This window comes from Aulonocara sp. 'chitande type north' Nkhata Bay, linkage group LG17, assembly GCF_057382095.1.
Source record: "Aulonocara sp. 'chitande type north' Nkhata Bay isolate Kocher_YH1m ecotype deep benthic linkage group LG17, A_spYH_male_GT1.1, whole genome shotgun sequence".
Classification (NCBI taxonomy): domain Eukaryota; kingdom Metazoa; phylum Chordata; class Actinopteri; order Cichliformes; family Cichlidae; genus Aulonocara; species Aulonocara sp. 'chitande type north' Nkhata Bay.
This window is the reverse complement of record NC_141360.1, coordinates 21,362,138-21,485,298: the sequence shown is the minus strand read 5'-3', so window position 1 is coordinate 21,485,298 and position 123,161 is coordinate 21,362,138. Positions and strand designations below refer to the sequence as shown.

General features: G+C 41.4%; 4 protein-coding genes and 1 non-coding gene across 12 annotated transcripts; 2 read left to right on the top strand and 3 right to left on the bottom strand.

Annotated features, from left to right (window-relative positions):
- Positions 1 to 5,342: 5,342 nt before the first annotated feature.
- On the bottom strand, positions 5,343 to 29,726 carry cand1 (cullin-associated and neddylation-dissociated 1). Of its 2 annotated transcripts, none has more exons than XM_086268501.1 (26): positions 29,411 to 29,726; positions 18,963 to 19,038; positions 18,793 to 18,860; positions 18,554 to 18,708; positions 18,246 to 18,369; positions 18,075 to 18,162; positions 17,821 to 17,989; positions 17,629 to 17,734; positions 17,412 to 17,557; positions 17,067 to 17,218; positions 16,840 to 16,980; positions 16,258 to 16,414; positions 14,421 to 14,629; positions 14,165 to 14,333; positions 13,994 to 14,083; positions 13,707 to 13,860; positions 13,383 to 13,620; positions 13,116 to 13,304; positions 12,844 to 12,987; positions 12,449 to 12,584; positions 12,186 to 12,362; positions 11,997 to 12,092; positions 10,642 to 10,811; positions 10,397 to 10,561; positions 10,046 to 10,153; positions 5,343 to 6,625 (listed from the first exon to the last, which is right to left on the bottom strand). In XM_086268501.1, the coding sequence occupies exons 1-26, from the start codon at positions 29,476 to 29,478 to the stop codon at positions 6,401 to 6,403; spliced, it is 3,720 nt and encodes a 1,239-aa protein (XP_086124627.1). In that variant the 5' UTR covers positions 29,479 to 29,726; the 3' UTR covers positions 5,343 to 6,400. The 2 variants fall into 2 exon arrangements, with proteins under 2 accessions (XP_086124627.1, XP_086124628.1); XM_086268502.1 differs by having other exon boundaries at positions 16,273 to 16,414.
- Positions 29,727 to 34,306: 4,580 nt separating this feature from the next.
- trnav-uac (transfer RNA valine (anticodon UAC)) lies at positions 34,307 to 34,379 on the bottom strand. Its single transcript has one exon. It is a non-coding gene; the product is annotated as a tRNA-Val (tRNA).
- Positions 34,380 to 41,687: 7,308 nt separating this feature from the next.
- On the top strand, positions 41,688 to 108,590 carry grip1 (glutamate receptor interacting protein 1). Of its 6 annotated transcripts, none has more exons than XM_086269937.1 (26): positions 41,688 to 41,959; positions 82,891 to 82,971; positions 84,305 to 84,440; positions 85,231 to 85,376; positions 85,466 to 85,549; positions 85,621 to 85,696; positions 85,787 to 85,932; positions 86,976 to 87,123; positions 87,480 to 87,649; positions 87,945 to 88,082; positions 88,166 to 88,315; positions 88,567 to 88,753; positions 89,065 to 89,210; positions 90,756 to 90,836; positions 91,283 to 91,352; positions 92,070 to 92,215; positions 93,463 to 93,607; positions 94,464 to 94,603; positions 95,829 to 96,032; positions 96,112 to 96,265; positions 96,853 to 96,891; positions 97,199 to 97,310; positions 101,124 to 101,234; positions 101,327 to 101,443; positions 101,533 to 101,679; positions 101,768 to 108,590. In XM_086269937.1, the coding sequence occupies exons 1-26, from the start codon at positions 41,905 to 41,907 to the stop codon at positions 102,074 to 102,076; spliced, it is 3,438 nt and encodes a 1,145-aa protein (XP_086126063.1). In that variant the 5' UTR covers positions 41,688 to 41,904; the 3' UTR covers positions 102,077 to 108,590. The 6 variants fall into 6 exon arrangements, with proteins under 6 accessions (XP_086126063.1, XP_086126061.1, XP_086126062.1 ...); XM_086269935.1 differs by lacking the exon at positions 41,688 to 41,959 and adding an exon at positions 61,591 to 62,285; XM_086269940.1 differs by lacking the exon at positions 41,688 to 41,959 and adding an exon at positions 62,226 to 62,289.
- A 936-nt stretch (positions 108,591 to 109,526) lies between these two features.
- On the top strand, positions 109,527 to 111,510 carry lsm8 (LSM8 homolog, U6 small nuclear RNA associated). Its single transcript, XM_086269941.1, has 4 exons — positions 109,527 to 109,727; positions 110,289 to 110,329; positions 110,461 to 110,588; positions 111,149 to 111,510. Exons 1-4 carry the CDS (start codon positions 109,697 to 109,699, stop codon positions 111,237 to 111,239), a joined length of 291 nt encoding a protein of 96 aa, XP_086126067.1. The 5' UTR covers positions 109,527 to 109,696; the 3' UTR covers positions 111,240 to 111,510.
- A 226-nt stretch (positions 111,511 to 111,736) lies between these two features.
- On the bottom strand, positions 111,737 to 122,886 carry tymp (thymidine phosphorylase). 2 transcript variants are annotated; one of them, XM_086269419.1, is made up of 11 exons: positions 122,153 to 122,886; positions 121,988 to 122,048; positions 120,481 to 120,603; positions 120,206 to 120,408; positions 119,825 to 119,923; positions 118,743 to 118,872; positions 118,276 to 118,394; positions 117,872 to 118,034; positions 116,151 to 116,378; positions 115,434 to 115,574; positions 111,737 to 115,364 (listed from the first exon to the last, which is right to left on the bottom strand). In XM_086269419.1, the coding sequence occupies exons 2-11, from the start codon at positions 122,037 to 122,039 to the stop codon at positions 115,207 to 115,209; spliced, it is 1,416 nt and encodes a 471-aa protein (XP_086125545.1). In that variant the 5' UTR covers positions 122,040 to 122,048; positions 122,153 to 122,886; the 3' UTR covers positions 111,737 to 115,206. The 2 variants fall into 2 exon arrangements, with proteins under 2 accessions (XP_086125545.1, XP_086125546.1); XM_086269420.1 differs by lacking the exons at positions 121,988 to 122,048; positions 122,153 to 122,886 and adding an exon at positions 121,197 to 121,254 and having other exon boundaries at positions 120,481 to 120,600.
- Between the last annotated feature and the right edge of the window lie 275 nt (positions 122,887 to 123,161).

Sequence of the window (123,161 nt, the reverse complement as noted above, 5' to 3'; positions counted from 1 at the left end):
CCCCGTGCTGCATCATCGTTGATGACTGAGCCGGATTACATTTGTGTGTGAAGAACTCTACATATTGCACCAGAGCTTTCAGGCTACTAAACACACACACACACACACACACACATTGAGGAAGTGTGTGTCAGTGAAAGGGAAGCTGTTTGGGTGGAGGGCAACTCTATTCTTGGTGACTCCTTCCTGTTTGGGTGTGGCTTCACAGTACTGTATCTATGATTGTAGTAAACACAGTGTGTGTGTGTGTGTGTGTGTGTGTGTGTGTGTGTGTGTGTGTGTGTGTGTGTGTGTGTGTGTGTGTGCGTGCCTGCGTGTGTTACTCATGTTGTGTGGCAATACAGCAAATCTGACTATGCATCATAAAAGGTCGCCTTAAGGTGAATCATTCAGGTGATGTTTTGGTCTAAGTCCTGGAATGAAATGATGGAAACATGAGTGTGTGTGTGTGTTGAGGCGTACTTCCAACACGCTCTGACACGTTTTGCTGTTCATGCCAGTAACACACACACACCCCCTAATACACAGTTTGCTCTGTAATTTGTTTGTTCTTTCACTGGTGACCTTTGACCTTTGATTTATTATTATTATTTTTATATAGGATTACTGTCACACCTGCTCCACTCAACACTACTGAGCCAGCAGAGCATTTTCTCCCTCAGACTGATTTAACCTCACTGCCGTTCCAAATGAAACTGTATGATAAAACATTGATATGTCATCCAATTAAGCCTGATACATAAATTTGTATTCTTCTAACTCTAAATTATGAAGAGCGTTTATTGTGAGTTCTTGTAGTTGAGCTTTGTGTGAAAATGTCAGGAGGAAATATCCACCCAGATTTGTGAAGCTGACAACAAGAGCCTTTAGGCTCATTTTTAATGACATTATCTGACCGATAATATGGCTGCTGTGTAGTTAATTGTACCACCAGGGTAACTCATCATGCAGACCTTAGCTGCTTCAAAGCAGGTGATGTTCAAGACAAGAGATCAACAGGTGTAAACACACCACCAACTGACCAATCAGATCTTTGGGAAACAGGCTCCTCATTCTTGGAAGATCCCTTGGACCTCAGGGAAAGGCTCAGGAATAGAAACTAATTTCTGATGAGCACCAATAATAATATTAATACATGTACGAATAATTATCCTGCTTTGTTGGTCAGTCATCAAACACACAAACGTGCTGCAGAACAACTTCATGCTAGCTAATATTCTTTTTGTCTCCAAATAAGCAAAGTTAAAGAAGCAAACTGAGGTTAAATTTTTATGTTTTTATGAAATATGCTGTTTTTAATTTTGTCATTTTGATTTGTGAGTCTGCTGTGCTGCTTTTGTATGCATTTCCTGTCTCCTCTGTTCCTATTAATAGTTTTCTTTTAGGAAGTTTTTTCTGACTTGGAGCTGTTTTACTTCTCGGCTCATTGGTGCTGAGGCGGGGGTCTGTCTGAGCAGAATAAATTACTAAACTTCAAAGGGTAAAAATCATCAGCATGTCAATGATCAGCCAGGCTAAAACACACACACACACACACACACACACACACACACACACACACACACACACACACACACACACACACATACAAATACAAACTCATCAATTCAGCTGCTGCTAGGAGACCAGCTGAACCAGCGTCATCCTGTTTGTTTGCCTGCTAATGAATTTCTGCCTCATTTCAGTAGCCAATCAGAGTGCGGCCCTCTGATTCTCACCTTTGGATCTGTGATGACATCAGCACGCCGGGTAAACAGGTGAGACCCAACAGCCCTGCTGCTGACAATGAAGCTAAACTGACCCCAGCATGGACTCCTGTTTGTAATGGTTCATTCACTCGGGTCTTGGGGATTTTTTTTGCCTTTCCTGTCCGGGAGTGTACCAATCAGAGTTGTTGTCTGAAGGCCAAAAAAATGCCCAGCAGATTTATTTTCCCAAGTGGACCATTGCAGCTTTTGCTATGATAGTCCACTTCATTCATTCATATTTTATTAGATTTTTATTGGGATGATTTGGGAAGAAACGTTGCAGAGTAAGTTCAAAGGAGAGGGAGAGAAAAAGTGAGAAGAATAGGGATATATAGAGAGAAAAAACACTGAAAATCTGCTTAAACACCTGCTGAAAATCCTCCCAAAAACAACACAGGAGGGAAAACACAGCAACAACCAACATAAGTAGTAACAGTAAATAATAAATATTAAATGGAGCATACAGGACTAATAATACATGATATGTTTAGAGGCAGCAGCAGACAAGATAGTGTGCGTCTATGCTTACCCATTTGTACACCTGTGTGTGCAAGCACCTTATTCATAAGGTTTCTCCATTTAAGTATCTAACAGTGTTTATGGGGAGGTACAGCCCTGCCCCATGGGGCCATGGCGACAAGCCTGCTGCACCTAAGCAGCGGGCCGAGGGACCCAAGACCCATGAGCCCCCAACTGAGGCAAAGTACCCCTTTCATGTTGCAAGTTCCCCCACTGACCCCCATAGGCACCCCCATTCCTTGAAATTCACCAAGGTCAGGGGGCCCAGGCCGGGGCCCACAACAGCAGCATCACCAAGTCCCACAGAGCGCTGACCCCACCCCAGGGGAAAAACTACACCCACCCCAACATTGAGTCAACTCTCAGACTACATAAGACAATAGACACCAAGGTTGAGTTCATCCTCCACCTCTACTGGATCCCCCAATCTGCAGAGTGGACTCCACAAGAGCAGAGATCACATGCAAAAGATAATAACAACCTCGCCACCAGCTGAATAGGCCTCCAGTTCCACCGGTGCACCGAAGGCCCCCATGCCAGGGCCAGGGCCCCGTGCATGCACCAACCCACAACCCCAGTGACACACCAAACCAGGAACCAAGCCCCCCAGGGCCACCAAGAACGCCAGCCCAGAGGTGGTGCACCCCCAGGACACCAAGTCCCCAAGCCCGGCCCCACCCAGGAGCAGCGTGGCCTTTAACCTACGTCCGCTAGCACAGACGCTCCTCCGGCCCTGCCATACGCAGTCGCCAGAGAATCACTACCCAAGAGCCACCAGAGCCTCATCCAGGTCAGGAACACAGCTCTCATGTCCAGCCCCCAAAGAAACCCACCCCTAGGGAACCCCCAGATGCAGTTCATGAGGATAGTCTTCTTAGCAAAGCATTAGGCAGTGAGAGCCATCTGGACTGTATTCATCTAAGTTGCCCAATAAGCAAACTGAAGGGGAGGGTGGAATGTTACATTTCAGACACTTTGAGAAGTCTCACATATCCAGCACCAAAACCTCTGAACTGGGGGACAGAACATGGGTGTAACTGTCAGGTGTATTCCCTTGACAATGTGAGCATTTCTAATCAATGTAAAGGTTTTTAAACATATGTGAGACCAGATGTTTTGGTCTGAGCTGGCTGATAGATCCCTCTCCCATTTTGCAGTAGGAAGGGAGATTGATCCATCTACTTGGAGGGTGCCCCGCATATTTTAGTAATTTTGGGGTTTTCAGATTAAGGAATTGTACCACACTTGGTGTTTGTCATTTGACTTGCGTAGGCTTAACTTTCTTTTTTACTATAGATTAAATTTGTTGATATTCTAACTATCTATTCTTAAGCCCATATCGTATAACTAATCTGTTAAACATAATAAAGTATGTTCCTTCAAATATATGTTTCAAGTATTTAATTCCTTTACAACTCCAATCTGGGAAGTTAATCATATTATTGTTCTGTAGTATGTCAGGATCTACGTTTCCACGGGAAGACTCAGTCATTTTTAGAAACTCCAACCATGCTGTCAGAGAAGAGCTGATGTTGATGCTTTTGAAGCATACATGTTTCATGTTTGTGCTAATGAATGGCAGGTCCAAAGTCTCTATATTATTGCATAGTGCCTGTTCTGTCTAGCCAGGGCTCGTCTAAGACAGTATTTTTTTTTTTTTTAGGCAGATCTAGGCTGACCATAAAACTAAACTAAACAGAGCTAAGACTCCTGTTTGTAACTGTTCATTCAATTAGGTCTTGGGTTTATATTGTGACCTGAACTCTGGCTCCCTCTGCTGCTAAAAACTACACTAACTAAACTGAAAACACTCATGGCGGTCTTCTCATAACTTCAGTTATGTACAGATATTTTGATAAATCCCTACAAACAGTCCGCATTTCTGAACATTTTACGATTCAAGCAGTTACAGTCAACCGCCACAAGTTTGAAAATAAAAAAACAACAACAAAAAAACTCAGAGTGAACTGAAAGTTTTAAAGAGGTCATCATGTTTTTAGGGGGGTATACATCGAATACACACTGATTTTAATGTTATGTTGTGTGTCAATTGTTAATTTGACATTTTAATTTAAACTGCTGCAAATACACACTTTGGTTATATTTTTGACTTTAGTCAGTTTTCAGTCTTTTTTGTGGAGAGTGAAATATTCAAGGATTTGATGGCAGTGACAGAGATCACAGCATTGTAGCTTCCAAGATGGAAAAATTATGTCAATGTAGAAGTGCTGTAAACTGAAGACTACCAGATGGCGACAGCTGCAAAAAGTCTGGGAAAATGACTTTCTGGCTGGACCTCTTTGAACACTCAGTTTATGAGATGCTTGCTTTGGGTAAATTCTTGTCACGTAGTACTCTACACCAGCCTTTTCTTATCACATCCAATTTCCTAGAACCAAGATGGTGATGGCAGAAATGCTTCAGAAGTTCAGAGATGAGCAGGTGATGTCACGATAGCTACAACCCCAGTGTACCGTTTGTACTCAGGACTGAAGCTGAGGGGGTATCTGTAACGAATGATTTCACAATAAAACTGTACCAAAGGTAGATTGTAATAGAGGGTCTGGGTAGATCAGCTTAAAGAGCCAGAAATAATTCACTTTATGCAAAGTCTGTTTGGAGACCCACACATGGATCCTAAGAAGCCGCTGATAATCTAATAGAACTCTTATCAAACCAGATCAGCTAGTGTTAATTTTCAGCATATTAGACATGCGTATTGTGTTGGGTTTCCAGATGAGCTGAAAGAAGGTGGAGTAAGACTTAACTTTACTGTTGTTGAGGGTTCATGTCATTTGGCACAGCTTGTAAGTTAACTGAATTTCTGGATGCAGTCTGGCTGTGGAGGTGTGGCCAGTCAATGTCTTTGCTGAGCTGTTTGTGGCCTGGAAACTAGAACTTTGTTATTGTTCTCTATTCATTTCATGAGCTGTGTGTTTAATAAGCATCTAATCAAACAAAATTTATTATAAAATACTGATTATTGCTTTTCAGAAATAATCGAACCATCAGGAAAATCAGCATCGCTAAAATGTAGCAACGCATAACACAGAAAAACAAAACCCAGTCAAAACGTGAAGGCAGGCAGAAATGGACCTTTTTATTTTTCCTCGGGCGATTAACAACAGTGGATTGTCCTGACCAGACCAGAATGAACCGGAATGAACTAGACTGGACCCAGTTTAACCGGATTAAACCAATGAAACCAGTAAGACAGTAAAAATCAACCCCATGCTGACTGGACTAAACCAGCAGAAATGAGTTTGAGGCAGCCAGACTGTGGACAACCAGCAGAACACTGTTACTTTGTTTTTTACACTGCAATACCACGGCAACAGCCACTATGGTCCAATCAGGTCTGGTCAGATGAGGCCTGATCCAATAATCCCTCCTCTTTCCACTCTCACTTCCTTCCTAAGAGGGGTCAATGGTGGATCTACTGAATCAGGAGGAAACAAAGATGCTGATTGGTCCACACACAGTAAAATCCCGCCCGCTGCTCATCTCCCCATAGCCTCCTATTGGTTGCCTACATCAATCAAAAAAGGAAGAAAGAAAAAAAAAAAAACCCAGAGCGAGCCCTTCTCCCATTGGTCACCACAGCTTAGGCGGAAAAGGCTGTTTCCCCCCCGCCCTTCCATTGGTCAGTTTCGATAACATGCCAACTGTCAGTCACTCAGCAGCGGCGAATCAGGTTGCAGTACAGTACCTGTGGAACTTTCAGGAATTACAAAAAAGAAAAGAGAAAAAAAACAAGAGAAGAATGAGGATGAACAAGGAGATCAACCAGTTAGATGACCTCGCTAGAAAAACAAAGAGGAAGTGGGAGGAGCTTCCAAGCCTTGTATGTAATTTTTTGTTTTTGTCCTATTTCTCCGTGTGTGAGCCGTCCATCCGTCCGTCCACTTCCTTTCTCTTCCAACAGCTGATTCAGTGCAATGCATCATGGAACGATCGATCGCTAGGAGAGGGTGTGTCACTACAATTGTGTGTGTGTGTGTGTGTGTGTGTGTGTGTGTGTGTGTGTGTGTGTTTGCGTCCTGTTGTCATGGAAACATGCTGCAGGGTTAGCGCTCCAGCAGCGGGTGGTGCCGTGTTGCATCGTGGGAACTTCTTTTTGTCCATGGGGTTTTTTAACTGGTATCCATGGACTCCATGTTGGCAGAGCTGGAGTCTCTCTGGATGGAGTCGAAGATAGCCGCCAGCTCCTGGTTAGATGAGATCTGAGACTGAAACTCTGACATCAGCGGTGACTTCTCGGCCTCGGGGATGGTGAGCAGTGCGACAACGGCTCGCATCGCAGACCGCTTCAGCTCGTCCTGCTTCTCGAACTCCTGCTTCACTGAGTTCGCCTTTACCTACAGAGACAGTGGAGACCGTTAAAAAAAAAAAAAAAAAAAACAACTAGGCAATCATAACTCCAGGGACATCAGTTAGTAAAATGCAACAGCACTCTGATGCCTCCTATAAATGAGTCGCCAAAACACAAAAGTCAGTCATGGTGTTCCTCAGGGTTCTGTGCTGGAGCTAATACTTTTTCCATTTTACAGTCATGGTCAGAGGTTTATACACACTCAACATGGGCATAAATCTCAGGGTAATTTTAGGCTTTTTGTTATTTTTTTTTAACTGTTCTTTTTGGGTGGAAGTATTGTATATCTTTGCATACACTTTTAATAAGTTTAAAAACAAGAATTGGGAGCACATGTTTGGATACATTTTGGATTTTTTTTCCTCATCCACACAGGGCCAAAACTAAATATACAAATACACCTCACTAACATTTGGTTAAATATACTTTAGCCAGATGCTTTTGGTAGACATCAACAAAGCATCTGGCATACTTCTGGATGGATATTTGACCACTCTTCTTGGTAGACTCAGTAGAGGTCATTTAAACTGGTTTTGACGACACAGACTAGACAAATTTTCAAAAGGTTTGAGAGATCAAGGTTTCGGTAAGGCCATTCCATAACCAGTTTTGAAGTGTTTGGGATCATTGCTGTGCTGAAACACCCAAGTATATCCAAGGTTCAACCATCTAGCTGTTGATCTGAGATAAATTTGAAAAATTTTAAAGCAGTTCTCCTCCATCATTACTCCATCCACTTTGTACAAAACAACAGCCAACTGCATGATGCTACCAATGTTCTATGTTTACTACAAACATACCTTGTTACTGAGGCCAAACAGCTCAATCTTTGTCTTCTCTAACCATAAAGCTTTTCTGCAGATGTCATTCTGTTCATACCAAGTTGACTGAATGTGTTGATTCTAGAGCAGGGAATTCTTTCTCAGTGTTCTAAAAGTGACCTCACTGTGGACAGCGATGGAGGTATTCCGGCAGTTTTTCCAATTCATGGCAGGCATGCCAGGCTCAAGCTTTGGTGGCTCGTGTCGTTCTTTGAACATCCAAACCAATTTCTTCTCATCTGAGGGTGATAGTGTGGGTCATCTTCCAGATGTTGGCAAAGTGGCAACAAATCTGAATAACTTGTAGTTACATACAGTTTTGTTAGAACTGATGAACTTAGAAATTGATGATGTTTAGAAATGGCCTCAGACCTTTCTGACTTTTCTAAATCTATAACTCTGCTTCATGGATCACAGAGTTACTTGGACTTTCCCACTGATCTGAGTATCATGAATCCAGTGCTGTCAAACAAATCATTTTTATGCTGGCAGTTATAGTCAATCATCATCACGCATGAGACGTGAAAACATCATAGAACCTTCAACACCATTTACAAAAAGATTTCAGTGAGATATATATATATATATATATATATATTTTTAGAGATGGACTAATCCGATATTACGTATCGGTCCGATACTGACATAAATTACTGGATCGGATATCGGAGAGAAATAAAAAAACAAAAAAAACAAATGTAATCCGATCCATTAAATATCAAAAAAGCACCTCACAAAACTTGCGACATGGCGTAACTCAGCTCATAACCTTAGCACTTTGGAGCAGTGTGCTCACGTGATAGAGTGGCTGTGTGTATTTGTAGCCTTGCTACCAAACCAGCATTTCATCTCCGAGGAAGTTATCCCAGAGAGAAGTAAAGCAAGTGTGTAAGTTCATCTCTGAATGTCTGTAAAGCATTCCCACGTTAAGCTTAACAACCGATATATGGAGCGAGTGCCTCTTCTTGTAGCCACTTTAATCATGAAACTGCTTAATGATCAGCTGATCGGCTTTTCTGTTGCGAGTCCGTCTCTCTTCTTTGTTTTTGGCCCACTTTGCACCAGAAAGAGGAAACCAGCGGCTCAACAACAGCAGCACGTTTAAGCTTGATCAGCTGTTGTTAGAATTTATTTAATATTACTTTCTACACCAGGATCTTCTTCTACGTAGCTGACAGCTGGTAACTGTGCAGGGGCGGATCTAGCAAAGTTTAGCCAGGGGGGCCGATAGGGCATGAACAGGGAAAGGAGGGCACAAAGACATACTTTTCTTTCTTATTCTCATTTAAAATGTCTAGCTTTTAATAAATAATTGTCTGAATCTTACACCCAAAGTTTTAATCTTATGTAAAATATATAGAAGTCCATTACTGTATATAGTAACTATTAAGTCTAATATATACCCTAGTAAGCTATAGTACTTTTTCCTTTGGGAAGGTACCATCTGTGCAGTCTGCAATTCTGTTGAAGAAAGATGTTGAATCTATTTAATTATTTTTGAAAATTGGTGAAAATTTAAATTAATTTCTGTGCATTTTTTTTTCCACACTGCATCAAATTAAAGTTGATTACGTCGATTCAGCATCATGAGGTGGAGGGTGGTTCCCTTTTTTTTTTTTTTTGCTGGAAGTTTGCAACCCTATTAGTTAGGTTGCTTAATATTTATGACGATGCTCAGTGGATCTGCGTTTGACTACTCCGCCCAGGCTGCACTGTCGAGCGCAGATCCACTGAGCGCAGCGCAAGCTAGTAAGACAGAAGCTAAGCTCGTTGCAACATGGGAAATTGAACCTCCCCCACCCTCATTCAGATGTGGCCTTTGGATCTATTTTGGTTTTCATGTGAAGCATAACCCTGAAGGTAAGCGCGTCATGGACAAAAGTAAACCAGTATGTTGGATGTGCCACGCAATGCTCAATTACATTGGTGGGAACTAGTGCGTTAGCGCAGTTAGCTCGTTAACGTGTTGGCCGTCCAGCCCCACGCACGGGGCGATCCGCGGTAACTCGTTAACGGAGATTTGCCGTGTTGTGGCGTTAACGTCATTTCAACGAGATTAACGCTGACAGCACTAGTGGAGACACAACGAATATGACTGCACATTTACGCCGACATCATCCTAGTGCAAAGACAAGTGGAAGCAGACAAAAACAACAAGCATGCATGCTACAAACTTTACCAGAGTCATTTAGACAGCCGTTAGCACATGATTCTCCTTATGGAGACCTGATATGTTTAATATGCTGCTGAGAATATAGCCCAGAAGAAGCGTATAGTATAGCTTTTATTTTGGAAAGAGCCATTTCTCTGTAATAAACTCTCTTTTCCAAAGATGAGTGATTTCTCGATCAGATTTATTTTTTTTATTATTTTGTTTCAGCAACATTAAATTTAAAAACTGTACTTTTGAGTTAAAATATATATTTATAATTTTAATAAATGACAAATTAAAAAGCATGAACATTTTTGGCCTCCAGGAACACCATGAGGAATCTTGGGGGTTATTTTTAACCAGGAAAAATCCTTAAAAGTCCACAATAAACAAATATGTTGGACACATTGGATCGAAACTGGTTTAAAAATACCTTTGTGGTACAGGTGGCCCTCAGTGGCTCCACTAGTCTGTCCAGTCTTTGAAGAACAGCACTGGGACACAGAGATGACAGTCTAGCCAGCATCAGGAAGGTCAGCATCTGCAAACACAGCAGCAGCTTCAGTATCTATGATTCAAATACCTTATGGTGTTTAAACATCATGATCTCAGATATACACAAATGACTCCTGGTTTTTCACTGGACCATAAATGAAGCCAGCCACTCATATTTGAGTTTTAATGGAAGGATTAAACCTGAATTTAATGAAAATGCTAAAGGTTAAAATACACTTATGGTTTGTAACTCCGTCCTCAGGATCCAGGCCCTGGGGCTCAGACACACCTTGATGTCGTAGTGGTCCTTCAGACCGTCCTCCACGTGGTTGAGGAAGGTGAAGATGTCGAGTCGGTCCAGGCAGCTGTCCAGCAGAGTGTACATACACTCGAACGCAGCCTTCCTAAGGTCCAGCCCATCATCCACCGTGTGTTTGAAGGGTCCCATCTCCACCTGCAGAGTAGTAGGACAGTAGTCAGACGCATGAACTTGCCCACTCCCAGCAATCGATTCCCCGCTGCAGGTGTCCTCACCTCTCGGATCAGCTCCTTCCGGACTTTGGTCTCGTTGTACAGCTGCGGTAGAACCGAGTCTAGCAGTTCGCGGATCAGACTGGGTTTATTGTGGGCGGCGGAGTTGAACGTTACCAAGGCAACACGCCGCACATTCAAGTCTGGATCCTCCAGCGTCTTCAGGAAATCACCTGAGGACAAAAACAGCCAATCAGAGGACAGACAGAGGGGGAAACTTTCATTTCTCACCAGAGTGTGACAAACTCTGACTTTAATGATAAAAACATCAACTTCAGACATTTTATAGTGTTTAATTAAGAAAATAAGGTCTTCTTGTCACATTTAGAGTTTACATAAAGAAGGAGAAAAAGCCCTGCATCTATAGCCTTTCACAGCTGATCAAATTTTTCTATCATAACTTGTGTTTATTACAACTGAATGGGCGTTTTTACCACAATATTACTAAATATGTGTTAATCAGCAAATTAAAACAAGAACCAAAAGCTGCCACCCCGAGAATAAAACAAAGACGAGAAGTCTGATAGATCATTTTCTAGTTTCACACACTGCTGAAAATTGTGTCTCCTGATTCTGCTCGCATCATCAGAGAGCCACCTTCACCTCGTCCAGCTGTGAGTATAGTGACTGTGATGACAATCAGCGTCTCCAAGTCTGAGATTAAAGATGGGTGGGGCGATTTCCACCCAGAGCGTCAACCTGAAGTATCTCATGTTCACAAGTGATGGAAAGCCAGCAGTAATGCTAGCATTTGTGGTTTTTCGAGTTTTCATTTAATCACAGACCCTTGCCTGTCACCGAAACAATGAAAACATGGATATGAGCAGCAGAAAAAAAATTCATCCCCTGTTCTTGCCAACCAATGTTTTGACGACACAGACTAGACAAAAATATCTGCAACTGCCACAGCTACCCCTCAGCCTCCTAGTAAACAGACCTCTGGCATCAATTGCAAAATCACATTGTTCTGAAGTTATCGAATTCACAAGACTTTCAGAAAACGTGAGCCCTGACCTTGACCTTTAGGTCGAGGTCACCGGGATTCAAACTCGTCTGAGATTTTTAGCTGCTCCTGCTCACATTCACAAACTTCTATGTCCACACCGCCCAAACGAAACAACAACAACATGAAGCTTGTGGGTCCCGAGTTAAACGTTCCTGAATTTCAAGCAGACCAGAGACAGCAAATGACACCGCTGACTGTCATACGACAAGACAGTTGGTCAGGCAACACTAACCCATCACAGAGAAAAACAAGAAGAGGAGCTCTGGGACAACAGTGTAAACAAAAACCAAAACCAAAAGAACCCAAAAGGGACCAAAGAAAGATAAATCATTTGGATTTGTGTGTGGGTTACCTATGCAGTTCTTCAGCAGTGGGTCAATGGGCTGCGGCTGGTCAGAGATGGTAAACTTCACAGCCGTTACCACAGAACTCCTGGCGTAAGACGAACCTGGAAACGTGCAGAAATCAATAAATCAGTGTTGATATTGATCAGCCTCATCGCCAGCAACGACCCATCTGATTGGCTAACCATATGGGTCACCTGAGAGCAGGTATCCTTTGAGGCGGGGCAGCAACGTCTCGGGGTCAATCAGCGTCAGTTTGCCCAAACACTCGGCTACCACGTTCCTGGTTCCCTCCTCCTGACACTCGCAGTGTTTGAGCAGCAGTGACCAAACAGACTCCACGTAGGGCTTCAGCCCGGAGACGGATGCCGAGCCTGCAAACAAACAAACAATGTTAAAACCAAACACACGCACACACACACACACACACACACAGGAAATGTGATGTGTTTTTCCTCACTGATGATCTCTTTGAGCGAGTGAAGCAGCAGGTACTGCCTCTTGGAGGAGGAGATCTCCTGCAGGACGAAGGGCAGGTACTCTGGCAGGTTCCCCACTGCTATGCTGCCCAACGCGTACGAGGCCGCCGATTTCACCTGCGACACAGAGAGCAGGTGGCTTAATCTCCACCGAAACAACAGCACAGGTGAACAACCGCAGGAAAGCTCATTGCTTCCTTTGAACACATCACGTCAAAGATTAGCATCTTTTCCATCATCTTTATTTAGTCAGTAAAATCCTTCTTAAATTTTTTTTATGGAACTTTTTCATTTTATTCAGATAGAACAGTGCAGGAAGGGCAGCAGAGCTGGGGGATGTCACATCTGGATTCAGAGTGTAGACAGGTGTACTTACCTCTTCACTGGAGGAGGAGAAAGCATCCAGGATGACAGTCTTGAGCTCTGGTTGGCCGCTGAGGTCCACGTGGTGTCCAACCTCACCCAATGAGAGCAAAGCGAGGAGCCTGATGGAGTCTGTGGAACGGCTGTTCTTCACATCCTGTGAGGAACACAAGGTCTCTGAATCTCGTGGCTCTTACTGTTCGCTGTTCATCGGAAGGCAGTGAAAACCTTTAAAAACAGCTCAATTAACCTGCAGAGAGGTGAACGCTGCTCACTCTGACTCACCTGGATGAACTGTCCCACCACGGCGGGCCCCTCAGTGGGACAGGCTCTGGTCAGAGCAGCGACGCACTTGGCAATGGAGCAGTATGCTTGTTTGTGCGGCAGGGCGGTGCTCTGGGAGTAAACGGGGCCAGTGAGCATCCTAAGCAGGTCCATGTAGCCCAGGCCGGGAGTGTCGGTGGCCACGAGCGCCTAAGCGGGAAGTCACATGGTTAATATGCATATTCACGCCCACCATACACGCCGAAGGGTAAGCGGAGCTGGAAGTACCTGGTAGAAGTCGAGCATAGCAGAAAGCGCGCCTCCTTGCAGCAGCGGGGATCGAACCAGCGCAATAAGCTGCTGGAGGATGTTCCCTCCGCTCAGCTGACCCAGTGAGGATGGGTGAGTCACTGCCAACGTGGACAGGAAGCTCAGCGCCATCTGAGACACGTGCATGTCGCTCTCAGAGATCAGAGGAGGCAGCTCGGCCAGGACAGCATCTACCATGACCGGAGTCACCGCAGAGCTGAAGCACAGGATGAGAGGGTGAGGGTGGTGGACAGGGTGGAGCTGAGGTTTGGTGGGTGGGGCTTACTGGTGTGTGTGTGTTACCTGTAGTTTCTGAGCAGGATGTCCAGAGCGGCCAGCGTGCAGAGCTTCAGGGCACGCTGGTTCTTCCGGAGGAAGGAGGCGAGGATAGGAACGGCGTCGGGAAGAACGGGCCTCAGGTCGATTTTCAGTGGTGAGCCGGCAATCAGCGTCAGAGCTGTGTGCACACACACACATCAAACACTAACAGCTCCAGCCCGGTGAACAATATCCAACACTTCATTTTGATATGGAAGCAGAAAAGAGACAAGCTTCCTTTGAGACACAACTGGTGTGTGGGCGGGGCTTACCTTTCACCGTTGTCAGCCTTGTGATCTCATTCTTGAGGCGTTCTAAGAAGATCAGCAGCGTTCCTGGAAGCTCAGCAGGCAGATGGTCACCTGTACCAGAAAAAAGGAAGACATTAAACCGAGGAAAGCTCTGTGACATCACATCATGTGACTGGGAAGTGTGTGCATTACCTAGGTTACAGATGATCTGCCCCATACAGGAAATGGCTCGCTCTTTCACCTCCTGGTCAATGTCGGCGGCCTTCAGGCGCTTGATGGTGCAGGTGAACAGGTCGTTAATGTAAGGGGAGGGATCGAAGCTGTCGCTGGCTTCTGATTGGCTGTCCAGTGGTCGGATAACCTGGTGGAGACACAGAACAGGATGGAGGATAAAAATCAGCTATGACATTAGAAACAGAAAGGAGGAGGTTGTGAGTTTGACTCCCACCTTTACAAGCTGTTGAGTAACGAGCAGAGCCTCAGAGGTGATCTTGTAAAAGGGGTCTCCCACGCATGACACCACGGGCGGGACAAGGGCAGGGACATGGGCATGGAAGGCGTGAGCGGGGTGTGTGACCATGATGACGTGGAGGCAGGCTAGAGCGTCGATCTTCAGGTTTGAGCTGCTCGACTTGTCGTTCAGAGAGAAAATGATACCTGCAGCGCGCACGCACACACACACACACACACACACACACACACACACACACACACACACACACACACAATTACCTCACTGCTATCAAGACACACAGCTCCAAAGCGCTCCAAAGAGTAATCCCAGCAAAAACAGAAACATCAAACATTCCAAGAGCCTATACAAAACGTTTTGGAGCCGTAACCTAACCCCAGCAGAAAAGCCAGCCATTCTGACATCTGACTAAGATGCTGTTTTGTGGGTGTGTTCCTGAGTCCTCCCTGAAATCTGTTTGGGGGGGGGGGGGGCTTACAGTTTTATGGCACCAACTCTGCACGACTGGGCCACAGAATTATGTAAAGAACTACAAAAATACTGGTGAAAAATATTTGTATCTGTGTATAGTGACTGTATTGGAGTGGAGTGGACCATCACCTCACTACCTGGATTTTGGACTACCTCACCGACCGACCACAGTATGTGAGGACTCAGGGCTGTGTGTCGGACAGGGTCGTCTGCAGTACGGGGGCCCCACAGGGAACGGTTCTGGCTCCGTTCCTCTTCACCATCTACACTGCAGACTTCTCCCACAATTCCACCCAGTGCTTCCTGCAGAAGTTCTCTGATGACTCTGCAATAGTCGGCCTCATCACTGATGGGGACGACAAGGAGTACAGAGGACTGACTCAAGACTTTGTGGACTGGTGCCAGCTGAACTACCTCCAGATCAACGCCAGTAAAACCAAGGAGCTGGTGGTAGACATCCGCAGGCACAAGCATTCTCCACTGCAACCACTGAACATCCAGGGTATGGACATTGAGGCTGTGGACAGCTACAGGTACCTTGGTGTTCATCTGAACAACAGACTGGACTGGACTCATAACTCAGACGCCCTCTACAGGAAAGGGCAGAGCAGGCTGTACCTGCTGCGGAGACTCAGGTCGTTTGGGGTGGAGGGCCCACTCCTGAAGACCTTCTATGACTCTGTTGTGGCTTCTGCTATCTTTTATGGTGTGGTCTGCTGGGGCGGCAGCATCTCTGCTGGGGACAGGAAGAGACTGAACAGGGTGATCCGAAGGGCCAGCTCTGTTCTAGGATGCCCTCTGGACCCAGTGGAGGTGGTGAGTGACAGGAGAATGGCGGCTAAGCTGTCATCCCTGATGGACAACGTCTCCCACCCCATGCAGCAGACTGTGACAGCACTGAGCAGCTCCTTCAGTGGGAGACTGCGGCACCCACGGTGTGGGACGGAGAGATTTCGCAGGTCTTTCCTCCCCACTGCTGTCAGACTCCACAACAAAGACTTTAACTGAACAAACACACATCCACACATGTGCAATAACACTAAGTGCAATAATCTTTTCTGGCATCGTTGTATTTTTACTCAGTTGTATATAGCATTCGTATTCTATTTTTATCTTATTGTATATTTTTATTCTATTTTATTCTACTGTATATAGTATATTATTTTATTCTATTCTGTACAGCTGTGTACTGTATTTATTCTTATTGTATTCTAATTTTTGCGTCATAACTTTTGCACTGTCCACTTCCTGCTGTGACAAAACAAATTTCCCACGTGTGGGACTAATAAAGGTTATCTTATCTTATCTTATCTTATTCTATCATATCTAGATTATTCTTGACCTGCGGCAGCGTCACCTGGTATGAGGACCGGGATGTGCTGAGTCAGGGCGCCCGGGAGGACATTCACCAGCTCGGTCAGCATGTTGAAGCAGCACTGACGGGTTTTCACGCTTTTCTCCTTTAGCTGTTTGTGCAGAGCTTTCACAATCATGGGGACCTGTGGAGGGCGACAGATGTTACCAGAGAATCACAGGAGACCACTGCAGGTACTTCCTGCTGCTTGCGGTCAGCCTTGCAGGATGCTGAGGGTTTCCTGTCGCCGTGAGAACCAAAGATATGCTCCTAAAAGCTGTGCAGCACTGACATCTACTGTAGGAAATCTGAACTACAGCCAGAGACCAGTGAGAAACTGTGCTGAGAGAAAACTTTACACCCATTTCTCATATAGAGTGAGCACTGATTGGTTGCAAGGAGGTGATAACTTTTATCTCCTGTATCTAAATAACCTACTCCTTAACTTAATCTAATATCTCATACTTTATACATCTCTAATATCTCTTTATTTCATTAATTAAAAAAAAATTTCTGCTTCTGCGTGGCGAGCATAAAGAGAAAAGAGCTCTGTCCACAGCAGGAGCATACCTGGCTCTGCAGCATCGTCAGCGGCGTGTCTCCTTGCTCCATGGCGTCTGGATCAGCCAACCAGCTCTGAGCTGGTCTGGTCTGTTTGAGCAGCGACAAGTAGGCGTGGAAAACATCCGCCTTTACATTCTCCTCCCTCTCCTGCACGCGCATACACACAGAGGCAGGTCAGACATAAAGGTCATCGTTACACATCTCAGAGATAGAAGCCGATCGAACGACGCTACCTTGAAGCGACAGACGAGCGCAGGAGACACGGTGCGGTAGAATTCCGGGAGCATCTCATGACGAGTCGAGACGACAGCATCTAAACACTTCGCCGCCGCCCTTCGAACCTTCCAACTCATGTCGTCATCATCACTGTACTCATCGTCGCTGCCTGGAAAGGAAATGAAGAGATGGCGTCACCGATTAATGTTCAAACGCTTAATTTGGATGTAAATGAGTGGGCAGTGTCATGTGATTTCAAAGCACCAATCAGCTGAGCCTTTAACAGTTTAACATAAACTGGCTGAAGTAAGTTTAACATAAACTTACTTCAGCAGCGATAGCCAGAGACAGGGTTTCAGTACCTTGATAGTCTTCGTCGTTCTGCTCAGCATCCATGGCGTTGTCATCCTCATCTTCATCATCAAAGTTGTAGTTGGGGTCGTAGGTCAGGTAGCGCAGGCAGATGGAGATGACGGTGGGGACGTGTGGGTAAACTTCTTTGGGACACCTGGAAAGAATAAAAGCAGTGAGCACACGAGGCACCGCCGCCACAGATTCTTCGGTCTGAGACGGTTTTACCTCCTGACGAAGGACTCGAAGGCCTGGATGCAGTACTCTCTGAGCTCGTCATCGTCCACGTTACAGAACTTCACCACTAGAGGGATGATCTTCTCCAGGTACTCACCTGTTAAAGAGAGACCAGAGGTCAGAGGTCAGGGAGGATTCATCTCTAAATCAGAGACATGACTGTGTGGAGGCCGGGCGTCTCACCGATCCTGTGTCCAGCCTGTCTGCTGATGGCGGCCGTGCACTGGATGTATGTCCTGGTGGTCGACATGTTGTCATTCCTCCCCAGCTCGGCGAGGAGGTGCTCGATCAGGTCGATGAATACCAGATTTCCGCAGGACATAACCAGGTGGCCCAGAGCCATGATGGTCCTCTGAAACGCCCAAAGAACAACAGGTAAGGACACAAACAGCTTCCTGAAAGCTCAAAAACACAAAAGTCAAAGCGGTTGGACAGACCTTTCTGACGGCCAGCCGGGGGGAGGTGAGCTGAGGCAGAAGGCAGCTGAGGATGGAGGGGTGGAAATTCACCAGCAGACCCCCCTGTCTGCAAACAAAGACACGGAGAAGAACTCAAAACTTCACCCATCCCCACCAGCGCCATCCATCGGCGACCGCCTAACTACGTACCTGCAGAGCATGTCGGCCATGATGTCAAGTGCCTCCAGCTGCACAGATACGTCTTCCTGTTTGGCGATAGCGCTCGTCAAACGACCCGTTATCTTCTTACAGACGCTGGCCGCTAAAGCCGAGCCTGAGACGGAGGCAGGAGGAGAAAAGATGAATCTTCACATTTTCACAGCAAAACCATCTGAAGATTCATGAAATCACTGGATGCTGAAAATTTTCACATTTTACAGATCAAAACTCGCTCGCTCAGAAGTGATACTGAATGAAATATGTGCTGTTATGAGATCAGTACTAGTCAAATATTTTACCACTGGAGGCCGGCGGTAGCTCTCCAATGACTGTTTTGAGTCCAATGGAGGAAATATCTCTGAGCTGCTCTTTGTCTGAAAGCATGTTGGTGCACAGAGTGTCCACGATCGTCTCCACCTGGTACTCCTTCACCTTACTGACCAGAGGGCCCAGGCTGAAACAAACACACCCACAGTCACACACATGGACACGATCAAACAGGAAATAGGAAATTAAAACTTAAAATCAAATAAATTACCATTTGACAGCCAAGTTCTGAACTTCTCCATTCTTGTCTTCCAACAGTTTGAGAATCATCCTCACCACCTGTTCATCAGTGTCAACCAAAAGTTCAATAAATTATCAATAAATTATAATCATTCATTAGACAGACACCAGGTGAAGCAGTGCGAGGTCATACACACGGACCTTCCTCTCGCTGTCGTCGTCCAGCTTGATCGAGTCTTTCTGAAGCTCCGTCATCAGGTCGTTAGTTGCCATAAATCTGGAAAATAGCAAACAAACAAATGAATAAAGCGAGTCGAAGTGTGCGGTGATTAAACGCACAGATGGGCGAGTCATTAGTACAACATCTGCTTCAGACAGAGCTGAAGTCTTAGCTTTCCTCCTGAAAATCTCAGAAAAAAGAATTGATTTTAATTTGAGTTTTTAAAGCTTGGAGTAAAACATCCAACAGGAGGCGCTGAAGAGACCAGGAAATGGAAAGTACTAAAAGGGAAAAGGACATGACAAAACGGGCAACAAAGAAGGACTTATTTGTTCTGCTAGAAGATCAGATCATGAACTCTGAAAAAATTGCATATTTAAGACTCATCAGTCCATGTTCTTCCCAAAGTGTTTTCACGTCAGTTTATTCTCCAGCTGTCCTAATGAAACGGTTCATTTTTACACCAAAACCCCGTTAGGTCGAGCTCATTACAGCAGGATTTCAAACAAGCAAGTAGGCGATATAAAATAAAAATTTAAAAAAAACCTCGCTCCTCTCACACTGAGAGGATCAGTAGAGGATTCAGCAGCTGGTGTCTTTTTTTTTGTTTGTGTGTCAGAGCAGTGAAACGACCCCCTGCACGTTTCTCACCAAACTCTCGGACTTCCCGTCTGTGACGTCATCCATCACTGATGTCACACTGACCTCCACAACCTGAAGTCTGACTGCTGTTGGGTGTCAGGATGAAGCCCTCGGACCTGACGCTGGTGCAGGACAGTTGAGAGATCAACCTTCAGAGTATTTAAGTTTTAGTCTTTTAGCTCCTCAAATGTGCATCAGCCAAAGTCCTGAGTGCTTCATTCAGACATGCCGACCTCTGCTAAAAGAGCTTTTATAAAAACCAACGAAGCAAACTGAAAATAAATGAAATTATGTAAGACCCTCTCTTTTGTCTGAGCTGCGTCTCTCTAAAGCGAGCTTGGTAAAAATAATCTGGAGGATGACAAACGAGCCGTTTTAGGACACTTTTATTAACTTCTTTAAATGGATCCGTTTTTGCTGCAGATCCAAATCCTTTAATGCAGAATCAAAGGTGCTGTCAGTCCACCGAGGTTCACATATATAGAGCCCAATACAGAGGATTGAAGCTGCCAACATCAGAGAGAAAGAAATGTATAAACTGCGTTTTTCTTTGTACTAATGCACATATTTAATACATGTTTTATTTTGTTTATTTTACCTAATAAGCCAAGTACTAAATTCTCAGAGAAAGTCAGATAATATGCAAAAATAAAGGCATAAAATGTAATGAATTAAAAGCATATATATAAAATTAAAGAAACCCTGAGATGTACAGGGCAAAATGTAAAAAAATATTCAAAATATGTACCATCAGTAAATAAATTTTAATAAAAGAGGCAATAAACCTATTATAAATATACACAGTGATGTCAAAAAATATATTATTGACAAAATAATGAATTCAAATTTCACAAATTACGCTGAATTTATTATTGGCATTAATAAAGAAAAATGTGACAAAGTATAATGAATAAAATCCACATTTAATTTACTCTCGGATTTCTTTACTTTGTCATTAATTTAAAAAAATAGAATTGCTTATTTAACTAACAATGAATAACTTAAGGAATTTTTAAAAATTGAGTAAATAAAGATCAATAAAACTATGGAATAGAATCTACCAACTGTGGGCATTCATTCATTTATAAATTGAAATCTTCGCCATTTCATTCATAACCAGTTAATTATAAATCTAATCATTGTCTGCTTTTTTGTGCATTTAATTCTGCATTCTTTCCCACCTTAAAAATGTTTCATTATATCTTTTTAATACATTTACTTTCTTTTTAATTATAAAAATAAGGAGTGGGTCATTCATAGAGTATCAGTGTGCAAACTTTAGCATTAAAACAGAAAAATAAGTCTAACAATTATTATATTAATGAATAAATCTGAGAAATAAACAATAAACACATTTTAAAATGTAATGAAAAATTAAATACCATTAAATGTTATATTTACATGAATGTATTTTATAGATTATGCCTATGTTTATCTTCCATATAACAGTACTGGGGCACTGAATATTAGTATATTCTTTTTGGCATTCTGTGAATTTTATTTCATTTTTGGGCAATTTCAGACATCTGCACCAAGCACCTCATGCTCCATACGTTTATAAAATAACTAATATGTAGTTCCTGTCTCACAGAAGCCGTGTGGAAACGCTCAGATCAGGCCTAAAAGTGGGTCAATTTTTACCCAACAGGAGGCAAAACTGACAGCTTTTCATGATATCGAGGATTCCTAGTTCTGAGAGGGCGGCCGAAGCGATGAAGCTGATTATCTGTGCTGCCAGCTTGTGATCGTCCCCGAGCAGCTGACACAAAGAGGGCCAGGCTGCTCTGAATTTCAAGCTAAATATGAGCTTCTTTTTACTGGTCAAAGAGTCTGATCCAAGCCACTCTGTACCTCTTTATGCAACATTCCTCACAAACACATCAACATGGCTCAAAGTACGACCACCACAAAAAACCAACACAATCAAGCAAAAACATACTGAGGGAAATAAAGACCGCACAGATAAAACTAAAGTAGTATTTATGTTTAAAATTATCTTAGTATTCTAATTTTGCTAGGATCCTTTTTTTTATTTTCTGCCACGTACTTCTTTCTCCAGTGGCAAAGTTTTACGTTAACAGGCATCAGACTGCTCTTGGAAGTGAAGCCCCGCCCAACTGATGCTTATGAATGTCGTTCAATGGTGGCTTAAAGGGCGAGGAGCTAAAACAGCTCATTTTAGACCAAGGATGGCTGAACATGAGTTAAATGTGGCTTATTTTGAACTATGAATCATGCAAAGCTGCGCTTGCACAGTCTAAGAACAAAAACGTGGAGACCTGGGATCGACAACTCTTTTCTTTCCTGTTCCTGAACAGCTGATCAGTTACTTCAATCAGCTCTCAATATGTTTACCCTGAGTTAATGAAAGAAAGCCATCATCAATGGAGCTCCAACACTATAATTCACCATGGTAACAGGTAACTAAAGAGCAGATGAGCAGGGCTATGAAGACGTTTTAGTGCTGACCGTGATATTCAAACAGGAGGGAAGAAGAGAGTGATTTTAATCAGCTCTGTTCACTCTGTCATCATCACTGACTGAATGAAACTTGATAACCGCACTTTAACTTATAGATGACGCAGTAATCCTAATTTGATTAGATTTTTAAATCTAATTATCCATTTAAAATGTTGTTTGGCATCATTTAATCACTGAATCTCAATCGATGAACACACGTAATGAGTTTACAATCAGACTGTGTGCAGCTGCTTCCAAAAACTCACTTTTAAATTTTAAATAAATTTAGTTCAGTTTCATCTTTGCATCTCCAAAATTCCAGTCGTGGCAGATGTTTTTCCATCAGTGTGATCAGTTACAACACAGATTAGTTTGATTTAACCACTGTTTCTCAGTAACGTACAGTAAACGTTAGTACTGACAGTCTGACGGCTGTGTTACTGCCCACAGTCTCGGAGGCAGAAAGATGAGACTACAGTTTATTCTGAGCTGATTATAAATCAGTGATGTAGTCGCAGAATCTGCCCTCATATATTGACGATTGACTGACCTTAAAAGCGCTTGTGTAAAGTAAAAACACACTTAACACCTAAACTGGGATTTCAGTGTGTGTAAAATTGTCTGTAGATGGATTCATTCCAATCTTCGGCGGCGACTTCATGAATGAGGAAATGAAACTGAGTGTCAGTCAGCTGGTTCAGGTGCAGTAAGAAGGGAGGAGCCAGAGAACAGTTTTAGTTCACAGAGTCTGTTACCATGGTAACTGGCACAGAGTTTAAGTTTACTGTGAACCAGAAAACCCAGTTTCCCCCTGAGCTCAGGATTAACAAACTCCTGGCGCAGGGCCTGATGACGTTCTTCTTCCTGTCAAATCAGTTTATAAGCTCAGTTTTGAACGCTCCAACATAAATAAATCATTGCATATTTGTGTTCGTCTGGCGCTAACGGACCTCCTGTCAGACGCTTCATCTGCCTTCACTATTTGCTAGACGATATCAGCTGCAGATGATCAATACAAACTGTGTCACTTCAGTCTGCCTGTTAATAAACTCATTAATCTGAAGCCTCAGTTCAGGCTGCGACTGCAGCATTTCAATTTCACCTGCTGATTATACTGAAGATGAATCGATTAAACATTATGAAAAACAGCAACAGAAAACAGCAAGAAGGCCTTTTGTGAACTCCCCTTTGTTTTTCAGATACTGTCATTTATATATGTAGGTTTTATCCCCGAGTTTCTGTGGTTAAAACCCCTATGGTGGGGTGGGGGGTGAGGGATGCAGTTGGTAATCAGTTAAAAAGCAGCAACTGCTTTTTATGTCATCCTGAAAATGACAAAGAGGAAGAACAGGTTGACCAAGAGTTTCCCTTGTTGGCTTGACACTTATTTTCTACAAAGAGCATGCTCCGTCACCATCATCTCAGCTTACACCAGGGCTCGCAAAATTTCAAAGTCCCTGGTAGCCCTTCGGGCAGGGACTCTTCAGTTTTTGGTAGCCCAAATAAATTTAAGTAGCCCGAATAAAAAAAGAGCAATTTTTTGATTGATGTTTTGTTTCCATTACAATATTATAATGTATAATATTGTAACGGAAACAAAACATTAATCAAAAAACTGTTGAAACACAAATTATAACATTGTCTAAAAATTACAACTCAATCAACTCAAATACTTGGTTCTAATTGAACAGAAATTTCTATGAACTTGTAAGAACTGTGTAGGACATGAATCAGTCTGTGTCAGATCCTGAATTTGAAATTTCCACTGAAGTCACGGGTAAGAGACAAGTGGAACCAAGATCGAGGCCATTTGCTTTTTGAAGTTTGCAAAGACTGCTAAATTGTGCCAGTGGTAGTTCACTCTTTGCAACATAGTACGCTGTTCTAAACAGATTTTTCAGGTTTCTTTTTAGTATGTTATTTGCAATTGGTGTTTGTTCTGGGAAAGATATTGCAGACTGAGCAATAATGCATTTCTTGCATTTGTCATGGGTTCTAATGGGGGCCTTTCTTAAAATGACTGGTCCCAGTAACAAAGGCGCTTGTCGACTCAGAAATCGAGGGAAAACCAACAACACACCCGGCAGAACATTATGTTATTTACACGGGTGCACATAAGTGGTCCGCATGTGCGCATTCACTGTCAAAATAAAAGACGCGCACCAGATAAGAAGTTGCAACGCGTGTTTGCGTCCATATAAAAAGCACTGTTTTTGTCCGCTAGAGTGGGATTTTCACGGCACATTCCGCACCACATCTCTGTGCGTTCATCATTTGTTTGAAGCCAGCTCACCTCCTGCAACCACTTTTCCGAGAATACGCGCTTCTTTTGTGGTTCGGACTCCTTCTGACATTTCTTTGGAGGTGGAGGAACATCACAGTAATTGCTTAAAGGAGCTTCTTCGACATCTTTAAGAGTTCTAAACAAATGTCTGTCCTCCTGAAAATCTTATGTACGCAAACACGCGTTGCAACTTCTTATCTTGTGCGCGTTTTTTATTTTGACAGCGAATGCGCACCTGCGGACCACTTATGTGCAGCCCTGGTTATTTAGCTTGTCATATTGCAGCCACAGAAATTATTTTGTCCATGAAACCATAAAGCTGCACTTTCTTTTTGACTTATAGTCTGATTTGTCATAACTTTTCCGTTTTGCGGTAAGCTTTTCTTTGGCTGTCACTTCTTCACCCTGACCTGTCTTATTTGGCTCAGCAGAACTAAAATATATATCCTGCTGCTTTTACACACGTACTCACATAACTCAGTGATTCTCTGCACGATCAACCTCTCATATGTTTAAGCTGCGGGAGATTTCACTTGTCATGTTTGCGTAGTAAGCTAACGATTGATAAGACGATGTCAGAGGAATTGGTGCACAAATTATCATCACTCACAGATCAGTGCTGTCGCTCTCTATACACAGTTCGTGCGATTGCAAAGTGAAAGCAAAAAACAAGCGCAAATTCAAACGCGATTTCAATATGTCACATATTGACAGTGGCTCATCGATGCCAATGACATAATTACCCAGCAATAAACAACCTCTACAACTAGTTTCTTTCTCCATAGCGACTTTATGGAGAGTGATGGAGTTTCTATACAGCTGGGTGGGTGCTATGATGGTACCAATAGTGAACTTTATTTAATTCATAAGGTTAATTATTAGAGTTGCCAACCGTCCCGGAATCATCTCGTATTCAGAGAAAATATTACGCGTTTCGTATTGAGGTGAAAAGGAACACAGTTTGTCCGGTACTTCAGCTACAATGAAAAAGACACAAAGCTGGAGTTTTTCTGTGTCTTTATGCTGCACAGCTGTTTCTTCTTCTCTCATTCTCGCCCCCTGGTTGTTATATCAATCATGAAACTGATCAATGATCAGCTTTTCTCTCTTGTTTATCGCCCACTTTGCACCAGAAAAAGGAAACCAGTGGAGGTCGCGCTAAACAACAGCAGCACGTTTAAGCTTGATCAGCTGTTGTTAGAATTTATTTGATATTAATTTCTAGTATCAGCTGATGTTTGCTGGAGCCACAGCTGTAAAAGCTGCTGGTCATGATGTTGGTTTGGACATGTGGTGAGAGGGAAACATGAAGATGAAACCAGGAGATGTCCTTACTGAATCATCAGAGCTGAACAGGTGATGGAGAAACAGGTTTACCTTTTAGGTGACATGAATGAGTTGAAGTAGAGCTGGGCGATAGAACGATAATGATATGTATCACGATATAACTTTTACTCGATAGAGAAATTAAGCTATCGCGATAGACCTCGCCGCTCTTGTCCTCAAAAAAAAAAAAAAAAGGTCAGCCAATCCAAATTAAGTAGCGCAGAGCTGAACCAATCACAGCCGCAGCGTCACGTCGCGTGACTTGTTACGTACAGCACAAGTGCCAAGCCGCACGTGTGTTTGTTTGGGAAGCAGCCAGCGGGTAATGGAGCCAGCGGGTAATGGAGGAAATGAGTGTGCCGACTAGAAAAATCAACCGAGCGTGACCGAAGAGAAAACAGATGATGGTTCCAATGCCGGAGAGATTGTCAAACGGAAGAGCCAAAGAAGTTCCGTAGTGTGAAGGTATTTCGGCTATTTCAAGTCTGACAAAAAACAGAGTAGCATGCACTGTAAATTGTGCCGAAAGCAAGTCTGGAAATACAATAAACTGGTGCATGCGTCACACTGTGCGCCACGTTATTGTTTTGGTGAAATGAATTTCTACAATACTGTTACTGTTAATTCTACTCTCTGCAGTGTTTAAATGCTTACATATACACACAGTTACTGTCCGTCCACACATACGACTCGGGTCTGCTTCTATGCCCCAGCTTTGTTTACTTTTTCCCACCGAGGCTTCTAGACTTCTGATTGGCCAACATTTCGGTACGGTTAGGAATCTAGCGCCACCTGCTGCTTTGGCATGTTCATAGCAGCGTTTTCCTTCATTTCTGCCTTTATGTGTGGACGGGATTATTTTTTAAAACGGAAACGGAAAATCTCCGTTTTCAAAAATACCCGTGTACGCGTGGACGTAGCCTCAGTCTCTGACTGGAAGCGCTAATTCGTCATTCGGCTTTTGTCAGACTAAAGTAACTGTTAAAACTGTTTGAAAAGCTAAGCTATACAACAAGGAGAGATTGAGAATTTCCTTTTAGTTCTCAGTTTATTTGATATTGACAAAAGTTAGTTTTGTCTGTTCTTCTGTAAAACAAACTAAGATTTATTTTTAGAATTAATATTTTGTTTCTAAGTGGAATTGACAATTTAGTCTGTTTTGTTTGTTCTATTTTGAAACTTAAACGCTTTAGCGGCTGCCTTTTGTGTAGTTTGCAATATTTGCCTTTATTTATCTGAAAAAGTCTCATGTTCCTTAAGTACATCTACCCTGTTGAACTTATTATGGGAAATAAATATTTAAATAAAAACAAGCTGCTGATTATTTCACATTTTACTTGTGAGCAACGGCACATTTAAATCTTACAAATATAGTTATTTGGCTTATATCGTGATATATATCGTTATCGCCTGAAATGAAAAAAACATATCGTGATATGAAAAAATCTCATATTGCCCAGCTCTAAGTTGAAGCAAAGTTATGAGCTGTTTCTGAGAAACAAATAACACCAGGATCCTTTTCTAAGCAGCTGACAGCTGGTAACTGTGCAGGGGCAGGTCTAGCAAAGTTTTGCCAGGGGGCTAGGTAGGGCATTAACAGGGGAAGGGGGGCACCAAGAAATATTTTTCTTTGTTATGTCATTTAAAAACTTTGAATACATAATTATCTGAATCTTACAACAAAAGTGGTCATCTGACTAAATGTATAGAAATCCATTATCTTTCATAGTAATTTTTTTCAGGGTCCCATCATAATTTCTTCAGAAATAAGTACTGTATATGATGCCAGTATTTTCCAACATTTTCTAGATACTGTACTAGTACTTTGTGTAAAATACCATCAAAAAGTCAATTAAGCTTTATTCTTTCTCACCTGTCTCTCTGTCTCCTTTCACTTTTTAAAGGTTGTCATGTTAGAAAAAATATCTTGCCCTGCCATGCTGTTTATTGATGTGGTAAATGAATAGTTTATGAAAATATCTCTAAATCTGTCATTTATTATTTTTAATATTCAGTAATGGTCATGTCTCACCTCTAGTCTTCTCTGTCTTAATTTCAGGTTTCCACCATGTGTTGTAGATAGTTCAGGAGGTTAACTCAACCAAGCAGTCTTTGGGTTTCTGTACTGTTTAGAATGCCAGCATAGGGAGGATGGTGTATATGTATCAATCTAATAAACTTTAAGTTCATTAGATTGATACATATATGCCAACAAGATAGTGTATATCACTGTGACAACAGCGTTTGTTTTCATTCAAAGGCTTTATGGTTTTTCCTATAATACCTGGTGGGCGAACCCTTTTGTCTCTGTAAATGTAGTGATTAGGAGCAATTTTGTTCTCTTGTGCTGGCCCTTCTGGGCTTTTGGTGCCGGGCTGATATTTTGTCCCAGTCCAGCCCTGTTTAAATCCCATTAAATTCAATTAAGGGTTAAAGTGTGCATTATTGGCTTCTATTACAGTAGCTGTCTGAACTAGACCTCTGGATTGGAGCGTTTGTGCATTTTTTAAAAACATTTTTAATGAAATTATTTGACTAATAATATGGCTGTTGTGTAGTTAGTCATACTAACAGACTATCCAAGAAGTCTGAGCCCCAGTTTAGGTTAAAGACTAACCTAAATCGAAGATTTAATTTGGATTTTAATTAGCAGGTATGCTGACCCTGTACAGTGTACTGATGCAGCTTCCATGTTTCTGAATATGGTCTCTTCTTACTCCAACAAAAACAAAAACTCAGTCCAGTAGCCAAAAGGTGCTGCCACTCTAGCTGCAACTATCTTTTAAATACACTATGTATAGTGCTGGTTGCTGCCCCACAGCAGGCTTCTAAAAGCTGACCCCTCAGGAGGACAGTAGTATTTCATATTCTACTCTTGACTTAGTTCAATATCAAAGAAAGCAGCTTCCCAGAAGCTCTGTTACCTACTGTTCAAACTGTCTGAAACAAGCCAGGTTTGTGTGAAACCAGACATTTTCTGACTAACAGAAATTGTTCCTATTTGTTTCCTATCTGAAACAAGCCACTTACTGTCTAAAAACAACTACCTTCTGTCTGAAACAAGTCGTTTGTCTACTTTCCTTCCAGAAAGTAGCCAATTTTCTGTATGAAACAAGCTGTTTTGATGGAGCTACAGCAGCTTATTTCAGGGAGGATGAACTGCAAGGCTGTACCGAGGCCCAGTGAGAGACAAAGCTGGCTTATTTTGAACTGTGACTCACGCAAAGCTGCTCTGACGAGAGTTTTAAAACAAATCAACCACAGAAATGGGATCAGAATAAGACACCTTTAACGCTGACAGAGTCTATGTGAGTGCAAGGCTAAAGCTCCGACCTTCTCCGTCTGTTTACCGGCGTCACCACACCCCCGTTAGCTGGAGCGACACTTTGACGTTAAACCCGCCCGTTTCCCGGGAGAAATCCCACTAGCGGGGGGCTACCTTCACATTTGAATCTACATCACAGAGCGCCGTCACTCATGCTAAGCCAGCCTGCGAATTGACAGAAGTTGGTGCTAGCCCGCTAGCCTGCAGGCTAGCTGCTAATGCTAGCAGCTAACCGCGGATATGACGATGATCAGACAGGTGGCATGCTAGCTGTTAGCCTGAGAGCGGCAGGCCCGCCGCAGCAAAGCGCCGCTTTCAGTGCGAAATAACAACACTCCGATGCGATAAACAACAACTGACGGTCAGATCCCTCCACCCGGGCGTTGTTTTACCTGAAATCCTTGTCGCTGGAGGTCATTTTCTCCAGCAGGTTGGAGATGTGGTACGAGGCGCTCGCCATGTTGGTGCCGTTAGCCTCCTACTAGCAGAGTGCGCTCGGTGAGGATGTTCCGGCTGCGGGCTCTGGTGTCTCTGGCTGGCTGTGTGACCGCCCTGCTCGGATGATTTCGGGGGTAGAGAGTGTGTTTCTGTTCTTCTTCCACTTCTTCCACCTTTCTCTTCAGCTACAGCGACTGTCGCATCCCGGGGCTACCAGTTTGGTGTGTTTGAATGGAGCTCCCGTTCTCTCCGCAGAGGGGCGGGGTTAGCGGCGCTGGACGATGTGGGGTCGAAGGTCACAGTTTGACCAATTTTTCTGTCAAGTTTGTCTTTCTAAACCCTCATAAAAGGTCATTTTACCCCAAGTAAAATGAAAATCTGCATAAAACACTCACCCGAGTCCAAAGTGTGAATTAAAACGATTCACTGAAAGTCTTTAAATCATAAATTCGACATTTTATCTTTTTTTCCTTCTTTTTCCTTTTTTTTTGACTGGGGTCAAAAAGAATCAGATTAAGAGGTTTTATTATCACGTGGACAGTAAAATTAAGTAGTGATACATAAAATATAGTTTAAAAAATAGTTAAATAGAGGCCAGCTTAAAAAACAGTGAGGCAGTAATAGAATGATAGCAGCAAGAGTGAATGGGAGAGGTTCACAAGATGTTAGTGTGACCTTCTCTGATTGATGGTTTGGACATGTGGAGAGGAGGGATAGTTGCTGTATTAGATAAAGGATGTTGAAGATGGAGCTGCCAGGCAGGAGGAACAGGCAAGAAGATGTCAGCTTAAAAAAAAACGGACTTGGAGAGATAAGATTAATGATTGCACTGAGGAGGTGACAGTCAGTCATCAGGGATAATGTCCAGTGTTGATAGGAAGGCAACTTTTAATTTCTCTTGGAGATACTTCCTGTCCTGAACAGAGGGGCTTCGATGCCACCCCGTGACTGAACTGATGATGATGCATTCAACTGCACATCTGTAGAAACTGTTGACGATTTTGGTCCACCAATCTGTAAAGATCTGGGAACTGAGGAGAACACTTTTGGAACTTTTGGGAGAGCAATATTGTCCCATGGACCAGATGTTGCACTAAAACCTGCGTATACCTTTTAGCATTGGTGATGTATTTCCAAATGTGAAAGCTGCTAATTCCATTGACAGTAATACACCCCAATACGATCAGAAATGCAGGCTTTGAACTGAGCGCTGATAACGAGCTTGGTGGCCCCTCTTCCATTTAGCATCTGTGTTTTCCAAAAAGAATTTAAAACTCTGATTTGTCTGACCTCAGCCTGAAGATCACAGGCAACCAATATTGCGCACAGAGATTCCTCCAGAATCTTTCAGTTATTTAGCGTAGATGATGAGAAATTCAAAGTTAAATTTGATTTATAAGATTTGTTTTTCCATTTTAATGAAGCCTTAGGGAAGATTAAAAAAAAGATAAAGATACTAAATGATTATTTAAAACACAGCCTCAGTCATTGAACTCATACATCAGAAATAAAAGACACAAAGGATAAAATGATTTTTTTTATCTTCTAATTCTAACTTTCTGCATAAAAGTTAAACAGAATCACATATGAAATTTAAAAACAAAACAAAAAACGTCCCCCATCAGGACATAAAAGTTGCCTCCTTCAGTCATTCTGCTCTGCCCTATATATTTAAGATGTAATTTCACACTCGATTCCATGAAATCCTCTCACAGCCCCTCAGATTTACCCACTGTCGCTGCAGAGGGACTCAAAACTGCAGGCTGCAAACATCTGGACTAAACTGTGTTCTTGAATCCAGCAGTTTTACAAGCAGTGTTCAATGCTGTGATTCACCTGCAGCAGGTGTTTTTATTCAGAGCCTCAGTGAGAGCTCCGCCCTTTAACAGGATCTGTAAACTGTGTGTGTGTGCCTGTGTGTGTTTACAGCTATTTTGAGCATATTATCCTCTGCTCAGAAATGAATCACCACTCACACACAGTAATTTTATACATGCGGGAGACGCACTCAGGATATTCAGGATGCTGTTTTTGTTGCTTGAATGCATTCAGTATGCAATTCAGTCTCTCTCTCTGTGTGTGTGTGTGTGTGTGTGTGTGTGTGTGTGTGTGTGTGTGTAATGCTGATGTTGTGAGGACATGACTGTTTTCAGAGGTGTACTGTAGGATCCTCTAGGGACTAAAACAACGAGTCTCACTGTGTAAATATGAACATTAAAATGAAATCTGGATTTTATTTGATGTTAAAAGTCATCTGCGTGAAATTCAGGAATTAATATAAAATAAAATATTGCTCTTAGTAAATGGTGACTGTATTTTATCCTCGGACTCTGCTAGGGCAGCTTTGCATGATTCACATTCATCTTCTGTCTTAAAAAGGCAGTTTTAGCCCCTCCCCCTCAGCCTGAGATTAGGAATAGCTGCTCTTGGTGATGTCATAAAAGTAAATGAAGAGAAAAACTCCTTGAAGTTGAGTGCTTAGCACAGTTAGAACATTTTTAATCAGATCAGAAACATGTACATCCTGAACTGAAGAAAAAATTCACAGCTGTATTACACGGACTGAGCTCCATGTGAGCTGCTTAACTGTGTGAATCTACAGGACAGTTCAAAATGCATGAACAATGTAGAACAAATGTGGAGGGATGCATCAAGTGTATAATCTTTGCTAAACCAAACCTATGGGTAAAGGAGAATGAAATTTCCATAGTGCATCAGTCGGAGCCCATATTACCAATAACTACCTCAATGCTGTTGGTCAGCAGGTGCTGGTGGAAACTGTGATAAAGGAAAGAGAAGAAGTGGAGAGGGATAGGCATATTAGGAGGCAGTGGGAGAGAAAGAAAGGCAGAAGAAGAAAGACTTCTCAGTTTGTAAGAGATGTTCTGATTGAATCTCTGTTCTGAGTGAAATGAGCAGGGTTATTTCCACTTCTTCTTTTTTGGGGGGATAATTTTATTTTTTTATTCTTTCCACTTTTAACAGACAAACAAAATGTGAGGTCGGACATGTTGGCAGAGAAGCAAATGCAGCTCACACAAAGACCCAAATTTGAGTTGTGCACGTCACTGATTTCCACACATAATTATCTTTTCTTTGAAGGATTCAGGATGCGTTGCTCGCTTACGTTTAGGTTGCCACTTCTTTTAAGGCTCTGTTTTCTTGGTTACCATGGTGATGTGTTCCCACTTTGTCTGGACAACTGCAGACAGGGAATAGTTTCCTGCTGAAATACATTAGAAACATTACAAATTCATGCTGATTTTCACTATAACAGGCTCATCACCAGCTGCATCCATGAACACAAACAAATACATGGCTTTTGCACAAAATGACAACAAAAGAAGGAAAAACAAACAAAGTAACGCACGAAAAGACCACAGAGTCTCCTCTGCGTTACTGTGAGTCAGTGTAACACACTCTGAAATTATGGAAACATGAGGTTGGGGGCGTGTTCATGTCTGCCTTCGGAAGAACCAGCCTCAGCTTCAGCTTGTCCTTGCTTCGGGTGCAGCTGGAGCTTCTCCAGGCCTGATTTTCAGGTTCAGGTTGGAGTCCGAGAGAAGGAAAAGGACATGCTTGGCATTAGTGAGGGGTCCTCACAGAGGCGGGAGCAGAGTGGTGTGTGTGATGAGTCACAGATCAGTTGAGTGGGATGTTTACAAACCCCCAGGCGCTCTCTCTTTCTGTTGACACATAATGCAGCCTCTGACATATGCACGCTGTGATTCCAGCGTGTGTGTGCGTGTTTGCATACGAGTGTGTTAAAGCATTGACAGCGTTTGACAGTAATCTATGAAATGAGGCTACAGCTGCATCTCAAGTACTCACAGTCTTCTTCTGAAATCTCTGAGGAAATAATGATGATGCACTTTTTTTTATTTCTCTAACTCGACGGAGACGCAATGAAGACGATCATTAATCCATTCACACTTTCAGACTCATCAGCTTATCATCAGCCTTGGCTTGATGAAGATGAAAAATCCTCGCAGGCTCACCTGAGTTCATCACTGTGTTCATGTCCTGCATGTTAATGAAGCTCCCAAGCTCAGGGTCCGACAGATGAAGCTCAGGCTGAAGCACCAAGAGCTGCAGTTTTGGTTTTGGTTTCCCCATAAACTGTAAATAAAAGATGACATTAGCCACATGGACTCCCCACTCTAATTAACTTGTCAAAATAGTCCTTATACTGAATGAAGCCCCTCAGTCTATCCTCTCCTGTTTCTTTAAGAGCCTCCCTCCCTAAAAGTCCACTTTAGTCTGATTGATGAATTCCTGGAAGCTACTAGAAGGGCCACACCAAGGCTTTGAGACTGTATATAAAAGATGGGGATTTGGTGCATGAGTTCCAGTTTAGTGATGGTTTGATTTAAACCCCCCACTTCCTGTCACCTGTGGTTGATCCACCCATAGTCTCTGAGTGTCGTTCACCTCCTCTGATAGCTGTGAGACTTTGAGTTTGGACACAAAATTATACTAAAAGAGTTCACTGATGTTTGCCTGTTTTATTGCTGTTTGTCCTCCTGGATACAAACCAAACTGCAGCAGCTCTGGGTTTAGTGGAATTTCTTTTGGGATATGTTCCTCTTATCGCTCTAACCTCATCCATGTACGTCTGCAATATTTAACTTTCCCAAGTTCCACATGTTCGTAGCACCTGGTTAGTCTGAAAAACAGCTCCAGCCAATCCTCTACTTAGACTCAGTTTTCAAATAATCATATACATTTAAATTACTATATAAACTCTCTGATGAAAAGGAGACCATGTTTTTGTCTTTAAAAAAAAAAAGTTGTCAAAATTCATTATCCACCTCTGATCTAAGACATTCTTGGCATCAAAGCTGGATTTGTGGTTCCACTGGGGATTGAACCCAGGACCGTCTGCGTGTAAAGCAGATGTGATGACCGCTACACCACAGAACCACCTAGCCACACCAGGCTTAGCTCACATTCACTGCCCCAAATCAATAACGGTGACTAATTCAAATCTAAACCCCCTTTAAGTTGACATGGTAACTCATGAATTACTTCATTAGCAAAGATTACAAAACATCCAAACTCCATCAACTGCCTGAAAAGAAGATCTGAAGATGGAAATCTCCACCCAACTGCAAGCAAGCCCCTGCTGAATCAAAACCCACACTGTCCCACCAAGTACCCTGCTTTAATGTGTGCTTGACTCTAAGTCACACCACAGTTTACTAAATGAACCTCATGCTGCACTGACTTAAAACTGGCGACAAACAAAGTCTGAAGTTCTATATAGCCCATTTCCATTAGTACCTACTCGGATAAGCTTGATGTGACTCAACGTTTCTCTTGTTGCCAGATTTCAGCATTGGCAGAATTGATTTTCAAGGAGTCGCTTTCATGACTCATTCAGTCTGTTGATGTCACATTTTCAGATCACCTCAGATTACTTGGAACCCCGGGTGAGCAGGTACTTAAAAAGGTACCTGTTGCCAGGTACTACAACCTAATGAAAAACCTTTAAACCGTATTGAGCTGTCACAAGACAATTCAAGTAGATGCTAATCAAAAAGGGCTAATAAATGTCTTCTTTGCAGCCAGAGAAGTCACCCCCTGCTGGTCACTGGAAACAATGCAGCTCTGTTCTGAGAGCCAGTGAGTTGCAAAAATTTAGAACTTTTTGGCTCTTGAGGTTTTTTAAAACCCATCTTAGGTTTTTTTGGTGGTTAAGGTTCAGGTTAACACATTTATCTGTGATATAAAGCAATGAATTTCCCAGGCAGCAGTCCCTTTAATGGAGAGCAACATTTAGCCAAAACATGAAAACCGCTCAACCAGATGACCTCAAATTTGGCACAGAGCTCCCTGAAGCCCCCGGCAACACATGAGCCGAGTCTGAAGAATGAGCATGCACTGATTTCAGTAATTATGAATTACATGTTTAGACTGGAAGATCATCAAACTTATATATGAACTAAGTGTGAAGGACTAGGCCAGGCTCCATCTGCTGCTGCTGGGGATCATGTGAGATGGTCCAAAGCTACCGGGCATAGACTTAAATGGACCTGGTGGTGAGATCAGCTGTTTTTGAGGTCAGGAGTTCACTGGATGTATTTTATGATGTCCTGGGAGTCCTTACAGGCTGAAAATGGAGAGTCTGAACATATTTGAAGACACACTGACTGAGTGCAGATGACTCTGTGAGGAGATAAACAATGTTCACCATAAATACTGCTGATAGTTTGTGAGTGCAGGTTTGGTGTGAGAGCTGTAAAGCTGCAGGATTCTCTCTGATGGGACCACACGAGTCCCGCCCGCTCTCTTCATATCGAGGTCAGTCTCTGCTTTTTGTCTTGTAGCCTGCAGAGACTCATTCTTCCGCTTCACTGCTGCTTTTCCTCCTGTCCCTCCTCCTCCTCCCTCTCTGTGCCAATCCACGGGGATGAAAGATGGCCGCTCGTCACATTGAAGGCTGTCAGTTAATCGCTGCACTTGTCAGACAGGCTGCCGTTGTTTTGACATACAGGGGATTTTTCTTTTCTTTTTTTACTCCTTCCTGTCAGAGTCCACTGCAGATGTAGTCCCACCTGTCTCTGTGTTTAAACTGTTATTTCTGACAAGAGGAGAAAAACATCTTCAGATAAAGTACTCTCAGCTTTAACCACAGCTGCAGATATTGTTCCACTGACCTGCTTGTTGAGCATAAATAATCCACACAGCAACATGTTAATGACTGAATGCTTAAAAACATAAAAACAAATTTTAATCATGAAAAAACTCATAAAAGAGTGTCTTTCGTCCCGTCTCTCTCCCCTCACCCCGAACTGGTCACAGCAGGTGGCCGCACCTCCCTGAGCCTGGTTTTGCTGAAGGTTTCTTCCTGCTTAAAGGGAGTTCTTCTTTCTCACTGTCGCCAAGTGCTTGGTCATTGGGAGCTGACTCATTGATGGGTGTTCTCTGTATTATTATAGGGTCTTTATCATACAATATAAAGCACCTTGAGGTTAGCGTTCTTGTGATTAGGCACTTCTTCCTACTTCTTTTTTAAACATGTGAGGTTATTTATTGTAATTATGAATATGTTTTTTTTGTTTGTGGTTTTGTCTTTTTTGTTGTTTTATTTTAAAAATATTCAGAATAAAGGCATAATAATAATAATTTGCATATTCTAACTTGCGGGATCAACAGAACCTCTTTCCAGTCATGTTAATGCAGTTATAGCTTTAACAGTGTGGGAGAAAGGAGGTGATTTTTGTCCAGTGAGTCAGAATCAGATCAAACATCCAGAGCATCGGTGTTTGTTTCTGTTAATCTGATGTTAGACTCCTGCAGTTCATCTAAACTATGATGTCCTGTGATGCTCAGAGTTGGTTACTGACAAAGAAACGAGATGTTGGCTTCAGATTGTGACACTTGGAGTTGGTGTGAAATGGATTCGGTTGCAGTTTCCAACACAGCTTACATGTTGTTTTTAATGTGGATCACCATCATGTTGATGTCTCGGTACTCATGAAGCTATGAGGGATTAAACACCAAATTTCAATGCACTCTTCTGCCCTCTGAGGGCCTGTAACTCAGAAGATGTTCATAGTGTGAAGGTAAAGTTTGTCAAACCCTTTCAGAGAGGAGATAAGTTGACCCACAGAAGCACCAGAGATCATGTCATAACCTGTTCAGGCAGGATAAAGATGGGTTCATGGGTCCTACAGAGATTCATCTTTAAATCCAGACATTTTAAAAAGTAGAACTGGGTATGTGTATCATTTTGATCTGGACTTTGAGATCTGCACAGTTTTCAAAAATGAGTTCTTCCATGTCATGTTTATGTAGTCATTTTGTTCATTTTCAGTGGGACAGGGCAATCGCACCCCTCAGTTACACACTGAAATGATCATGGCCTGTAATGTTCTGATTGGTGTTTGTGGACTCATATTAATTTCCTCCAAGTTTTTCTTCTGTTCAGTCGCATATGTACTAATTTGTGTACATGCACACAAAAATATTATTCTCTGTGTTTAGAGGGTATAAAACTCAGAGCAAATAATCACTCAGAAAGATAATTACATGCAATTTATATTAATTTTAATAGCTTTGAGTTAAATGAATTATTAAGTATAATAAAAAAAACAACTTTAGTACGTTTCTAGAAACATTACAGTTTGGATTAAAACACCCCCTTTTTCTTTTAATGCTCCCGTCTCTCGGTCGCCATGGTGACATGACTCTCTCACTTCATTAACATGACGTCACCTACACCACGTTCTCCTTTCCTTTAAACTTTTAGTGGAATAGCCCTTTAATCCTCAGCTGGGAGGCGATGGGGTGAATTCCTCAGAGGCGAGTCGGGACAGGAACCAGATTTCAAATATCTTCGAGCAGCCATTATCTGTGTGTGGCTTCCTGTTAATACATCTGCAGGTTCACTGCTGCCCACATCTGTGTGCTTTATCACTTCATTTTAGAGCTGAAGCTGGAAATCAAACACAGGGGTCATATTTATTTTATACCCTATGTAATAAAATTACTGCAGGAGGTTGGAAATGCTTTAAAAAGATCCCACTGCTAGGACTGAGGCAGAAACCATCCCAAACATGTCTTGATATCAGGAGGAGTCACTCCCAGCAGTGCTCGGTGTACATTTATTTTAAGTTGTTTGGGAGTCAAAGGTCAGAAGTCTACACAAATCCAGAGAGGCAAATACAAAAAAAAAAAAAACAGCTGGGCATTTCATTTCAAGTCTGCTGATAACAAGAAGCTTTTCCCGGATAATCATTCCAAATGTTTTAGTAAAAGTATAATGAAATATCTTTTATATGAAGTTTAAAAAATTCATTCTTCATTCATTCATTTTTATTTTATTTTATTTCGTTTTATTTTATTTTTTGACTTTGTGCTGTTCTGCATTTTGGTCTGTTGTTTGCAGATGTGCTATAAACTTAAAAATACACTGACTAGATCAGTCCGTTTTTTCACACTTGGCTGTCAGCCCTTGTGCTTATTTTTGACCCACATGGCCCACAAAACACCAGAACTGTATGTTAATACATCAATTTTACATTTCTGTAGTGAGAATTAATTTCTCAATATTCGCAGATCTTTGTAATACCGCCCTGTAAACATCTCCTGGTCAACGTTCCCTCTAAGCTGTGCATGTGCGCAATTGCGCACTGACAACATGTACAACCACTGGAGATGTGAGCAGGACAGAAGGAACAATTGACGGAAAAGTGTGGACTTTATACCAGTTTATAAATTGTGTTGATAGGCCACATAAAACCAGAGTTATGATAAAAATATTTGCAATGTTTGGTTTTCTTCCTGAATACTATCGTTGTTTATATTTACTGCGGGAAGAAACGGTAAAAACGGCGTTTTATAATGAAAACGCTCAAAAGCACTCTTCGCCTGTGAGCAAAAACAACGCCCAAAACCCCCACCCTTTCCTATTGGTCGAAAAATGTACCATGTTGACCAATCAAAAAATGATATGGCAACATGGCATTTAGATGTTTAGGAAGGGGGGATGTTTTAGGAGTGATGGCGGTGTTTTGAGATGTGAGACATTTGTGATGTTTAGTGCAAATCCTGTGTAGTTAGTGTGTAGTGTAGCCACTAGTTTTGTTGTGTGTGTCAGAACAATGAGGCGACTGCTGAATGTTACAGGTGTTACAGGAGTGATACATCTCCTGTTGTCAGGCCTGCAGGTATCAGACTGTTCTCCTTCATCTCATAGTGGAGAGAAATTATTTTTGGGAGTTGCACAAATAATTTGTGTGGCATCAAATTTGATGCAGAACAGCTGATTGTTCTGTAAATAGTTTGAAATGTTTGTTTAAAAAAACGCCTTGGCTGCATTTTTAGGTAAACAGCTGCAAAAATCTCAGTTACTTTTTTGAAGAAGTAACTATATAATTAATTGCCCAACATTGGTCATTATATACTGTATATACAGACAGAGAGTTACAGGACTCTCTCCCAGACCACAGACTCATACTCATAATACAAGTCAGAGCTTTATAAAAATCAGAAAAGAAAAAAAAAAAGGAAAGTTGTGTTTTCAAAATTGGAGTTCAAGTTATTTTTACTTCCAATAGTGTTAACATACTACACAGGTCATGAACAAGATTTTTCTTTTTTTAATTTTCATTGTAAGTGGGCTAAAGCAGTTAATTAAAAGTAGTCTAACATAAATGTAAACGCTGTAATTTGATTATTTTAATAAACCATGTAACTTGGATGGATTTGATGCTGGCGTGACCACAGTGACCATGTCTGCTGTTGCTCACAGTGGTCCACGGGATCGCTCAGGGAGTTTGTGTGTTCGCTCAGACACATGAAAAATTAGAGGGAACATTGCTCCTGGCAACAAGAGGTTGAGACAGAATTGGATAAATATCAACAGCTTATTTTAAAAATCACATAATGATTTATGTTTATGGACACCATGAAATTCAGCCTAAACCATTATTTTCATAGTTATATTAAAACATATATATATAACATATATACGTATTACAGAGTGCTTCACAACAAAGAAGCAAAACATTAATTAATGCATTAGTTACCCAAAAGCAATGGCAAATGTGTATAAATTGTTCAGCATTATTGGGGCCCTCACAGATATACGATAACATGTGCAATAATGATCCTCCATACAATCAAAGACGCTGGCTTTGAAATTTGGGCTTCGATTGCATTGCTTAAATAAACAAAACCCTTCCTGGAATAACTGTGGTCTGGAAGGACATAGTGTTCATGATCTCAAAGAAGCTCAGATTCAGTCCTCAGAATATTTTCACTCTTCGAGTCCAGAGGAGCATTTCTGGGTCCTCTTTACAGAAAAAAAAACCTCAACAATTCTTTCATGGATTCAAAAGTCTTATCTGTTCTTGCCAAATTACTTGTTACTATATGTGTATCTATAAATAACTACTGCAGTGTTCTGGGTAACAAACTAAAAAAAAAATCTCTTTGTCATTCTTTTGTTTCTCGTTGTTGCCGTTTTGCATGATTTTATGCTTTTTTAAATTTCCAGTAGAGGTATTTTTTTGAATATTTTTGTGTCCCTCTGGAGCCACTGTGGTCATATTGTATATTTCAGTGTTCTTGTTATTATTTGTTGTCGGTTTGTTTCTCTCTATGCTTGTTTTTTTTCTTTCCCTCTGTAATAGTTGTCGTTTTTTCACTTTAACTTACATTTTTCCCTCTTTGTTCTAATTCTGCATCAGCATTGGTGTTATGACAGCCCAGGGGTCCAGGCCCATTCACAAAGGTCACTGTGCCCCCTCAGCTGAATTCTGCTGACATACTTTTACAACTATAAGTAAGAGTAAGACACACAACTTGGCAATGAAAATACCAAATACCAAGATCACCATCAAATTATAATCAGAATATATATTTTTGTGATGACTTTTCACTACTTGTGGCTTTTGTTGGTGTTGTATCGACTTGTAGCTCTTTTGCCTGTTTTTCTTTTGTTTGCTTGTTTTTTCATCTTGTCATCATTTTGTCCATTGTTGCTGTTTTTCACCTCTTTGTGTACAGAATATGGTCTCTGGACCATGTCCTGCTGGTTCTGGTTCAGTAGTTCCTCCACGCCTCTGCCTCTATGGATCTTCATCACTGTACAGGCTGACTGGCTGCTGGAGGAGGATGTCTGGCTCACAGTCTTATTGATTTCTTTCTGTCTCTTTACAGATTCTCTCTCTATCTCTGCTCTGAATGAATGAAGACAGTAGAACGGTGCGCCACTAGCAACGTTTCTGTAGGAACTAAACTATGAACCAGATACATTTGTCATTAGAACCTTCAGTGGAACCTGGATACATTTGTAACAGTTTTTAGAACCTTTGGTGGAACCTGGATACATTTGTAACAGTCTTTAGGACTCTCAGTGGAACCTGGATACATTTGTAACAGTCTTTAGGACTCTCAGTGGAACCTGGATACATTTGTAACAGTCTTTAGAGCCTTCAGTGGAACCTGGATACATTTGTAACAGTCTTTAGAGCCTTCAGTGGAACCTGGATACATTTCTAACAGTCTTCAGAAACCTCTGTAACATCAAAGCGTCAGTGCCTCGCGGGCTCCTTCACGGTCATCACGTCACCCACTCTCTTTCTTTTGACCATCTCTGTAAACGTCGCTCTCCCGCTCCCGTGAGACCACAGCGAGGCTCGCGGGGGTAGAGTTACAGATGGGGGGAGGGGGTAGAGAGACATAGACAAAGAGGAGGAGTGGGGAGAGAGAGAGAGAGAGAGAGAGGGAGGCTCGCGTGCCTGTGTGAGGTTGAAAAGAGGGAGAGGTAGAGAGAGGTAGGCTCGTGCAGGGGGAGGTGGATCCCTGTGTAGTGGAGCAGCTTAAGCTAAAGCTAACTAGCCATGTTGCTGTCGCCGCTGCTGTTGCTCCTTCCGTTGCTGGTGGTGTGTGTCTGCTAGCGGCCGCCCTGGACTCCCTATCCACCCTGAGGTGCATCATGCCCGGCTGGAAGAAAAACATCCCGGCCTGCCTCCAACCGGACCAGGAGGGAGGTACGATCAAACCGGCGACTAGTGTGTGTATGTGTACACTAATTATCGCTCGTGCAATCTCTTGTGCAGCGTGGTTTGGCGCCGCTGGTGGAGCTCGCGCAGACGGTTGGTGTCTTTAAATTAGTGAAACTTGGTAACTGATACCCAGTGAGTGAGTGAGTGAGAGCGGCGCACGCGCGTGTACGCACGCATGCATGCATGCGCGCGAGAGTGTGTGTGTTGTCTCCTGTTAATCTGACGCAGCGGCTGAGGTTACAGCGACGTTACGGTGATTTTTACGTTGATCAGCCGGTGACCGGTTACTAGCAGTGGGGCTGCTAACGGGCTAACAGGCGGGTAAACCGAGCGGGATAAACGGCTGGTCAAGCGAAGGTCTGCCCTTGTATGAGTGTGTGCGCGCGGGCGGTGTTACAGTGAAATGTGTGACCTCAGTTTAGTTGGATGAATGTGGAAATGGAGGGCTTGACTACATGATGACAGGTGAGCCGTTTAAATGCCTGGCATACAGACCGGTGCTCGGTAAAATCGGTGACTAAGGCTTTCTGACAGCAGCCTGTAATGTCTCCATAACACCCCCTCCATAACGCCACACATGGCTGAATGCTGTAGGGTGTTAAACCCACAGTGAGTGTGTGCATTTGGATGTTTTGTGGTGTTTGTTAAAGGGAACCATTTATGCCTTTTGCATCATTCACGTTCAGAGTAAGCTTTAATAATCTAATTCTGTGCCTCCATGTCCAAAATAAGCTGTTTTATCGCCACTCTGCTCTCTCTATAAGACCCTTCTCCCTTTCATCCAGTTGGCCAGCCTCTGGAAGCTTGCTGATGGGCAGCTCTGAGTTCTTGTGAGCTGCAGTGACAGCTCGAAAAAGCAATTTATTAGTCAGTTAGGATGTATGTAGGAAGTGTGTTCTTTAGGAGATGTGTTTTGTGCATGCTGGTCAAGACTCTTCTGACCCAAAACGACCAAGCTTTGTTTTGTCTTCGTACTCAAAGCCCAATAAATAGCAAGACTGGGCCATCTTCACTGTCCTTATCGGCACAGGTCCTCCTAAATACAGTATAAACATGGATGCAACTTTCTTTTCAGACCCCACCAGGGGGCGACACTCCTGGTTGCAAAAAGTCTGACATTTGAATAGAAGTCTATGGGAAAATTACCCTACTACTAACTGAATCCATGACTCCAGTTTTAGTTAAAACAAGGTCATTTTGCGGGATGAGTTACTGCCCAAAGTGGAGGATTTTGAGTACCTCGGGTGGTGTCTGTAGTGATGTGGATGCTGTACCTGTCCGTTGTGGATAATCTGAGTGTAAAAGCAAAGTTCAGTCTACGTTCCTACCCTCACCTCTGGTCCTTGAGGTCTGAGTATTGACCGAACGAATGAGATCAAAGATACAAGGGGTAAAAATGAACTTTCTACAAAGGGTGGCTGGGATCTCCCTTAGACTTAAGGGTGAGAAGTTCAGTCATTTGGGAGGAGCACCGAGTTAAGCCGCTACTGCTCCACAGGTGAGGTGGTTCAGGCATGTCCTCCTGGTAGGATACCACAGGGGTAGACCCAAGACACGTTAGAAAGACTCATCTCTCAGCTGGTGTGGAAATGCTTTGGTGTTCTCTGGATGAGCTGGAGGAGGTGGAGGAGTAGAATGCTGCACCGTGACCCAGCCTTGAATAAGCAGTAGAAAATGGATGAAGTTAGTTCTGTAAATTCTGGTCACTCTAAGTGGTAGAAAGCAGGATAAGTATGTTCACTGGACTTGTGATTGATTTTACGTTGCACACATTCATTTCCATTTCAAAAAGCAAGGTACAATTATTTATTACTATGAACAAACAACTGCTCATTCTTTACTGTGAGAACAGGCCGACTGGCTCAAGAAAAGAACTTCATAGTGAGGTTTGCTTCACGGGTGAACTTGGAGCTGTGATTGGTGGACATACTTTTTTTTTTTTTTTTTTTTTAAATGGCTCTGCACGATCAAGCCATTGGTGATATGGAACCCTGTTCATGTGTTGGGAAATAATCTAGCAGCTTTGTTTCATGTGTGGGCTGGGAAAAGCATTAGAGAAGAGTCATGTCCCCACAGTCAGCTAGGGTCTTGAACTTTAATCCCGTCTACATTTAAAATGATTCAATCTAGCTAGTGGACAGTTGTTGTCTTTTGGATGCCACATCATCTCTTTCTTCAACCTCAGTGGATAGTTTGACCTTCTTGGTAGAGTTAATAAGGGGAATAAAAAAATATCAGTCAGATTATTTGGCAAAGCCTACCACCTATTATTCTATTTTTCAGTGAGCGAACTGTTTGGGTAAAAAGATTAAAAAAAAAAAAAGCTTGTTCCAAGTATCGTGAATGTGGAGACATTGCTTGTTATCGTAGTCTTTGGTAGGATAAATTCAAATATCTTTGGGGTTTCATTTACTAAACAATCATTTGTAAATGAAAGTTAGTGTCAAAGGTTTTGTTTTTGTTTTTTTGTTTTTTTTTTTAACCATACTGTGCTCTTCTGTGGTCTTGAAAGCCACAAACCAAAGCACTGTGTAGAATGTATGTGGATACTTTTCACTCTTCAGCAAGTAGGTGAACTCCTGTTTATCTGGGCATTTCTAAATTGGATTGAACATTTTGTCATATTGATTATAACGTAATTGGTTTTAAATATAATCCAGTATTTATTAGAAATGATCATTAGCTCTCTTTTGTTGTACATAAAACTTGAGTCTATACAGAGGCATCCTGTCATGACAATAAGCTGAAGTTTAATGAACCTGATTTTAAGAAGATTTTGATTGACCACATGGCCAAGCTAGAATAGAAACAAACATGTCAACACTCACCTAAGGTGTACTCACAGTAGGTTTTCCTCCTTTTATACTCTGTGTCAGATTCAGCAAACCATTTTAGCTCACTTTATAAAAACTATTCATGACCACTGCCACACATTCTCCACTTTACTTAAGAGGTGTGTTTTTATTCACATTATTCCTGAAGAGACCTGAACAGACAGCTAAGTGTTTAACATTATCCAGATTTGTGGGTCATGAATGTAAGAGTTAACCTTTAACTGCTCCCAATAGGATCCCAGCTCTGTAGTGAACCTTTATGGGCACTAAGAAGACCTACATGAATACCAATGGGTGGTGCAACAAACTGAAGATGCAATAATTCCTCTGTTGCCAACAATTTTGTCTCTTCATTATAAATTTGGCAGATGAGCACCCAAATTCTGGGCAGCTGTTTAAGGTCTAACTTCCCCACAAAGGATGAATAAAGTTTATTGAACTGCTAAATTCTGAAAATAGTGAAGCCTGCGATTTGAGTGGGTACCAATTAATCTCCTTCATAAATGAAACTATGAAATGTAAACATATCCTAATTGGAAGGGGTCGTGTCTTCACGTCTTACTTATCCACCCACAGCGTGCTGATTGACCTCTTATAAAATCTTTGCCTTTTTATTATTAATTACTTGGTTATAACAACGAATGATAATCCCAGGAGCATCTTTTCTTTTAGTTTTCTGTCAAAATCCAATTTTTCATTCTGAATTTGTTCACATTTATGTATTTCATTCATTTATTCTCATTTATAAAATAATTTTATTCTCGCATTGTAAAAACTTCTTGTTTTTCCGACTGCAAAAAGTACTATATTAATATCGCTTGCTTATTGACTCATATTTGAGGCTTATTTATGATCATCCTTCAATTTCTTTCCAGACGGCCTAGACCAAAATAAAAGTTTAATTTATTTTAAATAAATCCCAAACATTTGCTGATTTTTCAGAAAGAGAAATGTGAAACTATAACACTTTCTCTTTTTTATGTAACTGCAAATTAAACATTGTTGAGTGTCATCAGCATATAAGTGGTACCGTATTTTCACGACCATAAGGCGCACTTAAAAGTCTTAGATTTTCTTCAAAAAGTGCGGCGCGCCCTATAGCGCGGTGCGCCCTATGTGTTGTAAGGAGGACGTAGTAGAGAACACCATGAGAACGTTAAAGGGTGAAGTGTGGGCGTTGATCGTATATACCGGGACAATCGCACATACCTGTATAAAAGAACAGGTATGTGCATTATGCAGGACATCGTTGTTTTAACAACCCTGAAAATGGCAAAGAGACACGCTTACGAAGCACAGTTTAAACTGAAGGCCATCAGCTACGCGGAGGAACATGGAAATCAAGCAGCGGCGAGAGAATTTAAGATTAACGAATCGATGGTTCGCAAATGGAGGAAGCTGGAAAACAAGCTCCGGCAGGTCAAGAAAACGCAGCTGAGTTTCCGCGGACATAAGGCGAGGTGGCCCGAGTTGGAGGAAAGACTCGAGCGGTGGATCATCGAGCAAAGAGCGAGCGGGAGAAGCGTTTCGACGGTCACCATTCGGCTAAAAGCAGTTTCACTAGCTGAAGAGATGAACATTGAACATTTCCAAGGAGGTCCGTCTTGGTGCTTTCGTTTTATGAAACGGTGCCATTTTTCCATCCGGACCAGGACTACGGTAGTGCAGCAACTTCCAGCGGATTATAAGGAAAAGCTGGCCATCTTCCGCTCCTACTGCAGCAAACACATCGGCGACAAAAACATCCAGCCCAGCCACATCACAAACATGGACGAGGTCCCGCTCACTTTTGACATCCCGGTGAGTCACACTGTGGAGAAGAAGGGGACCAGCACGGTAGCGATAAGCACAACGGGGTATGAAAAGTCTTCTTTTACTGTTGTGCTTGGCTGCCATGCTAATGGACAGAAACTGCCGCCTATGGTGATTTTTAAGCGAAAGACTTTGCCTAAAGAGAAGTTTCCAGCAGAAATCATCATTAAGGCAAATGAAAAGGGCTGGATGGATGAGGAAATGATGAAAGAGTGGCTGAGGGAGGTGTATGTAAGGAGACCAGGTGGTTTTTTCCACGCAGTTTCACTAAGAGTGGAAGGCAGCGCCGGGCGAGTTACGCCACAATTTGCCAATGGATTGTAGATGCTTGGGCTAACATGTCTGCTGGCACTGTTGTTCAAGCTTTCGCAAAAGCCGGCATCGTTTCCGAGGAGCCGCACGGCACGGAAAGTGACTCTGACAGTGAAGACAGTGAACCTGGCATGTTTGATGGAGATTTAGCGCAGCTGTTCAATTCAGACACAGAGGATGAGGACTTCGATGGGTTTGATTGATGATAAAAATGTGAGTACCAAACTTTGTTTTGCTCCTGCTTTATTTTTAAATACGCACACTTGTATGCTTGTGTGTTGTTGATGATGACGATTACCGGCAATAGAAATGTGAGTAAGGTACCGAATTCAGGTTTGCTCCCGCTTTATTTTTAAATACGCATACGGTACTTGTATGCGCCCTATGGTCCAGTGCGCCTTATGTGTGTTAAATACAGTAAGGGCACACATAACTGAGACTGCGCCTTTTAGCACAGTGCGTCTTATGGTCGTGAAAATACGGTACTAATGGAAAACGTCTCAGTAATCTGTCCCGAGTGTATCAGATATAAAATTAATAACGGTAGCCCCAGAATTGTGCCCTGGGGAACACCACGAAGATTTGAACCAGTAAGTGCTTCAAAAAGTAAGTGCCTTGAAAGTAAAAGGGCCCTTAAGTTGTCTGGCATGAATTCAGTAGCTATATAAATAAAATGTGATTTATTGATATATTTGACTAATTTCTTATGCACTTCCCCAAACAAAACAAATAAACAACCCCCCCCCCCCCCCCCCCCAAAAAAAAAATAAATTAAAAAAAATAAAATAAACAAACAGTGTCCCATGTTTCAGACTCTTTTGATTAAAAAAAATAGTAAACTCTGTATTTGGATTTTCCATTGCTTCTTGTTAAAAAAAATCAAAACCAATGTTTTCACAGTGTCCTTACAATTTACAGACAAAACAATGAACAAAAGCATCATTAAACAAACTAACTGATAATGAACACAATAATTATTCCTAGCTTTGGATGAGTATAAGTGACTGAAAAAGCCTCTACAATCTGAGCAGTTTGAGCCTCAGAGCCATTTTCCAAACACGTTACGGTGCTGCTTTGGTGTTGTGTTGTAAACCTGTGTGTGGGGCTCCTGGAGAGATAATAATATAATCGTGTGTGTGTGCGCGTGTGTGTACAGCTTCCAGCTAAACTGGTCATAGTCCTTCACAGCGGGATGCTGGGAAAAAAGAACAAAACACCAAAATGTTAAACGCTAAGACCCAAACACAACAGGACAAAAAAAATATCACGCAGCTGAAAGCAGCAGAATAAATATAGACAACGGGTAAATAATACATAGACAGACCATGACGGAAACACGGTGTACTACTATACTTACATGTTTATCGCTACTGCTTCATGTCACTACTCATCTCAAAGGGATTTGACTCAAAGAAAATGAGAAATTAAATCTAAACACAGGAGTCAGGAGTAACGCAGGAGCCCCGTGAGATAAAATGATGACAAACTGAGCAGAATTTTGGGTTAATTAGTTAAATTTTCCCATGAGTTTTTTTCTTAACTGAGCAGGGAAACCCAGAGTTAAATAAAAATAAATCTTATGTTCTCATGTTCAAGAAATTCAGGCAGTGATTAGATGTGACAACAGCTGATTTGTAGGTAGAAAGACAGAAAAACAAGAACATAAGTGAGCAAATTAACAGCTTAAATTACTGATATTTAATTTAAAATACTCTAAGAAATCACCCAAACTCCAAGCGTAACCCCTGATCCTAAGTAAAATATGTGATCTTGTTCTCATAAAAAGTGTTTCATCAAGTCTCCAGAATTTAGGCATTTTCATACACTACCCCATTTTCAGAGGTCCAGAAGTAATTGTAAAACCAAATATAATTTTCATTTTAGTAATTGTTTTCGATACTTTGATAATAATCCTTTGCAGTGAATGACTGTCTGAAGTCGAGTATCCATGGACGTCGTCAAATGAAAAACCTTCTCCCTCGAGATTCTCAGAAACTGTCAGTCCATTATTTTGATTAAAATTGTTTTTTCATTTTCTTCCATTTTTTTCCTAATACTGCAGTTTGATCTGCTGCCATTAGACCTGTCTGTGTTTCTGATTGGTCACTTCTGGCAGCATTGTCTCTTTCAAGCTGGATTGGGAAACCTTAGGGATGAAGCCAGAGAGGGAAATCATATCCTGGCTATGTTGAACTTGCATCGTGGGACAGAGCCCCGGAGAAGAGGTGGAAAGTCGATAGATGGATGGTTATGTCAACATCTCTTAGACCTCTAATTGCTGTCATGAATCCATTGATATCACATTCTTTCAGTGTCTCTTACAGATTTGTAGTTTCATTTATATTGAGGTGTAATTTTCTTTAAGCTCATGTTTTGTTAGTATTTAACATGTGAGGGCTCAGATATGTTTAAAGTTCAGTGTTTTACTTTAGAATTTGGTGCAAAGTGACATCTGAAGTACTGGAAATTAATGATGAGACTATTACACTCGCTGCCTTGTACAAGTTTGACGTGATCATGATGACGCCTTTCCCTTTTTTTTTTCCTTTTTTTTTTTTTTTTTTTTTTTAAGCGCACCTGGTGCCATTAGAAGCAGCTATATTAGCTGTTAGACCTTCCTGATTAAAATGTGGTGGATCTAAAGGAAGCTATCCCAGGATTATTTTTTATGAAAATGTGGCGATTTTCAGGGAAGTTCTGCAGAATCTTTCTCTGTGATTTCTAAGCGGCTTTCTGCTCGTCTGTTCCTGTAATCTTGCAAAGTTTCAAATCCCTGCCAGAGACCTCGGGGGAATATTTAACCCCAGCTTCCCTCTGTAAGGTTAATCCCATCCGAATGGGGCTTTAGCTCGTGTGTGCGTGCGCTCTGTTAACTTTTACGAGGTGAAAAGGCTCTTCAGACTGTTTTTATGTCTCCTCTTTCACGTTTAACTGTGGTGGATTTAGTAAATGATTATTTCCTGGCTTCACTGACGAAGCTGAGGCCAGCCTGTGGAGGAGAACACGGATGCTGCAGGCAGCTTTTTGCAGCATGCAAGCGGTGACAGCGTCAGGTGCGTGACCCCGATTTCTTACCTGGCAGGTCCAGAAGGGTCCAGCACCTGTGCGCCTGCAGGCCGCTCTGAAAGTCTGATCCGTGGCCAGATTTGATGTGCTGCTCAACAGGAGCATCTACCTCACAGATGTCCTCATAAACACAGAGTCCAGACTACAGCCGCCGGCATACAGACAGTGATTTATGGAGGACAGTTGCTGCCAAAATTAATATAAATAAATAAATGTCTCTGATTTATGTGCCATGAAATCTAGAACCAAACAAAAAAATCATTGTGGGAATAATTTATTTATATTAGATGTAATAAATTAACAAATGAATTTATTATATTTTAATAAAAGTTTAGATTTTATTTATTTAATCTATATATTATAGATTTTCTTTAAATTTCTTTTATTTCGTTTTTATGTTGTTGTTTTTTTCCTTAAACATTTAATTGTATTTATGTGTTTTGGCAATTACGGCCCTCCACAGACTTACAGCTGCAGTTGTTAAACCAGTCTTAAGTAAATGAGATAATTATTCCAGGTATTCCAAATACAGGCTGGAAAATGCAGTTTGTGTAGTTGTTTATTTACTGAGATCTTTTGGTGAAAAATGACCCAAACAGTCAACCGTCTTCTCAATTTGGATCACAGATGAGTCATCGAAGATTAAATTGTATTTTTGTTTGAAAAGATCTTTGGTGACTATGATAAAGTGATTGTAAAGTCAGGGATGTGTCATAACATGGAAACATTAAATACATTTTGTGGCTGTTTCAGTGAAGTGCAGTCAGACTGTGTCGTCAATTTTTAGCTTCCCTTTTGGCGCTGAAGGTCATGTGACACGAGTGGAGCAGCAGCTGAACGGCTGTCAGATCGACTTGTTTCTTTAAAAATATTAAACGGGTTTTAAAGTGTTTCTTTCCCTAAAAAGACGAGAAAATCTTTGAGAAGTCACACATAGAAGGGCGTTATGATTAGGCTGTGTGTGTGTGTGTGTGTGTGTGTGTGTGTGTGTGTGTGTGTGTGTGTGTGTGTGTGCGCGATAAAGAGTGTGTGTCACAGCATGACATCATCCCACTGTTTTAAGCTTTTCAGCTAAGAAGCAGAGAAAATGGCTTTAACACAAGTACACACACACTGAAACACACACACTGTCGCAAAATCGTTTTCTATACTGCGACAGACTCACACACAGTAAAATACACACTGTGTCCTTTAAGAGGTGCTGATGTCAGAACTCTGCTCATCTTTGTCCTCAGGATTACTGAAGCAGACCTGAATCTGTGTGTGTGTTTGTACTTGACACCAGTATTATGAGGACATATTGCCTGGCTCCTCAAATAGAAGATGTGCTTCTGTATGTGTGCGTGTTTGTGTTTACATCCATATTTCTCAGCTTAATGTATTATTCGTATCGTCTCTCACAGATTTTACCAAGACACACAGACACACACACACACCACGACTCTGTTGAACAAACTGCTGACTCTGTGTGTGTCATCTCCTGACTTTTTCATCCATTTAAATGTGTGTGAGTGTGTATGTTGTTAAGGTGTGTGCAAATATTGTGTAATCGTCTACATGACCAAAAGTAAGTGGACCTGCGGGGATTTTAAAGCCAAATGTTGAACTTGGCTGACGGGATTTTCTTACAAACGAACACAGAAATGTTGAGGTCACTAAGAGTCTTATGTGTTAAATAAAAGTAGGTGATTTATTCTGTTGTTGCCTGTTTGTGATATACATGAGCAGCCTCTCACCCACCTGGAACAAAAGTTTAGGGTTGACTAAGCCGTATCTTGGACCCAGGACGTTCTGGAGCACATTACAGAGAAGAAGAGCATGTTTAGATTGAGACCTGGATTCAGGTCTTTAATTCACATTATGGATACACGGGAATTATGTTTTTGTGTTCAAGTGTACACTGGCGCCTCGTTCTTGGGTTTTCCTTTAAGTCCTCTTTAATTTGGCCCTTCACCCGGGACCAGTTTAGCTTGGGAAGCCCTACCAGAGTAAGTTGCTTGCGACACCATAGATTGCCCACAATCAACCTCTCTGAGGCAGCAATTTCAGAAGTGACAGAATTCATATTACTGGTCAATATTTGTTCCTACCATCACCTGTGGCCTTGAGCTGTGGGTACTAACTGAATGAAATCAAAGGTCTGGTGGGAGTGAAGTTCCCATAAAGGGTGTCTAGGCTCCACCTCAGAGTAAAGTCTTTGGTCCTCTTGGTCAAAAGGAACCATGATCCAGATCAGAAAAAGCAGTAGATGATTAGCTTTAGATTTAGACCTGTTAGATCTATAGTCAACAGAAAATTGTATTTTAAAAAAAGAAAACATTTCACTTCAACCAAATTTAGACATATGGAAGAACTCTTTAAAGGTTAACGACTGGCTGACTGTTTTCTGGATGGTTGCTCAGAAAAGTTCTGTGTATGCATTAACCCATATTAACACTTGCTGACAGTTCACTTCTGTAATCTCCAGACCTATGTGGCCTATTTCTTTGATATTTCATCATAAATGAAGTAGGTCAAAGCTCCAGAGTTGCATTTGAAAGTTGAGGCTGTGGAGCCAAAACACACATTCAAAGAGTCTCTCAGTGCAAGTCAGAAATACCCTCATTAAGGTCATTGGAGACGTACCAGAAAAACAAATCCAAATCAAGGGTTTGGTATATTTTTGGTGAAAGGATAAACTATTGCCATCAACAAAACAAAAAAAGCTGCAGGGGATGACCACAGAATTCTTTCCATGATTAACAAAACCTTCTTCAGAACACAGAGCCAAATGTAGAGCATTGACCAGGAAGTAGATGATTTATTATTAAGACTTTACAGCAGACAGTAGGGTTTGGCACAAGGTGATTGGAGGTCCACAGAAAGCTGCCATAGGGGATGATCTTTGGGTCCTTTCAATGCTAAAAAAGGAACCCCCATCAGAACATCCAGCAGCGCAGAACGCAATACCCAAGCCTAAAAGTGATCACAGAAGTCAGCTGTGAGGGAGGTTTTCAGGATTGTTGCAATGGTAAAAAGGGTTCCCCTCAAGGTGCAAACCAGAGATCAGTCTCCAAAACATTAATGTGAAATGAAACTTTATGACTGACGCGCACGCACGCACTCACACAAACAAACAAACAAACAAAAGAACAATTCAAGAGTGCTTTTCTTTGGAAAACCAGCATCTGCATCTAGTAAGAGGAAACAAGTATGGAGAAGGAGGCAGTGTAGGCATGTGTATAGACTGCCAATGTGCTGTTTATTGATTCTGGAAAATTCAGTAATGGCTGACTCAATCACTTGACCTCCAACCATCGAGCTGCATTTAACAGCCGAACATGAAATTAGAGAATTAGCAGCAAGGAAGCTTTAAAAACGTTTAATTTGTGGACACCAGAAGGAAAGAGACTCATGATGAGAATCTGCTTTACTGCCCTTCATCTGTTATATCCTGACACTCACAATCCCACACACACACACACTCGCACATATACTGAGCCTTGGGCAGCATCCAGGTGGACAGCCGAGCTTCTGGCATCGCATACACTCACTCATTTTCTACTTGAATAAGCCCAGCATGGACACACTAACAAACACGCTTACTAATACACACACACTCATATGTGTTGTGTCTTAGGGTGTCTCTGATGGTCCAGCAGTCAGTCTGACACTGAAACCTGCAGAGACGGGGAGAGAGGAGAGTATTTCCACTGCTTTCTCTGATCTGTTTTATCCATTATTGTGCATGTGTGTGTGTTTGCCAGCTGCAGCTGCCCGATTACTGTCTTTGTCCCTCTTTCTCTCTAAGGTTCAGCATTAGAAAATAAAACATTAGCACTCCTGTGCAGGCTGTCCTCGGCCCGCCTTAAACCCCCACCACATTCAGATTAACCATCATACAGAAACCAGCCACAGCCCCACAGTCGACATAGTGTCAGATTACTGTGAAATGTAGTCACATACTGAGGCCATCTTTGTTTGTTCACCATATTCTACCTTCAGGAAGCGGTTGCTGCTGAGTTTTTTATTTGTGAGACATTTTTCTAATTAGCTCTGTTCTGATAATAATGCAGTTAAATTAATTAATAAAAGACTTTCTCTATGTTCACCAGTTTTTTAAACTAGCTCAGCGCATCTCCCAGCCAGTTTCAACTTGGGCTCCATGGTTACATCATGAGTAAAAGCCTATCAGTGCTGAGCCCAGAGAAGTACACCCGCTATCTTCAGTAAGGTAGTGGAGCTGAGGTTTGTAGGTAACGAAGCCGCTAAACATCACAGTTTCATTTCATTGGTGACAGGCATGCAGAACTTCCCTGTTAAACTTATATACATATACATATTTGGTTAATGCTATGCTAAAGCTAACAGGCTCACATCAAGGTGGCAGAAACTTTAACTGCTCTGCTTCACCATGTGAATGTGTGTGTTTAGCAGACACTCCTGCAAACATTAACAAGAAGCTCTCGGCACAAATAACCATAAAGGGTCGCAGCGGCTAAGGCTGCTACAACAGCAAAAGGGCAATGCTATGCTAGCAGATAAGTGACAAACTACTTGAAAACCAGAGCAGCAGATGCTTTAATACCAGGAAATAAAAGTACTGAAACTGTTAATGATGAAGAAAAGATTAGCAGAAGTGAAACGTTCTCTCTGTAAGCAGAGGAGAGTCATTGGAGTCTGATGAAGTCACTTCTGTTGTTCATATTCAGGTTAATGATGCCATGTGCAGACTGATCTTTGTGTCTCTGCATCATTTCTGTTTAAAATAATTTATTTCTAATTCATGATTTCAGGACTTCATCCTGAAAAACTGTTTTAGTTTGAATATATTCTGACTGCATTCAAATAATTAATATGTTTTTAGATATTATATATCTAAACACCAAAACGGTGGCACAGTTGTTTTAATGATGAATTCAAAAATCCTTATTGTATACAACTCTGAAAATAATACATTTATATTTTTATATATATATATTTATCAGCAGCAATACATTCAAAACCATTGTGATTATTAAAACAACTTCCAGTGATTTGTTTGCTCTCAGATTTCAGGGTGGCACAACCATAAAGGTGCGACTTTTATTATGAATTAAAAATGCCATATTTCATCTTCCAGGCTGGCTGAAAATAGCCAGCTCTTTAAATATGAATAGAAATAGATAACTCTCATGTAGGCTGCTACACTTTCCATGTCAGGTTGTAAAAGCGGTGTAAAACTAGGAAAATGCTAACTCACAATAAAAATCTTTATTTCATTTCAAACCTACATGTTTGCTTTTGGTGTTAATCCAGGTGTTCAAATAAAAGCCTGTTTAAACTGAAAGCAATTAAAGTGGTGCAGCTGGAAGAAATGTCCCTTAATTAAACAACATTTTTTAATTGCAAGTCTAAAACTAACTTTTAGATTTCTGAAATGCCCAATCACTGTGTGATGGATTGCGATCCCCTCTGGATCAATAACACGAGTTTCTGTTGACTGAACCTCTTTGTTGCTCTGAGATGAATCTGTGTGGCTCCTGACAGCTGTTACCCAGCTGCTTTTTTTTTTTTTTCCCTCTGGTCTGTGTTCAGGTTAGGCTGACCCTTCGGGGAATGAATGAAAGTCAATGCGTCATGTGTTTGTGTCCATTAGGAATCAGGGTCAGTCACTCAGCAGTCCATTAAGGCTCTCTTTTGTTCTGCTGGTTTCTGGGTCTCTACGTCTCTGCTGTCCTCCCTCCGGCTTTATCAATCGCTGTCTGCACGTCTGCCCAGCTAAATCATAGGTATTTTTGGCAGGATTTGGACGTCTAAAGCGTCTGACACTTTCTGTCTTCTCCTCAGACTTGTCTTTTAAAAGCTGCAGCTTCTCTGAGTGACCACCAGGGGGAGGTAGGGTATAAAGTCTTTCTCAGAGAGGAGCGTGGAGAAAAGGATTTCACACACACGCACACGCAGGCAGGCAGCCAATCAGGTTGCAGAGCAGCAGAATCCTGACAGCGATATGCAAATGAAGCCTCACTTGTCATTTTTAGCAGCAGCAGCATCACTCTCCCTTTCCGTCTCTCTCTTTTTGTCACCTGTGTCAGTAAATGTGACTCGACCATCTGCCCCGCTGGCACCTGGAGGGCCGTTAAAGCCCCAGGCATGTCTGACAGGTGAGGGAGGCGGAGCCAGTCTAATTTTAGGGCCCGCTGATGTGGGGGTTTTTTTGGGGGTTTTTTTTCTTCCCTCACATTTAATGGCAGCTCTTGTGTTGTGAGAGCAGCTCATGCGAGAAACTTTAAAAACACTGTCTGAACGACCGTACTGTAGTCCAGGTCTTGCAGGCAGAGACGCAGCTGTATTCACCATGAACTCACTAATCAAACATTAGGAAAAAGGTGAAAAACGACCAGCATGACATCCGGTGTTAGTTTAGAGCAGAGCTTCCCAAGGTGTGGGGCCCGCCCGCTAGGTGGGGCGCAGAGCCATTGCAGGGGGGGCGCGGTATGAAAAGGGTAAAAAAAAAAAAACAACAACGCTTGGACACTGCTAGCACGGGCGGCCACACTAACGCAAAGCAAGAGATGAAGCATCGCTGAATATGTTTCCAAACCAACTTCATTCTAAGCCAAAGACTAGAAAATATGGTGAAGCATGTCAGGGAGGCACACTGTCGTGAGTTCTCAGAATCAGCTCCTTGAGCACAAGAAATGACAAAATAACAGAACGCAAGTATGGCGAAGCTCGCGGCTCTCCAACGGGAGATTGAGAGACCACTGTTGGACTGTAGAACTGCTTTGAAATTCATATGAGCTGTTTGCACTAAAGTAAAAACCACCATCACTTATGCGGACACCCCTTCGGCGCCAGCTGCGGTCTCAAGGCTGGAGCCGAACAAAATCTCCCTGATAACGACTGTGTTTAGTCTGTTCCTTCCCATTCTATGCAAGGCCACCTGGATTGGCTGGAAGACTGTTTACTTAGCCTGGCAGGGCGAAGGACACTGTCTCAGCTGAACTCTGGACACGCACACACATATACACTGATATGCACACACTCATCCCCCGTCGCTTTCCAAACGCCTTTGACGCTTATTCCTTCCGATGCTGACGGTGGATCAAGGAGACCTGCGCACAGGCTGTCTCTCACCCTTTACCCACCCCTGTTGCTTGTCATGTGTTTCTTTGGTGCATTAAGAGTTTTTTCATGTGCTATGTGCAGAGGTGTTTTTTGCTGTTCTCAAACTGATCTCCCTGTTGGAGCTCAGTCTGGGGGGAGTTATTTTTGTTTCTCCTTATCTTTCCTCCTGTGGTGCATTTTTCCATTGTTATACCTCTCTGACCTGTCTTCCCCATGTGATGTTTTGTGTAATGTATGTATGGTCGGAGGGTAAGATGGCACCGCCATTGCGTGCAATAGGTCGGCAGCCTTATGAAATTTCCCCTTGTGGGACTAATAAAGGTATATCAAATTCCCTTTGGCTTCACCTGCACAAGTGCCAAGGTGAAGCCTGCAGAATTGCTTTTCCCTCCAGGAGCAGCGCTGGGCTGTTCAAATCACAGACAAACAGTATCCCACATTATGATTTTTAGTTCACAAACACTTCTTGTAATGACTAACTACTCCTGACATTTTGGAGATATTAGCTCTTTATACAGTAAAGTTACAGTGGGATATAAATAACATCAGGCTGATCCTGCCACGATTTGTTCCCTCGGTTCAAATCACGGAAAAACGGTTTCCCACAGTTTTTAAACCCATTTTACACAGAGAGGCATTTTTTTTGAAAAATGTATTGATAGCTATGTTGAATATTATTACACAGGAAAACGTCTCATTGAGATAAGTGTAATCTTCCTAATCAGCTAGTTTTCTGCTAGCAACGAGCGAGTGCTGCAACCTTTAAACATCTCCTGCACTAGACAACGACATGCTGAGTTAAACCCGGCAGAGAGGCCCTTACAGACAGGTTTGCATCTATAACATTTAGCAGACCTGAGCTGCAACTGATTCAGTTTTAGAGTCGCTGTGAGATCAGAAATTCTTAGAAATGAAAGCAGATCCAGCTGCTCGGTTCACGCGTGGTCTGCAGTTGTGTTCTGAAGCTTTAAGTCATGTGCCTTAGATTTGTGTTTCTTATACTGTAAAAGGAAAATAAATCACGTGCACAGTCTAAGACGTGACGCTGTTTGGAGATGGTTGCAGCAGATTCTCCTTCCGGGTGTAAACGTCACTTTCAGAGTGGAACAAAAAAAAAAACAAAACTTGACTCCACATGACTTCATTCTCACCTGGATGAAAGCAGAGTGCTGATTTTATTCTGCCAACAGCTTCAAAATGTGTTTATCAGATGACAAAAGGTGTCAGTGCAGCAGGATCCACAAAATCTGAAGCTTCTCCTTCACTCCCGCTGCTGATCCAGTAATCAATGCATTTACTATGAGTGTGTGTGTGTGTGTGTGTGTGTGTGTGTGTGTGTGTGTGTGTGCGCTGTCATTTTTCCATCAGAAGTTTTGTGCCTGTCAGGCTTCAGCGCAGCGTGGGAAACATGAGCTTCCAGGACATGACAGGGGTCAAAGGTCAGCACTCACAGCTCAGAGACAGGGCTTTCTGACTGTCACTGAACACCCTGGCGACCAGCTGTCAGTCACTGTGTGTCAGAGGTCAAAAGTCACATTGGAGAGGAGCTGAGTGTGATGGCCACACAGAGAGGAAAGGTCCAGATTTACCTGCCTGGACCAGTTCACCTGTGTCTAAACTCATCTCTGGTGATATTCTGGGTTTTCCCTCTCTTTCTGTAGAAATCTCATGCCGCCGCGAGCCGTCATACTCTTGGCTTAAGAACAGTCCCAGAGCCTGACGGCCGAATTTTGGCGTGAAGTCCGTCCCCACTCTGATCGTTTTCGGGACCCTCAAACACTCAGTAACTTGGTTAATCTCCTCCTTATGTGCATGATTAAAATACCCTCTGATCACAATCTGCTGCCCCCCTCCCGTTTGTCATTTCCTGAGCCAACAGGGCCGACTGGGACCCAGTTGGACGAGCGGCAAGCTCCCCTCCAATCCACCGTTTGGCAAATGGATTAAAAAAAAAGGAATTTAAACTGTAGAAATATTTTATTATGATTTCACAGCAGTCTGTCCTTCGCTGTGTGCTGCCTTCAGCAGATTTTCTGACGCTGAATCACATTTACTCAAATACTTGAGGGTTGTACTCGAGCGTGTAGCTGTTAAAAACCAAAAATAGCAACATCTGTAAAGCTGCTTTTAAAACTAGGCCAGATTCTTTACATTATTGATAAATGTTGCGACGATTTCCCCCAATAAACATCAATATAGTTTGGTCTATATAAACAAACTTTATGCTTTTATTTTATTTTTTTGTACTGATTATTTTTTCCCTATAGCTTTTATTGTGTTATTTTTTTAGACATATATCATTAGATATTTAGATTTGCTTTGACTTAATTGTGATACTTGTTGACAACCAAACACAAACAAATCTAACTAACAGTAATAATCGTGCTCAGCGTGGATCTTTTCATACCTCCGTCCTTGTGATCAGTTATCATGTCGTGACCGTCGCTCAGAGTTTTACGCAAAAACAACAAAAGCTGTCGTTCTCGTCCACGTCAACATATTCAAGAAAGAAACGACACATTGTGCTAAATGTTTGACCCGAGCAGATCATGAAGTCCAATGGGACGTGTTCCAGCGTTTCTATGTTGTAGATTATATTTTATTTTTCCTGGCATGAAAAATCAGAACATTAGTTTTCACAGATGTTTATTTTTGGGTTGAAGATTTTGGTTGAAGATGCGCCCGCTGAGATCAATTCCAGTTCACAAGATTTCCTGCAGTTTGGAGTAGGACCATAGGAAATGTGTAAGTCTGCCAGGATTTATTTAGCCTTATTTTTTTTAAAATACTCTTTTTCCAGTTTTGGTTATTTATTTATTTTTATTTTAAAAACGTGTTTAATTTTCACTTGTCATTATTACACTTATTTCTATTTTTATTTTGTTATTATTTTCTGTTTTTATTTTTTTACTGTATTTTGTGTAACGTATCTTATTTATTAATATAGTCATATTTTATGCTTTTAAATAATGCCAAATATTATTACCTTTTTTTTGCACACTTTATTCATCATTGCTGAAAGTATAATTTTTCAGTAATTTATTATTTATTTTATTTTATGTTTCATTTTGTCAGTGTTTTCGTATATAATTTTTGATCGTGATCATGTTTTAATTTTCTTTTTGCTTCTCTTTATTTGTCATCATTTTTATTAATCAATAAATAAGGCAGAGTAAAATGACGGCGTATATCATATGATGAATTCTAAACATCTGTCAGCAGCGTAACTCCGATCAGCAAAAGACAAAAAATGATTATTGCATAAATATAAAATAAATGGAGATGAGGGTAAAAGCAAAAGTTTGCTATTTTATTTATTTTATTCTTTAATAAAAAATCTCTCAGAAGTTGTCAGCAGCTGGATATAATCATGAAGGTGTTTCAGGATCTTTAGTGCCCGTGTTATTGTGAAGCCTTGTACTCAGGTACCAGAGGATGCTGCCATCATGCAGCAGGCTTACCTCAGCAGATCGCATCCACTGACTCAGAGTGGAAGCTGTTTTCAGCGTTGTTTAGTCCTTGCTTTAGCACAAGTGTCTCCATTTATTATCCTGACCAGACCCTTTTGATGCAGGAAGCGTGAGGTCTGGACTTCAGGTCTCTGTGGAGGTTGTGTAGACTCTGGGTGGCCGACCAAGAACACCTGCAGGGATTATACACTGGTCAGGTGTTCAAAACACTGAAGATGAATAACACTGATTATCCTGTTACAGTCGGGCTTTTCACGGTGTAACATATATGAGGCAGCGATGGAGTGATCAGTTCTTTGTGTGATGCAAGCAGGAAAAGTATAAGAGCTTGAAACCAAAAGTTTATTATGATTGTGTAACACAATTATTCACTAACCTGACAAACATCCTGCAAGTTTACAGTATATATACAATATGATCTATTTACAAGTTCTTTCTTTGTGCTGTAAATGTAGTTTAAATGGGGAAAAAATACAGTCTTAGCTGTAATGCCTGAGATGTGACCCAAAAGTCACAAACTGATATCGAGGTGGGTTACAGTAGAGGTTGTCAGGGCCAGATGTTCCTTGAATATCACCTAATGTGTGTTTGAATGTGTACTGGCAGCTGTTTTTGAGTTGATACTGGATGAGGCCCAAAAGTCACGAACTGAGCTTTACATGGGTTACAGCAAAGGCTGGATGAGCCAGATGTGATCCAGATGTCGATTATGTTTCACGTCTTTTGTCTGTGGTTTGTGTCTTCATTTGTTTCCTGAATCGAGTGTAAAACTACACCAGTGCTCTCCCAAACCCAAACAGGACCTTGATATTGATACCAGGAGGATAATCCTGGTTTTCAGTTCCTGAAATCTGGTTTTATCTCAGTTTTCCACCAGTTACCTACACGTTTCCACCCCTCTCCTCTCTCCTCCTCTTGGTACACTTACAGAAGACTCTGAGGAATTCACTCACCGGCTCCCCTCCCCCCACACTGGAATGAAGTGTATGAATGAGGAGGAAGAGGAGGAGAGGAAGGGAAATGTGAAGACAGGAAGAGAAAGAAGAGGAAGGATTGAAGGAAGGAAGGAAATAGAGGGACAAGATAACGAAGGAAGGAAGGATCTAATGAAGGAAAGGAAGTGCAGGACGAAGGGCTGAGATGGAGGAGTGGTGTGTTAGAGGGCGAGAGCAGCAAGCGAGCAAAGTGTGTGTGTGTGTGTGTGTGTTTGTGAGCTGCGAGCTCTGTGATTGGCTGAACCCGGCTAGATGCACCAACAGCCGAAAGAAGACGGGAACAGAGGAGAGGGAGGCTGCAGATAGAGGAGAGAATACAAAGAGCGAGCGAGTGAGGGAGTGTGTGAGGGAGTGTGTGTGTGTGTGCTACATGTGCGCTAATGCGTGTGTGTGTGTGTGTGTGTGTGATATCCAGAGGTGTGTGTGTGTGTGTGCGCAGCAGAAAGAGGAGGCGAGGAGGAGGAAACCTGATCTCACTCTCTCTATCTCTCTGTGTGGAATAAACGCTTAGCCCTCACCGTTATTGGCCTTGCTGTTAGCTTGCAGCGTAGCCCGGCCCAGTTTGGACCCAGTGTGATTGTGGTGGAGGTGGTGGGGATGGAGCGGTTCCTGGCCCTGCTACGTCTGCTGAGCAGGAGGAGGCGAGGGAGGAGGTACCGGGCGGATGATGATTACCAGGAAGGCTACGAAGACGTTTACTACTACACCAGCAAGTACAACACACACCTACTGAGTGAGTGAGTCCCATAAAGAAACAATGGAGAAAGGGAGAGAGGCTTTGTTTTATTGTCCTACTGTAGAGCGAGTGAGGTAGAGAGATGATGCAGAGAGAGAGAGAGGGGCTTATCAACAGATTATGGCACTCAAAGTGGCCTAGATTGTGTTGGTGTGCGCTGTTTTAAATGTATTGTGGGGACTCGAGTGTGTTTACTTTAGTGCTCTGTGGGGACCTCCTCAAGGGGACAAAATTGCTGTAATTTCAGGGACGATGATATTACAGGTAGCTCGACTCCTCAAAAGTAAAAGAAATCCAATGAGTGTGTGTGATGTCTTTTAATTTTTGTGTTTTAAGGGGGAAATATATGCACTAATTTTTCTGTAATGTGGAGTCCCAACTTCCTTCAGGGGACAAACGTAAATCCTCTGAAGCGATGGAAATACAACTCCATGGGTGTGTGCTATTTTAATTTGTTTCCTGGGACACTGGCTTGTGGGTACTTTCTTGCACTCCACCTCCCCCGTAAGGTGAGGGAGCAGATGTCAGGGTGAAGACTTTCAGGGTTGGCTCGAGACCTTTAAAGTGGTGGAAATATTTAGAGTGTGAAGTCTTGTATTTATGGGTTACGTGGAAGCACATGTGGACAAAAAGCGAGTCCTATATATAGTAATGATATAATGGGGGGGAGGCTGTAGGTGTGTCTTATTGTAATTGGTTTGACGTATTTGTGTTTGCTCTTCTTACACTGTAGGGACTTGACTTCCTTATGGGAACAAAAAATGAGTCTAAATAAAGAGTGAGCCCTATGAAGGGAAAACCACCGTAATCGAGAAAATTTCAGGTTGAAGGCTTGGAATGGTAAATGGTAAATGGCCTGCATTTGTATAGCGCTTTTCTAGTCCATAGGACCCCAAAGCGCTTTACACTACATTCAGTCATTCACCCATTCACACACACATTCACACACTGGCAATGGCAAGCTACATTGTAGCCACAGCTGCCCTGGGGCGCACTGACAGAGGCGAGGCTGCCGGACACTGGCACCACCAGGCCCTCTGACCAGAGGAACTTGGAGCTAGTCCAATTTGAGGGAACTAAAATTAGTTCCCAAGAGGAGATGAAGACTTTGAAGTTTGAATTAAACTCGATGTCCTCATGGAGACAAAGCTCGAGTCCCTGTAAGATGAAGGAACAAATTTCAGGGTTAGCAGTGTGTGTGTGTGTGTGTGTGTGTGTGTGTGTGTGTGTGTGTGTGTGTGTGTGTGTGTGTGTGTGTGTGTGTGTGTGTGTGTGTGTGCGTGTGTGTGTGTGTGTATGTTTTTGCTTTTTTTTTACTGTGAAGACTCACCTTGGTTCAGTGTAGAAGTTTGAGTCCTCTTAAAGGTGATGGAGTAAAGTTCAGGGTGAAGACTTTGAGGTTAGTCCTGTGAAGGGATGGAAATACTGCTCTTCTCACTGTGTGTGTGTGTGTGTGTGTGTGTGTGTGTGTGTGTGTGTGTGTGTGTGTGTGTGTGTGTGTGTGTGTGTGTGTGTGTGTCTGTTTAAGGTCTTGTATTATAGATGAAGGTCGTTAGTGAAGCTGCTCAGTTACAGTACACACACGCTCACTCAGGTATTCAGATGACATGAACCAGGTGGTTTGTGGGTAATAACAGGGCAGGATGTTTACTGCAGGAAGGAATGTGAACAATGTGGGAAAGCGCACACTAATTCCAGGTTTGACGTCTTGTGTTGTTCTAGTCTGCACGCTTCAGTCCTTCTTTGGGGCCCTGCGGTAGTTTCTACTCCTTTTTTGTTCCATGTTCTTGACTGAACCTACGAAACTTTTGCTCCAAATATGACCAGTTGGGATTTCCTCCCCCATCAGGAGCAGATCGTGATACACTAAGTCGTGAATAATGTGTTTAGCTCTAGGCGCTCACACTTCCACTTTAATTATCTGATCTTTAATTACATTTAGATATAATTTGTCTTCTTGTGACCCATATCTGGGGGTTCCTTTTACACTTATTTTACGCTCGGCCACTTTTATAGAGCATCAGCAACAACAACAAAGCTAATGCTGGTGGATCTACTGAGATCGACTAGTTAAGCACACTCCAGACTCTTCCTCTGTGTTTGGGGATAAATGAAGCCTGTTTCTGACGTTGCTGGTGTTCTTCTAGACGTCTTATTAGCAGCCATATAAGCTGCTTTAGCCTTCCTACAGCTGTTGTGCATCTGCAAGTTGCTTTGCAACCCATCTCCTCCATTTCATGCTGTTTATGACTGAATGAATACATATTGTGACAGACAGTTTGATTTTTGATTTGTTAAACTGTAAGTTTGGTGTGTTTACAGTCTGGTGGTGGAGATGCAGGTTTGTTTTTAGCCCCACAGGTGTGGACCTGGATCATATGAAATGGTTTCTTCTCCTTCTTTGTTCTTCTGTGAACTTTGTCTTAGGCTTGAGTGATCTCCATAGTGTTATCGTGGGATCACGCTATCCTCCCTCCCTGATGCACACCGAGAAAGTAAAGCAAGAAGAGAAAGTAATGTAAGCTGTCCCAGCTGAAGAGCCTCGTTCGCCTATCGATTAATGATTCAGTCAGTAGTAATTAGTGAGCTGAAGTGGATGGACATCAGTTGAGCAGATAAAGTGTTATTAAGTCATAACATCTGCCTGCCTTTTGTCTTCTTCATAGCTCCACTAACTCGTCCAGTCCGCTTTGTAATTGTGTAAAACGTGTCACCAGTCTCTCCTCCACTCATCATCGAGCTCTCCACACAAACAGCCGAGTCTTTCACCGGCAAATGAAGTTTAACGAGCGTCGCTGCACACGAGCAGCGTTCACGTCACCTGCAGACAGAAATAAGACAGCTGAACTCGATGGAAGTCTTGGTCACTTAGCGAGGCTGATTCACTTCAATACGAATCTCTTAATGATGATGATGTAACTTTGACACGCCAGCGAAGGCGTGTCAAACTTATTTTAGTTCATGGGCTACAAAGAGCCCAATTTGATCTAAAGTGGGTCTGGCCAGCATTCTGTAATAAGCAGTGAATCTGTTCTTCTCTTTTGGTTTTTAAAAAAAACTTTACTGCAATTTTCTCACCCACTTGGCCCCCTGCATTAATGCAAAAATAAGCTAACAACCACCTATATCAGTAAATTATCACTGATCAGTCTGATCATCATCGGTGCTCGAGGTTATCCATCAATATAACTCTGATATATGCAACAGATGGACGTAGCTTCCAGGAGTGAAGATTGAAGCCAATACTGAGGTGTCTTAAATGATGTTCTTTCTGATATCCAGCAGGGGGCGCCTCCTCTGGTTTAAAAACATGTCTTCGAGAAAATAACCCGCTTCCTAAATTTGTCTGCAAACACCTTCCTGATCGTTTTATGTTCTCAGCCGCTATTTTAAGGTGATGATGTTCATGTTGCAAATTTAGTTTCACGTTACAGAAAGAGCAGGTGATAAAGCAGGAGGAGTTTAAGCTTTAGGGCAGGAGGAGTGTGGTCAGACCCTTGTCGGGTAATGATCTGCTGTGAATTTCAGTTTATTTTGGTCTCGTCTTGACTCTATTCTGGTCTCTGATTGTGATTCTGTTTGTTCTGATGCCCTTTGATGTGTTTTTAAAGCACATTCTGAAGTTTTTCTTCTTTATTTTTAACTCTGATGAGACGATGGGAGCTGAGCTAGGAGTTAACAAAGGAACCAGTCAGGTAGTGATAAATTGAAGCTTACTGTGCTCTAGTTTATTTTTTCACCTTCACAGTCCTCCTGATGGCTTTTTTTTTTTTTTTTTCAAAATCAAGATAATGTTTTCTGAAATGCTTTCAAGTGAAATCCACCCTCAGAAACTTCTTTGTGTCCACATGCTTCTAGGAAAGTGTGTTTCTGACACGTTCCTCTCAGAAAACTGTCAGCTGAGCTAAAATGAAAAAACTGCCTATGTTTTTAGTTGAACTCTGGTTCACGCCTCACCCATCTCCATCTGTCTCCCTGCAGAGAAAACTCAAGCAGGACTTGAACTTGCCATCTACTAAACCATTTACACCTATTAAGAAGTGTTTGCGGGCGGCGAGCAGATGACGCGAGCGGCACTTTGGTGTCTCAGAAGTTTCTGAATGAACTCGAGGAACACATTTGGACCGATTCTCTGCACAGATTAAACAAAAATAAATCCACACACCTTCTGGAGCCTTTGTGGAATCTTATGGGTGTAAATTTAATTATTTAATAATTAAGAGCAACATATTTGAGTGTTTGGATGCTAATAGCTGACACTGAACTTATTATTCCTGTGTGAAAATAAACCATTTGTGTGTGTAGTGCAGAACTGCCAGGAGGCATTTCTCAAAGCTACCAGCTAGCAGTGTGTGTGTGTGTGTGTGTGTGTGTGTGTGTGTGTGTGTGTGTGTGTGTGTGTGTGTGTGTGTGTGTGATCCTGTCTAGCTATCTTTGTGAGGACCGAAATCTGCATTCTACTATACTTGTGAGAACCAACAGTCACTATTGAGGACACACAACCCGGTCCTCACAAATTTGAAGGCATTTAAAGGTGTTTTTGAGGCTCAAAATGTGGTTTTTGTGTCAGGGTTATGGTTAGATTTAGGGTAAGGGTTAAGGTTCGGCATTCATTTTTAATGGTTAGGGTAAGGGGCTATGGAAAGCATTATATCAATGAAGGTCCTCACTAAGATAGCTGAACGGGGTTGTGTGTGTGTGTGTGTGTGTGTGTGTGTATCACAGCATGTGATTGTATATGAAAGCACTTTAAGGTTGGTTGACTGGCTCACACACACACACACACACACACACACACACACACACACACACACACACACACACACACACACACACTCTTTCGCCTCCTCTCCTCACTCCTTGTTTAGGGTGATTTTCGTCCCGTATTTCCTCTTTGATTCAATCTGGTTTGACCTTGTTAACCTGGTTTATTGGACCGAGCATCTTAAAGAGTTCATGAATAAAACATTCACACAAAGATGACATCAGTTGTTTCTGGTCCTGGTCTGTAATGCTCACTTCGGCGTCTGCGTTTAGCCTCAGGAGGTAGAGCAGGTTGTCCGGTGAAGCCTCCATGCAGTCCTTTAAAGTCGAGTCCATTTAACCGTGTCTGAAACGCTCCCTCCTAGAATTCACCTTAAAGCACGACAGAAAATCAGCAAAGAGGGAGAAAACATTGTTACCTGCACCAAGGGAGCGCTGTGACCGGATTGGTTTGTCTCTTTGTTACCAAAATTATAAACCATTGAGATAAACGGCTGCACTTTATTTTTTTTTAAGTTGTTGTGAGGGATGTTTGTTTTTATTTTCTTTATCATTTGTAAATATTATACAGTCTCATGTCAGTTTCTGCTGATTTGAGTATTTTACGATGTATTGATTTGTGTTTCTGGACACAGATCTAATTTATTTGAACTCAAATGTTTCACACACCAGTCTCATAGTCTCATATCTATTGATTCATCCAAGAGCAGAAAATAACTATTTTCTACTTGTAAAATGGCAAAATTGGAGGCTGGAAACTGAAAACTAGAAGATAGAAATTAGAAGCTCAAGGTTGGAACTTTTGCAGACTAGATGCTAAAAGCTAGAGGCTAGATGCTACCTGGATGCTATAAGCTGGAAGCTGGAAACTGTGTGCCTGAGTTTAGAAGTTGGAGGTTAGAGGCCACAAACTGGATCGTTAGATTGTTAATATATATATAATATTAATATGAAACTACTAGTTTGGATGTATGTATTAAAAACTACACAGTTAAGTCCTGAAAAATATGATGGTTTGAGTTAAAAGATAACTTATTTTCTTGGTTAACAGTGTGATGGGTCCTTTGATGAGTCTTGAATGTTTGTTGCATACATGCTGTGAAAAACAATCACTGTGCTGACTGTGACTGTGCTAAAAAATGTAACAGTTCTATCCTCGTGAAAATGAAGAAATACAAACTTTTATTTCCCGTTTCATGATTTTTGTAAGTAAGAAATCAAATACCTTAACCGAGCTGTGGAGGAAAGACTTTTTGTAATTATGCTCTACAAAGCTAAACTAAAACTTTCACCCCCAGGGGCAGCATTTTGCCATTTTTTTTTCTTTTGCCACATCACTATTTCCTCAGGTGGATTCTATTGTAAATAAGACTATACTCTCAATGCCTGTTTGGCTCATGGCACCATCCTATGGTGCGAGTCGGTATTACGGGAAAGGGTGCCCCAGATTGAGTTCAAATGCTGCAGATATCCTTTCGACACAAGACACAGATGTTTTGGATATAAATGGCAAATGGCCTATATTTATATAGCGCTTTACTAGTCCCTTAGGACCCCAAGGCGCTTTACATATCCAGTCATCCACCCATTCACACACACATTCACACACTGGTGATGGCAAGCTACATTGTAGCCACAGCCACCCTGGGGCGCACTGACAGAGGCGAGGCTGCCGGACACTGGCGCCACCGGGCCCTCTGACCACCACCAGTAGGCAACGGGTGAAGCGTCTTGCCCAAGGACACAACGACCGAGACTGTCCAAGCCGGGGCTCGAACCGGCAACCTTCCGATTACAAGGCGAACTCCCAACTCTTGAGCCACGATCGCCCCTATAAAGTCATAGAAGTTGTTTCAGCACACCGTTGATCATTAATTGAAGAAGTTTTTAAGTATTTTAACTCACTGATTTACCGTTACTGCCATTACAGAGTTGGAGGATTGTTTTGTGTTGAACTTTGGTGACTGGTTAAAATGTATTTTCATGATTTTCCCGAAGCGTGTGTAGGATGGATGTAGTTCTTTGGTGTTTGTCTTCTGGTGTTCTTTGAAAAAGGAAAAGATTAAGACACCCTAAAGGATAAACCATCACATAGCATATAATAAAATCATTTTTTGTTGCAGAACAAAATGGACCTGAACAAAAAAATCCTTATTTTGACATGAGAGAACGGGATGTGCAAAAACCTAAAATCATTATCCTGCACCACTCAAAACATGGGAAATGAACTGGGGGATCATTAAACCTAACATCAACCAAACTCATGTGGAATAGGTGACCAGTCAAAACTAATTATTGCATATGAAAGGTCTTCTTTTTGCCTATATTCGATACCAGGCTCATCTTTTAGCTTTGATTCCTGTTGAGTCATAAAAACAATCTCATATAATCATTTTGTAAAAACATAAGCAGAAACAATGAGCTGATTCTGGAATGGTTCAGGTGGGAGGAATGACCTGAAGCTGTCCTTTAACCTCAATGTGTGGTTATATCTCTCCACTGTTTGTTTCATCACTTCACTTAATCACTTATATTAATAAATAAATACGAGAATATTGAGTATTTTTAGCCTTGTATTGCCAGTTTTGAGGGGCACAGGTTAAAAGTGTTGGTCTGCAGCCTCAGGCCACACCTCTAACTCACCTGTCCCTCTCGGGCTTGCCCGCCACCCGGCCGCCATCTCCTCTCCGTGTGCTCGCTGATCTCATTACATGCTGAAACATTACGATGCATAAATTTGCACCTTAATGAAGTGACTGTAACACGGCGAAGAGTTCACAGCAGTTCTGTGCTGTGTGAGGCTTGTTGACACAGAAATATTTGCTAATTAAAGCTTTAAATAAGGCCCTCATTAGCATAACTGGTCCTGTGTTCAACATGATGGAGATTAAAGAGGAAAACGGGCTGCAGGAGGGAAGGCTGGCCCTCGAATAGTAATTTTGTTTCTCTTTTTTCATCGACTCTTGCTTCGGATTTTTCTGATGAAGTGGTGAAACCGTCCTCCTGTGTTCCCGGCTGCCGTTAGCTCTGCCATCACGCCCACATGCTCTCATGTGTGACTGCGTTAGATCCTCTCGACTCTGCCGGCCCACGTTTCCTTCTTTTTTCCATTTGCTCAGATTGAATCCGTGGTGGTTCGGAGGCGGCGTGCTTTTCGCCGCTGGATTATCTTTGCAGCCAATGAACACGCTTGACCAGAGAGGCGGAAAGTAGAGCAGAAATCCACCTTAATTAATCTGCAGGCCTCTCGGGACTCACAGCACTTTCTCCACATTATTTGGATTTGATGTTTAATTAGTTCTTTTAAATTAAAGAACAACGACTTCCTCCTTTTCTTTACTCTTCAGAGTCCTCAGAGTGTTTCCAGTTTATTAGGTACACGTATCTCAAACTAATGCGATAAATCCTGCTTTCCTTAAACTTCAATTCTCAGCTTTTGTTGGAGCTGCTGCTGACTTTTGTCTTTCTAATATTGTACTTCCTAGCTTTCTAATAATTTGAATTTTACTTTGTTAGAACATTTCTGTTACAGTGTCACAGATGGGCAGAACTGACTGCATATGATTACTTAACCAATGGTTAATGTGGTTACTGGGTAACTGTTAATAGTTAAACAGCTAACAGTAACATGAGCTTAATCAAAGCTAACATTTATAAGTGTTCAATATTTTATGTTGTTCAAACAGGATTTTTAATGACCTCCTGAAACTCTTTCTAAAGTGTTGATCAGTTTTTTAAACTCCTGTTCACATAATCACCTGCTAGTGAGGGGAGGAGCTCTGTGTGTGTTTAGCTGCTGGTGAGGGGAGGAGCTCTGTGTGTGTTTAGCTGCTGGTGAGGGGAGGAGCTCTGTGTGTGTTTAGCTGCTGGTGAGGGGAGGAGCTCTGTGTGTGTTTAGCTGCTGGTGAGGGGAGGAGCTTTGTATGTGTTCAGCTGCTAGTGAGCTGAGCACAGACATACTTAGCTCCTCCTCACTGTTATTGAGAGGAGGCGTATATGTGTGCTCAGCTACTAGTGAAGGGAGGGACTGTGTGTTCAGCTGCTAGGGAAGAGGGGAGCTTGTCTGTGCAGTTGCTAGTGAAGGGAAGGGCTGTGTACCTGCGTGTTTGCAGCAGTTCTTGGTTGATATCGATACGGTTATGAATAAGTGTCTTATCTGATGGATACTGCCAGAAGCTTTTAGTATCATTTAGTAATGGAGTATACATTTTTGTGTGTGTAGAGCGACTTTCATTTAAACGTCCCTTCACAGATTGGTGTTTTTGAGACTAACGCTTGAGTGCTTTGCTGTAGAAGAAAAATGAAAGCTGACTTCATTGTAGAAACATTTAATTCTTTGCTATCTGCTAGTATGCACATCCTCTTGTTCTGCTTGACGTAGTTAACCATTTCTTCTCCAAACCTACCTTCAGTTGTCAAGTCAAGTCAGTAGAGCTGCTTTCCAGCTGTTACAATGCATCTTCTCTACTGAGATGAAAAAGATTAATTTCAAATGATAGTAAGTAAGGAGCAGTAAGTGGGAACAAGGCGTGTTTCAATTTTGTCCTGACTACTTTGAATAACCTTCAATAAGTGGAAATTCAGCATTGATATCTGCTTGAAGGGTCTGACAGCAAGTGTGGCGGCGGCAGTGACAGTTCATCCCATCTGTTCTTCACACACACGTGAACCCGTCAGTCTGACTGCGACCGTTAGCGCTAATTAAAGGTTTGCACATCCGTCCTCTCCTCCCCCCTCCCCCACCCACCTCTGTAACGGCATCATTAGCACTCTGAGTGTTTTTGTGAGTGTGTGGGGGCATGTGACGATGGCACAGTGACTCAAACTCATGTTTAACACACACAGACACAGACACACACAGACACACACACACTACATGTCAGGGTTTATTCTCTGATTTGGTTGTTTTGAAATGCTGCCGGCTGTGATGATAACCTGTAGTTGTGTGTGTGTGTGTGTGTGTGTGTGTGTGTGTGTGTGTGTGTGTGTGTGTGTGTGTGTGTGTGTGTGTGTCTGTTTGTGCGTGTGAGCCGGTGTGAACACTTCTTTCATCTCTCAAAAATCAGTCTTTGTGCAGCTCGGGTCGCTCGCTCTCTCCCCTCAATTATTCATCAGCTTGTTTCCATGGTAACAGCTGCAGCCATTCTTGTGTGTGTGTGTGTGTGTGTGTGTGTGTGTGTGTGTGTGTGTGTGTGTGTGTGTGTGTGTGTTGACATGAGCAGGACGGGCTTCAACACTTCATTATTCTGTGTTCTATCAGTGATGTGGGGCTGTAAACAGGACGTTCTGCTTGTAAAGTTTATATTGAATGTTTTTGTGTTTTAAATCAAAGAACGTGTGTGTGTGTGTGTGTGTGTGTGTGTGTGTGTCATTCATTCAGTGTGATTCTGACACAGAAAACAACAGAAACAAGACCACATAAGATAAGATAAGATAAGATAACTCTTTATTGTCATTGCACAGCCATACATAGTACAGTAGTACAATGAAATTGGAAAAACTGTCCTACGTCGGCACTACATATAACACAACACGACACGAAACCAGAACTTGAGCTTATGATCTCACTGTGGGGCGATAAGACTTTTAGATCATGTTTTGTTACCATAATGACTAATGTAAAGCTTCAAAACATGTGCTACAGCCAACATAACGAGGGTGATGCTGACAGGAGAACCGGCGTTTCTTGTTGATCTCAGTTTCCTGACAAGTTAAAAACTTCTACAGAGGAAAGACGATGGCGTAAAAAACCCTCCAAACTAAGGACCATTTCACCTTCCTTCTTCTTCATCCTCATTTATGCCCGTTTATGCCCTTATTTTGTTCCTTTTTTCACTGTATTATTTCCCTCCCCGATTCCCTTTTTCCCATTTTGTTTTTTTTCCTTCTCTGTTTTTTGGATTTATTTCATCCCTAGTGTTCTCCCATTTCCTGTCTATTTTCTTTCTTCTTTCTCACTCTTATGCTTCCTTCCTTTTTTCTCACCTTTCATCCTTGCTTTTTCTCCCTTCCTCCTCCCCCCCCCCCCCCCCCCTTATTAGTGTTCTGTCCCTTTTTCTTTTCACTCACGTCCTTTCTGTTTTTTTCCTCAGTACTAAAACACATCACAGAGGGTCTCCACTCGTCCTGTGGCTGTTGTGATTCTTCTTTTTTTCTTTTTTTTTCTGTGTTTCAGGAGTTTGTCTGTTATAAAAAGCTAAATAAATTCATGTTGCAGTTCTTGCTGTTGTGCTGCTGCAGTGTCTCCAGCAGGAGGCGGCAGAGATCAGCAGCAGCATGCCTCATTGTAAATAACATGAACAAAAATGTCCTGATATAATAACTGTGCGTGTCTCTTTCTCACTCTCTCTCTCTCTCTCTCTCTCACTCACTCACACACACACACACACACACACACACACACACACACACACACACACACACACACACTGACCCGCCTTCACTGCAGTTATGGTATCATCACTGTTAATACCTTTAATACTCGCACACTGACACTAATCCAGAATAATCTGCATCTGAAACACTGACCTACATGTCTGACCACTTCACTACCTGCTACTGGACACGCCCCCCAGGAGCTGACCAATCATATCATGTAAATCAGACCAGCTGCGTATGCTGAGTGGTAAGGGAAGGCTCTGAAGTACCTTTACAGCTCCCCGTTGAGCGATTTTAAAAGGTTTATCTTCGTCACCTCGCTCCTCCTGCAGACAAATCTGTTGCTGTTTGACTCCTGAAAACTGCAGCGGTGGCCGGAGGGCTGCAGACTCAGATTCCTCTGATTAAATTTTCAGTTTTAAGGGTTTAAACTCCGGTTTACACATCACAAGCTGATGTCCACAGAAACACTTTAAGGCCCAGTGTTTTTCCTTTGCCTTGCACTTCATGCTTCCTTCTTTCACTCACCATTTTGCTTTCCTTATTTCCTGCCTTTTTATTTATATCTTCACTTTCCCATTTCCTTCTTCATTCCGTTCCTTCTTAGTTCTTCATTATTTGTTTCCTTTCACACTTCCTTTCGTTTGCTTCCTTCTGTTATGTTTCAGTTCCTTGCTTTTCTTTTTTCCTTCTCCACTTTCTCATTTCCTTCCCTCCTGTTTTGCTGACCTCCAACCTTGCTGTTCTTTATCAATTTCAGTCCCTCTTTCCTTTTCTTACTTTAATTTCGTTCCCTTTGCTTTTTGTTTCCTTATTCTGTCTCCTTCTATCCTTTATTGCATCCTTCCTTATTTCATTTTATCTTCTTTTCATTTATTTCCATCTCCTTTATTGTTTCTTTCCTTCCTTGTTTCTTTTTCCCTTCTTTCTTTAATGTTCTTGCTTTCCTTTCATCACATCCCTTCCATTATTCCTTGTCTCCTTCAATTCTTCCCTTTTCTTCTTCCTACCTTTCTTCCCTTATTTTTCAGTCCTTTCCTCCATCCTTCCACTTTTCTCCTTCAATATGTCCTCCCTTTCTTCGCTCATTTTCTCTCTCTCTGTAATCCTTTTTCATCTCCATCCATCCATCCGCTTATCCTTTTCAGGGTCGCGGGGGGCGCTGGAGCCTATCCCAGCTGTCATAGGGCGAGAGGCGGGGTACACCCTGGACAGGTCGCCAGTCTGTCGCAGGGCCAACACACAGGGACAGACAACCATTCACACTCACATGCACACCTAGTGGCAATTTGGATTATCCAATTAACCTTTTTCTTATTTCTTTGCTTTTTTCCTTCTGTTCTTTTATGTTTGTTCCTCCATTTTTAATTTTAATAATTTTCTTCAGGTCCCTTTTTCCATCTTCCATTTGTCTCCTTATCACAGTCGCACATCAGAATCCTTTTTATCTATCCTTCCTTCCCTCCAGCTGCACAAACACACATTACAAACCAGCACAGAGATATGGCAGCCTCTTTCCTCCCCTCCTCCTCCCGCTCCTCTTCATCCTCCCATCTGCGCAGACTCTTCCTCCACCCTCCCCCTCCCTGATTTTATGGAGGCGCTTCACATCTGCAGCACACTCTCTCTCTCTCTCCCTCCCTCCCACCCTCTCTCTCGAGCCTCAGGAAGCGCCTCAATGATGGTTTCTGTTTGAGGAGGAGGTCGTCGGTCATTCGGTCGTTTGCAGACGAGAGAGCGAGCAAGAGGATTGGGAGGTGTAGGGTTTTTTTTGGTGGCTGCACGTCTTCTGCATGGCGCTGGGGGGGAGGTGGCGCTCGGCTCGGCTTCACCATGATCGCCGTGTCGTTTAAATGTCGCTGCCAGATCCTGCGCAGGGTGAACAAAGGTAGAGAGACACAGAGGAACACTGGGAGGAAGAGAGAGAGAGAGAGGATGTGTGTGTGATGGAGGAGAATTTCATGTGCAACATACATGCAGGAGTGGTCGAGAGACATTTGCTGTAAACTGCTGACATTGAAAAGAGAGAGAGTGGCTTGTATATGACCAACGCCGGCTGTAAGTGTGTGTGTGTGTGTGTGTGTGTGTGTGTGTGTGTGGTGATGTAAATGATCTCCTGATGGATTCATTCAGTCGATGGCTGCAGGTTGCTGTGGGGCGAGAGACCCCTAGAGAGAGTGAGTGAGCGAGCGCGCGAGCATGGGGTCCTGTTTTCATGAATGTAATATTCATGGTTTGTATTAACAGGGAAGAGAAAGCAGGGCAGGCAGAGCCTGAGAGAGCGATCAGGATTATGAAATTCCTTCAGTTTGAAGCTTCAGGTGTCCAGCGTCTAACTTTATTCATCAATTTAGGCTGATCAATTAAATTTCATGACTCATTTGAGCATTTAAAAAAAAAAAATTATATCTATCTTTCCTCCATGCACAGTCCCTCAATCGTATTTGAAAAGTTAAGCTTTTGCCTTTTCTGTCTTGTGTTACCTACCAGCAGGCGGCACAAGTCGCCGCTGTGGCGGTCCTCGATGTCCTGAAAGCCTGTCCTCCCTTGGTGAGATGAATTCGGTGTCTGCCGCTGTAGACCACAGCTGGTGATGGTGGTTCTACATGGCCACTCTAACCAGAAACTGCAGCAGGTGGAGAGCTGGTTAACATGTTACTCAGCTGAACAAGGACTGCGTCACCAGCTGCAGTCTAAGACAGCTGATCTGGAGTTTGTTCTCTGGATTACTGAATATAGAAACAGCTGTTTTTAATTTCTCATCCCTGAACCATCTAGTTTTCCTTATTAAGTTAAGCTCAGTTGTTGTCCTGTCATGTTTCCCTTCTAGCTGGCTGTACATTGCTGTTGTGGCGGTCTCAGTCTGAGACAGTTGACCTGTAACTCATCTACAGAATGGCATTAGGAGAATGTTGCTCTGCTATTTTTATTTTCCCTCGTTGGAAGAAAAAGTTGCTGCCCTTTCCGTCTTGTGGTTTGCTGTTGACTAGCTGTACGTTGCTGTTGTGGCGGTCTTCAATGTTCAGAAACTTCAGTCAAACTCTGTCTCCATTCTTGAACTACTAACTGTTTAACCAGCTGCAGTCCAAGATGGTGGAAGCCTTGTTTATATTTCTTAGTGGACCTGACAGCTGAGCAGTCATTCCTGTTACACTTCTTTCAAGTTTATTTTAAGTCCATTGCCTGTAGTGCATTATAGTTAACATTTTTAGAGCTCAAAAAAGAGGCTAACATGTGTACAGTCACATGGACCCTTGTGGTCACCGTCTAATAATCAAATTTACGTACTCAGACCTGAGCGGGCTTGTGAACATTTAACCTTGAGTTTGTTCATGAGAGGAGGTTTCTTGTCCCCTTGTTGAATAGACTCCAACTCCAGCATCTTGGACTGTGAGGTAGGTGGATGCTCCAGTCAGACAAGTTGGATTTGTGCTGCTACAGTAAACTCAGTCTCTCATCCTGCATTCCAGTACACTCCAACTCCAAATGCAGCTATAAGCAGTATTTGCTGTTTCTACTCTGGTGATCTGGTCCAGGCTAAATTAGATTCAAAGTAGAAAATGCAGCAGGTGGAAAACTGGTTACCATCTCCATCTGTGGTTCTAGACAATAGAGGTTAAGTCCGTCCATGGGACGAGAGACTGACTGTAGACGCCTCTGATTACTGCTCCATTTGTCATCCTTGGACCATCTTTCACTTTTATTTTTAGTTTATTTTCTGCTGGCCCTAGTGTTGAAAACGCACTAGTGTTGCCCACCAACAGGCTGTACAGGGCCTCGATTTCTTCAACTTCCTCTCCAGAGGGTCTCTATCTCATGATTAAACAAGCTGTATCTGCTCTGTCTCCACGTGCACCTGGTGACAGTAGCTTGTTCCACTTTCAAAAGTTGGTCTAAGCAAAACCTGCAGGAGGTTCATGTGCTGCTGGGCACAAACACAAATTCATTGTAAATCTGTAGGAAATGCTGGATATCATGTGGAGAATACCAGATGAAAGTGTGGTTTATTTCTGCAGCAGCTCTGTTTGCCTTAAAACCTCTAAATTATTTGATGATACACTCACCAAACCTGTTGTTGGATCCACGCTAGTCTGTTATCTGACAGAACTCCTCACACTCTGATTCCATCTTTAGGTGGGCTGGATACTTAGTGATACTATTATACCCAGCATAACAACAGTATCAGTACTGAGATTCTGGGCTGTATATATAAAAATGGTGTAGTGATGAGGTAGTAAAGCAAATCTGCATTCTTTCTAATTGCCACCAGTGGTGAATGCTTTGGTTCTGATATGAAGTCTGATCGTATTGACGTCTATGAGAAAATCAACCTTTTCCTGGCTTCATTTACAACCTCAGTAAATGCTTTTTTGATCAGTTTATGGTTTCATTCAGTAATTTCAGGTCATATTTAACACAACATGAAGTCCAGTTTCTAAATTATGTGGCGCTCCATCACTTCATAAACAGGTGAAATAAACTGTGAGGTTCACATATTTGAAGCTTTTAAATTGGTGACAAAGGACAAAAAGCTGCTTTAGTCGCTGACGTCCACATCTTGAGGAAGGAGTTCAGAGAAATTCAGCAGCCACGGTTTGGCCTCCACTTGAAAGCCAGGAAAGTTTGACTCTTCTTGGATTGCATGAGTAGTTTGTTCAGTTTGTTGGCAGCAGAAGACATGGAGGAAACCTGGCTGGTCTCAGAGTGTTATCTTCACACAGCCGGGTTTGGCTCTGGAGTCCACCCAGCCTCTTTGATTTTTCTTAATTATGGAAATAAGAAGAAACACTTGAACATGCGGAGCCCTGTCCTCAACTGGAAGCCAGTTAATCTGGAAGAGCTGAAATCCTCCTTTTCCAGTAAATTAGACGAGGTTTCGATGACACCTCCTGCGCTGAGATAATCATACAGACAAAGAAAGTTTTACCCCTGCTGTGTTCAAAGTCTTCACAGCTCTGGTTTTCCTTTGATAGTTCTGCTGTTTGTATTTGTTTCTTTGGGAGATTTGACTTCTGTTCAAGGTCTGCTGAAAGTTTGAGTGTTTGGAGAAATCTTTGAATGTGTTGTGAGGAGCGTTATAAATATAATTAAAAATTGAGCTCCAGCTCTCAGTGGATATTAATTATACAAGTGAAAACACAGTTCAGCTTGTGGCTGTAAAACCTTAGATGTTAGCTTTGGGAGGTTTTGTAAATGAATGTAAGTGGAAGAGGTTTATTTTAAAAATCCATGAGCTTGGCTGAACATCCATGTTTTTCAGGTTTTTAAATATCAAAGTAGAGAGCCAACATGTGAATTATCTGAATAAATAAACATCTGCTCAATTGTACAGAGAATTACAGCAGTGATTAAATTTGTTGGTGCGTAAAAGTTAAATAATTAGTAAAAATGCCATTAAAACATTTTGGTTCATTTAGCGGTGCCAGCTCATTTGCACATTAAAAGATGTTTAAAAACGTAAAATATAAAACACTTTGCACAGTCAGTACTGACAATTAACCCAAACGTGTGCATAAACCTTTAATTAAAAGTAAAACAACGTCTGTGCTCGGGAGGTAGGAAGTTTAAAAACTTGTACAAAAACAAATACATAATAATTTATGCTTAGGAAATTTAACAGTTAATCTCAGCAAAAGGTTTCCTGCTAGTTTGATAATTGTTTCCTCTTTAGAGATGTGTCAATAAATGTTTTATCTTCTGAAAATGATTAACAAAAAATAATAAAAGTCAAGACTAACAGATTATGCAAGAGAATAGTCTGAATTGTATTAATAAACAATATGTAAATCTAGTAAAAGGTATTATATACATAAACCTCATATACTCTCATATACTCTTATTGTTGATATTTTTATATATGGATATTTACCATTGCTAATGCATCGTCACTTATTGTTTTATTTATTTAGTTTTGTAACTCAAATTTTTAGAAATCTTTTCATTTCCATCAAAGTATCTAAAACACATTGAACATATTTACAGTCTGGGTAATTGGAGAAAAAAAATATTTAAAATATTATTTTAAAAATAATAAATTAAATGATAATAGATGAATACAATTTTTAAGTACTAGTGTTTGGACAGTGGTTCCAAAAACTTAGTGGAGGCAGAAAATGGAAAAGAGCACCTGCCTTTATATTCTGTCAGTTTCATATTCCATGTCAGACCACACTTCCTTAGTCTTTGCCACCACTGATTCAAAGGATGTATTTATAGAAAACTGATGCTGATTGAGCTTCCTGAGACAGATTTAAAAAGGATGAGAATACGTTTTGTTTATTACTTACGATAACTGCTGTGCTTTTCATGCAGCTCCTCAGCTGTAAATATCTCCATGATTCACTTTCTGCTAAACCCCTTGAATTCTTGAAAGGACTTAAACACATTTGCTTTATATAGATCTCCCAGTTTTCTAATACAATACATTTCTCACCCGTAGGTGGCATTTATTTTTAACATTTTCTTTTTTTTATTGTTGATTTTTCAGTTTTATTGCTGTCATTTTAGTTACCTTTAATATTGTTACTTACCTAAGTAGCATGATGTACAGTTTTGTTTTGCTGTTTACTGCACATCCTAGCTGTTTATGATTTTTATTACATATAATAATCATAGATATAAAAAAAAAAAAAAAAATTTGCAGACGTTTGTGTATAAAACATGTATATTTTTGTGCGTTTTTCTTAGTTTTCTTGCATTTATTATTGTTACTCTTGAGCCCTTTCATTTATAAATTTTTACTGTTACCTGTCTTGCCTGTAGGTGGCGTTGTGTGTAATTTGCATTTCTATTGCAGCTGCTTAGTGATTCCTTATTGTCTGTTAGTGGTGAGGGCATTTTTGCAGACACATTTGACTGGTTGCATTTGTCTTGCCTGTAAGATGTGTTTATTATTATCAATATTGTTGTTGTTGTTGCTATCATGGAGTCTTTTTTTTTATATGTACCATTTCACAGCTACTCGTATTTTTCTTCCCTGATTGGACTCAAATGCTGGTTTCAGATGCTTGATATTTAAAGATGATGCGTGACCTCGTTTAAAGAACTGCAGCTCAGTAATAGGAGCTAAGATTGTGTGCATGTGTGTCACAGGAGATACTGCAGCGTGTAGAATGTAGTATTATCCAGTATATGTGTGTATATGTAGATTGCACTGTAGATGGAGACAGAAAAAATGAGCTGCTGCTGCTGCTGTCCTACATCTGGAGGAGGAGGAGGCTTAGCTTTCATCTTCAGTTTGTTATGGTGTGTGTGTGTGTGTGTGTGTGTGTGTGTGTGTGTGTGTGTGTGTGTGTGTGTGTGCGTGTGTGTGTGTGTGTGTGTTACTCATGTTGTGGGGACCTAATTCTGTTTGCATGCTCATTTTGTGGGGACTCGACTTTCTTTTTGGGAACAAAAGGAAGTTCCCGAGTGAGATTTTACCATAAAGACTTGGTATGAGGTTTGGGGTTCACGGTAGGTTATATTCAGGTTATATTCAGGAGGTGAATGTAACGTAATGGCCTCGCTGTGTTTCTGAGCTCAGCTGCTGGAACCAAACAGAATAGATCCGGAGCAGATTAGAATAAATTAGAATGACATAAAATAGAGCCAAACGCAGAACTAAAATAGAACAACACCACACTAAAGAGGAATAAAAAGGAGACAAAACTGAAGATTAGCATTTAATTAATAATAGAAGTATTCACTTCACAGGCAATATGCGTATCTTCCCGAGTTTTCCCCTCTTTCGGGTGGATCGTCAGATTTAATAAGAGGGTTTGATCAAATGCTGTTCAAGCCTGTACCTGGTGTCAGGTGCAGTAGATGATAGGAGAGTCTCACCTGTTGTAAACTGGGAATAAACAGTCAAACCACTCCATCCAGATATATCTACATGACATCATGCTTTTAGCGTGATGACATCACCGGCGGGATCTCCCGGTGGGCTGCTGAGATTGGTGCAGACTTAGCTGGACCACCTCTGCTCTCCACAGGGATTGGTCGCTGTGCTGATGAGGTAACCGCTCTCTGGCTGTGGCTTCTTTATTCATGAGTTGACAGACTGCTCAGCAGCTGTTCAGGCTGAGAGCAAGACACACCAGTGGTCAGGAGAAATCTCCTTCAGAGCTTTGCTGGACGATGATGATGAGTAAAAGAACCTGAAGGCGAGCATACTAACGTGTTCGCTGTTTAGCTCATCCCTGATATGTTTTTCTGTGGTGGAAGCTCTGCACTGTCTGATGATGATGGTGAGTACAGATGCATTATGGGAGCCTGGTGTGGGGATACTGTCTGAGGTAATCTGTGTCAGAACTCAGCAGGTTTAATTTTAGAGTTTCACAACTAGTTAAAGGAAGCTTGGTTAAGCTTCTAAACATAATGGATAATGAAAAATAGTTAAAGGATGAACAGTTTGACTTTTGAAACCAGTTGGATGAATTGGTGGAGCATTTGAACCTGCTGAAGGAACCAATGAATTTTTATATATTGGAAACGGCCACTGGTTGTATATTTGTATAGTTTAAATTAAATTGTTGGATTAACTTTTGAAATCTCCTGTTGTCTCCAAAACCAGTTGATTGAACTGGAGCTTGCTAAAGGAAGCAGTCAAGGAAAACCAGTTTGCCATTTTAGTCTGGATCCATGTAGAGGACGTAGTAAAGCCTCTTAAACACTTTAGGACCAGGAACTGAACCGTCTCCATTTCAATTAAAGGAACTAGTTGCTTTTTGAATGTAGGGGCAGTGAAAGCATTTAAAAACAGTGATGAGAACTGGTAGAACCTCAGAACCAGTTTGTGGGACAATTGTGGAATATATCCAGTTAGATGTACCGCCAGGTACACTGTTGATAAACTGGATATAGTTTAGAATCACTTTGAAGGACCAAAACTTTGGAAACGCGTCATGATTTTTTGTGAGGTATATGTCCAGCTAGAGGTGGTTCTACGGGTTTAAAAACAAGTCAGAAAAACCGGGCTGGTTAGTAGGTTTGAATTGGTAAGGGTCGCTTAGAGGAAAAATCTGAGCTTGGAGACCAGTTGAAGAAATTGGTTTATGTTTATACCCAATTACAGACACTAGTGGAGTCTCCAAACCAATCAAACAGACCATGTTGATGAGATGGTAGAGGTCAGATACCAATATTGAGGAAGGTCTGTAACCATTCTGTCAAAAAATCCCAACTATTTAACCAGTTTTTAGGAAAGGCTTTAAAACTAGTCAAAGGACCCGATTGATCCAGTTAGATCTGGTTAGAAACAAGTTAGAGTAAATGGTTAAGGTCTGGTACCTTCTACAAGAGGAAATGGAGATTTGGACTCAGTGCAAGGTGATGATGGGGGTTTATATGCCATCAGAGCCACTGTGTCCAAACTATTGAAAAGAACCTGCCTTATGAGGCGTTACTTCTAGGTACTGGAACCAGTTAAAGTCTGGATCCAGTCTGTAATATTCTTGCATGTCTCCTTGTGTTCCAGATGAAGGGCCATACACGAAACACTCCGCCGGGTCGCGACCTCCAGATGGAGCGCTGGCCATCAGGAGGCAGAGTATACCAGGTAACAAACATTTTTACAATCAAAGTGTCTGAATCCACCAGCTGAGCTCATTAACACAGCTGAAAATAGAGCACGCTCAGAAACAGCTGATGTTTCCCATTTTGTGACCTGAAGAGGAAGATGCTTGCAGTCGCAGTTTATCTCCTCCCACCTGGAGCTGGTGTCCTACTTGTGATGTCTTTGTGCTACAATCAAAAATTCTGTGAGAATAAAAATTGCATCACTGATTTGGAGAGCCGTCAGACTGACGTCAGAGACAGCCTAGGGATGATATCGTAGACGTCAGAACTTCAGTTTTAGGTCTTTCCTCAGCTCTTAGTATAAGTGGGTGCCTTTGCTAGATTAGAAAGACTTTGAAGGACATAAGTGTACTGTGATTGGTCAAATGTTTCAGTGCAGCATTGGTAACCGCCCTTAAAAATGAAACTAACCAATATTAGCTGATAAGCTTAGCACCCTCTTCTTCAAATATGGTCATTTCTTACTCCAAAAACACCAGAGCTCTAATACTGAAGCTTGAAAACACGGATTGTAGAAACGAGTGGGTGACATCGTAGAGGCTAAATCATCATATACAGTCTGGATTTCCTAGCCCAGATACCCCTGATGTTAAACTCTTTAACAACGCTCTGTTCCTTTGAGGGAAACTTTGTGCTGCTTCCTTCAGCGTAAAGCTAACTTTAAACCCCCCCCCCCCCCCCCCCCCCCCCCCCGCGCTGCTGACACCAGCGCCGCTGCAGGAAACTTGTTCATCTTGTTTTTTTTATCAGAGATTTGAGGGTTTTCTATTTCCGAGTGTGAGTCAGCTGTGCCGTTTTCGAAAAGTTGAAAAGGGCGCTGCTGCTTTTTTTGTAAAGCCTCTTTGGAGGAGGAAGATGAGTGAAGAGGAGACGATGATGGTCACTGCCAAAGACTGATCGTCTTAATCCTGCCTGTATGAAAGAGGATGAACCTGATTTCAGTTTCATTACCTTATAACTGGTCACAGCCCATCGTAGCAGGTCTGATCTGAAATTCTCTCTCTCTCTCTCTCTGTCTCTCTCTCTCTCTCTCTCTCTGTCTCTCTCTCTCTCTGTCTCTCTCTCTCTCTGTGTGTGTTAAATATTTCATCTGTTTGATGAAATATAGATGGATGACAGAACAGAGGATGACTTCATTTCTCCTTTTATCCAGATTATTATTTATTTTTTCCATGCTTAAATAAAGAGAGTAGAAGCTATGCAGTCAAGAAGAAGAAAAAGCAAATAGGAATAATTTTTACTGGAAGAAGAAAAGAAAAAAATCCTTAATGGCGAGGCAGAGCATTCAGTTCATCCCATGTCCCTTTTTGCAGATGAGTTTCGGGGATGCACGGTGGTGGAGTTGATGAAGAAGGAGGGGACGACGCTCGGGCTGACAGTTTCAGGAGGAATCGACAAAGATGGGAAGCCTCGAGTTTCAAACCTGCGGCAGGGAGGCATCGCGGCCCGGTAATGTCTTCTACATCTGGTCTTTGTGTTTTTAGGACTTGAGCCAAAAAACAAAGAATCGCCATTGAGACTAACTTTGGAGTTGTGCCAGGTATTTTCAGTTGTTTAAAGGGATGAGCAATCTGATATAAGATATTAAAAAGACAAAACGTGTTCTACATCACTTTGTACTTAGTGAAAACCTATAGATTACATGAATATTCCACATAGTGGGCTCCAGGGGTGGCTGTAGCCTGTAGCTCAGGTGGTAGAGTGGGTCATCTACTGATCGGAAGGTTGGTGGTTCGATCCCTGGCTTCCCCAGTCTGCATGCCAAATATCCTTGGGCAAGATACTAACTAACTTTTACTGTGAAGGTTTCTGGTCGGACGTTTTTAAAGTTTTACTAACGCTCAGTGGGTAGTCGATGAGTATTTGCAGACAAATCTGCATATTCCATGCAAACTGAAAGAACCCTTTTTGTGACTGAGTTTACCTAGAGACAGCCAGCAACCTCCAGCAACCCCTCTTTAACCAGCCTGATAATATATATTTTTCTCAGCCGTTACCCTCTAGGCATAGGTGACTGGGCTGCAGCAGGAGCCTGCAATGTACGATCAACTACCAGCTACAAAGCGACAATGAGCAAAAATGACACAGAACACTTTGGGTGACTGATTAATGGATATTGGTGCAGCAGTGGCAGTTATTAATGTTTAGCAGCATCCTTTCTGGAACAGCCTCTTCTTAAACGAACTCATTAAGGTTTGATTAAGTAAAATTAAAGCTGATGTTTTGGCTGTTTGCTCAGGAGTGACCAGCTGAACGTGGGCGACTATATCAGGTCTGTCAACGGCATCAACCTGGCCAAGTTCAGACACGATGAGATCATCAGTCTGCTGAAGAACGTGGGTGAACGGGTCGTCTTGGAGGTCGAGTACGAGCTGCCGCCTGTCTGTAAGTTCTGCCAGCAGAAGACGTGTACACTCAGCTGCACCCGGCCGGCTGCAATGTTGACGTGTTGTTGATGTTCTGGTGTGTTGCAGCGGTGCAGGGGTCAGGGGTCATGTTTAAGAATGTGGAAGTCACGCTTCACAAAGAAGGAAACTGCTTTGGTTTCGTCATCAGAGGTGAGGCGAGTTCTGTTTGTGTGTTTAGAATAAATCAAAATAAACATGGTGATGTGACCGCGTGTTTGCAGGTGGAGCCCATGAAGACAGGAACAAGTCCCGTCCCATCGTCATTACAACCATCCGGCCAGGCGGCCCAGCAGACCGGTACGTGGCCTCTGACCTGTCTGTCTGATTTTTGTCCCTTGGGAGCCTTTGTACAGACTAAAAACTGTTCTCTTTCTCTTTTACCTGCAGGGAAGGAACCATCAAGCCAGGTGATCGGTTGTTAAGCATTGATGGGATTCGTCTCCATGGCAGCACACTTTCAGAGGCCATGAGCATCCTGAAGCAGTGTGGACAGGAGGCCACGCTGCTGATTGAGTATGACGTCTCCGTGATGGGTCAGTCATCAGTGTCCCCTCCCAGCAGAGCTTAAAGCGTTAATCAGTTAACATCAGAACTGTGCAGGAAAAGGAGAAGGTTGTGGGGATTCAAGCTGAAATCTTGCTTGTACTGGTTTTGACATTTATTGTTATGAAATTTGAAATTACATTTAATGGAAAGTTTGGGTAGAGGTAGGTTGCCAGGGGGCTTACAGATGAGAAACGATGCCAAACAGTGTGCCAGGACTGCAGCTGAGCTCGAATTTGTGTCCATCCTGATATGTGGATATTAGATACAATTTTGAGATGTTCATTGAATGACAAAAGCAATTTAAAGAAGTAAGTTTGTGTTCTGCAGAACTCATTAATGTTTTTCTGTAAGTAGAAAAATAATAAGAGAGTAGACCATAAGTATGTCCCAGGAAACCAGTCAGTTTAAATGGACTGTATCAATTCTGCCAAGATGATTGGTCAAACGTTTAGCCCGAATTATGGCAGAAACATGGTTTTTTTTTAGGGGCACTGTGGAGTAGAGAAAATCCAAAATAAATTCAAACTTGTGCAGCTAATTTTATTTATTTATTTATTTATTTTTTATGTAATTAAAGATGTATGCTGCACAATCATTTAACCCTGGAAAAAGAACAGTTACTAATAGATACTGGAATTTCCATAACACTCATGCACATGATTAAGTCGATATAGACTTTTGATCCCAACTGTATTATGTGAAGTCCTGTTCTTGGTTAACGTTAACATTAGGAAACAGTGCATGAGAAGTATTATTTTGTATTTATTATCTGAAACCCAAAATGTGATTTTTGGTTAAAATAAAAGATCATTTGTACTTTGTACTGTGTAGAGTAAAATTCTAAAAATTTACCAACATGTAAAGAAGAGTATCATCTGAATTATAAAGATTTCAGATGATTAGTTTATTTGGAACTTTTACATAAAATTAAACAGGACCCAGGATGGAACCCTGATGAACACCGTTTGGACCGTTTGTAAATTACACGATGTAAAAACTGTAAAAACTTTGTCTGTTTTCCCTCCTTCAGACTCTGTTGCCACGGCATCAGGGCCGCTGCTGGTTGAAGTTGCCAAGGTGGCAGGGTCTAGCCTGGGTGTGGCCCTGTCCACCTCCATGTTCTGCAACAAGCAGGTCATCATCATCGACAAGGTCAAACCAGCCAGTATAGCAGACAGGTATCTAACCTCTGACCCTGATGCTGTTTTACTGTTTTAACTGCATTGTTTTATTATTATTATTTATTGATTTCACGTATTGAGCATCGTTCCAGCTGCTTTCATTTTGCCTAAAGTGGAATTTCAGCTTATTAACTAATATTACCACCGTTTTCTTATCTTATTATTTGATTCTATGTAAATTTGGTTATTTTAACCACCTTGTCATCTTTCAGCTTCATTCAGTCACACTTTAACTTCAGTATTTGTGCAGAAACTGAAATATTTTGTTGCACTTTTAACTGCAGAAATTTAACTTATGAGTTTTGTCCAAGTTCAGGTTTAAATTCTCTGTTTATTTTTGTGTTTTTGTGTAGGTGTGGTGCTCTTCATGCAGGAGATCATATCCTGTCCGTTGATGGGAAGTCGATGGAGTTTTGTTCCCTGGCTGAAGCCACTCAGCTGCTTTCTGCTTCCTGTCAGACCGTCCGCTTGGAGATCCTGCCACAACACCAGACCCGACCAGCCCTGAACGCACCACAGCACGGTATAAACGTACACACATCACATCCGACAAGGCCCTGAATGCACCACAGACCAGTATAGAGACACACACACACACACACACACACACACACACTCAAGAGGCCCTATAAAAGATTATGTGAAGAGAGGAGTAATCTTTTATAAAGCCGTGAAAGACACACACCTGTGTATGCATGACAGTTCCTCATCTGGCTTCCCAGTGAGGTATCTCGATGCTGTGATCCAAGCACCTGCCTCACCTTTGACCTTTCCTCTTGTCTTAACCTAAACACCCTCCTCTGTGTGTGTCTGTGCAGTCAAGGTGCAGCGTAGTCCCCGCCCCCTCCCCTGGGAGACCGGAGGCTCTGCCCCTATCCTCCCCCCCTACCACTACAACACGTACCACCCTGACCAATCAGGCGCCAGATCGCACAACCGCCATACAAACAATCCTCGTACGTGCACCTCTCTCACTCTCTCTCATGTTTTCTGTTGAGAGAGAGAGACCTTTCCTCATCAGCCCTCTCTCTTTCTGCAGCGCTCAGCCACTCCTTCTCTCCAGGCTCCATGTCGGCCTATAGCCTCTCCTCCCTCAACATGAGCACCCTGCCCAGGAACATGTATCCCACAAGTCCACGGGGCACACTGATGAGGAGGAAGGGCAAGAAAAAGGACTTTAAGAGCTCCTGTGAGTCTGTCTCCAAATCCAACAAATCTTATTATTTTATTAGCTGGTTTTAGACATGAATTCATAACATGACCAATAATGACCAACAAAATGTAAAAAAACATTACAAACCCTTAAACCATGACATTTTAATATGAGCTTGCACCCTCTAACAGCGTATGTATGACAGAAAACAAGGACAGGACTGAGGTGCTGTCACAGGACGGGAGGAAAATGAGACTAAAAAATAGAATAATCTTTGTTTCTGGCAGTGTCCCTGGCGTCCAGCACTGTGGGTCTGGCCGGTCAGGTAGTCCACACGGAAACCACCGAGGTGACGCTGCTTGGCGACGGCATCATGGGGTTTGGCCTGCAACTGCAGGGAGGAGTGTTCGCCACGGAAACGCTGTCATCCCCGCCACTTATTGCCTACATCGACCCCGACAGCCCCGCTGAGAGGTAAACACACTGACACAGCTATGATGGCTTTAAAAAAATTTAGAGAAAAAATTCTTTTGCCCTTGCTTCTCAGATTTGAACTTTCCCCCCCCAATTTTCAGTTTTTTTTGTGAAATTTGGAAATATTTAATATTTTGTCTTTATTGATAATCATGGTAACATATATATAATTTTTATTTTCTATATCGCAGCTTTGCATTTTATGTTTGCAGCACCAGTTCAAAATGCCATTACCTCATGTCCTTCTGTACAGACTCTACAGTATTGTAAGGAGAGCTCCAGTGATCAGATATTTGTGTATATATGTGTAGGTGTGGCATCCTGCAGATCGGTGACAGGATCTTATCCATAAACGGCGTTCCAACCGAAGATTCGACCCTTGAAGAAACCAATCAGCTTCTCAGAGACTCGTCCATCACTGCTCAGCTCACACTGGAAATTGAGTTCGATGTAGCTGGTAAAAAAAAAAAATCATTTTATCAGAATTGTGTTTTCATGCTTCTGATCAGCACTGAAAACTGTGCTTGTTGATGAATGTCTGTCTGCTGGGCAAAGACATCTGTTTTCTGTGTCGTCGTGTTTTGGCTGACTGACTGCCAGTCTGTGTTTGGTTCTGCTTCTCTGTAATTTGTCAGACTCTTTGTGGATGTAACGTACTCCAGCTGGTGTAAATAACCACCTACGCCTGAGTTTAATAGAACGACACAACAAGCTGTCAGTAGTGACTCACAGGCATATTGTATGATTTGTAGCTGCAGGACGGTTAACTGTATGAGATGTCATTTACAGGACAGTCAGAGTCACTATTTAACCAAAAGAAGAATATAGACCGTGGATGTTATTTCCCAGAGAAACATAAGGCTGAGAAAATTTTCCTCACTTCCTGAAAGCATCATAACTGAAGTCAGTCCAAGGGGACATCTTCCAAAACCTGCAAGGAGCCAAATACTACAATCATTTATTTTACAAATCTCTATAATGTCATCATCTATGCTGATTGATTTTATGGAAAGTGAGTAATAGATAATCTTTACACAGGATAATTCAACAAGAACAGATCAATTTAGCTTATTTTAATAATTAGAAGATCATCTGGATTTTCAGTTTTAACATGAGTTCTTAACAGTGCTTTGGATATTCGGAATAAAGGGACCAAGCAGTGGATGTATGTTTATGAACATGCTCATAGCCAGTTATAAACAAAGGCTTATGTAAAAGATTAACTCCCAATTTATTTTGTGATGTCCAGTCTACTGTACCGAATGGTAGCGAAGAAGCGATATAGCTATGCGTCATCTAATAATGGTGAAGTTAAATGTTACGTCACCTACTGTCAGCATCTACGGCCAGTGTGAATCTGTAGCAGTCTTTTTTTGTCTCTATCAGTCAGTGTTGATATTAACAATTAATAATCTCAATACTTCACTTAATAAATTAATAAAATGTACAAATGGACAGCACAAAAGACTTCCTGAACATTCTTAACATAATAGCTGCAAAACAGACAGATGTCATCACAAATGGTGCATTAAAGATTTTTGACTTGCAGGAAAGATTTTTATGTATGATCACCTCTAAGTTTTGAACTTTGATCTTCTATAAACATTTGAGAGCATGATGTGTCCTCTAAGTTATGTAGAATCAGGTTTAATACATGGACAGCTAACATATACGTCGTACCTATGAGCTCACTTTGTGATTAATCATTGACTGTTATTGAAATTGTTTTCCACATGTCTGCTGAGGTCTCTGAGTAAAAAATATTTCTATTTCTTCCTGTATTTATAACCGTTAAACCAAGTGTGAGTAAGATTGAAACCCTGGTTCTCATCAAGCCAGGCAGGACTGTATACAGAGCGTATGATTAAAGCCTCGAACAGAAGCTTAATCACCTGATTCTGACTGAGAAGATGTTGAGCAGAAAGCCTTTATTCCTCTTCTGATGTATTTCACAGTAAATTAAACATTTCTACTGCTGAAATGTCTCCATCTTTCTGCACAGAGTCAGTCATCCCCAGTTCAGGGACGTTCCACGTAAAGCTCCCAAAGAAACCAGGAGTGGAACTGGGAATCACCATCAGCTGTAAGTAAAGAGAAACGACTACGCAAACACGTACACTAATGTGAGGTCGCTACTGTGGATGGTTTAGATGGACTTTATTAGTAACACAGCTCTGTGTTAATTATTGATTAAGAAAGAGTGCCAATGCCAAAACAAGCAACTAGAATATTATAAAAGTCTTTTTATTGTCAGTGACAGTAGTTTTATTTTTTATTAAATGATTTAATTTGGTGATTCATCATGTTTACACATCGAGGAAATTAAATTTTCATTCTGAAAGACAAGTTCATCAGACCAGATCCAGCCCGACCTCCTCTTGGGTGTCACTTCAATATTACATTTCCTGCTTTGATTTTACTTTTCCCCTTTAACATTTAATCGTTACTTCTGGTTGTAGTGGTGTAAACAGGTTTAATTATTTACAGTTTTCTGTTTCATCTTCAACTCGTCTCTTTGTGTGTCTGCAGCTCCGTCCAACAGGAAACCAGGTGATCCTTTGATCATCTCGGACATCAAAAAAGGCAGCGTCGCACACAGGTGACACAAACTATGGCTAAACTAACTCTAATCCAGCCTTAAACCTAACCGAGGCTGAACTCTACACACAGTATGTGAGGCTAAAATAAAACAGTGTCAGCTGTGTTAAACCTCAGACTGCCGCCTGTACGTGTTTGGTTAATTAGGCTAACGGTCCAGGCCTGTGCATGTCGTGGTTTGTAGGTCATGTGTTTTAGACTGTGAAGCAGAATATGAGCTAAAGGGCTTCTGCTGGCAGGTAGCATCTGTTTACTCTGCAGGACTTTTAGAAACAGGAAGCAGAGGACTAGTTATAGACCTTCATACGGAAAAGAAAGTGCCGGCGGTTTTACAAGATTTTGGACCAATTTCAGAGGATATCTTCCAGCTTCGATGTCCTTTACAAACTAAAAAAGAACTGATATTAGGTAAAATGATTGGGATTAATTTTCCCAAAATGTAAACAAATAAAGCCTAAAAAATTGGTTTAAGTTGTACCTCGTGGTTTAAACCCAAAGCAATATCTTCACTCCTATTTCATGTACAAGTTAACATATCTTCATGTAAAATTTGTAAGGTTATATTTCATATGTTGAAGAACTGATATTAATGCAAAATTCCATCCTGTCCATAAAGCAGATGCACTGCAGTCATGATTATGATAATATGACATAATAACGATCTCAGCTGACTTCTTTATTAAACTTGTTCCTCTAATTTACCTGAATGTGTTTTCAGGACGGGGACGTTGGAGCTGGGAGACAAGCTGCTGGCCATTGATAACATCCGTGTGGAGAACTGCTCCATGGAGGAAGCTGTTCAGATCCTCCAGCAGTGTGAGGAGCTCGTCAAACTGAAGATCCGCAAAGATGAAGACAACTCTGGTATCGCTTTTAAGTCTATTCCCAAAAGCAAGAGGCCGAGTGATAAACCAGCTTTCAGGGATGCCCACAGTATCATTAATCCTCCTTAAAAAGAACCTCTAGAGTCGTTCCGTGGTGACCTACTTGCCAACTTTAATAAGCTGTGGGACCTTTCCAAATTCTCCTCAAAAGATCATATTTAAAGAGCTTTAGCAACACCAACAGTCACACCTAAATCCTTTTGAATAAGTGAAAAGACAGTGGTACTTAAAAGCATGTAGGAGCCAAACTGGTGCTCATAAAATCTTCACTAATCTTCTGACAATCCTGAGATCTTTAGCATCTTTATGACAGTTTTATTGTACTTTAGAGAGTCCTGATGGGGTCCTAAACTCTCTAGATCAATAGCTGATTTGAAATCATTTGTCTTGTATCATTTTAAGTTAAACTTAAAACCTCTTTAAACATGAAATCTAATCGTAACTTGATCACAACCTGACTGTCAGGAGTCTTCGAGGACTAGAAACTAATCCATTATTCTTGAAATCTTCTTCCAAAAAATGAATGTTCTCAAAAACATTTAGGATCTTGTTGGTGATCTTCAGGATGGCCAAATTCTTTCAAACCTTATCAGTGACTCTAAGGGACCAGCACAATCTTAAGTATCTTCAACACCAACTAGAACATCCCTGAATCCTTCAGGACCCCATTCATATTTTCTAAATCGACTCGATCGTCCATAAGGACGAACAGAAATTTACTAAGGTACTACTAGAACTACTACTACTAGATGTAGAGCCGGATCGTCAACCGTCCTAAAGGACGACTGGAAAGCAAACTGTTTGCTTGAAATCTGCCATCAACTCCTCAAGGACTCTCAAGTGTCTTACCAGGGTGGCTCTTCTTTTCAAAACTAACTCAAACATTGCTGAATACTTTGACCTTGATTGAGGATTTCACTAAACTTATGGCAGACCCTGGACCTTGATAACCTTTAGAACATTTTAATGGCGATATAGATCCCAGTCAAGGTTTTCTAAATGTCCTCAGCCGCTCTTAAGGGTACACAGGGCCCTTAAGTCCCTGAAAACCTACTCAAGGTTTAAAGGAGGTGTCTAATGCTACTTTCAGGACAAACGTTGCACTTCTGGCTTAGTTTTAGCGTGTTTTAGTCTGTGTCACCACATCATCCCTTCCCATGCCATCTTCTCCTGATCATCTGTTCACCACTGACCTTATGTGGAATCAATCTTTATTGAATGTTCCAGATGAACAGGAGGTGTCTGGCAGCATCATTTACACAGTGGAGCTTCAACGCTATGGTGGTCCGCTGGGAATCACCATCTCAGGCACCGAGGAGCCCTTCGACCCCATCATCATCTCCTCTCTGAGCAAGGGGGGGCTGGCAGAGAGGTGCACGCACATGAACTCTAATTACATTACATAAAAAATAAATTACAGGTCACACCTGTAGAAAACATGTCAAGGTTGTGGATTATTTAATCACTTAATCAGCACATCTAGTTTTCTGTTCTTTTCAGCTATTTGGAGGATCGCATTTATTCACTATAAAGTGCCATAAATAGATGTTTATTATTATTATTATTATTATTATTATTATTATTATCATTAGTGCAGGCTCTATTGTCTTTAGTAGTTCCCTGCTGGTGTTATGTATGATTCTGGATTAGTATTAAATACATTCTGTGCTTAATACGGCATTTTATTTACAGAAACTCAGACACTAAGAAGCTTAGAACCAGGGTTGTTTGTGTAAACGCCATCTTTATGTCAAAGGTCGTAAACAGAGGAAATGCTAAAGCTGGCTGCCTAAATCTGAGGGATTATGTTTAATGATGTATAAAATAAGAAATACAGTATCAGCGCAGGCCATCTAAATGGTCTCACTATAAAAAATTAAGGAAATTTTAAATAAGAAAAGATTTTTCATCTTTCTAAAAATAACATCAGTGACTGGAGGAATGAAATATGGAGTGAAACCGTGACAGACATGATAAGCTTAGGATGCCAGATGAAGTGGAGAGTGTCGCCCTCTGCTGTTTAAAGATAATTATTTTCCTCATCATCAATTGGGTTTTCACCTCTTTCCTACAGAAATGATTCTCATTTCTATTTTGTGTATAAGTATATTTGTGTTTCCCTGAGACTGTTAACTCAGTTCCAGTCTTCTTTAAAGTCTTGTCAAGTATGATTTTTGAGTTGCTGAACCCTGAGTGTATATTTCTGTGTGTTTTGGTGTTGTTTACAGGACTGGTGCGATCCATGTAGGCGACCGTATTCTTGCGATCAACAGCAGCAGCCTGAAGGGGAAACCTCTGAGTGAAGCCATCAGTCTGCTGCAGCAGGCGGGCGAGACGGTCACGTTGAAGATCAAGAAGCAGGGAGAACGTACGTAGACGCTTTTTTCACACCATAAACACCGTTCATAATCACAAGCATCAACAGCAAATGCAAAACACAAGGAAATGAGATTCACATCAAGAGCCAGGCTTGTGTAGTGTGTCTCATACAGCTTACTTAACCAGTAACAATCACTCAGTAGCCTTTATAAACTATTAATAAAGCAGAATAATTCACGACCAACTGTTTCACCAGCTTTGGACATTTAATTGTAACAAATATGTCCTGATATAAGAGCAAAATAATAACTTATAAGTTTTGTTCTTGCACACAAGCAGCCCACAGACTGTTTTCTAGTCCTGATCTTACAGCAGCTGTGTGGGAGTTTTCATTTTAAACAGAAAGAAAAGTAAAAGCTTTTTGATCGTGCAGTTACCTGTACCAAACTGCCAAGCCTTCTGCTGTGAAACCGGCTGCACATGAAAAGGAAACCTCCTTTTACAGCTCCATGGCTTTAAGATGGCCTCAGAGAGACACATTGTGCAGTGGCTGAATGCATCGTTCCACTTCAGCGACTTTCTGAAGCCTCTGTTCCCCCTCTGTGACTCAAATGATTCAAACATCAAAATATCAGCACCAGTTATGATCTTTGAAAAAAAGAAACTGACAACCCAGTCTCCCTCCTCGGCATCAACTTTCCTTTTTATTGCTTTGTGTTTTATCCAGCTTGAAGTTGTGGCGGTGGTTTGGATGTTAAATCGAACAGTCAGACTTTAAGCTTTAATTCAGGCTGTTTGACAAAGTTAAACATTAACTGTTCAAGAATTAGAACCATTTTTATAAACAGTCCTCCACAGAGCACATGTTGAATATAATTTACCGTAATTTAAAGATTTCATTAGGGAAGTTTTATAACCTGCACTTTTATGCCATCGCTGCTGTTAACACCTCATGGAGAGGTTTGAATGATGGTCGTTATTTGTACAGGTCATTAAGTGGCTCCATAGTTTGGTGGTGCAAACTAGCACCCAACAAGCGAAAAGTCCCCTTTTCAGTCCCTTCTTTTCTGTCTGGAAGGGAATAAAGCTCCCGAATCAAAGATGCAGAGCTACCCATAACACTGTGGCGACCCCTTGCGGTAGGGGAAGAGTTGAACGTACAGCTCATTAAAGGGACGGGACACAGTGTCACTTCCAGTGGAGTTACAGATTTACACATTTATATTCACGAACGCACATTGGTGGTTTGACAAACGTACTCCGTCTGTCTGCAGTGTCAAGCCCAAAGTCTTGCGTGATTGGTTCGGGTCTGGGGCCAGGAGTGGGGCCTAACCTGGAGAACCAGGATGGGGAGGAGGAGCCTGTTGTCATGGTTGCACCTCCGACAAGCCAGAGAGCATTCAGCACACTGCCGTCCGTGGACAGCGCTGTGGAGTCCTGGGATGGATCCAACATGGACAGCAGCTTCACCACCCCAGGTAGGGACCGACCTCTGACCTCTGCTGACCTCATTAATGCCTCAGTAATGAAACACTTCTCCTTTGCTGGTGTGTGTAGCTCCTACTTTTCAGTCGTCACTGTACAGTTTCCACGAGTGGCGCAGCGCCAAGACAAGCAACAGCCAATCATCATCTTCCACTCGCCAGAGAGCCAATCCACTGTCGGATCTGGGTCTGAATGACGATGATTGGGACCGGCCACCTCTCGGAGGGTGAGAGACTGAGTGAACGGCACAGTGAAAAACATAAAAGCTTGAGTAAAGAAAACTGTAATAACCTTTGTTATATAACAGACAGTATTCAACTGTTCCAGGTTTAATCAAGCTGTTTTCAGGGCTTAAAGTACTTTGATCAACACAATTATTCAAAACTGTTACAGAGGAGGGAGAAGGATTAATATGCTTTTCATACTAGTTTTGAGCAGCCACTTATGCCACATAGTGATTTCCAAATTTACTCAGAATGCAATTTTTCAAGTTTTCTCCCATGAATTATCAGATACAGATGAAATACTGAGGGTACAGATACTCGATCCTCCTCCTCTACATCACAAACTGGCGCAGTTGAAACTATGACACTGATGCTCAAACTGTGTGATAAGATCAGTCTAAACAAACTCAGCTTGCCTAGTATGTGTATACCCTTAAACCCAGAAGCACATCAGAAGAGAGGCCTGAAGATGGATGTGCACGGATACATTTTGCAGCATATCTTTTGTAGCTGTTAGCATTCCTCATCCAGAACAATGGAGTATGTAGCACTGAGCTAACAGCAATAACAGTAGTGTGTCTTTCTGCAGAGGCTGTAATCTGCCCAGCGGTCTAATCTCTGACAGCAGGTACCACAGTGACCTTTGACCTTTAACCCTTCACACACAGTCTTCTGTGACACCCAGTAACCTCCAGCAGATACCCTCACTTGGTGACCTTTAACCCCCGCCACACCGATATCAATACCTGGTGGATGTGTATGTCATCACTGCCCATGCCCCCTCCTGTTAAAAAAACACTCTCCAGCATGACCACTAGCTTCCTGTGTGTGTGTGTGTGTGTGTGTGGGTGTGTGTGTGTGTGTGTGTGTGTGTGTGTGTGTGTGTGTGTGTACCCATCATGCTGACTGGTTGACCTGTTACCTTTCCCTCTCAGGTTTAATGTGGGACATGATGGGACAGAACCAGACCAGGAGGAGAACTTCTGGTCTCAGGCTCTGGAGGACTTGGAGACCTGTGGACAGAGCGGCATCCTCAGAGAGCTGGAGGTGAGGAACGCCACGAAATCTACTATAGTGAGAAGTGTTAGCAGTAGAAGAAGTATTTACAGTAAGAGTTGAGTATTAGCAGGAGTAAGGCTTCTGAAATTTTTATTCAGCAAATGAAGAATTCTCAGATGCTAATGCCTTTCTGCATCGCCCTCTGGTGTATGGATACCAGCACCTACACTGTGAAGTTTGATAGGCTGGCTTTTCTCAAAGAAGATATAGAAAAAATGTTGAAAAGATGATGGATTAAGGCTAATTTTTTAACCTTCTGGAGTTGAGTTTATTTGGTTTTTGATTTTACTTTCAATAAAATCTCACATATATGTCTTTACAGTTATTTTCCATTTTGACATACTGTATTAACACAATTGACCTAAAATCACACACACAAAAAAAATCAGAGTTGCAACAGTTAGACTTTATTAGTGTGAAAACCACAAACATTGAAATGCAAATATAAATTGTAAATTTCAAATTGTACAAATGTGGTAGTTATTTACATTAAATTCCTGTCTACCATAAGACAAGGGGGCACATCACAGGCCTGACACCTTGAAGGTGTAGAAACTCCTCCTGTGGATCACCAGGAGACAGCGTTTACGCTGCAGTCTGCCATTGGTGGATTGTTGACTGGCATCTGTGACATTCAGTAGTCGTCTCAATGTTATGACACACAAAACAAAAAAAAAACTACCCTACACACTAAGAACTAGTGGTGCAACGGATCACGGCTGATCCGTTATCTGAACCAATCCCACTCCACGGTTCGGCACGCACGTGATCCGAAGATTCAAAAAAGTATGTGTATGGTGCGCGTGGTCAGTCTGTTAAGCAATAGTTATGGTCAGCGAAAGCGGTCCAAGTGGAGGAGCAGAGGAGTTTGCGGCATTTAAGCAGCCCTTTGCTGCCCAGTCCAACCGGGCTAAAGCTATTACAAAAGCTACTGGGGTGTTTAGCTGCAGACGGGAGGCCGTATTCCGTTGTGCAAAACAAGGGGTTTAAACTGTGATGAACGTGCTTGAGCCACGCTATGATATCCCGTTGCGCGTCCACTTCAGTGACAAGATCGTACCCAGGCATGTATGAGCAGGAAAAGTTTAAAGTTATGGCTGAACTGTCCCAGGCATCTTCTGTTGCCCAACTACAAATGGGTCGACCTCCAGGGCAACGGAAAGCTACGTGACCGTGACCGCTCGTTATATCACAGCGGAGTGGTAGATACAAAGCCCTGTACTGCCCTATATTGCACCTTAATTTGTTTTTATATAATTCTGTGGAATGAGTCTTGAGTTGAATGTTTTTAATAGGCAAAAAATACTTAAATAAGTTAATAAGTAAATGTTAACATTTTTTTTTTTTTTTTGCTGATCCGAAAATTGATCTGATCCAAACCGTGAGATTTTTGATCCGTTGCACCACTACTAAGAACACAGTCCAAACACACTAAGTGTCATAAATCTCTCTGATAGAACTGTCACTGTCCTTAGAAAATCCCATTTTTATAGCTTCTTCCTGCACTAAATATGAGGACAGTTTTGAGGAAGTATGGCATAAAATATTTATCATAACTGCGGTTTTACTTTGCTGATTAACACAATTTAAAAACTGGTTTGTAGGTTGAAGTCCACAATTTCAACACAATTTGAAAAAGACGCTCAACATAAGTGAACTTTTTACAGTCTTCATTAAGCATTTTTTAAAAACAGATAAACTTTTTGTGACCCATACACCACACTGTCACAAGTACTTAACATTTGGACAGCAAGCCAGATCAAGTCTCCCCACTTGGCTTTGGAGAAGTTACAGTATAGACCTTCTGTAATAAACAGTTGTAGCATTCCTGTGCCCAATACACTGCACTGTTACAGGATGACATTGATATTTTGATCTGAACAGCAACACAGGCTGGAAGTCTGTAATGAGCTCAACTATAATGCTCTTCTTATCCACAGAAACACTTAAAAACCACATCACACATCCACAAGAATGAAGACAAACCAAATATAGCTGAAATATTGATCACTTTAATTATTGAACTGGACAAAAACTGTTAACACAAATAATCATGTAGTGATGTGAACACTGATGAGAGGCTTATTGTTCAGCCCTGAGGACTGACAGTCAAAGTTTAGTCATATTTGTCCAATTCATGCTGAAAGAACTACATGTTTATACCTTCTCTGGCACACAGAAGTAAAAAAGAGACTCCTTCTCTTCCAGGAGTCTGGAAAGGAGACACACCTCCTCACTCTGGTATTCCCCATCCTCCCTCCCCTGTACTAACTCCTCCTGTCCTCCTCTTCTTCTGTCTCCTCTAACTGGACCTCCAGCGTTGTCAAACATCTGACATGTTTGCTGGTTTTGAATGTGACTCTAACTGCATTCTAACAGCAGACCATGGTGACGTCATTGTGACATCTTAGTGACATCACCCAGCTTCCAAACACAGTCACATGGCAGAGTCATGTTGTTGCACCAGGCATGGCAGTTTGAGCAAGGCATGCTTGGAGAGCTTGCGCAAGGCCTCATGGGTAGTTTTTTTTTTTTTTTTTTTTTGCCAGTCATGAAGCAGATCTGTCAGTCATGCATGCGTTTGATGAGTTCTTGATTCTGATTGGCTGAAGTGGGCATCGGTTGGGAAGTTTAGCCATTAAAAAAAAAAGGGTGTGATGTGGAAAATAAGCACAATCATCAAACATTGACAGTCAGAGAGTTGAAATCCTCTGGGTGAGCTCAAAAGTAGAATCTATCTGTAGAGGTCTGTACTACGAAGCAGGATTTATGATTAGACAGCTAACTTCAGGTTGAATGCTGAGCTTTCAGAGTTCATGTCTTATTAGATTATGTCGGCTATGCTTGAGATAAGAGACCTGCATGTACAAAGCCTTAGTCTACTGATCAATCAGTATTGATTCTTAGAAGATCCCTCACACCTTGATGACTAGTATGTAGTTTTTATTTCCCTGACCAGTAAGAAAAATGGAAAACTGCCGTTTTAAAGCAATTTTATTTTCCTATAAGCCTTAAATAGAGTAATATACACTTACCAGACACTTTATTAGGTATACATGTTCAGCTGCTTGTTAAAGCAATTAGCTAATCACCCAATCATGTAGAAATGACATGGTGCATTTCTACATGTCATCAAGATGACATTAAGAAGTTCCAACTTGGACTTCGAAGAATTAAGATAGTTCTGCAACCAGGTAATAGCAAGGTTTACCTAAAAAAAAGAAAAAAAATGTGGCTGGTGTGTGTTTATTATAGAGAGATCATCAGCTCCTGATAGGTGTTGTCAAACTTACTGCTAGGTTAGAAAATTCCAGTTAATAAATATTAAAATGAAATCTAAAAGCACTGGAAAACATAATGACACACTGGGAATATAAAGAGTGTATGCCAAAAAACTCCCCCAAACAGTTTACTGTATAGACCTGAATGGTACCAATAACCACCTTCGTGTGGCTGCTTGCTGATATCAGAGTAAGCAAAGCCAGATTTTCTTTGTTATGTTGAACCTGCTTCATATTACAGGCCATTAAACTGTACAAAACAAGAGATCCTGTCAGTAAATATGAGTTAAAACAGTCAATGGTGACAACAGTTGAGCCTGCTCAAAAACAGCAGCAGATCCTAGGAATGGAAATTCAGAAACATCAGTAGAGGCACAGTAAATAATAGTGATGTATGATTAGAAAGAGGTCCTTTCCTGCCACCTGGGTTCAAAGGCAGCAATCTTTAATTACCATGTTTGCTATTTATCCGGTTCTGATTGGATGTTTGCGCTTGCTGTTCTCTGATTGACTCTCATAGGCTACCATCATGTCAGGCTCCACCCTCAGTCTAAACCATGATCCCACCCCTCTGCGGAGCACACTGGGACGACAGGCGAGTTTCCAGGAGCGCAGCAACTCCAGACCACAAGTACATGCCGCTGACCTTTAACCTCTCTCTGTGATATGTGTTATTTTGTGAAATATTGATTTTGAAGACAACTTTCTTGTGATTGTTCTCAGGTGACTCCTCGATCCAACACCTTGCCCTCTGACCCTCAGCGCCGAGCCTTCGCCATGAGGAAGATGAGACAGGAAGTAAATGACATCCTAAACCAGAACCCTGTGGAACTTCACAAGGTAATGTTTGGCCTGTGTTTGCTCTCTTTAGGGAGTTTCACAAACCCTGTGATCCTTATTAACTGACAGGTGTGTTTTTGTACTCATAGCTCACTCTGGAGAAGGCGACAGACCTGGAGGATTTTGGTTTCAGCGTTTCTGATGGATTGCTGGACCGCGGCGTCTATGTTAATAACATCCGACCCGGAGGCCCAGCGGAACGGGGTGGTCTCAAAGCCTATGACCGAATACTACAGGTACAAAAATATACCAGTTTCACTAATCTCTCCACAGCCTTCAACTCTTCATTTCTTGGTTTAAATTAAGATTTCTTTTTTCTTACAGATTAACCATGTGCGGACCAGGGACTTTGACTGCTGCCTTGTAGTTCCCCTGATTGCAGAGTCTCCAAACCGCTTGGAGCTTGTAATCAGCCGAAACCCTTCATCCTCTTCCTCCTCTACCCTGATGGCCAATCACACCGATGGCACAACCAACAGCAGCCACCCCTCTCAGCCAGTTGGCAGTGACCTGGGATCCTCAGAGCTCTCTGTTGGCCAGGGAGAGGACAGTGGTCCAATTAAGTGGAGCCAACCAGGAGATGGCTTTGGGACAGGGATTGGGATGGGGCAGGTTACAAACAATTCCTTATAGCAGACAAAAATTATGTCACACTGGATTCAACCACACCAGACTGGAGAGATCGTGAGGAAAAAGGGGACAACAAAGTTGAATCAAACTGATTTAAAACTGGTTTAAACTGGTTCGGAGTAGACCGCCCATGGTGCTACACACACCCTCTGGATGACCTTTGACTACTATAGTTTGACCCTTGAACTGCTAAAGCAGCCTGAAAGCACAGTGATGGACTGGAGCAACTCCACACCTTTTAACCTGAACCAGTTCTGTATACTGGTATTACTAGTGTCACTGGAACCAGAATTCTAATGATCCTATTATAGCCACAACTGGGGCTACTGGCCTACCTGGTCTAAGATTAATAGTTATTGGTCCTTCTAGCCCAGAGCCAGTGCTACTGGTTCTACTGAAGCCACAACTACAGCCAATAGTCTTAACGGTCTACAAGCCGAGAAATATATCCCTATGAAGTCAGTGCCGCAGCCAATGGTCTTACTCTTTTAAGATTGATGGTTACTGGTTCTAGAAGCCTAGAATTCTAGGTTGAAGACACATGGGTTCTGGAATTATGGTTCCAGGTTCCACCAAAGTCCTACTAAACAAGCACCTGAGCCAATAGTCTTAGCATACCAAGACACACAGGTACTGGTCTTAGTGGGATCAGGACAATGGCTATTGTTTCTAGTGAAACCAGAGGCTAATCTAGTTGTCTTACTGGTCAAAGCATGGTTCATGTTTGTGGTCTCACTGGCCAAGGAACTATGGATACTGTGCCATTGCCATGGCCAGTGCTTGGGGAAGTCCATCCTGGATCCTGGGCCTACTAGAACCAGATTTGTGGCATTTGGCCGAGATCCACAGCAGCACAAAGACTGATGGGACACTAGTCCAGATACCGAAACCTGCTGATGGGCATAACAGTTGCCAAGGAGACTAGGGATGCTCTGATCAGTGTCTACATCTGATGATATTACTGAACATATACTGATTACTAAATCCTTATGCTTGTGTATAAGAAATCCTTATGAAAGTCTTCTATTTGATATTTAACCAGCTGAAATAACTGGTCCTCAGTACACTAAAAATTAGATTGTTCAGAATGCAGAAGACGGTAAGTCTGAATTTACTGAAGGTGTAACTTTTCCAAGTAGTTATGCTTGACATTGGAAGGTTGATGGAAAGGTAGTTTTAGGCACTGCCCCACATAGAATTAAAGAAAGAAGCTTTCGAACAAGAAGGTACAGATCCCACAAGAAACCGGTATCAGAAGGTTGGTTTAAGAGATGAGAATAAAAATGGTTCTGGTTAACTGCAGGTTTTGAAGAAAGGGTATAAGTGGAAATGACGATAGAAAGAGAGTTCGAGCTCAAAAATGGTTGGGATTAGGTGAGGTTTGGCAAGTATACAAGGTTGGATTCATAAGGTTATGATGAGATGTACCTCCTTAAAATAAATGCTCAACATGACATGGAAACCTGAAGAGATATCCAAATTAAACAGTACAAAAGGAAAGACCTCCTTAGCTAGTTCGTCTGGCAACCCAGAGATTTATTCCTGTGGGCATTACCAGGTGTAGTTTTTCATGATAACCAGATAAAATTCAGACACTAAGGCTCACTAGTTTGGTTTAAATAGTTGGCAGAGGTTGACAGACAGCTTTGAGGGGTTTTAACATTGTTGCATTCTTATTTACCATTCTATTGGAAAAATAATAACTAGCACTTAGTCAAGTTCGATTATGCACTTTACTGAACTAAAACTGTACAAGGTTTGGCTTGTACTTTGGCTCCACTGTTGAACGGCTGCTATATTTTATGTAACCTGCTCTCTATCACTTTAATTTCCTAAATTCTCCATAAATTACAACTGACAGTTCTAATATTTTATGACGCCATTCACAAAATTTACATTATTACTAACCATTGCCGCTATACAGATGAATAATATGAGAAAAGTTAGCATTTGAGCAGAGATGTTGGTCTCTGGATGAACACTGTTTTAAAGTTTTAAACCAGAGCTGGACATTGAAACATGATACTTGTAGGAGCCATTCTTGGGTTAATACCTTATGTGGTCGCTAGAGGTCACCTTTTGCTGTTTTGATCATGTCTACAATACTGGTTTTTACTGAGCAGGAAAACCTGCAGCTGCATATATATTTATGTTTGTTGCGCCTCAGCTTGAAGCTAGTGAAAAGACAAAGATAAGGTGCTTTCGGACCAGAGAAATTTTTATTGGTCTTGTTAAACAAGCCTTTGTTAGTTTTTTTAGATACACATGATATGCACGATTGGAGAACCGCTAGCCATCACCAAAGTTCTAAAAGAAATTCGAGTATGGTTAGAAAGGAATACTAAAAATTTGACAGAACACAACTCAAAACATTTCAACACATAAATCACTGTGGTAAAGAGTTTAGGTTAAAATTTGCAGAAGGTAATTGCAAAAAAGTACATTTAAAAAGCCTGCATAAAAATGGGTGTAACATCAGCTGAGTATATAAAACTCTCAGTGATTAAAAAATGGAGCAAAGCACAGAGAAATAATTTTACCTTGGCTCTGTGTGAGGGCAAGGTAATTTGATTTTTCATGTATACTTAACGCTATTCAGCTTTTACATCACTTCTGCATATCTATGCTCCAGGAGGAGGCCATGAGAAACTGGGACTGGTGTGGAGCTCTGCACCAATGAACTTATAAAGAGAAAAAAATAATATTGAGCAGAACTTATTTCAGCTTATTTCAGCTCCAAAACAGTCCCAGTTTAGCATGTGTCTCCTTGGGAAAATAAATTGTCCATCTTTGGTATGTAGGCAGTTTGAATAGAAAAGAATCTGCAAACCATGCTTAGCTTAGTATATCTGGAAAGTGTATTTTGGAAAGCTATACATCTTTGATGCTTTTTGGTCCAAAAGTGCCTATAGTCCATATCTTCTTAGGAATTTGGGAATGCATTGCCTCCCATTAAAAGTAACAGTTTGAAATATTTTGTGGAAAACCATCTATTAATGGCTACTTCCTATAAACATGTTTCTTAATTATGCAGTTTCTAATTTAAAATTTTGGCAAGCTAAGTTAAAACAAAAAACACAAAAAAGGAACCTCTGCAACACTGGGCACACTCCATCTGCTAAGGGAGAACATGTGGTAGGATCCAAAGCTTCAGAACAGCTACTTTATATGCTTTAATATGTCAACTAGAGAAATTTGTTTATATATAATATAAAGGACAATATCATTATGTTTTTTTAAATAATTATTTGTGAATTTTACCTTTAGGAAAAAAAAAACGGTGCATTTTCACTAATGATCAGCTGATACTGATCGGAGCATCCTAAATGAAACGAAGGGTTTACTGTTAAAATTTTAGTTCTGTGCCATGGACGAGCTACAGGCTGGAAGAGTTACGATAACCACGCTGTCAATAATAATAATGATGATGATGACACTGAGCAAGTTCAATAATACTTTTTCTACTGTTTACACCTGTTGGACTGGCCACACTGTGTATGTATGTGTGCGTGTCTGTGTGTGTGTATGTTACACGTTAAACACAAGGCCAGTTAAGCCCCTCCCACCTCAAGCCCCACCCAATCTACCCCCTGACCAATAGGCAGCCAGGATGATGGACGGCAGTTCTGAAAAATTCAGCTGATTGGCTGGAACCAATCAGAAACATAAACATTTCCTTCCCTGCCTGTCTGTGATTGGTTCTTTTTTTACACACAAAGACAACCAATCAGCTTCCAGGAAGAAGCCACGCATGCCCCTCCCCCGACTTCCCCTCCCCAGCCCCAGTGACAGTGATCTCTTATGCTAATCAATTGGTGTGTTTTTTTTGATTGACTGTTGTCAATTCTGTTTGTTTGTTTGTTTCCATGGTGACTGAACCAGAAAATATGTAAAATAGATTAAAAAAAAAAAAAAGAGTTCAGTCCCCATCGCTGTTCACATCAAAAACCATCAAACCCTGAAAACACCATCTCATAATCACAAAAACTATGTTACAAAAGAAAAAAAAATCCTGTTAAAACAGGAAACCTGTGACAGTAAACAGTGTGTGTGTGTGTGTGTGTGTGTCTGAGAGAGAGTGAGTGAGTGTTTATTTTCGAGTGATGTCAACATCTTCCTGCTCTCACCTTAGTCTTAACTCACTATTTAAAGTGGCCAATCAGAACCCTCCCTCAGCATCCCTGAGCCAAACACTCCAATAGTTGCTGCTGTGCTTTGGATTAGCATTGTGATTGGCTGTTTCTATGTGGATAGTTGTAATTGGCTGTTCTGGTCTACCCAAAAATTTCTAAAAGCTCAGATGGTTTTTTTTTTTTTGGTTTTTTTGCAAGAAAATGCCTAGTATGTAGTTAGCATTACGCTAGCAGACGCAGAGCATACCCATAATTATAAACACAGTACAAACTACTATCCCAACTATGTTTACTAGCTAATAAACATAGCAAGAGACTTGTAAGCACATGGGTAAAAGCAGCTAACCAAAGCTTAAATTTAACCAACATTTTTTTTATGTTAGCACACAGCTATCCCAGTACTAGCACAGTCTGTGTATTGTTAGCACAAACCTTGCACTTCACTAAGGTACGGTTAGCTGTAGAGCTAATTAATGTCTTTTAGCATCTTGACTAGAAAAAGGCTGAAACACTGGTATTACACTGACACTTGAGCAAGCTAACTTGATCTAAGGACATAGCTATCATATGGCTAGCAGACACTAAACAAAGGGCTAGCGTAATCATAACAGACATAACACAAGGACCATAGGCTGGCTGTGTTTGATATCCATTTATTATTATGTTTATTAGCTAATCACAAAGAAAGAACTTGGTTGGCATATATTTAAACAGCTAGCCAAAGCTAACATTTATTGTAACATCCTATTGTATGTCAGGACACAGTTAAGCAAAACTTGTGCCCATTTTTAAAATTGGGCTAATGTGTTAAATAAAGACTTTTTTTCTTATTTGCATTAGGCAAACATAACAGATAACAGAAATACATTTTAGCATGTGACCAACAGATGTTGAACACGGGGTTTACGTAATGCAGCCAATGCTAACATAAGGGTATTTCAGCTCCATTGAAGATCTCTTACAGATTTTTGGCTTATGTTAACGCATAGCTTACATGGGGATAACAGAGCTATTTAGCTTATGGTTAGTACTAAGTCACGGTTTCTAATTTTAGCAAAAGCAATATACCACACATCAAATTCAACTGACAAGTGAGCAGCCTAACTTGGTCTGAGGACATTACTAACACATGATTAGTATGTATCTAGCAGACATTGAGCATAGGACTAGTCTAACCATAACGCATGACTATACACATAGAACAAGAAAATTAGGCTTTCTATGTGTAACACCCATTTCTTGCTATATTTATTAGTTAATAAGCGTATAAGTAATTTAATTAGCATATGAATAAAGAGCTATCCAAACCTAAACTTTTTATGTTAGCACACGGCTAGTGCCAGCACAGCCCTTACAGACCTTTAACACAGGGCTTACATTTGCAAAACAAAGTTTTTCTCTTGTTAGCAAAAAGCTAACATGGGAAATAATAGAACTACAGTTTAGCATGTGGTAGTTGATGCAGAGCATTAGAGCTAACTATAACATGTGGCTAGTTGCACATAGTACATGGGTGGTAAGTTAGCTGTACAATTTTTCAACACTTATTTACTGGTGTGGTTACAACTTAACATAGCAAGGGCTTGGTTGGTTTGTAGGTAGGTAAACACAACGGGTAACCAAGGAGCTAAAAATGTCTGCTAACAAGAGAGTATGTCAGTTTTATGTCAGCTTCTACTGATTTGTGGTTTATGTTAGCACATAACTAACATGAACTATAATTTAGCTTGCAGCTAGCATTTAGCCGAGGTAGTAGTTACAGGTTGATTAAAGGGAACTAACAAGGTCTAAGGAAATGGTTTACATTGCTAATATAGAGCTAATGCCTTGAATTGAGGGCTAACACATAGATGTTAGTGTTTTAAGGTTCAGCCAAGAGAACTGCTCCACCAATGGGAACAAGCCACACGGCTGAGGGGTGTGGCCTCACAAAGGTTTGATGAGTGAGACCTAAAGCCATACACACTGTGTTTGTGCGCATGTATTAACATTACCATGTGTGTGGGTGTGTATTTGTTAGAGCCTGTGTGTGTGTGTGTGTGTGTGTATGTGTGTATAACATTGCAGGGATTTGCACTCTAGTGATTCACCTCAGCAAGACATCCACCTACCTACACACACACACACACACACACACACACACGTGCATTGCACTGCCATTTGAAATAGTGGGTCAGATTAGTTTCCATGTAGCTTCACCAACCAACCAAACTGTATTTTTCTTTAAAGGAACAGGGATGTTGTAAAGTATTTTTGTACAAATTTAATACTTTGGTAGCATGACGTTCCTGTTGTTTGTCCTGTCGGGCTCCACTGCTCTCCTCCACCCGCCTTTGTATGGACGATTACTGAGCAACAATAAAGATGAAGACCTGCTGGGAGAACTGGACTCTGTGTGTTGTCTGACATCAACACACACAAGTTTATTTATGATTTTTTTTCCTAATACATATTTAATTTTACGTCTTTGACAGAAAGAAAAGCAAAGCAGACCTGCCTGTCTTTCCTGTGCTGAAAGTTTCTCAACACCATTTTACCACTCAGCCTGGACATCTTCACCTTCATGGTTACCACTATTTTAAGTTTTCAAAATGACATTAAAGTGTACGTAATAGTTGTGCATTTAGAGAGCATTAACTAGATTTCCTTAATTATCCAAAAGATCCCAAAACTGTTTTATTCCATGTTAAGCTAATTTCAAATGCCCATTATTGTGTTTGGTAGTTAAATCTACGCTAATGGCTTATATTTGTTAGAATCGTCATAATTTTTTAACCATCTTTTCCTGTGAGGACCACATAACTGTAAAAATATGTTTGTATTTTTCTAGTTACAGGAAATGACATCACTTCCGGTGGGCATTTTGTTTGCGGATCACATCATTTATATTTCAGAAATGAGTCATAAATATTTTTACTATTCAAAGAAGCATCTGAGGGCTCTGAAAATATATTGAAATAAACAGAAAGTGGTTATTAACTATGATGGAGCATAGGAAGGAAAGAAATATTTAAAATAATTAAAGATAAAAATTAAGGGATAGGGTGGAAAAACGACAAAATAAATATTTAATGTTTTAGAGTCATTAAAAAAATAGTCAAAAAATAGTTTGTATCATGTAAGTTTACCAATTTGTATCATAATTTTGTTTTTCTCTTATAAACTTGACAAATTTACTAGAAAACTTGACGTTTTTTTCTTTTGTATTTCCCATTTTCCCACCTTTTTTGTTTTATTTCTTTAAGTTTCGCAGTTTTTACTGTTTTCTTTTTTGAGAGTTAACACAAACCGGATGTGACGCTTCCGCTCGGCGCTCTGCTCTCGTGCATGCTCAGTGTTTGATTGCTCTAGTCTGCGCTCCAGTGTGTTGTTAGCCGTTTGCTACTGCTGCTGTTCGAGTGCGCACGGTTTTATTTTGTCACCGGACTACCACTATAAGTATTTGTCGACCACCCCGCTGGATAAATAGACACCGAGCCCGGGACTTAGGATGTCCACTGCGCTGGAGAGCTACATTAACCGTATCCTTCCGCCGTTAGCCACTAATGTGCAAACCCTCTGAATGAATGGGAAAATGCTAGTTAGCTTAGCTGCATACTTACTTGTTTTGTTAATTAGCGGCAGTTCAGAGATGTCTGTGAGAAACGGGTTGCTCAGAGCTGAGTTAAAACATGTTCAGACTTCTTAAATGTAGATTTCACATTCACAAGAAGGAAAATCTCGTGATTTTATTGCTGTGTTTATATTATTTGGACCCGCTGATCAGAGAAGTTCTGTAAATGATTTCACAGTTTGATTCATCAGGACTCATCACATCTGGACCACTTTGAAAAATTGTAAAATCTTAAGCTTTTTTTTTTCTTTTTCTTTTAATTTTGGAACCATACAACCTACAGTTTTAAAGCTGGAGCTCATTAACAGACAGAAGCTAAGGTTACAAGCGCCTCTTGTGGCCAGAATGGGTGGGCGGGATAGCTTTCAATTTTGGTGTGATGATAATTGTTTCTATTTGTAGGTTCTGAATAATATTAGAGAGGTTTTGGTCCATAAAGGTGCTGTTTCTTTAACTCGTGCTGATCCAGGTACCGTGGCCATTGTCACCTCGGACGGCAGGATGATTGTGGTGAGTCTGAACACATCCTCATCAGAACTCCACCACTCACAATATTTGGGATTCAGTGAAGTCAGAATTATTTTGGATGTTAACTTTTTGTTATTGTAAGTTGTGTTCATGTCAGTTTGTTTGTTTTTCAGGGCACTCTGAAGGGCTTTGATCAGACCATCAACCTGATCCTGGATGAGAGTCACGAGAGAGTGTTCAGCTCCAGTCAGGGGGTCGAGCAGGTGGTGCTGGGACTCTACATTGTCCGAGGTGACAACGTGTAAGTCACGTTTGACCTTTGTTGATGATGAATCAATACTGAAGACAAAAGATTAGTGAGGCCTTAATGTAAATTTTAATCTACAGAATCAGATTAACATGATTTACCAATTTTATTATTTTATAAAGATATAATTTATTATTGCAAAACAGGATAATTAATCATTAAGAGTTAAGAAAAAAAATGTAAAAGTTTTTTTCTGTGATGCTTTAAGGATGAATGCTGTGGTTGCACATTTGATCCGGATACCCCTATCAGAGTTTTGTTTTTGTTTGTTTAAAATTATTTTTATGAAGGAAAACCAAGAGAAAGACTCTTATTCTTAAACTATAAGGAAAATGATGTGTGGGGATCCATACATACATGATAGATGTAGATTTGTTACATGTTGTTTTACTTTAATGAACAAAAAATATTGTTGTTAACAGTTCTGTTATGTAGTTTGTTTATCATTGTTTATTGTTTTCCTTTCTGTTTTTATTTGTTCTTCCTGTTTGTTTTTGTTTGTAATCCTCTCGTTTGTTTTCGTGGTTACATTTTTTTTCTTGTTTTGGTTACAGTGCGGTGATCGGGGAGATCGATGAGGAGACGGACTCCACTCTGGATTTAGGAAACATCAGAGCTGAGCCCCTCAACTCTGTCGTCCACTGACCTTTGACCCCTGATGACAGCGTGACTGTTGTTTATGGAAGTCTGTTTTAGGAGCGGGTGTGCTAATTATCCGGGACCAGCCGGAGCATCCTGATAACTTGCTCGCCTGCTTCCTGTCTCTGACTCCTGGCTCTTGTTTTCTGTTTGTACTTTTTATAAATAAAGAAGTGAGATGATGAAAATGTTAGAGGAACTTTTTTATGCTCCTAAGTCTTTTTGTCAATGTGAGACTGTTAATAAAGTTTAATTTGTTGTGTTCTGAAAAAGAAAAGCGTTTTTGTTTTGTTTGTTTACTCAACAAAAATGTTTGACAAATTATAATTTTTAGTCAGAGGATATTGATCAGAGGAAAAAGTGAAAACTTTATGAGAAAGAAATTTGATTCTTAAATTCGAGAAGGAGAAAAATCGAATAGCTTCTGAGATAGAGTATGCCACAACCAAGATTCAGTTCTTCAAGAAGCGATTTTTATTTAAACGAAAGATCTGCAGAGCCAGCAATAAAATGACAATTCTAAATGAATCCTTACATCAGTTGCACATCTGAGAGCGAGGAGGAAATAGATGGTGAAAAGATGGCGTGAACACTAAAGGTGTGAGTAACACTGATATCTGTGAAGTGACAGATCGATAAATACTGAAGTTTTACATGAGGGCCATGGTGAGGAAAGCTTAATGGTTAAAAGCAGCTGGATAAAATCACCTGAAGACCAGATAAACTGAGGTAACAAGTTTAAGGATGAGCAGTCGTGAGCACGGAGCCGATCTTTTAATCAGCTCAGCAGGAAGCGGCAGCATCAGAGACGGACGGACGGTGAGGTCATGGGAGCAGTATTCACATTGTTCCTACAGGCAGATTAAACTCTACAACTTAAAAGTATTAATATGTGTATCAGTGATTCCTGAGATTAGGGACAAAACAGGTTTTAATTTTCTAAAATATATTTTTTGAAAAAACAAAACAAAAACATATTTACATATTTACTTGTGGGGATAGGTTAATTGGATAACCAAAATTGTCACTAGGTGTGAATGTGCAAATGAATGTGAGTGCGAACGGTTGTTTGTCCCTGTGTGTTAGCCTTGCGACAGAGTGGCGACCTGTCCAGGGTGTACCCCGCCTCTCGCCCTATGACAGCTGGGATAGGCTCCAGCGCCCCCCGCGACCCTGAAAAGGATAAGCGGAAGTGAATGGATGGATGGATGGATGGATATTTACATATAATTGTTACACAAAGTTTTGGCTGTCTCACCATGTTTTGGTACAATCTCCCAGGTGTAATATTTTTTAATAATTTATATTTTTGCTGGAGGAGTGCAAGGTTTTTGTCAACACCATCAGACACAAACAAATGCAAAAATATATATTTTAGGTTGTTTCAGCTATTTTGACTATTAGCAGCATATTGTTCTATTGTTTATGCACATATGTTTTCAAACGAATTATACTATGTTTAAAAGTAAGCTTGTTTTGGCTTTTTATTAGTAGCGTTACAGTCATACATATTTTCAGAAAAGAAACAATCCTATTTAGCAGCATGCAAATGACACATTGAGAAAATTACGTATTTTTATTGGAAGATCATGAGGGAGGATAATATACGGTTCTTCAAAAGACAAAAATAAACAAAGAAATCCATATTATGGAGTTGACAAGGTGCTGACGGTGGTGACACACTAATAGAAAACAAAATATTATTTCTTTCAAAATGACCATTAAAGTTTAACAACTTATGTAATATCAGACACATCATAACAATTCTGTTTTTGCACATGTCAAGTTCTACATCTTAATAGTTCACCAGCAAGTAGCTGCCTACTACTCTTTGATACCTAAAGTACTCTGGTTGTGTGTTTGCTTGTTTCCAAAACCTTCCCTTCTCCCTTTTTTCTCTTCCTTTCAGATCACCGATGTTCTTTATTTTTCCCTCTTTCACTCTCTTTCTAGATCTTTCCCTTTCCTTTATGAGAAACTCTTTCTTCAACTCAGGCTGGCTGTTAATTTTTTTCTTCTTATTTGATCATCCCTGTTCCTCCTCTTTCGTTCCTCTGACAGGTTCCCCTTTGCAATTCTAGCCTGAAATGAACCATTTTGTAATTACTATAATTTTTCTGAACCTTATGCATTTATACAGATTAAGGATGAATATTCACAACACAATTATGTATTAAGCAATAGAGATGCTATCCAGTCTTTAAGTCTGATGTCATTAGCTGTTTCCAGGTCCAAACTCCGCTGCAGATCCCAAAGTCAAAGGAACTCTGCGGCATCACTGAGAGTTACAAACTGTCTAAATTCTTTCTTTCCTTCATCTTTAATAAAATGATCAGTGTGGCTGCTCTTCCAGGTGTAACATCCAGGCATCCATGAAAACAGAATATATGAAATTTAACAGAGTTAGAAGTTAGCTCGCTGGTTTCCACCTACATTCCAACATAAATGAAGCCAGAAAACTAAACAACAGTGACTTTTGCAGGGTTACTGAAGGGTTACTGAAGTTGGACTAGCTGGTATATAATGATGTGCTACGTGATCGCTGGTGACACAGCTATGTTAGCATAACATAAACACAGTGAAGCTGGAGGATGGACGCTAAATTTTTTCCACTCGATAAAAGGTAATGCAAGGGTTTCTGATGGTTAGGCTGACAGTGATCACTGACTGTTTTTAGGGGCTTGTTCAGATTAAATAGAACAAGATAAAAAGCAATAAAACATGTTAAAAGCACAACAGCCTTAATAAATAGAGTAGTTTGGGCCCAGAAGCAGGATTCATCCATCATCACTTAAAGATCAGCTCTTGGGGCACAGCTAGCTCAGTAGATGCCACATGATGGAAGGTTGGGTGTTCAAATCCAACAAACAGCGGCTATCCTCGATTGGTAGCTGCCCACTGCATCACTGAGTGAATGGGTTGAATGCAGAGAACTAAGCATTTTCCTACAGGAATAATAAAGTTCAATTTCAATTCAATTCAATTTTATTTATATAGCACCAAATCACAACAAGAGTCGCCTCAAGGCGCTTCATAGACATAGTATACATAAACAATGAGATTCGAGATAAGGCAAATTTGATAATATTCAACACATCTGTAAAGCAGAAATATCAGTAAAATACACAGAAAGTAATATGACTGAAATATTAATTAAAAGAACTTAATATAATTAGTGAATGGGACACTTTTGTGGCATTTGTCAACACCACTGGAAATGGGTCAACACTGTCAGGCAAAAATCCTGATGGTGTTGACACCCTACTTTCTCTCATAACACATGTTTTTCTGACAAAAGCCATCTTGTTTTGCATCATTTGCTTATGGCCTCTACAATCTACCTAAATTAAGCTTTTTATAAAAAAGATACTTAAATCTTGCATTTCATCGACTTTGGTGTTGACACACTATGGTTGTGACACAGGGTTTTCTCAGAAAGGTATGCGATAAATGAAATAAAAAAACAAAAAAACCTTATCACAGCAGTGACCTCATGGCATGTGTATCAAACAGGAAGTGGTAAAGGGGTCCTCAGAGTGTAAGCTAACCACAATAATTCCTGATTTTTTTGTACTTTTAAAAAAAATCTGATGGTGTTGACAAAAACTCTGGACACGATTTTAATCACTTAAAAAATATGTAAAAATAAATTTTCAATTGCATATTTTGATATTATATAAGATATTAACTTAAATATTTAGTGACGAGAGCCATGATGTTTACATTTTGAATTACTTTTAATTTTTTTTCTGTATTTTAATATTATCACACCTGCTTCTGGACAATGGATTTTTAAGGTACTGGTAATGTATTGTACCATTTAAAATAAATGTATATGTATAAAAAATGCAAAATCATAATTTTGTTGTATAAACATTGCCTTGGTTTTTCTTTCAGTCAGTCTTGTATGCATATTTTTAACCCTCAAATTGGGTTTTATCTGGCGGACATGTTTTGTCCCTTATCTCAAGAATCACTGGTATTTCTCAGGTAGTATCTTTTCCACCAAAGTGTGTTTCTGTTGTGTTTGTATTTTTTTGTCTGCTCCCACAGTCAGGGCGCTCTCGAGGTGATTCCTCTGGTCTGGGGTCAGCGCCAGATCCTCATAATGGAGCCGCAGCCACGGGTCGCCTGAAAACACACGACTCCATCAGGAGGATGTCCCTCACACCATCAGCAGCAGTAGCAACAGCCTCTTACCTTTTGTGATCCTCTGACCTATAGACACCAGTAGCACCGCCCCCACGCTGTGATTGACAGGCTCTCCAGCCTTTGATCGCCCCGCACCCAATCTGTGAAGCACCTGAGCTAAAACCAAACCGTCAATCTCCAAAACGATACCTGCAGGAAGACACAGTAAAAATACATGTTATCAAATACGAGGGCTCACATATGTAAGTACACATGTGCAAGTGCATGTGTTGGGATTACTTTTTGGATCAAACTCTGACTGTACTTTTCTGTGTTCATATTTCCATCAGTATTGACAACATCCACAGCGCCACTGGCTGAAATGCCCCAAACCATGACTGAGCCTCCACCGTGTTTTACTGATGGCTGCAGACCCTCACTGTTGTACCTCTTTTTGTTCATATTGACTATTTAAACCAAAATGTTCAAATTTGGATTCATCTCTACATCAGACCTCCTGCCACTGATTTTCAGTGCAGTTCTTGTCTAATTTCTGTTGGTAACAAATTCTCTTAAAACAAACCCCAAATGTAACTATAACCACAAACTGTGTAACAACCTGCGCTTCAGCATAAAAGTTCCCGTGTCATCAAAGATAGCTGTGTTTGTTAGTTTCTTTAGATTCCTAAACATGATAAATTTTCTTTGTAAGTGCAGGTAGTTCATATTTCCTGAGTGTGTCTTTGAATGCATCAACAGTGAATGGAGGCATTTTATTGGCTTTACCGTCTGCAGGAGCCTTCAGTTCCAGCTGATGCTTCGCTTTTCTCAGGACGCTGTAGTAATCTGCGTTGGTGGAGCACAACAGCTGAGCTGTGTCGCTGTTCACGCCCTGAGCCTCCATCATGGCCTGGAACTTTGACAGCGCTGCTCCACCAACCACAGCTTCGGAAATCTGCTTTCTGCCTTCTGATAGGTCAGACACTAGACCAGTCATCACGAGCAACAAGCCGCCTACAAACACAGACAAAACACATTTTAAATATTTATCATGCTTTCTTTTTTAAATGTACCTAAAGGGAAATTTTTACACCAGTGTAAAATTAAATAAACTTAAAAATAGACTAAAATTAAAGCAAGTTGTTGTCTGTAAAGGTGTGCATGCAGTGGGTTTAGATTCCCATGATGTTTTTACAGCTGTCAGAATTAAGTGTTTGTTTGTTTTTTAATTTTAAACCCAAGTGGTCTATTTTTCTTATTAGCTATAGCAAAAAAATTATTATCATCATTATAGAACGGGTTATCTCATCTAAGGGTAATATTCACTAGGACTCTATAACAAAGGTAACAATGAGATTCTTGTCATGTCTCTGATATTCACAAAGGAGAGGCTGTTCTGCGTTTTCTAATTTTAATTTTCATGTATAAAGGAAAGGAGCCAGTTGAGGTGGTTCGGGCATCTGACAAGGATGCCCCCTGGGCGCCTCCTGGGTGAGGTGTTCCAGGCATGCCCCACAGGGAGGAGGCCCCGGGGCAGACCCAGGACACGCTGGAGTGATTATATCTCTCGGCTGGCCTGTGAACGCCTTGGAGTTCCCCCAGATAAGCTGGAGGAGGTGGCTGGGGAGAGGGAGGTCTGGGCCTCTTTGCTTAGGCTGCTGCCCCTGCGACCCGGCCTCGGATAAAGCGGATGAAGATGGATGGATGGATGTATAAAGAAAGTTACAGGTTTAGATTAGTTCTGTCAGCATTAACACCATAACCTCATTAATGCGGCAAATCCCCATTAGCAAGTTAATGCGGATCTGCAATATTAAACAAGTTCAGAGTTTTAAAAAAAGATAAAGAATTATGTGGCAGTAGTTCCTGTGGGTACAAAGTCCAAAAAATACAAGCAGTACAGCTCACAAGCATTGGGTGCTGCTCCTCGGTAGACTGCCAGAAACTGATCAGTCAGAACAAAGTAGGCTTTTAGGGAGGAGGACCTTAAAGAGACGGGAGGTAAACTGAGGGGCTGCATACCGTGTAAAATAATAATTTTCTTTTTCTTAATCAGAGGGCATCTGTATGGAGTGCAATATTTAAAACTATATAGAGCTAGGAGAAGAATGAAGATAAGATACATGTTATTTATCCATAATCTTTAATGTTAACTCGACACTGCAAATTATCTGGCTTGCTGCTAGAAGAGGTAAACAGGCAGGTGGCACAAAAGAGATGCTGCAACGTTATTAGACCGCAGCTGTACTTAATAAAGTGGCCATGGGTGTGCTAATAAAAACAGTTGCCACTTTGAAATGGTTCAGATGCTTCCTGCATTTAGAGAGCCACAGGTGGTCCTAATAAATTGACCACAGGGTATGTGTCTCTAATAAAATGGCCACAGGTGTTCCTAATAAAGTGGTGTTCCTTTGGGGTTCAGGACCTTTTTAATGCCTCGGATAAGACACGTTGTTACTTTGGTGATCAAACCCTGACAGACGAGAGCTGCTGAGCGACGTCATCACCCTGAGTCGTGACCAGCTCCATCAGGTCATCGGGTCCGTTTCCCTTCAGCGTCTCCAGAGATTCGATCACCTCCACGCTGTTTCCCACACATCGACCGATCGTACTGTTCATGCCGCTGAGCACAGCTGCTGTACATATGCCCAGGCCGTTTCCTGCTTCCACCTGAAAGAAAAATAAACAGCGAAATCCAAATTTGAGGTCAGCTTTGCCATTAACGGGCTGTGGCATTGGACGCTGCGCTGTAAATTAAACCTCTGAGTTTGGATTAAAATAACCTGTAATAAACCCAATATTATCTCCCCTGTGGTTCAATGTTGTGTTGCTGCATCACTCCATGCACAGATGTTTCACATCCCTCCCTCCCTCTTTTATGGTGAAATATTTGAATTGTTGTTGTACTCACTAGCATCTGAGCTAGTTCTGTAGCACTTTCCAAGTCTTTGCAGATAGCAGCTCGTCCAAACTTGACATCCAGCACCAGAGCAAACAGAGACTCGGCTCCTTTCTTTGAGATGATCGAACCTGCAGAAACAGCACAGACGGCTGTAAGCTGACTAGAAAAAACACGGATATCCACGGTTCTGGACACCAGTTTTATGTGGGTATCAAAAGATCTGGTTCTTTTCATCAGTTTAAATGGGCATAATGCTATAACCGCTCAAACTTATGTTCAGGTAGAAATGACCCTCCCCCGAAGGCTGATTGGGCTCACATATCAAGTAAAGAAAGTCTAAATCCTTTCCGCCTGTGTGTCGGGTCCCCTGACCATCGCAACACACGGGTGGAAAAGCTTAAATTTCTCAAAAAAAAAAAAAAAAACAACACAAAAAAAGGGTTTTTGGCTCTTGAAGCACTAATCCCAGTTTTTACCAGTAACCAGAGGTAAACTGTCCACGGTGCTGGTGATGTCCCGCAGAGCGTACAGGACTCGATCTGCAGGAACCAAAGTCTCTGTCTGACCCACAATGCAACAGCCCACTGAGTCCAGGATCTCCAGGATCTGGAGAAGAACAGCTGAATCAGAGAATGACTTTGAGTGTTTATCACTCTTTATTATCCGTATGTAGTTTTATTTATTTATGAATTTAAATATTTAATTTTCTGTTATTTTTGTACCCTTATCACAAGAGCTACCATTGGAATTAATTAACAAATTTCAGTAAAGATGTCAGTGTCCTTGTTTCCCCAAACAGTCAATAGTTTCATCTGTTTAGTTTTTTTTTAAGAGCCAGCAGGGGGCGACTCCTCTGGTGGTTAAACAGAAGAGACTTACTCACTTTATTTTGACTATTAGGAAATTCTTTCCTTTTGAGTAAATGGTCTCAGTCAATAGATTCGACTCTTGAATAATTAAAAAAAAAGACACTTTAAAAAGTCTCATCCTCATTCGCCAATGACATGTGACTGACAAGAGGTGAGCCAATGAGCATGCAGTGTTGCAGTATTTAGTGTTTGTCACTGTGGCTATATCCATCTATTATATACAGTCTATGCCATCCTTGAGCCCAATTTAATATCTGAAAATCTTTAGAGCCTAAAACTTTTAATATAACTTAATCAATGATCCTCACGTGAGCCTAAAGAGGCGACACAGGAAGTTATTCACTTGTTCCAGGGTCTAGTTGCCTGGCAACTCTGTTATGTGAGCCAACAGTATCCTTGGCTCTCATTGGTAGTTGGCAAATTGAACCGCCCACTCCAGTGGACCAGTGGTTATTTACCTCATAAAATCAAAAATATTTGATATAAAAAAAAAGATTTTTAAGTATATTTATTGTAATTGAGCTCTTGTGAATCACATGCAGTACCCTCATGGCCCACCAGGGGGTGCGCAAAGTGCTTCAGTGTGTTTTCCCCCCAGAGTAACATTTTGCTGACATTTATTAAAAGTTAAAACTATTAATTTTTAAAACTATATGTAAATATATGTGAGCCAGAACAGATTGCTTCACCTGCTCTCTTGATTGCTCCACCTTGAATCCTGGAATTGATTCCAGTTTATCAAGAGTTCCTCCTGTATGAGCCAAGCCCCGCCCACTGATCATAGGAACCTGTGGACATGGACTGAATTAATATTCCTAATATGGTAATCTCACATTTTGAGAAAAGGAAGACACACCCACCCAAGTAAATCACCTTCTACTAATGTGGGGTAACAAATCACAAGAAGTTTGTTTAAAAGGGGAGGAGCTTAAACAGAACCAGGGGGCTGCACTGTGTCCCAGTCTAAAATAATATTAATCATGTAAATTTAGCGCAGTCCAGCTGGGCATGAACAGAATGGGTTCACTTTAACGTTTTAACCAATCAGATTTCATCGTTAAAGTCTATACCTTACAGCCGCAGGCAACTAGCGCTGGCGCTAACACCAGACTGACTTTATCTCCCACCCCGCCAGTCGAGTGTTTGTCCACCATGAAATTTTTCCACTCATCGGGCCATTCCATCACTTCTCCCGATGACATCATCTCTCGGGTCAGGGCCTTAATCTCGGCGGAGACCATCCCATTCAGCCAAATAGCCATCAGCATGGCCCCTTAAATACAAAGAGTGGGAGACGTTAAAGATGCAAAGGAGGAAATGTGAATGCATGTCAGATGGTTTGTACCTGTCTGAGAGTCCTGAATGGTTTTCTCTTTAACAGCCTGGATGAAGGCTTTGATCTCGTCATCACTTAACTGTCCTCCATCCCTCTTCTTCCTGATCAGATCTGGGATTGTTATCATGTCTGCTAGAAGTAAAAACATTACAAGTCTGTTGAGACCTAAAAATTTTCAATCATTCAGTGACCAGGATCTGGTTTTATTAATAGTTCTTTCCTGTGTACTTGTTTTTCCTTTTTCTCTGGATTTTAAAAGACAGGGCCAAAAAAACTGAAACACAAACAAAGTAGATTAACCTCTTAGCAGTACTGAGAAGGCAACACAGTTTGAGTTAAGGCATTAAAACAGGAATCAATCTGTTTGAGCTGCCACATCATCTTTCTCATTTTATAAAGACAAATATATCAACATGGAGAGTTTCTGTTACTGACTTTCCTAAAAGATTAAAAAGTTCAAATTTTATGTAATTAATTGACAATTAAGTAATAAAAAATAGTATATAAAGTAAAAAAGCATCAAAAAACAATTCTTTTCAGGAATAAAAGTTAAAACTTGCACAATTAATTAACTCAGCACTAATTGTGTAAAACAGCCAGTCACACGCCCTGTTCCTCTGAATCATCTTTCTGAAGAAGCTGGTGGAAAGCCACCTGTCCTACATAAAGCTGTTTCATACATCACCTCTGCTTCCTCTGCAGCACTTTGTAATCGAAATGCTTACCACACAGCCAGCTTCTGGTGCAATGCAGATTAACAGCGCAGCAGCACGATGGCAAGTTTCTCTCTCTGTGTGTGTGTGTGTGTGTGTGTGTGCAGCAGCTATAAATGGACTCAGCAGAAACAACATCAGGATGAGCATCTAGTTCCCCCAGCAAAAAATCTTTCACAGACTCACTTCTTTTGCAAAGGCAGAAAAAAATTAATAGCCAGCTAGCTTTGTTATTTTTGATATTATCATTATTTTTTAGCCAGCTGTAAATCTTTTATACACCCTCTGTGACTCAAAGGACCAGTACTGCCATGACTCCAGTTTATTGTTGGACTCATAAAGTCAGAGGTGGCTCTGCTGGTGAAAGTTCAGTACTGTGCAAAGGTTTTAGTCACTTTAGACATTCAGCTCCTTATCTGTATCACACAGAAACATCGGGGAGATTTAACAAATCATCACGTTACAGGCAAAAGAACAATAATAATACATGTGTTTGGCACCTAATTAGCAAAATAAAGCCTGTGACTTGTTTTTGCTTTTATTGTCTCCACTTCCTCTTCTCTACCTTCTGAATTCTCAAATAAACCAACCAATCAGGGCATCTGTTTAAACTCTAAAACAACAATAGGAACAATAATGAACACTTTAAAAACTTATTAACAAACAGCCTTAATCCATTCAGCCCCTGCAGATTTTCTGTTAACCATACCGACCTCTAACCACAGGTAAAATTTAACAGTTCAGCTCTGAAGAAGAGGAAAACATCCCTGTTATGAGAGTAAGACAGAGTCAGAGTACAGTACCTGGTCTGATGTTTGCAGTCTGTGAAGTGGCATCGACCCCGTGGTCCTTCATAAAGTGAGTCTGTCAGTCAATAGGAGAGCAGGGAGAGGAAAACAAGTGAGCCACTAACCTTTGACCTCTGATTTGGTCATTCAGAGAAAAAAAAAGCTGACAAATGTCCCCACCAAGTGAAGTTCATGTGCTGTGTGTTTACAGACGATCTGTTTATTTGTGTGTCACGTGCAGGCAGCTGTTATCGGTTCAGACGGGTCCTCTTGTATTTCGGTTTCAGTTTTTGGGCTCCTTTTCCTTCCGCTTTTACTATTTTAAATACTTTACTTTTATTTTGTTCTGAACATTTTCTGTATGTGCTGTAAGGATATGAAAGTATGTGCGAGTTACGAGAAGTTCGGAATAACTAAAGGTATTTTAAGTTTAGTTTAACTGTAATAATTGCCTCCGGACGTTTGTTTCTTCATTTTAAACTTTCCTTCAAAAGGAGCATGGATTTTTTTCCCTGCCTGTTGTACAGCTCTGTTCCCAACTTCTACTGCGTGACTGACAGCCTGGAGTTTGAAATCCGCTTCAGGTGCCATTTATGGTGCTTATACACACATAATACGGTAATATTACGTTGAAGCACAGTGCGTATTACTACGCGAGGCTCCTCGGTAGCCGTAATGCTCCGACAATCCATCAAGCGGTGCAGCTCCGTAGCTTACCAAAGTCGTACTAAAACATTTTTTGACATGTGAGCCTTTGATGAATCCTGTGTGGTCATTATGATTTATTGAGGGCAGAACTGTTTCTAATCTAGATGAAAGTGCTTTAGGAATAACTTTAATGTCGGTATTAATTAGTGACAAAGGCTGGTAGCGTCGTTTTCTGTTTTTAGTAACTATTTTATTGCTGCCGTTTTCATATGGGGAGGGATTAGACTGTTTTTTTTAGTTTTTTTGTTTTTATTTCTGTGCCAGTTATGAAGAATAGTGGAGCTAACACGGACCAGAAATGTTTCAGAAATTCAGCAGGGAATCCATCCAGGTGTCATGGTCCTGGGTCGTTGACCCAGCGTTTTGTGTTTTGTGACTATTTCCCTCTGTTCTAGTTATTCTGTGTCCTCCCCCCTTGTGTCCGGTTCGGGTTCTAGATTTCCTGTTTTACTTTGTAGGTCTGTGTCTCGTTATGCCCATT

Coding starts and splice junctions, on each gene's coding strand:
- cand1 (XM_086268501.1), bottom strand. CDS start 29,478: ATGGCGAGCGCCTCGTACCACATCTCCAACCTGCTGGAGAAAATGACC. Junction 17,558..17,628: donor TTCGAGTCCTTCGTCAGGAG/GTAAAACCGTCT, acceptor TATTCTTTCCAG/GTGTCCCAAAGAAGTTTACC. Junction 13,305..13,382: donor CTATGCTCGACTTCTACCAG/GTACTTCCAGCT, acceptor CTTCCCGCTTAG/GCGCTCGTGGCCACCGACAC.
- grip1 (XM_086269935.1), top strand. CDS start 62,150: ATGGAGCGGTTCCTGGCCCTGCTACGTCTGCTGAGCAGGAGGAGGCGA. Junction 89,211..90,755: donor AATTGAGTTCGATGTAGCTG/GTAAAAAAAAAA, acceptor CTTTCTGCACAG/AGTCAGTCATCCCCAGTTCA. Junction 92,216..93,462: donor CAAAGATGAAGACAACTCTG/GTATCGCTTTTA, acceptor TGAATGTTCCAG/ATGAACAGGAGGTGTCTGGC.
- lsm8 (XM_086269941.1), top strand. CDS start 109,697: ATGTCCACTGCGCTGGAGAGCTACATTAACC. Junction 109,728..110,288: donor GCTGGAGAGCTACATTAACC/GTATCCTTCCGC, acceptor GTGCTGATCCAG/GTACCGTGGCCATTGTCACC. Junction 110,330..110,460: donor CGGACGGCAGGATGATTGTG/GTGAGTCTGAAC, acceptor TTTGTTTTTCAG/GGCACTCTGAAGGGCTTTGA.
- tymp (XM_086269419.1), bottom strand. CDS start 122,039: ATGAAGGACCACGGGGTCGATGCCACTTCACAGACTGCAAACATCAGA. Junction 118,035..118,275: donor CAGAACTAGCTCAGATGCTA/GTGAGTACAACA, acceptor TTTTTCTTTCAG/GTGGAAGCAGGAAACGGCCT. Junction 116,379..117,871: donor GGAGCTGGTCACGACTCAGG/GTGATGACGTCG, acceptor CTGTGTTTGTAG/GCGGCTTGTTGCTCGTGATG.